This window comes from Oreochromis niloticus, linkage group LG23 (genome assembly GCF_001858045.2).
Source record: "Oreochromis niloticus isolate F11D_XX linkage group LG23, O_niloticus_UMD_NMBU, whole genome shotgun sequence".
NCBI lineage: Eukaryota > Metazoa > Chordata > Actinopteri > Cichliformes > Cichlidae > Oreochromis > Oreochromis niloticus.
In genome coordinates this window covers 27,353,534-27,497,365 of record NC_031986.2, presented here as the reverse complement: position 1 = coordinate 27,497,365, position 143,832 = coordinate 27,353,534, and the positions used below count along the sequence as shown (strand labels likewise).

The window sequence follows — 143,832 nt, the reverse complement described above, 5'->3', positions numbered from 1 at the left end:
CAGAAAGACTCCACAGCAGTACACCAGACTCTTCGTGATCAGCACCGTGTACACCAGGCAGAGCAGTTTTACTTGTTTTTGAGACACAGGATGTTCTGATGATGGACGTTCTGTTAAAGTTTGATTGGTGGAAAGTGTATCTGGTGGAAGTTCTTTTGGTGGACTTTGAGAAACTCCTGAAACAGAAAAGTCACATTTGAGTAGCTGCGTAGCCAATTTCATGCTGAAAAGGCAACAAACTTTCATTACCTTCCTCTATTTGTTGCTCCACCGTCCCCCCCTCGTGTGTGACAGAACAGTCATATGTATGTGAGTTCTCGTCTCGCTGATGGATCAACAAGATGCTGGCAGTGTAATCGGACTCTATGACGTCCAGCTGTTCTGTGCCACCAGGGGTCAATGCCAGCGAAGATCCGTCCTGCTCCTGCCTTTTCCAGGTGATCTGGACCACAGGAGGAACCATTTGTGAGGCCACACACAGCAGGGATCTCTTCTCCTCCAGATGATCACTGGATGCTGCTTGGTACACTGTCACCGAGGGCTTCAGTACCGGCATATCTGAAGTTTGACAGCAGACACAGAATTTCACTCAGTGTGACCTGACAGGCTTCATTATCACCAAACTACCCATCAGTGCCTGTCGGCCATGTAATGGCTCATCTTAAACACTTAATAATATTCAGATGATTTATTGTTATAATATACAATATAATAGCATATATTAAAGGCAGAATTATATTTATCAAAGTTAAACTGATTTCATTAACATACAATATTTAATACAATTAACTCCTTTGTCCTTTACGTCTCTTTTATCACAATTTAAAATTATAACAATACAATGTAACACATCTATAGATGTAAAAATAAATCACATCCTTCACATATTATTGCTACAGTATTGATATAAACCATAATGTGCTTCATACATTATGGTTTCTGTTTATATTTGAACCATATAGTTTGTAATTATTCTAAAACTGTTGCAAATAAGATTTCATATATACGATGTGAATATTTGTATATCGGTTTTTATAATATGTCAGAATTTAATTGTATCTTTGTTTTCATTATGATTTTATATTTGGGATCTCTTAATCTCTTAAAATATATAATTAAGGTTAGTATGTAAGTATTACAGTAATTTCATCTGAAAACATTTATGAGAAATATTCGTACATGGGATTTTTTTAATCTATATTGTGATTAATATAACTAAATATTTTTATGACATTTAATGACATTAAAATGATCAAAGATCAGTAACTTCAGAACATTATGTTCACATTCGTTCCCATGAGACGTAATTTTTTCATGTATAGTTAAAAAATAGCAATTTTTTCGATATGTGAAACATAACTTAAAGCGTTGGAGGCAAACACAATCAGTTCTGTATAATGCACTACATTTAATTTAAATTTAAATTTCCAAATGACATCCACTACAATATTCTAGATTATGTTAAGTCAGTAGTTTTTTTTTAACTTTCCTTAAATGTGTCTTAAGGCTCAAATATGAATAACATTTTATTTATAAACTTATGATTTACTGCAAATATGTCCACAATGTTTAATTTGAATGATTTTGTTTTACAAATCCCAGTGAATCTGTTGTCTTTTTGAGCTTACAAACAAATATAAAAATAAAATAAATAAAAAGGTGTTGAAATTTGTTAGATAAGGATTAGTTGTAACCCTGCTCACATCAGACTTTTAGGACTTTTCACGATTAAAAAAAACAATGAATACCTCACATATTCAGTGAGATTCACATTTTTTTTCGACCTTAATAAAAACACATTTAAAGTCGGGCATAACGGAAACTGGCTTTGAACAAATTGTCATTTTGAACGCTGTAAGGAAAATGAATTCATTTGTTCTTACCTGTTACGTACAGTTTAACTCCAGAGCCAAAGATCCTGTCCCCTCACACAGTGACACAGACCAGTACAAAAACCTGTCTGATGTTGAATGTGACAGCTGAGGTAAAGCAGTGTCATACACCGATCAGACGTAACATTATGACTCTGCCTGATTTTGTGTTGGTCCCTCTTTTGCTGCCAAAACAGTCCTGAGGCATGGATTCCACTCGACCCCTGAAGATGTGCTGTGATATCTGGCACTGAGATGTTAGCAACAGATCCTTGAAGTCCTGTAAGTTGTAAGGAAGGACCTCCATGGATCACACGTGTTTGTCCTGTAGATCCCACAGATGCTCAGTTACTGGTTCACCACTGTTTCTTCCTTGGTCCACTTTTAATGCATAGTGACCACCGCAGGAACACCCCACAAACGCTGCATTTTTGAAAAAGCCCGGTTGTCTGGAGTCTTAGAGTCACTTAGCCATTACCATTTTGTCAAACTCACTCAAATCCTTACACTCGCCCAGTTTTTCTGTTTCTAACACACCAACTTTGAGGAGAAAATGTTTACTTGCTCCTTAATATATCCTACCCACTAACAGGTGCTGTGATGAAGAGATAATCTTGTCACCTGTCGTGGTCATATTGTAAGGTCTGATTAGTCTATTTCAGCTCCGTGATTTGGTTTAGTCGAGATGAATTAATGTTGTAAAAACTGCATGAAGCTGAATATTCTGCATAACTTCTGCCTCCAGATGATGAGCTACCTGAGCTGACCTTTGTTTCACAAGTTTCTTCTTGTCCAAACAGCAGGTTGGCAGCTTCATTCAGAATTAAACTTCTCAACAATGTTTTGATGGAGTAGCACTGTAACAGGATTCATTTGCTGTGGCAGGGTGTAGTCTGTGGCTCAGCTGCACAGGAGTTCAGGGGCAGTGTCAGGAGAGCCTGGTGGACACAGCTGACAGCGATTGTCTGGAATCAATGAACGGTCTGCAAAGATAAAACTGTGCAAATAAGTCACTTTAACTGCACCAGCCGACCCATCTGAGTGTGTTTTGGGACCTAGCAACAGCCAACAAGTGTTACAATATCAGTATGCACTTTGGTCGTCCTCTGGCTTCTAAGAACAAATATCTGTCCAGCTAAACGGTTTCTTCTGTTTGTTCAAGATTATAAACACGGTAGAGACAAAAAAAAAAAAAAAACTCCACAGACAAAATAGAAACTTGCTGCATGTTTTGTAGTTTAACTGCCTGCAAATCTAAGCATGATTATTATGATGAGTCCTCATGGAGGAACCAGCACATGACAGCAATGACTGTAAAGGAAAAGAAACCAACCTGTATGCTCTGTGCAGATGTGCAAGGTTACAGAAATAAGAGTTGGACAATCAAAGACACCAAAAAGACACCAAAGCACAGCTTGCACTCGCGGATGTGATGTAACTTTTAGCGTTGGCTGACATTCATGAGGATGACAGTCACAACTATAATGTTACTAAAGGGTGTGTTTGGCCAGTTGGCTATACTTTGAGAATCCTGGATTCAAACTGTTGGGGTTCTTTTTATTATTTTTTATTATTTCTATTTTTTCAAAGCCATATGCTTTGTGGTTTCTGGAGCTGTGATCACTCTTTTTGGTGTTTTGGTTTTCCCTCAGTTGCTGATCACCAGCTGTTCTTGTAGAGGAATATTGCTTCCCCCCAAAAATATAGACACTTCTGTTTGATGTTTGTCAGAAGAAGCTAATATTTGTGGAATTTTACAGTCTGCTGTTTTTGACCTGAATGTGAACACATGGCACTTTTATCTGTTACTCCCAATTCTGTCATCTTTTGGCTCTTATTGAATTTATTTTGGTCTTGATTATTTTTACTTCTTATATAAATAGAATACAAACTAGTTGTTATGGTTTTAAAGGTGATGCCTGTGTCAGTGTGTGTGTGAACCTGGTCTGTGGTCTGCTGCTGTTCCTTTGATGGTTTTTGTTCAGTCTGCAGGGATGTTTTGTCACTGTGAGAGCTTTGAGCACAGCAGCAGTAGTAGATGGCTGAATGAACGAGGCTAACTGCATTTATCTCCAACTCACAGCTGTTCTCATTTTTCACAGCTGAGAAATCTTTTTTCTGAGCATGGTTGTAGTCACTGTCGACTTCACCAGTGCGTATGTTAATATGAAGAATCACTCTGAACTTATCATCGTCTTTCTTCTGGTACCAGTGCACATAGCTGCCACTGCACTGGGCAGTTCCACAGCTGAAGGAGACTTTTTTGCCAGGTGTTGCAGTCAAAGTTAAATCTTTCTGCATCAGCTCTGCAGCCATGGTAACCAGCGCTGCAAAGACACAGAGAGAAAAATGTCAGTTTGATGGTGTTTCTTACATGTAGTTTTTGTTGGGCTTAAACTCACCTAAACACAGACAACACAGAGCAGCAGCTGGGAGGAAAAGCATTGTGTGAACCGCTGTGTTCAGTGACGTTTCCTCTGGTGAATCTGAGGAGAAGTGATGCTTTGATAGAAACGAGGCCAAACAAGGACAGTTTATATGATCAGACGAGGACCACGTGTTTCTAACAACTCCTAAAACCTCCCATTAACTGCTGCAGCTGTCAGTGCTGCTGCTGAGTGACAGCTGAGGCGTGTGTTGCAGTTTTCCACTGAGACTGAGGTTTGCAAAACATTAACCTTCAAATATAGAGTGGAATTTATTTATTATTTCAGTCGTATCTTTTCTTCACTTTCTATGAAGTCAGTCAACAAAATGTCTTAAAACTATGATGACTTCAAAACTAAAAATATTTGTTCCCACAGACACAGACTGAGGAACATAAATGGACTTGATGTAGTCTGAAATATTTTCGACCATGTGTGGAAACAATAATATCATCAACATACAAATCCATGATATGATACATATCAACTTTTAACGTTCAGGAGGAAAAACCTCCCATACAACTGGTCTGTGACATTTTTTCTTTCTTATCCACCTTTACTGTGTACTCCCAGTACTCCCAGTTAGCTGTCAACTTTAATTACAAGTACTAATTTTACCCTTTCATATTATGAGCATTTTAACCTGTACAATTTAAATACTGAAAATTTCTCTAACTGTTGTCTCTCAGACTGAGACGGAGCTGTGGTTTCTTGCTTTTCCTCTGATGGTTTTTGTTCAGCCTGCAGGGATGATTTCACACTGTGAGTACTTTTGTAACAAGAGCAGTAGTAGATGGCTGAATGAACGTCTTTAACTGTTTTTAGCTCCAAAGCCCAGCTGCCCTGATTATTCACTGCTGAGAAATCATTTTGCTGAGGGTGGTTATAGCCTCAATTTATTGCACCGCTGCTTATGTCAATAGAAAGAAGCATTCTGAATAATTCTCTTGTGTCTTTCTTCTGGTACCAGTATACAACAGTACTGCTGCACTGGTCAGTTCCCCCACAGCTGAAGGAGACACTTTCTCCAGCTCTCCTGGTCAGAGTTAAATCATTCTGTATCAGCTCTTCAGCCACAGTAATCACTGTGGTAGAGACACAGACAGGTTAGTATGGCAGTGTTTGTTACAGATGGTAGACTCTTGTTTCAATAAAATCACTCACCTGAACACAGACAGCACAGAGCAGCAGCTGGGAGGAAAAGCATCGTGTGCAGTGATGGTTTCTCTCCTGAACCTGGAGAGAAGTGGTGCTCTGTTAGGCTGATGCAGAACAATGGCAAGTTATAAGATCTTACAAGTACCACGTGGTTTCTAACAGCCTTACAACATCCACGTGTAAGGGTGGTGCTGACTGACAGCTGAAACCATCCTATAGTTTAAAGGAACATTTAAATGTTTTCCCATAGAAAGAAATGTATTTGCTTTTCCAACCATTCATATTTATTCATAGTTCAGAGTTTATTCATACTTTCTGAGAAGAGATAAAACCGTGTGACTTATTCTGCTATTTTAGAGATGCAATGAATTAGAATTCCACAAAGATCCTGATCTCTGATTTTAGCTTTGAAATATTTCCTTTTTCTCCGTCAACCTAAATCACAGAAGTGGAAGATGGATGGATTTTCCCTTTCAATTCATTGGTTCAGTTTTCATTGCTCATACTTCTGATTCTTGTGTTTGATGATCCAACTGAGTGGAATAACAAAACTACAGACTTCAGTGTTTGGAGATCAATATTCTTTATAGTGTAATTACTTTTTAAGACACTGATAAAAGGTTTTAACATTTACACTGAAGTATGTAACTGACGCCAGTATTTGAAAACCAGTTATGTTTTTCACATAAAACATGAAGATATTTCTTTGATCTTTTTTCATATTTAGATATTTATCTATCCTTAATTCTTCTTAATTGTCACAACAGATTGTGGATTACACGTTTGTGCTCTGCCCAACTTTACTTGCATAAACCGTTTGTTCTGGTTGTTCCATCGAACTTAGAGCAAACAGGGAGGTTGCAGAGTGCCCCCTGGTGGACCAGCTGTGAAACATCAATATTCATGACATTGCCATAGTGTCACTGTGACATATTGAAAGGTGTTTCTCTTGTCTAATCTGTTTTTAATTGTTCATTTATTGATCACTCTAAATGGTGATACTGATATATTGTCAAATCAACCAATATATCAGTGAGGCTCTAGAAATAACAAACCAACCACCATCTGAATCTTATCAGCGTTCACATGTATTCTTACACCATCACAGTACAATAACACTGTTGTAGAAGATGAGTGCACTCCACGTCCGTATTGTTCATAGATACATAGACAGCTTTCCTGGAAGAGTGATCTCCCCTCTGTTGGTCTACCTTTAAAATTTTAGAGGTAATTAAGAAACATTTGGAGTTTGGATATATAACACACTGAAAATTTAGAACTAAAGCCACCAAAACAATTGTTCCATTTTTTCTTTTTTCCATTTTTTTAAGATAATAAGCTTTTGACTTTGATTTGTGGAGATCTAAATCCTGAAATTTTTTTTAGCCTCAGACTAAAATGGAAGCAATACATGTGAACCTGGGCTGTGGTTTCTTGCTGCTCCTCTGATGGTTTTTGTTCAGCCTTCAGGGATGATTTCACACTGTGGGAACTCTGAGAACAGGAGCAGTAGTAGATGGCTGAATGAATGACTTTAACTGTTTTTAGCTCCAACGCCCAGCTGTTCTGTTTTACCACAGCAGAGAAATCATTCTGCTGAGGGTGGTTGTAGCCTGAAGTGATCGCACCAGTGCGTCTGTTAATACCAATAATCACTCTGATTTTGTCACTGTCTTTCTTCTGATACCAGTACACAGCTGCAGTGCTGCACTGGTCAGTTCCCCCACAGCTGAAGGAGACACTTTCTCCAGCTCTCCTGGTCAGAGACAAATCATTTTGTAACAGCTCTGTGGCCATGGTAAACAGCGCTGCAGAGACACACACAGGTTAGTATGTCAACGTTTGTTACAGATGGTGTCTTCTTGTTTGAATAAAACCACTCACCTGAGCTCAGGCAGCACAGAGCAGCAGCTTGGAGGAAACACATTGTGTGCAGTGATGTTTCTTCAGCTGAATCTGAAGAGAAGTGGCACTGTGACAGAGCAGAGGCCAAACAAGTATTAATAAGATACTGTTTGAAATCACGTGACGAGGCTCACGTGATTTCAAACGGGTCCTCAAACCACCCTGCAGCTGAAGATCACACAGCTGCTGATTAACAAGTGATGCAGTCTTGAAATTTTTCCACTGAATCTGAGGTGTGAAGAAGAATAATCATCAGTGTGAAAGTCTGAAAACTGCTTGATTAGCCATGCGTGTAAACTACAGTGTCATAGAAAACATTTCTTCACAATAAAACAACACAATAACATGTTTATAAAAGATGTTTCAGCTCTGCTTTTTGTGTTCTTCACACATATGATAATCTTTCCTGCATGAGTGATCTCTCTTCTGCTGATCTCTCTGTATATTTTTAGAATCAGAATCTGAACGTCTTTATTGTCATTGTCACAGGTACAACTAAATTAAAAGTGGTCCCTGATCAGTGCATCATCCCTAAAAATATGAAAATATAAATAAAACAATAACATTCAATAAAATCAATAAATAAAATACTTAAAGTGCTAATAAGAAAAGTATTAGCAAACATTCCCATGTACATGCTTCAGTCAGCGCACAGATTAATGCAAGAGTGGTGTGATGGACATTCCTTGTAGCAGCATTCAGACGTGTTATTGCAGTTGGATAAAAGCTGTCTTTAAGTCTATTTGTCCTTACACTGATTGCTCTGTACCGTCTGCCCGAGGGCAACAGTTCAAACAGGGAGTGTCCAGGATGTGAGGTATCTTTTATAATGTTTTGAGCATTTTTAAGACAGCAGGTGTTGTGTAGATCTTCCAGCATGGGGAGAGGGCAGCCAATGATCCTTTGGACGGTGTTAATGATCCCTTGGAGTGCTTTCCTCTGAGCCACTGTGCAGCTAGTGTACCAGATGCATATGCAATATTTAGTACACTCTCAATGGTGGCTCTGTAGAAGGACACCAGCAGTTTCTGTGTGATGTTATTCCTCCTGAGAATTCTCAGGAAGTGCAGTCTCTGTTGGGCCTTTTTCAGGAGCTCAGAGGTGTTCGCACTCCAAGAAAGGTTCTCCTCCATGTTGACTCCCAGGAAGCGAAAGTTTGCCGCCCTTTCTACACAGTCCCCATTGATGAATAATGGTGGGATCTCTGCCTTTTTCCTTCTGAAGTCTATTATGAGTTCTTTGGTCTTTGAACTATTGAGGAGGAGGTTATTGGCCTTACACCATGACGACAGCTGCTCCACCTCGTCTCTGTAAGCAGACTTGTCACCCCTGGAAATGAGCCCCACCACGGTGGTGTCGTCTGCAAACTTCACAAAGATGTTGCTCTGGTGGAGAGGAGTGCAGTCGTGTGTGTAGAGAGAGTAGAGTAGTGGACTGAGCACACAGCCCTGGGGTGAGCCAGTGCTGAGACTCAGGGCCGAGGATGTGTGATGGCCAACTCTGACTCTCTGTCTACGGTCTGAGAGGAAACTGTTGATCCACATTCAGGTGCTGTATGGAACCCCCAGGTCTTGTAGCTTGACCACCAGTTTGTGTGGAAGGATGGTGTTAAAAGCTGAGCAGTAATCCACGAAAAGCATCCACACCATGCTCCTCCATGTTACGGCAGCATGGAGTACTGTGGCAACAGCGTCTTCCGTGGACCGGTTTGCTCTGTAGGCAAACTGGTGTGGATCCAGGCTGCAGGGCTGCTGTGATGTGTCTGAGGACCAGCTTCTCAAATCATTTCATTACCACTGGGGTGAGTGCCACTGGTCTGCAGTCATTCAGGCTGGTGATGTGGGGCTTCTTATGGTGGAGGACTTCAGGCAGAGTGGGACAGTCACCTGTGCGAGGGATTTGTTGAAGATGGTGGTGAAGATCCCAGCCAGCTGTTCTGCACAATCTCTCAATATTCGACCTGACACACCATCAGGACCCTCCACCTTTCTCGGGTTAATGGCCCACAGAGTGTGCCTCACCTTGTGTTCTTCCAGGGTGAGGGTGGTGCTGCTGTGGGCCGCGTGTTGCTGCTGTGGCTCCAATACCTCCGGTACCATGGCGTCAAAGCGGGCGAAGAAGATATTCAGCTCCTCCGCTAGCGCCAGGTCACCTTCCGCAGCTCTGAGGTTGATTTTATAGTTTGTTAGATGCTGGATGCCCTGCCACACCTGCCGGCTGTTGTTACTCTCCAGATGGTCCTCAATCCTCCTCCTATAGTCCCCCTGTTGCCAGACCTGAACGCCATGTTCCTCTCCTTCAGCAGCTGCTTGACCTCCCAGGTCATCCAGGGCTTTTGGTTGGGATAACCCCGGATACATTTGTCTACTGTACAGTGTCTATGCAGTGTTTTATGTACCAGAGAACACTGTCTGTGAACATTTTCAGGTCCTGATGTTCAAACATATCCCAGTTAGTCCTGTGAATTAAAGGTGACTGATTTCATTTGAGGTGATTTCAGGAGTTCTGAAATGTGTAACTTTGAAATCTTATCATTAAAACCATCAACACTTTGTTTCTTTTTCTTCTTTCTGTTAAGATAATAAGCAATTTGAGTGAAAACCACTTTTATTTAGTGCAAACATACTAGACCAGAAAACTTCCCACTGAGCTCTCAGCCTTCATTACAAATAGTCATTTCACTGTTTGCTGATATAAAGACTTCGATTTGTGCAATTTAAATGCTGAAATTTCCGTAACTCTGTTCTTGTGTCTCAGACTGAGATGGAGGTGACATATGTGAATGTGGGTTGTGGTTTCTTGCTTTTGCTCTGATGGTTTTTGTTCAGCCTGCAGGGATCATTTGTCACTATGAGAACTTTTAGAGCAACAGCAGTAGTAGGTGGCTGAATGAACGTCTTTAACTTTCTTTATCTCCAACTCCCAGCCATCCTGTTTCTTTACAGCTGAGAAATCTTCTTCCTCGGGGTGGTTGTAGCCTTTAGTAATTGCACCATTTTTCGTGCTGATAGAAAGAAGCATTCTGAATAATTCTCTTGTGTCTTTCTTCTGGTACCAGTCTACAACTGCAGTGTTGCACTGGTCAGTTCCACCACAGCTGAAGGAGACACTTTCACCAGCTCTCCTGGTCAGAGTTAAATCACTCTGTATCAACTCTTCAGCCACAGTAACCATCACTGTGGAGACACAGACAGGTTAGTATGGCAGATTGGTACTGATGTTGTGCTCTTGTTTGAATAAAATCACTCACCTGAACACAGACAGCACAGAGCAGCAGCTGGGAGGAAAAGCATTGTGTGCAGTGAAGGTTTCTCTGGTGAACCAGGAGAGAAGTAGAGCTCCAATGCAGCTGAGGCCAAACAAGGATAATCATACAAGTACCACGTGGTTTTTAACATAACTCCCGTCAGCTCCAGCAGCTGACGGATAAGACTGCTACTGATCAACACTGAAGCTTCTGTGTGGTTTTTAAACTGGTTTGAATTTCATAAGGCACAGGCAAACCTTGTGTTGTTATCCTGCAGATAATGTGGAGACACTATTTACATTATAAGAAAAATAAGAATAGTCTCCTTTTAGGAGTTTGAGGATTGATTGATGATGATTTATCCCCATCTGCTGGTGAAAAGACTGCACTAAGTATCATCTTAACACTTCAATAATCACAGAGAAGCTTCATTATATTACTAAAATTATTCGTCCATTTGAATTCAAACACATATGAACTTGAGTAACACTCCATTCTTAATCCATAGGGTTTAATATAATGTCTGCCCACTGTTAGAGGTTATAACAGGGTTCAGGGTAACGTCCATGTCTCTGTGCCTGTCTTATGTTTCCTGTTTTACTTTGATAGTCCCGTGTTCTTTGTTAATGTTTCCAGTTTACTTCCCCTTGGTCTCATCATATTTGATTACTCCCAGCTGTGCTCTCCTCCTGTGTCTCATTCCCTCGTTATCCCTCAGTGTGTTTAAGCCCTGTGTCTTCCCCTGTTTGTTGTTGGTTTGTCTTTGCATCACCCATGACATTTCCCATGTTCATTGTGTTCTATGTTCCCTGTCTCAGGTTTTTATGTTCCTATGTATTATTTCTGTAGGTGCTCCCAGTTTAGGTTTTGTTTAGTTTTGACTAGTGATGGGTAGATGAGGCCTCGTGAAGCATTTCAGCACATTCCCCAAACTGTATTGATACTGTGTCGACACAGTGTTGCTGTTTTGCTCCATACTGACACCTGCTGGACCTTAAATATCATTGCAGGCAACTTACTTGAGACTCACAACAGACACTGATTCAATGACCTAGTCATACTTGTACACTAAGGTATTGTACTTTCCATGGAATCATTTTATATCTTTTACATTTCAAATATTGTAGACATTATAAAATATATTGTGAATGACACTAAGTGAAAATTAAAATGAAAGTATTGTGAATGTAATATTACCCATTTGACTCAGAGTTTATTATAAAATTCTATTCAGAAAAATAAGTTTATCCAATGTTTTTGCATTCAGTCTATTGCATTTTTTTGACACCATTTCCCCAGCTTTGGAAAACTCACAGGCACAGATGAAGCTGGGGTACACAAAAACTGTAAAGCCAGGTGGAAAAGGTTCAGATAAGATGTCTTCCTATTCCCCCAGTACGTTAAAGGATCCTCTGATCTTGGAATGTTTCTCTCCGACACTCTCCACAATACTAAGGGGTTGACAGTCCCTTATAATAAAATTCAGGACTGCCTGGTCCAGAACAGTCTTCCTAGATGCTTGATTTCAAAATAATAAAACACATATTAATAAAAAAAAAATGATGATAAAGCTGTTCAGTGTCAATATAGGCCGACCTGTGTTCATTCTCGGTGTGTTTGTCTCCTCATTTTCATGTTTGGCTCTGTAATGCCTAAACACTGAGGAGGTGCTTTTGTTTGTGTAAGAAAGCTCTGCAGAACAGATGCGACATTTAACCTGCATAAAATGAAATAAATAATTTACACTTCAACTCACATTGCTGTTTTTCCTATTCTGATAGATTACACTGAAACAAAGACAGTCAAACTATTACCTTATTTGCAGTTAAAAGATCAAACTGATCCCACACAGCAGAAACATTTCTTTTTCTTTCGGGCTCCATTTTGTTATGGAGAGATGTGTATTTTTTTTTTTTTTAATCTTTAGCGACAGTAATTTTGTGTTTTTTTGGTGGTGACTCATTCCGTTGACAGATGCGGATGCGGTACTTTTTAAACAGTTTGGCGCGTTGGCAATGAGCGATACAGCAGCTGTATCGATCGCGTGACTTTTTCTTAAAGCGACGCACGCACCGATACAGGCTTCGCTAGGTGAGCTTGATACATGCGTCGGTGCGTCAGTGTTGCAGGACCCATCACTAGTTTTGACATGTTCTTTTTTTTTTTTCCCCCTGTCCCTGCCGCAAATAAAAGCTTATTCACAGTTAAGTTCGTTGTCAATGTCTGCACTTGGGTTCTATTTCAACTCAACTCAACTCAACTCCACAATTAGCAAAACCTCAAACAAACTGAAGACAAACTGAACTGCTGAAATTCTTCTTCTTCTGTATAGAGTTTATTGGCGGTTGGCAAACAGCGAAATGGTGCATTACCGCCACCAACTGGTGTGGAGTGTGGACCGAAATGACAAAAAAATTAATTAATTAAAATTCTCCCGAACAAATGGGTCTGCCTTACAAACCAAAATACAGCCTGATAACTTTCACTTATAGAGCTCATGCGAAATAAATCAAACAAGTCCAACTTCACTTTCATATCGTCCAGGTTTTTGATCAGTTGTCTCCTTTCCATAACATACTTCTGACAATGCAATAAAACATGTTCTATTGTTTCCTGTTCCCTACTGCAGTCACACTCCCCTGTACAGTGTTTACCTATTAAAAATAATGTGCTATTTAAGCCAGTGTGTCCAACTGCTGAAATGACACACAAGAGAACTTTAATACTGGCTTAGCTAAACCAAATGACACACAAGGGGGAAAACAAAATGGCTGCCACATAACCAGCTAATACAAAACAATTAAACAAACTTGAAACACCCCCCCAGGCAATGAATTGTGTGGTTTCATCCAATTAGGCTGTCAGTGGTACTTCAGTTATCCCAGCCCTTTGCCACATCTTTTGCCAACCAGGAAGGAGAAGCCAAACCCCAGGTAACTCAAACAAAGAAAGAAGTGTTAATATAACATAAAATAGAACTTTGACCTGGCAGTGTTAATATGTGTGCACACCATATAAACATTGGACAGTGTAATGGAAATCAATAAATAAATTTAATAAAGAAACAATACTGGACAATAAGTAGAATATATTTATAGTGACTGCAAAGCAAACTAAACTGAAGCAACTAATGGTGAGGTGTGGCGCTTACCATGTGTGGTTTGCCATCACATACCTCCCCTCTTCAGAGCTCTCGCTGGTACAGCAAGAGAGATAGTCAGCAGTAAGGTTCTCCTTGCCTGGTACATGGTGGACAGTGAATCGAAATGGCTGTAAGGCCAGGTACCAGCGGGTAATTCGCCCATTTGTGTCCTTCATTTTCTCAAGCCACTGGAGTGCTTTGTGGTCCGTTTCCAAGGTGAAGTCTCTTCCCAGTTGATAGTAGCGGAAGGAGTCCAGGGCCCACTTGATTGCTAATGTCTCCTTCTCTGCTGTGGAATACCGAACTTCCCGTGGAAACAGTTTCCGGCTGATGTATGCCACTGGATGGTGGCCTCCCATGGTTTCCTGAAGGAGGACAGCTCCCAGGCCCCGATCTGAAGCATCAGTCTGTAATATGAACGGTTCATCAAAGTTGGGACTGTACAAAACAAGTTGCTAACTTACTGACTGTTGGATGTCATGAAATGCTGCCACTGCCTCCTCTGTCCACTGGATGTGATTGGGGGAATTTGATCCCGTCAGGTCTGTGAGCAGAGCTGCCCTGTTGGAGAACTCAGGGATGAAACGACGGTAGAAACCAGCCATGCCCAAACAGGATCTCAGCTGCTTCCTTGTTTGAGGCAGGGGGCTTGATTCCACAGCCTCGATCAGGGCTGGACTGGGATAAAAAATCAGCCCGGGCATTTTGAGTAGTGACCGGCCTACCATGGTATTATAGGAAAAGCCATTATAATAAACTTAAACCTACACCATCCTCCCTATTCTGGTATTCTAAACAGTACTTAGCAAAAATTAAAAAAACAACCTAATTTACAATTACATATACCTAACTAATAGGGTTGCCAACTCCCAGCAAAAAAAGAAAGAAAATAGGGAACCACTCCCCCACACTCTGCCTCAAGATGCTTAACAGACGAAACCGATTTTAATTTAATGCACGTATAAAACAATTGCACAGAAATCTATTATTTTTCTCCAGTAATTAAATAGATTCAACATCTTTCTTCAACAGAATTGCAGACTGCACAGATGGTACCTTAACAAAGGAAAGAATACTATAACTGACTAGTGTATATATTAGACTTAATATTTACTGAATACAATAATGGATTTCTATACATTTTACATCAGATGAAAACTTTGGTTTGGTATTGTGTGGATGTCTTAAAGTATCCACACAATTATTTATTAAAAGCTAGACATTTTAAATAAGAATAAGAAAGAAAAGTATTTCTTTGTGCCCCCCATTGACTGCAGAAAACATGGACGACGGGACTCCGCCTCCTACCATTGTGCAAATATGAAGCCAAAATACCCCGCTTGTGGAGGCTGCCATCTTGCAAATTTGGAGCCAGAGGGCGTTTCTCAATATGCGTACTTGTGCGTACTTGCGTTCCCGTGTACTCGTGATACGTCATCAGTCGGAGACCAAGTACTGTTCCAATTCGAAGTACGCATCAAGCCGAGAACGCGAAAAAGTCCCGGATGTGTTCTCGATCCACCCGTTTTATCGAGCATGCATCGGTGTGGACTTGGGACAGCTATATATCCCAGAATGCATTTCGCCCAAAACTCAACAGCGGACTCCCGGCACATCGTTTTCACCCCCCCCCCCCCCCCCGCTCATGGACTTCTCACTACTCAGGTTAAAGAAACCCCAGCAGCTGTCTATAGTATTGAGTGTCCACTAGAATAGAAATAAAAGCGTTCTAACATCTCACCTGCTTGTTTTTATTAAGGTATGTACACGTATGTACATGTACACTATTTTTATTAATAGAGGTTTCACTACTGAGGTTAAAAATGATATATAAGTCACTTAGATCACTTCTAAATGTTAATGTTTGGTTTATTTCAGTGTTTTATTTGTTCCTGAGTAAACCGGTTTGGCTGTGATTACAGTTAAGCTTCATAACATGTTACTCACAGTTAAATTAGGAGGGGACGGCAGTAAAAACTCCGGACCTGTGACATCATCATGTACGCAGGTGTTCCAATTGTACATATCGCGAGTCCGTGCTCGCGTTCTCGGTGGGTACGTACTCCCGTGCGTTCTCGGCGAGTACGTACTCACCGAGAACGCGAGTACGTACTCGCATACTTGGGCATTGATAAACGGCCCAAGTACTGTTCCAATTCGAAGTACGCATCAAGCCGAGAACGCGAAAAAGTCCCGGATGTGTTCTCGCTCCACCCGTTTTATCGAGCATGCATCGGTGTGGACTTGGTACAGCTAAATATCCCAGAATGCATTTCATCCGAAACTCAACAGCGGACTCCCGGCACATCGTTTTCACCCCCCCCCTGCTCGCGGTCTTCTCACTACTCAGGTTAAAGAAACCCCAGCAGCTGTCTATTGTGTTGAGTGTCCACTAAAATAGAAATAAAAGCGTTCTAACATCTCACCTGCTTGTTTTTATTAAGGTATGTACACGTATGTACATGTACACTATTTTTATTAATAGAGGTTTCACTACTGAGGTTAAAAATGATATATAAGTCACTTAGATCACTTCTAAATGTTAATGTTTGGTTTATTTCAGTGTTTTATTTGTTCCTGAGTAAACCGGTTTGGCTGTGATTAAAGTTAAGCTTCATAACATGTTACTCACAGTTAAATTAAGAGGGGACGGCAGTAAAAACTCCGGACCTGTGACATCATCACGTACGCAGGTGTTCCAATTGTACATATGGCGAGTCCGTGCTCGCGTTCTTGGCGGGTACGTACTCCCGTGCGTTCTTGGCGAGTACGTACTCACCGAGAACGCGAGTACGTACTCGCGTACTTGAGAATTGAGAAACGGCCAGTGTCTGCGCAGTAGTGACTTGAGATGGAGCGACTGTGTAACGCTCCCGCCCACACACCCACTGGATGTGACCGCAAACACGCCCCCCTACACTTTTTACGTAGCCCGGCTGCTCGAGTTTTTTTGCTGGTTTACCGCGGCTGATGACTCCTTTAATTAAGGTAAATACAACCATGTCACTGTTATAAAAAAAGACACACAGCTTATCATCTTATAGTTCTAAAATCACTCTGTTGTTAATTCGTTTGCTAGATTAGCCGCTAGCATACGCACTGTGTTGGAGGCTTGTTGCTAGCTAGTTAGCGATGCTACACACCTAATACTCTTAATAGTCTGTGTTATTGAAGGATTCAGCACTTCTTATGTTTGTTATCCATTTTTAGACAGCGATGAGCTCATCTGCACACTCATCTGCACGCAGATTGTGCCCAGTAACTCTGGGCACAATCTGCCCAGAGTTACTGTTAATATCAAAAATATAATGCTGTCCTTTGAGATTTTAACATAAGACTGTGAGTGTAATGGATCTAAAACTGTTTAAATCTTCAGAGCCCTCTACAGCCTGGTAACATGGAAACTTTAAAAACATCAGCAGAACGTTTCAGTAGTGTAGTCTAATTTGTTCTTTTCATTTAATAATAGAGTCCATATTTTATCAACAGCTACATTCACCCTGGGGAGAAACTAGTGAGGGAGACCATCAGGACCAAGCTGGGTTTCCTGGGTCCAGAGGTTTGGAGAAACTTCTTCCCTTTCTTCATCACAGCTGTCCTGTGCCAGAAGTTCTGTTGACCCACTGAAAGAGGCATCATGGAACACCAGGAAAACTGAAGCCCATCGCATTGATCAAGTAGGATTCATGATCTTCACCAGCAGCTCCCTCACAGGGAAATCTTCAACATTCCTCCGTAGGCCCGCCCCATTAGATGGATAAACCCAGTATTTCATGAACACTGTGGAGGACCTTTGGTTTGTGTAATGTTATAAATACTCGGATACTCCCCAGAGGCTCCGGACTTTTACATAAAGATATTATATTCAGTCCTGTAGAAAGTTATATATTTAAAAATATATGATCCTCTCTAGTTATTCTGGTATGAACAACTCTGAATCACTTTATGGTAAATAACACACTATGTGCAAAAAACTGTGAAAGAATTTCAGATGACAAGTTTGTAGTTCAACATACAAGTGACGACCTTTGACCTTCATCAGGTTTTATTTAATCCAGTTGTTCAGTCTGATGTCACTGGCCGTGTCTGGGCCTAAACTCTGCTGCAGGTCCATATATCAAACGATCACTGTGGCATTACTGAGAGTTGAAAAACTGTCTAAAGTCTTTCATCTTTAATAAAATGATCAGTGTTCTGCTCTACCAGGTGTAACAATTGAGTTTAAAATCCAGGCATCCATGAAAATGGAATTTATGACATTTAACGGCGTTAGAAGTTAGCAGGAAGTTAGCTCGCTAGCTTCTATCTAAATACAATATAGCATGTCCTGACTGCGGGGTTTTGGAAAAAAATTCAAACGTACAGCTCTGCTATCACTTCCAACATAAATGAAGACAGGAAACTAAACAGCAGTGACGTTTGTAGGGTTACTGAAGTTTGGCTAGTTGGTATATAATGATGTGCTACGTGACCGCTAGCGACACAGCTATGTTAGCATAACATAAACAAGCTAACTTTTTTTCCACTCGATAAAAGTTAACGTGAGTGTTCTCGGTGGTCAGGAACAAATGTAATCGCATGGCAGGATGCTGTAAAAGGACTAAACTTCAGCCAGGAGAACAAGTGAGATAATCCATCCACAATACGAGGTTAGTCATTCATATACTGCTGCATGGGCTGTGCTGTAGTTACATTGTAAGGTTTTAAAAACTGAGCTTAAATAAATGATTAGCGGTAATAAAAGCCGAGGGAGGTCAACAGTGATCACTGACTGTTTTAGGAGCTTTTTGAGATTAAATAGAAGAAAATACAAAACATTAAACATGTTAACAACACAAAAGCCATATTAAACGCAGACTACTTTAGGCCCGGAAGTAGGATTCGTCACGTCATCACTGAACAACCGGATTGTGAGAAAATCTCATATGCTCTTCATGCAGCTGAGTACATCAAGTGTTTAAAACGGAAGCTGTGCAGGTCTGAGATCAGCAGCTTTGTGAAACACCAAACTGAGGTGCTGTTAATGCTGATATATAGTGACACAGTTACAGGGGTGATTAATCCTTTTGTTTTTTTGTCTTTAACTTTATCAATAAAGCTGCAGCTTTCACTACAGCACGTGTGGTACTTCAACCTTTGCACTGTTTTCATCAGTTCATTTTGCAGTTAACATGTGAACATGTTGGATGATCTGTCTGCTGTCACTGGGTGGTGCTGAGGTCTGAATCTGAGGGCAGCTCCTGTAATCACAAAGAGAACATGTGGTGTCGCGAAAATGAGATAACCGGAGACGGTTACTAAAGTAGTGACAACGCCACCTGGGGGAGAGCGCCCCAACCCCAGGAAAGATTTCTCTAGCCAATGAGAAGATTACACTGGCTACCAAAGCCCACAGACTCGTTATTTAAAGGCAGAGGTGAGACAAAGGAAGTTTATAATGCAAAGTTTATTAAGAGAAACTACTAAAACATAACTAAAAGATTAAAAAGCACCTAGGGTAGCAGGGGTGAGAGGGTAAAATAATTAATTAAAACACTTTATTACCAAACGATGATTAAAACGACATACTCCCTACCACAATGCTACCCTAAAACAAGCACAATATGTTAAAAGAAGCAACTAGACAAAATGGTGGAGACCGGCCACTTGAGGAGGCAACCTACAGGGAGGAGTGCCCAAGGGTGCCACCAATTACTCACCCGTGTGATTTCACAGCAAACCTCACTCACACTAAACTCTAAAGGGTGCAATCTGCCTATGCCCGGTGTGTACACTCGCATGCATCGGGGAGGGGATTCCACCTCATGTGCCTAGCCTCTGAACAAGCGGCCGCACCTCCACTAAAACAATAAAAGAAAAGATAAAACGTTAAACAATCAATAAAAGATCAACATAAAACCAACACATCCCAAATCACTATACATTATAAAAGTAGTGCATAACAAACAAAACGGCATCTGACAAGACAGCAGCAGTCTAATGCACACCTGCAACAAGAGAGGGAAACAGTAGTCAGAGTCCACCCTACTATGCCACAGTATGATAAACAAAAGTCGCACTTACCACTCTCTAAGGGCAACTGAGTAGCTTTCCTTAAGAGATATGTGGAGCTCAACTGCCTAGTGCTGCAGCCACCTTAGATTGCCAAGACTGCCAAATGCCTTCTCTCAGTAGTGAAGCGCAGCTGTTTCTTATAGCCAGGTAATTGTCGGCTGAAAGGTGTGGATGTCAGTGGTGCGTTTAGGGACATCATGTAACATCCTAACCCAAAATCTACTTCACTACAATCTACCCCCGAGATTTGAATCGTCGTCCCGACGATTGACACTCACTGCCAAGGTCTAAACAGGGTAACTGTAGTAGGCACAGGTGCCTGAGAGTTCACGGCCTCTATTGCTCTACTTCCTGCTGCCTGGGGCAAATGGTGCGGATTTGGGTGCGTCCCAGCATTACCACGATTAGTCCTGCGTAAAGGGGCTATATCGTTATGAACACCAGCCATAACTGGCAGCTGGTCAGGGCAGGCCGACCCCGCGGAGGACGTTGAGGGTTCTAGCTCATCTGACCTACGAGGGCTAGGAGTCTCTGGTCTTTGTTGGCAACTGCTTGGGGCTGGAGTAGGTTCCGAGACCAATAAAACCCACTCGCCATCTTGCATCGGTTCTTCTACAGGGGTAGTAGTATACACGGACCCATTTTGGTCAGGGGCCTTAAGCACTTTATACACCACTGAACTCGAAGCACCCTTAATTTTATCACGACCTCTGAGCCCAGCTTTCTTCAGATAAACCAGCTGACCTTCTCGCAGGGGAGCATCCTTAGCTTGCTGGTCGTGGCGCGTCTTACGCCAATCAGCTACAGGGATTTGCTTCGGTTGGGGTTCAGGCAAATGGCCCCCACACACATTACGATGGGTTGGTGCATCCTTAGCCAAATGGCATCGCTCACACTCCTGGCACCAACGTTGGATGTCTCTATACATCCCTACCCAGTAGCACCATTGAGATACCACATCTACCGTGCTCCGAACACCCTGATGACCATGCTCCTGGCACACATGTTGCAAAACTTGACCCTGAAGGGACTTGGGCAGCAATACCTGCAGTGTCTCTCCTCTCCTTGGATGACAGACCTTCCGATATAACACCCCATTCCGCCCCACTAGCCTACTCCATTGCCTGACCAACCCGAGGGCCAGCCTTGAAGTGCGACCACGCTCCTTAGCGTCAGGGCCCCGCCTCCGCCTCCAAAATGGCCGAAACTCCCGGATCACGGGGTCAGTCTCCTGCAACATACGAAGGTCAGACAATGCGTACCCAGAGAGGGGCGAAGTGATGGTTTTGACAGCGGGGGTTACTGGTTTCCTACCAGTTACTGGTTTCCTACCAGCAACCTGCGGCAACGGGTCAGGTAGTACAGACTCTGAGCCTAGGATGCCCCCACCTGAATCTCGGCTCAGTGGTTCAGGGGGTGGAAGTTTTCCTGCATGGAAGAACAGCCAACATTACTCAAACTGACTTGCGTTGCTGTACCAGCTGACTGCACAGGCATGACTGTGGGCTCACCAGGGCACTCTCTGGCAAAATGCCCAACCCTTTGGCACCGTCTACAAATGACAGCCTTATTACGTGAGGCAGGATATGGTGTGGAAGCACTATTCAAAGCAGCAAGACTCTTTGCGAGCTGATTCAACTGCTCTTGCTGACTTTTAAGAATCTCTTTTAACTCCCGTATTTCAGAGGCATAGGGTGCAATACCTGCGGGACTACCTCTAAAAGGGACCTCCTGGACAGTGTGTTGAAAGCCTAGCGCCGGGGGAACCGAGTAACTTCTATCCCTCCCGCCCCCTGGCATACCTCCACGCTCCCATAATATAGCCTCATGACGAACATCCATCAAGGTGGCAGTAGGGTGGCTGCGGACATACTGTTTTAGTTCTCTGCGTAAGAAACAATCAAGCACGTTTTCAACAAATTGGTCTCTAAGCAACACATCTTTGTTCAGCAGAACATGAGGGGACTGTTTCGCAACTCTGTCCATGAGGCACATAAGAGCATGCGAAAACTCTTGCAATGTTTCTCCCTCCTGCTGTCGTCTTGAAAAGAACTCTTCCTGCAGAGAAACATATGACTTAGTACATCCATACAGTTCCTGTAAAATAGTCAAAATCTTTTCGGGATCGTCTTTCTCCTCTGGAAGCCGATATTTAATTTCTTCTCTGGGCTCGCCTTCTAGATGATCATAGATGAAAAGGGCTTTGTCGGCTGGTGAAAGATGTCGTACCCTCAAACAGGCCTGCACCTCTTCCACCCATTCGGCAATACCTATACCAGTCTTACCGTTGAACCATGGGCACTTCCTCTCCCGAGGAATATAAATCAGTCTCTCAGTCGCGGGAGCTGAGACAGCAGAATGCCCATTGGTGGATGAACCTGTAGCAGCAGCACTGGTGCCAGGTTGCTCCGATCCTCGCTCTGGCCACATCCGCCAATTTTCTGCTTGCAGCTGAGCTACCAAGTCTCGTAGCTGTGTGAGCTCTTCCTCCATAATGAACCAGAGTATTTAAATATCACTTTATAAAAAAACCAGAAGTCACCTGGGGAAGAGCGCCCCAACCCCAGGAAAGATTTCTCTAGCCAATGAGAAGATTACACTGGCTACCAAAGCCCACAGACTCGTTATTTAAAGGCAGAGGTGAGACAAAGGAAGTTTATAATGCAAAGTTTATTAAGAGAAACTACTAAAACATAACTAAAAGATTAAAAAGCACCTAGGGTAGCAGGGGTGAGAGGGTAAAATAATTAATTAAAACACTTTATTACCAAACGATGATTAAAACGACATACTCCCTACCACAATGCTACCCTAAAACAAGCACAATATGTTAAAAGAAGCAACTAGACAAAATGGTGGAGACCGGCCACTTGAGGAGGCAACCTACAGGGAGGAGTGCCCAAGGGTGCCACCAATTACTCACCCGTGTGATTTCACAGCAAACCTCACTCACACTAAACTCTAAAGGGTGCAATCTGCCTATGCCCGGTGTGTACACTCGCATGCATCGGGGAGGGGATTCCACCTCATGTGCCTAGCCTCTGAACAAGCGGCCGCACCTCCACTAAAACAATAAAAGAAAAGATAAAACGTTAAACAATCAATAAAAGATCAACATAAAACCAACACATCCCAAATCACTATACATTATAAAAGTAGTGCATAACAAACAAAACGGCATCTGACAAGACAGCAGCAGTCTAATGCACACCTGCAACAAGAGAGGGAAACAGTAGTCAGAGTCCACCCTACTATGCCACAGTATGATAAACAAAAGTCGCACTTACCACTCTCTAAGGGCAACTGAGTAGCTTTCCTTAAGAGATATGTGGAGCTCAACTGCCTAGTGCTGCAGCCACCTTAGATTGCCAAGACTGCCAAATGCCTTCTCTCAGTAGTGAAGCGCAGCTGTTTCTTATAGCCAGGTAATTGTCGGCTGAAAGGTGTGGATGTCAGTGGTGCGTTTAGGGACATCATGTAACATCCTAACCCAAAATCTACTTCACTACAATCAGAACCATCAAACTCAGATATAAATTTTATCCCTCAAAATTGAAATAAAGCTGATTCTTCTGTCCTCACACACCCAGGATCTGAAGATCTTCTCTTACATTTTTTTCAGTATTACAGTACACTACAGTACTTTAATCCATAGTTCCTGATTAATGAGGAGTTACTGAAGTACAAGCTTTTAAAAAAGATGTTACTGTCTTTACAGATGTGGCAAGAGACTGAAAACATGCTGTTGTTTGCACATATTTAATATTCAGCTCTGCACAGGAGCTGAAGCAGCGTGCAGCCTGTTGCTTTTACAGTATAATACTTGTAATAAAAGTACAGTAACAGTAATTAGTGACTGAGTAGCCCGGGGTGTTTCTCTTGATTTCTTTAGTAAATTCATTCACCTGCACAGATTAGCTAAACGAACCCCGACAGCCGAGTGCTCATTTTAGCTAGCTAGGTCTCAGGACCTAAGGACGGTAGTTACGGATTAGCTTACAAACACGTTTAACTTACCGAAAAAGTGCAGCGGGGCCTCGGGTCCTTCTGTCGGGTAGTCCAGTTTACTGAAGAACACCTCAGGCTGTCAGGTTAAAACAGGCGGTCGTGTTTTCATAACGTAAACGCTGGTCCTCCTCTCAGAGCCTACGCTCTATCTGCTATTCCCGAACAGAGATACGCAAGTTTCTCCGTGACTGCAGCTGCCAGTCAAAGCTGCTATGATGACGTTTCACCCCAATTTAACATCACCGCGGTAGGAATTAGAATCAAACTTATGGGAAAGGATACCCCTTGGACATCAATCAGCATGATGAGAACTATTGATAACAAAAGAAAGAATCTTTGGAAAAAAATTATCTGAGGAGAATAAATTTATTTTAGTCTGACCCCAGTCCCATCCGCTAACATGGAGGAGGCGGGGTTTATGACCTATACTGCAGCCAGACACCAGGGGGCGATAGAGATGTTTTGGCTTCAGTTTTGGGGAGCTGTCGCGTCGTCCATGTTTTCTACAGTCAATGGTGCCCCCCATTTCCCTGTTAATGCAATACCTGGCAAAACTTTGCTAGACCCGCCCCTACACAGTTACCAGCTGTCAGCTACATAGAAAAGGATCCTGGTGTTGTTTGTCTCTCAGAAACAGTTCATAACTTCCCTTCAACTCATTCATGTCACCTAAAAGGTAAACCTGTTTCTCCATCACCTGTTCAGCTCTGATGATTCAGTAAGGACATCTCCTGGTTTCATCTTCATGTTTCCCTCTCACCACAAACCGATATCATGACCAGCAGCTTTTACAGCTGTGGCTCCAGCAAACATCAGCTGATACTAGAAAGTAATATTAAATAAATTCTAACAACAGCTGATCAAGCTTAAACGTACTGCTGTTGTTTGGCGCAACATCCGCTGGTTTCCTCTTTCTGGCACAGAGAGAAAACCCGATCAGCTGATCATTGATCAGTTTCATGATTGAATTAGCAATTTTCTAGCTGAAGTCGTACGGGACAAATCGCGTTCCTTTTCATCTCAACTTTAAAGTTCGACCTCCTCGGCTGTAATTGGTTCAGCCCAGAGTCGATCATGACCAATTGGCCAATCCACCACCATTCATTTATACCGTTAAAAAAAGAAAAGTAATAAAACCCCATCGGCCATAAAAACGAAAAATCACGAGCGGCCCACCGGGCAAATGCCCGGTATGCCCGATGGCCAGTCCAGCCCTGGCCTCGATTTTGCTGACCTGTGGCCTGATAACCACCTTACCGATGACATGGCCCAGGTATTCTGTCTCAGCAACAGCGAAGACACACTTTGACAGATTCACCATCAACCCAGCTGAGTGTAGGTGGTCCAGAACAGTGTTGGGTTTTAATTTTAATAAATTAATATATATACATGTGTGTATATAAGAAAAAAACACCCAGCACGCCCCTGCGGGCGGTTTATCCTTCAAGCTCGGGTCCTCTACCAGAGGCCTGGGAGCTTGAGGGTCCTGCGCAGTATCTTAGCTGTTCCCAGGACTGCGCTCTTCTGGACAGAGATCTCCGATGTTGTTCCCGGGATCTGCTGGAGCCTCTCGCCTAGCTTGGGAGTCACCGCACCTAGTGCTCCGATTACCACGGGGACCACCGTTACCTTCACCCTCCACATCCTCTCGAGCTCTTCTCTGAGCCCTTGGTATTTCTCCAGTTTCTCGTGTTCCCTCTTCCTGATATTGCTGTCATTCGGAACCGCTACATCGATCACTACAGCCGTCTTCTTCTGTTTGTCTACCACCACTATGTCCGGTTGGTTAGCCACCACCATTTTGTCCGTCTGCATCTGGAAGTCCCACAGGATCTTAGCTTGGTCATTCTCCATCACCCTTGGGGGCATCTCCCATTTTGACCTCGGGACTTCCAGGTTATACTCGGCACAGATGTTCCTGTACACTATGCCGGCCACTTGGTTATGGCGTTCCATGTATGCCTTGCCTGCTAGCATCTTGCACCCTGCTGTTATGTGCTGGATTGTCTCTGGGGCATCTTTACACAGCCTGCACCTGGGGTCTTGCCTGGTGTGATAGACCCCAGCCTCTATGGATCTTGTGCTCAGAGCTTGTTCTTGTGCTGCCATGATTAGTGCCTCTGTGCTGTCTTTCAGTCCAGCTTTGTCCAGCCACTGGTAGGATTTCTGGATATCAGCCACCTCCTCTATCTGCCGGTGGTACATACCGTGCAGGGGCCTGTCCTTCCATGATGGTTCCTCGCCTTCCTCCTCTTTCTTGGGTTTCTGCTGCCTGAGGTATTCACTGAGCACGCTGTCAGTTGGGGCCATCTTCGTGATGTATTCGTGGATGTTTCTTGTCTCATCCTGGACTGTGGTGCTGACACTCACCAGTCCCCGGCCCCTTCCTTCCGCTTAGCGTACAGCCTCAGGGTGCTGGACTTGGGGTGAAACCCTCCATGCATGGTAAGGAGCTTTCTTGTCTTTATGTCAGTGGCTTCTATCTCCTCCTTTGGCCAGCCTATTACCCCAGCAGGGTACCTGATCACGGGCAGGGCGTAGGTGTTGATGGCCCGGATCTTGTTCTTACCGTTCAGCTGACTCCTCAGGACTTGCCTGACCCTCTGCAGGTACTTGGTGGTTGCAGCTTTCCTGGCGGTCTCTTCATGGTTCCCATTCGCTTGCGGGATCCCCAGGTACTTGTAACTGTCCTCTATGTCTGCAATGTTGCCTTCTGGTAGTTCAATCCCCTCAGTTCTGACTACCTTCCCTCTCTTTGTTACCATCCGACTACACTTCTCCAGTCCGAATGACATTCCAATGTCATTGCTGTATAGCCTGGTAGTGTGTATCAGTGAATCGATGTCTCGTTCACTCTTGGCATACAGCTTGATGTCATCCATGTACAGGAGGTGGCTGACAACCGCTCCGTTCCGTAGTCGGTATCCGTAGCCAGTCTTGTTAATGATCTCACTGAGGGGGTTCAGGCCTATGCAGAACAGCAGTGGGGACAGAGCATCTCCTTGGTAGATCCCGCACTTGATGGTGACTTGTGCTATGGGCTTGGAGTTGGCCTCTAGTGTTGTACGCCACATCCCCATTGAGTTCCTGATGAAGGCTCTTAGGGTCCTGTTGATCTTATACAATTCTAGGCATTCCAGTATCCAGCTGTGGGGCATTGAGTCATAGGCCTTCTTGTAATCAATCCAGGCTGTGCACGGGTTGGTCAGTCTGGTCTTGCAGTCTCGGCTGACTGTTCTGTCTACCAGTAGCTGGTGTTTTGTGCCTCTGGTATTCTTGCCAATCCCTTTCTGTGCCCCGCTCATGTATTGACCCATGTGCCTGTTCATCTTAGCCGATATGATGCCTGACAGGAGCTTCCATGTAGTACTGAGGCAGGTTATTGGTCGGTAGTTGGATGGGACCGGTCCCTTCTTGGGGTCCTTGGGGATCAGGACCGTCCGACCTTCGGTTAGCCATTCCGGGTGTCTCTCGTTAACTAGCAGCTGGTTCATTTGTGCTGCCAGACGCTCGTGGAGTGCAGTCAGCTTCTTCAGCCAGTAGGCGTGAACCATGTCGGGGCCTGGTGCTGTCCAATTCTTCATACTGGAGACCCTTTCTTGGATGTCTGCCACTGTGATGGTTACTGGACCCTGTTCAGGGAGGTCGCTATGGTCTGCCCTCAGATCCACTAGCCACTGAGCATTGCCGTTATGGGTTGTGTCTTTCTCCCATATGCTCTTCCAGTATTGCTCCGTCTCCAGCCTTGGTGGTGCTGTTCTGTTATTATTGTTCCCTTGCCACTGAGAGTACACCTTTGCTGGTTCTGTGGAGAACAGCTGGTTTATTCTCCTGCCTTCTATCTCTCTGGTGTACCTCCTCAAGCGGCTGGCCAAGGCTGTGAGTCTTTGCTTGGCAGTTTCCAAGGCCTCAGGTATGGACAGCTTGTTGTATTTCTTATGCACCTTCTTTGTTGCGCCTTTCTGCAACTCCGTTAGTTGGCTAACCTCCCTTCGTGCTACTTTGATCTTGCCCTCTAGCCTCCTTCTCCATGGAGGGTATTCAATTCAATTCAATTCAATTTTATTTATATAGCGCCAAATCACAACAAAAGTCGCCTCAAGGCGCTTTATATTGTACAGTAGATAGCACAATAATAAATACAGAGAAAAACCCAACAATCATATGACCCCCTATGAGCAAGCACTTTGGCGACAGTGGGAAGGAAAAACTCCCTTTTAACAGGAAGAAACCTCCGGCAGAACCAGGCTCAGGGAGGGGCGGCCATCTGCTGCGACCGGTTGGGGTGAAAGAAGGAAAACAGGATGAAAGACATGCTGTGGAAGAGAGACAGAGATTAATAACAGATATGATTCGATGCAGAGAGGTCTATTAGCACATAGTGAGTGAGAAAGGTGACTGGAAGGGAAAAACTCAATGCATCATGGGAATCCCCGGCAGCCTACGTCTATTGCAGCATAACTAAGGGAGGATTCAGGGTCACCTGGTCCAGCCCTAACTATATGCTTTAGCAAAAAGGAAAGTTTTAAGCCTAATCTTGAAAGTAGAGATAGTGTCTGTCTCCCGAATCCAAACTGGAAGTTGGTTCCACAGAAGAGGGGCCTGAAAACTGAAGGCTCTGCCTCCCATTCTACTTTTAAATACTCTAGGAACAACAAGTAGGCCTGCAGTGCAAGAGCGAAGTGCTCTAATAGGGTGATATGGTAGTACAAGGTCATTAAGATAAGATGGGGCCTGATTATTTAAGACCTTGTATGTGAGGAGCAGGATTTTGAATTCAATTCTGGATTTAACAGGAAGCCAATGAAGGGAAGCCAAAACAGGAGAAATATGCTCTCTCTTTCTAGTCCCTGTCAGTACTCTTGCTGCAGCATTTTGGATTAGCTGAAGGCTTTTCAGCGAGTTTTTAGGACTTCCTGATAATAGTGAATTACAGTAGTCCAGCCTGGAAGTAATAAATGCATGAACTAGTTTTTCAGCATCACTCTGAGACAGGATATTTCTAATTTTAGAGATGTTGCGCAAATGGAAGAAAGCAGTCTTACATATTTGTTTAATATGTGCGTTGAAGGACATGTCCTGGTCAAATGACTCCAAGGTTTCTCACAGTGTTACTGGAGGCCAAGGTAATGCCATCCAGAGTAAGAATCTGCTTAGATACCATATTTCTAAGATTTTCAGGGCCGAGTACAATAACCTCAGTTTTATCTGAATTAAGAAGCAGAAAGTTAGCGGCCATCCAGGTCTTTATGTCTTTAAGACATTCCTGCAGTTTAACTAATTGGTGTGTGTTACCTGGCTTCATGGATAGATAGAGCTGCGTGTCATCTGCATAGCAGTGAAAATTTATGCTATGTCTTCTAATGATGTTGCCTAGGGGAAGCATGTATAATGTAAATAGAATTGGTCCTAGCACTGAACCCTGTGGAACACCATAATTGACCTTAGTGTCTGAAGAGGACTCTCCATTTACATGTACAAATTGGAGTCTATTAGATAGATATGATACAAACCACTGCAGTGCAGTACCTGTAATACCTACAGCATGTTCTAATCGCTCTAATAGGATATTATGGTCAACAGTATCGAATGCAGCACTGAGGTCTAGCAGGACAAGCACAGAGATGAGTCCACTGTCAGAGGCCATAAGAAGATCATTTGTAACCTTCACTAAAGCTGTTTCTGTGCTGTGCTGAGCTCTGAAACCTGACTGAAACGCTTCAAATAAGCCATTCCTCTGCAGATGATCAGTTAGCTGTTTGACAACTACTCTTTCAAGGAGTTTTGATATGAAAGGAAGGTTGGAGATTGGCCTATAATTAGCTAAGACAGCTGGGTCTAGAGATGGCTTTTTAAGTAAAGGTTTAACTACAGCCACCTTGAAGGCCTGTGGTACATAGCCGATTATTAGAGATAGGTTGATCATATTTAAGATCGAAGAATTAATTAATGGCAGGACTTCTTTGAGCAGTTTTGTAGGAATGGGGTCTAAAAGACACGTTGATGGTTTGGAGGAATTAATTATTGAAGTTAACTCAGAAAGATCAATTGGAGAAAAAGAGTCTAACTTAACATTGATGGTACTAAGAGTAGCTGTAGATAATATTACATCTGTGGGATGATTATTGGTAATTTTTTCTCTAATGATAAAAATTTTATTTGTGAAGAAGTTCATGAAGTCATTACTAGTTAACGTTAAAGGGATGGTTGGCTCAGTAGAGCTCTGACTTTTTGTCAGCCTGGCTACAGTGCTGAAGAGAATCTTAATTCTCACCAGCAGGAAATAGATTTTTCCCACAATTATATTATATACACACACACACACACACATTAGGGGTGCAACAATACGGTATTGAACCGTTCGATACAGTGCTTTCGGTTCGGTACGCATATGTATCGAACAATACAAAATTTTAAATTTATTTTATCAACTTTTCTTCTGACGATGCTGTCTGTGTTGAGAGCTCAGTGGTGGTGCGACTACCCCGCCTAGGCTGCACTGTCGAGCGCAGATCCACTGAGCGCAACGCAAGCTAGTAGGACAGAAGCTAAAGCTCATTGCAACATGGCAACTGTCTCAACGCTACCCAAAATTGAACCTCCCCCTGATGGACAAAAGTAAAACAGTATGTCGGATGTGCCACGCAATGCTCAATTACATTGGTGGGAACTAGTGCGTTAGCGCAGTTAGCTCGTTAACGTTTTGACGCCGTCCAGCCCCACACACGGGGCGATCCGCGGTAACTCATTAACGGAGATTTATGCGTTATGCTGTTAACGTCATTTTAATGAGATTAACGCACTAGTGGGAACACAACGAATATGACTGCACATTTACGCCGACATCATCCTAGTGCACAGACAAGTGGAAGCAGACAAAAACGACAAGCACGCATGCTACAAACTTTACCCAAGTCATTTAGACAGCCGTTAGCACATGATTCTCCTTATGGGGACCTGATATGTTTAATATGCTGCTGAGAATAAAGCCCAGAAGAAGCGTATAGTATAGCTTTTATTTTGGAAAGAGCCATCTCTCTGTATTAAACTCTCTTTTCCAAATCTCAGTGATTTTTTCCAACAACAAACCTTGGATTACCCCAGAAATTAAAGCCGTCCTCAAGCAGAAGAGGAGGGCCTTCAAATCCAAAGACAAAGAGGAGTTGAAAAGGGTGCAGAGAGAGCTGAGGGGACTGATAAGGAATGGGAAGGACAGCTACAGGCAGAAGATGGAGAACCAGCTTCAGCAAAACAACGGTGGTGAAGTCTGGAGAGGCCTCAGAACCATCTCAGGCCACAAACATCAGAACTCTCTGCCTGGGAGGGATGTGAGGTGGGCAAATGAACTGAATCATTTCTTCAACAGATTTGATTCAGCCATGAGGCAGTCTCCAACATCGGCTGCAGACTAACCCACCCCCACTGCTGCTGTTCCACCTCTGACACCTCAGACACTTCAGACACTTCACACCTCCTCTACTCACCCTGCTCACTACTCCCCACCCCCAACAACAGCATCCAATACACACTCAACACAAGGCCCCAGCCTGTCTCTCTCAACCACCCAGGTTAGGAGGGAACTGAGGAGGATTAAAGCCAAGAAAACAGCGGGTCCAGATGGCATCAGCTCGAGGGTCGTCAGGTCCTGCGCGGACCAACTGTGTGGGGTGATGGAGCACCTCTTCAACCTGAGCCTGAGGCTGGGGAGAGTCTCACAGCTCTGCCAAAGACTTCACGCCCCAAGGACCTCAACAGCTACAGGCCGGTGGCTCTAACATCCCACCCGATGAAGACCCTGGAGCGGTTGGTCCTGGCTCAGCTTCGGCACCTGGTGAGCTCATCACTGGACCCACTTCAGTTTGCCTACCAGCCTGGCATTGGAGCGGATGATGCCGTCATTCACCTCCTACATCGTTCCCTCGCTCACCTGGAGACCGCTGGGAGCACTGTGAGAATCATGTTCTTTGATTTCTCCAGTGCCTTCAACACTATTCTTCCCAAGGTCTTGAAGGACAAGCTGGAGAACTCAGGAGTGGACCATCATCTCACAGCATGGATACTGGACTACCTCACCGACCGACCACAGTATGTGAGGACTCTGAACAGTTCTGGCTCCGTTCCTCTTCACCATCTACACTGCAGACTTCTCCCACAACTCCACCCAGTGCTTCCTGCAGAAGTTCTCTGATGACTCTGCAATAGTCGGCCTCATCACTGATGGGGACGACAAGGAGTAAAGAGGACTGACTCAAGACTTTGTGGACTGGTGCCAGCTGAACTACCTCCAGATCAACGCCAGTAAAACCAAGGAGCTGGTGGTACACTTCCGCAGGCACAAACATCCTCCACTGCAACCACTGAACATCCAAGGTATGGACATCGAGGCTGTGGACAGCTACAGGTACCTTGGTGTTCATCTGAACAACAAACTGGACTGGACTCATAACTCAGACGCCCTCTACAGGAAAGGGCAGAGCAGGCTGTACCTGCTGCGGAGACTCAGGTCGTTTGGAGTGGAGGGCCCACTCCTGAAGACCTTCTATGACTCTGTGGTGGCCTCAGCCATCTTTTATGGTGTGGTCTGCTGGGGCAGCAACATCTCTGCCGGGGACAGGAAGAGACTGAACAGGCTGATCCGAAGGGCCAGCTCTGTTCTAGGATGCCCTCTGGACCCAGTGGAGGTGGTGAGTGACAGGAGAATGGTGGCTAAGCTGTCATCCCTGATGGACAACATCTCCCACCCCATGCAGGAGACTCTGACAGCACTGAGCAGCTCCTTCAGTGGGAGACTGCGGCACCCACGGTGTGGGATGGAGAGACTTCGCAGGTCTTTCCTCCCCACTGCTCTCAGACTCCACAACAAAGACTTCAACTGATCTAACACAAACACATCCACACATGTGCAATAACACTAAGTGCAATACTCTTTTTCTGAGTTGTATAAAAGTTGTATTTTTACTCAGTTGTATAAAGCGTTTGCATTCTATTTTTATCCTATTGTATATTTTACTATATTTATTCTACTGTATATAGTATTTTATTTTATTCTATTCTTTACAGTTGTGTACAGTATTCTATTCTTATTGTATTCTAATTTTTTTTTAAAAAAGAAAAGAAAAAAATTATTTGCCAACATTTCTTTTAACAGTATAAAGATTCTTTATGACTGCACACTATGCGAGTAGCACGTTATAGTGAAGATGACCTCACTTAAAGCAGGAAATGACATTGTCACGCAAAAACCTCGTTCAGTCGTGGTCATGTGACCTGGTATTTTGAACCAAGCTTCCGAGCAGTGTTTTTAAACATCTGTGCTTCACAAGTTCCACTCAGTGCCGAAACATTTGTTTTGAGCTTCCCATCCCCAGTAAACAGGTGTGTTTACAGGTTGTAGCTGCAGAAGCCTCCTATTGGCCAGTTTGCTTGCAAATTGACTCCATTTGATCGGTATGTAACTAATCTTTTTACTGTAAATGCTTTTTCTACTATGCATTACAGGAAGTCTGGGCCTGAGTGGGTGGTTTGAAAGCTTTACAGTGCTGCTTTGCATTTTTTTGCCTTCTTGTTTGATGTGTCTGCAACACTCTTGTTCAGGTTTTTAGAAAAGCCTTTGAGCCCTATGTGGAATATATGGAAGCATCATAATGTACTGAATTATCAAATTAGAGCAGTGGTATGTATAATAATTTGTAATAGTATTATGAAATTATTCATTTGTTTTGTGTTTGTGTAACCGCTAAGACTGGTGGATCTAAAGCTTCACCACAAAGTCCGTTCACATACAAGAAGAAGGGGAGTGAGTGAGTCAGCGCTCAGGGCACAGAGACTAAATCGGCCTTAAACACACCATTTATTTCCATGGAAAACAGACACAACCAGAATTACAAATACAGTTTAAAATCCCCCTATACAATAAAAAGAGCATTCTCAATACGCTTAAAACCCTGCTGGCAGAAATAACTATACACTATCAAAACAAATGCTAAACAAATGTTTCCCATATGCTAAAATTCCCCCCACAGTCTCATAATCCCACGGTCCAGCCACACTTGGGCAAATGTTCCTTATCTGCAAAAGAAACAGGAGAGGAATTCCTCTTCCGGGATGGAAATCACGCAAGCCAGAAGACCAAGGAGGGGGCCCCCATCGCAGGCCTGTCTCCTCGTGACGGCACGGCACGTCACTGCACAGTCCAGCCCCACTCCACACCTGAACACGGCCTCCCTTGTAGCACCGCCAGATGCAGGCAGAGTGACACCCCTGCCCTGCTGTGGATTTCACGCATCGCCTCCCACTGTCGCTATTCCTGCCGTCGGGACTGGATGGCCATGTTCTGCTGGCCGGTCCGTCGCCAAACGACTTGTGGCACCCCACAGACAGGCAGCAGGTCCTTCGACACATGCTGGCTTACACGCGTTTCTGTTCCTCCTGCTTACGTTTGGTGCGTCTCATCCCCTGTCTCTGCGCTCACTATCCCCTTTAACAAGTCAGTTTGGCGGCTGATAGGCCACCTCGGGGAACGCCCCCACCTCCACAGGTGCCAACTATTGTCCACCTAGTCCACAGTGGATTAAAAGAATATTGTGCAACAACACTAAAACACACAATATAAATATCAGGATAAAACCATGCAAATAAAATCTATACTCTATGTACCAATACACAGTATGATAAAACATAAAAACACAAATTTCCACTGTGTGACATTTGTACATTTGGTTTCTGAATGTTTGATATGTAGATTTGCTTCTGTGTTACATCGAGTTGGTGATTTTTCTGTACATGTCCTCATCTGGCATCCCATTCACCCTCTGGTAAGATACAGCTGTGAATTTACATGTACAATTGATTAATTGATTCTTTTCATGTGATATTTTAAATATCTCTCAATAAACTGTTTTACACTGAACCACATCTCTGTCTGAAGTATAGTGGACCTGGGATCCTTCTTGATAATTATTATAGTTTCTAACTAAATATTCTCTGGGTGAAATTCCCAGGATAGCGTAGTCAGATTTTCCCTATGATTGTAAACACTTTAGAGCTCCTGCGCCACCATTCTAGTGTGACATGTGTGACATCACTGGTTCCTTGCTCTCTTCCTCATTGTTCTCACCTCCTTGTGCTCTCACATTGTCTGTAATGTAATGTTTCTCCATAGTTCACAGTAACAAACTGTCCAGCTGTTCTGTCCACTCTCCTGCCACCAATTAGATGGCATGTCCTGTTTAAACAACTGATTAACATCTGCACAAGTAAATGGTCACAACAGTACTGCAGACAGACAAACTCATAAATCTCTACTTAGACAACTGGAAGATTTTCTTCATATTTTCCTGTTTGTTCGCAAAGCAAACTTCTGTCATTCCTTTGTTTTTCTTACTGCAGTGGTTGGAGTGGTTTCCACAACTAATCGAATCAGTTTCGATCACTTTGATTCACCTGAACACCCTGACAGTAGAGCTGGGCGATATATCGAGTTTTTTTTAAAATATCGATATATTTTTATACGAGATATAAGATGTGACAATATCCTTTATATCGATATAGTCTATGTTACGTTATAATTATAGTTGCGGAGCCGCAAGTTTCTCTTTCGTCCACTTTTGTCTTTACGCAACGTTACTCGACCTCGCCTCTCCTTCACTGAACACAACTCCCCCTCCTCCCCCGTCGCTTCACCTGCAGGCAGCGACAAGATGGACACGGCAAATCTCTGTTAATGAGTTACTGCGCATCGCCCCGTGCGTGGGGCTGGACGGCGTCAACGTGTTAACGAGTTAACCGCGCTAACGAGCTAGCCACGCTAACACCATGCACGGCCTGAAATCCTTTCATTTTCTCAAAAGTTGACTGCGCGCCTTTTGTATGAATTCTGGTTGTGCTTGATGACCGCAAACCGATTTTATGTGATACACAGCGCTCAGCAATCTGTCAAAAAATGTTTTAGTTTGACGTTGGTAAGCTACGGAGCTGCACCGCTTGATGGATTGTCGGAGCATTACGGCTACCGAGGAGCCTCGCGGAGTAATACGTACTGTGCTTCAACGTAATATTACCGTATTGCGTGTGTATAAGGACCATAAATGGCTCCTGTTCAGAGACATGGTTACGAAGCGGATTTCAAACTCCAGGCTGTCAGTCACGCAGTAGAAGTTGGGAACAGAGCAGCTGTGAAATCTGTATGTTATTATGCTCAGCGTCTTTTAGTTTACATTTTGACTGCACAATTGTGAGTTCTTTGTTATGCACAAAACAACATAGTTTTATTTTATTTATAGAGCATCATTATTTAATAAATGCTCATAATTTATTTTTGAGTAGTTTTTTTCATGTACATCTATGCTGTATGTTACTAAAAGTGCCTGTGTGACATCTGGGACAGCTTTGACTAAGAACTGTCTTTTTGTTCTTACTTTATGGCTTTAAAAAAATATCGAGATATGAATTTTGGGTCATATCGCCCAGCTCTACCTGACAGCATTTACACACTGCTGTCTGACTGCATTCAGCTGACACTGAGATGAAGCAGAAAAGAAGCAGCTGATATTTGGACAGCACACATGATGGTAAGGAGGATTTCAGCTGACGTGCACATGAATGATTTGTGTTTCCTCTGCAGGTGAAGGTAGAAAGTGTGTGTGAGCTGATGTGGATGTGAATTCAGCAGCATGGATCAGTGTGAGGACAGAGAGGAGGGAGTTCCTCCCTCTAAAACCACTCTGTGTGGGGAACATGAGAGCCAGACCAAAGCTCAGAGGTGAGATGACCATCTCTAACTGTCCATGACTCTTCTCCATGTCACAGCTCAGCACTTTTCACTATTCACACTCAAAGCTGTGTATATGTGTGTGTGTGTGTGTCACGTTATAGTTCAGAGCAGCGGTACACACTGTATTCTGCCAGACCTGGGCCCAGCTGCAGATCCCTAACGACTGACTTGTACTTGGAGTTACACGTGTTTTTTACTCGAAAGCGTCTCCCTTCCAGTTTGTCCTCCTCAATGTTTTGCGGAGTGAATCAAACACACGACTGTACTAAACTTGAACCTGAATCTAAACATGAACTGATGCCTGAAACAACAAGCATACCTGAACAAGAAGCCTCTGCAACTTTAAAGTAAGTCACTGAAATACTAGTAACAGTAAAACCACAGAACTGTAAATCAACAGAGTGTCTGTGATTAAAAGCCTGAAGTAAAGGTGTGTCTCACAAATCTGCTTTCTCACTTTACATGAAACACTTCTTTATAGAGATATTAACCATGCACAGTTAAATAATTCATTAAAATTGGATCATCTCTCTTCAGTCTTCAGATCCTCGGTTGTAAACATGTCATGGATCAGGATCAGGCTGGGCCCCGGCAGATGATCTGTCCAGTGTTGAACAGCAGTTCTGTAAGTCATGCTTCATCCTGTTTCAGGTCCTTTTCTTGATATTAAAAAAAATGTTATTTCCTCTTTTGTTCCTGATAAGCAGACTCTGAGGTAAATATCACATTACATCCACAGCCACAGCAAAGGGAAGTGTCCTGATTTGAACCTGAACAAGTCATTATTCTGTCTCTTCTTCATTTTAGAAAACACCTATCCACCTCAGCGTACAACATCACGATTGACACCACATTCATGCTTGGCATAGAATATCACAGAAGATAAATGCACAGTAAATTTTTAACTCTAATGTGGAGACACCTTGAGATAGGAAACAAAATTGGGAAGCTTTGTCAGCCTCAGGGATCAACAGACTGCACTCTGATAACAAAATCACAGGCAGGATGACAAAGACCAAACAGCAAAGAGTAAACTCAGGTCACTTGGACCTCTAAGCAGAACACTGACGTAACAATTAGACTGTCCTTTTTTAAGAAAGCCTGTCTAAAATGAAACAATCCCAGGTTAATGCAAAATTGGACTATTTGTTTATACAAGCAAAGTTAAATTTGATGTTATTCACAAAAAAATGTTGAAGTTTATGGCTTTAAAGCCTATCCGGTCTTTAAGTGATGACGTGACAAATCCTACTTCCGGGCCTAAAGTAGTCTGCGTTTAATATGGCTTTTGTGTTGTTAACATGTTTAATGTTTTGTATTTTCTTCTATTTAATCTCAAAAAGCTCCTAAAAACAGTCAGTGATCACTGTTGACCTCCCTCGGCTTTTATTACCGCTAATCATTTATTTAAGCTCAGTTTTTAAAACCTTACGATGTAACTACAGCACAGCCCATGCAGCAGTATATGTATGATTAACCTCGTATTGTGGATGGATTATCTCACTTGTTCTCCTGGCTGAAGTTTAGTCCTTTTACAGCATCCTGCCATGCGATTACATTTGTTCCTGACCACCGAGAACCCTCACGTTAACTTTTATCGAGTGGAAAAAAAGTTAGCTTGTTTATATTATGCTAACATAGCTGTGTCGCTAGCGGTCACGTAGCACATCATTATATACCAACTAGCAAAACTTCAGTAACCCTACAAACGTCACTGCTGTTTAGTTTTCTGTCTTCATTTATGTTGGAAGTGATAGCAGAGCTGTACGTTTGAATTTGTTTCCAAAACCCCGCAGTCAGGACATGCTATATTGTATTTAGATGGAAGCTAGCGAGCTAACTTCCTGCTAACTTCTAACTCCGTTAAATGTCATAAATTCCGTTTTCATGGATGCCTGGATTTTAAACTCAATTGTTACACCTGGTAGAGCAGAACACTGATCATTTTATTAACGATGAAAGACTTTAGACAGTTTTTAACTCTCAGTAATGCCACAGTGATCGTTTGATATATGGACCTGCAGCGGAGTTTAGGCCCAGACACGGCCAGTGACATCAGACTTAAAGACCGGATATTTATGTATCTGTTGTGTTTGACCAATCTATTTGTTGTTTTTTGATGTCGGTGAGATTTTGTAAAACGACCCTTTCTTTGTTCATTGTTTAGTGTACATATTATCAAAAACGTTCTCTTACTTTATCAGATAAAAAAGACAGACGGGCTTTTAAAGGAATGGTTGTGGGAAACTCTGGAGACTTTGGGAACTGAGGAGCTGAAAAACTTCAAGTGGTGTCTGCAAAATGTTACTGAGTCAAAGGATGGCTTCAAGCCAATCAAAAAGAGTCGACTGGAGAACGCAGACAGATTGGACACAGTGGACCTGATGGTGCAGATGTACGATACAAAGACTGCAGAGGTGACGAAGAAGATTTTAAGGAAGATCAAAAGGAATGAAGGTCTGCTATTTAGAGGAACTATAAAGCCTGTACATGTTTTTTCAAACAATAATAAAAATGAATCCATTATTGGTTTTCAACAGGACAACCCTTTCCCCAAATTCTGCTGCAGGATCAACCAGCTAATGCCACAGGTATGTGTTCATTATGGTACTAAGTCATACTACACTAAGACTGATAATATAACTGTAATATATGTAATAAAAATGGGGGGAGATCAAATAGCTGCCAGTCTGATTTAATCTAAACCTTTCTCACCTTTCCACAATTCACTGACATTCATTTGTGTGAAAAGGTGAGAAAGACTGCCCAAAAAGGAAGTCTACTTCATCTCTCTATAACTCAGTTTGATATTTAACTGCAAGAAGCTTTCAACTCCAGTCAAACAAATCTTTAGTTAATCTGCTATATGAGGTGGACAATTTCTCAGTTTCCTAGACTTCCAAAAGTACTGTATTTCTCAGACTATAAGGCACACTTAAAATCGTTTCATTCTCAAAAATCGACAGTGCGCCTTGTAATCCGGTGCGCCTTATGTATGAATTTTTCCTTAATGACCTTGAACCGATTTTATGTGGTACACGTAGGGATGGGTATCTTTTAGGTTTTATCCGATACCGGTGCCAAATCGGTACTTTTGAAACGGTGCCGGTGCTTAAACGGTGCTCGAACCGGTGCTTAAAGAATGGAGAACACAAACTTTGTCCAAAAACCTCTGATGTTTTTATTTTTAGCAGTCTCTTTTTTTATGCAAAATGATAACTAAGTTAGCCTTTTCTGTTGATACAACATATCTCCTTTGGTTGGAACCGGTGCTTAAACAATGGAAAACACAAACTTTGTCCTAAAACCTCTCATGTTTCTCTTCTTTTTTTGGGGGGGGGGCAAAAGATAATCATATTAGCCTTCTCTGGAGCTATACGGCTAAGCTACTTACCCAGAGTAGTGATGGGATTTCCAGCTCTTTTTAGAGAACCGGCTCTTACGGCTCGGCTCACTAAAAAGAGCGGCTCTTTCAGCTCTGAACCGGCTCTTTAGGTTGTTTTGTTGCTTTAATTAATTTATTATTAACAATAATATAAAATTATGCACAAAAGGAATTACTAATGTAAAAAAAGTGGATTTATTTATATGTGTTTATATATAAATATATGCGGTGGCCCCTAGAGACAAAGCACGTACAAACTCCAAAAAGCACGTACAAACTCCAAAACACATTTCTAGCGTTAACTGAACTTCCAAAACAGAGCTACTTAGATCACTTAAATTACACAATTGAAAGCATATGTGTATTGTTTGTGTATTTATACACAAGCACTTATATATATTCAAATAATTAAACAAAAATGTTCATTTACCTGTTACTACCACGCACGATCTGATTTCGTCGTGTTGGTGTTGTTCCCAGATCATCATACTAAATGTTGTTCCAGGATCAACATTGCAAGTGACCAATCAGAATGTTGTGACGTCATACTTTTGCGACTTCGGGAAAAACCGCCGTAAAACAAAAAAATGTACTTAAGCTGCGAGAAACCGCCTCTGTCCACCGATCAATGGACCCTGACCCTAATCCGAACCCTAACCCTTTAATAAACTGTAAGCAGAATTGATATTGTCCTTCCAACATTGGAATTTCATAAATGCACGAATGGCTTGGCGCGCAAAATAATAACGTCACAACAATGTGATTGGTCACTTGCAATGTTGAACCTGGAACAACATTTTCATGATGATCTGGGAACAACACCAACACGACGATATCAGATCATCCTACTACCACACACCAAATCCGGTCATTGGTACTTGCTGGCTTGTGTAGCCACTAGGTAACAAAAGCTCAACACTGCGCCTAGTATTCTAGAGCACTTCTGTTGTGTTTTGTATGTGTTTTGGAGTTTTTACGTGTTTTAGAGTTTGTACATGCTTTGTCTCTAGGGGTCACCGTAAATATACTTTTATTTATTCACTCCACATAAAATGTAATAAATAAATCATATAATACAAAAACCTATGGAGGACCACAAGAGCCACGCGCATCGAAATAAAGATTTCTGTGCTTAAATAATTAATTGTAGAATAAATTCTGCATTTGTAAATTCATTTTTGAATTCCAATTTAATAAACTGCATTTCAAAATCCTTTTTCCAATTGCACTTTAATAAACTGCATTTCAAAAACCTTTTTCCATTTGCACTTTAATAAACTGCATTTCATGAAGTCCAGGTGCTGGTTTTCCAGTGTGTGCGTCTGATGGCCCAAAGCTGACTCAGAGGTGTAACACCATCAATGGCTGCAGTATGGAACAGATGTGGGTGTGTCCTCATCTCCCAGAGGAGTCCAAATCGTCATCAAACAGCCCTACAGACACAAAAACGTGAAAATATAAAGAACCAGACTATCAGCAGTGATTTAAGTACTTTAAGACCTCTGTGAAAATCATTTACAGTATATATCACAGAATTTAAGGCCTTTATAATCACAGAGCATACAGAGAAAAGTACTAAACTGAATCAATTTCAGCTTTCATTTTTCATGATGTATATTGTATTAATAATTAAACTTCATTATCTGTGTCTTTACCACACATTTGCCACACACGTGTAGATACTGTAGGTTCAGTGAATGCTTAAATTGCATTGATTAGAATATACTGGACATTCAAAGCTAAGATTCAGCGCACTGTGTTAGAGGCTGGGATTTGATGAATTCATCATATATACAACCTTTGATCATCATTTATGTCCAGTTGAGAATGAATCTGTGCACTCACATATTAAATGAACTGAAATCAGTAGTGTGATCTCCAGTCTTGATATAAGGAATGAGAGAACTGACAGCTGTTATTTTAATCAGCCTGTCTCAGTTGTTTTAACTCTAAGTATCACAAAGTAATGTGGTAACATCTGGACTGACGAGTTTACTGTCAGCATTTTAATCGCTAGTTTAAAGGCTGTAGGTTGCAGCCATTGCTCTAACACTGTATAAATGTAACAGGGCTCAGTGCTGGTTCTAACAGTCTGAGCTGCTTCCAGCTTTATTTGTGAAGAGCACAGCAGCTTACAAAACACGTAGCTAGCTCGTACAGCTGCGATGTAAAATTTTCATGAGCTAAGATGACCTTAAAATAACGGGGCTACGTGAGGTGATGCTAGAGTTAGCCATATTAGCACGTTACCTTCAACAGGTGGTCAGACTGTGAAAACAGGCACTCAGTCAGATGTTGGGCTCTCCGTTTCGCTGCAGGATCCCTTCATTCTTCACATATCCGTGTCGAGCCGAGTGTAAATCCTGAGGCTGAACGGCCTTTGTACATGCACACACGCTTCGTAGCAGGGCGAAGCTATGAGCTAGAAAAATCCAGGCTGGCAGACAGCCTGTGTCTGTCCAACCAATCAGAGAACTCCTTACATCCCACGGTGTGGCTAATTTGAATAGCCGCGAGGAAGTTGTTAATTGAAGAGCTAATCCAGCAGCTAATCCAGAAATTAATCCCTGAGCGAACAGGAAAGGGAAAAAGATTTTGAAATGCAGTTTATTAAATTGGAATTCAAAAATTAATTTACAAATGCAGAATTTATTCTACAATTCATTATTTAAGCACAGAATTCTTTATTTCGATGCGCGTGGCTCTTGTGGTCCTCCATAAAAACCAACTAGTCACAGTTCAACTTTTAACTATTTAAATTTTCAGCTTTTTCCTTTTAAACAAATTTAAACTGAAACAACACAAAACACTGCAAACCACAACACAATTAAATATAAATTAAAATATGAAAACAAAAAGAAGATGCACATTCTCTGTAATATGGGCCTGCATGAATAAACTTTCTGAATCAACTTTTGGGTTTTATTTCCTATTTATTTATTTAAAGTGGGCTGCAGATATTTTTTTTTAAAGTGGTGGGTAATGTATGTAACAACTCAAACGAAATGCACCGTGACTGGTGCACAATGGGTGTGGTGCTCATGGTCAGAGTTAGTGATGTTCGATTCGTGAACGAATCGTTCAATACTCGAGAATCACTTTACTGACTCGTGAATCATGATTCACAAGCGCAACTGACTCACTGACTCATCCCTGTTGCTCTTAGCAAACTAATTCCATTAGTAGAAATATATCTAGCTTATAATTAAAATTGTGGGGGAAAAAACAACAGCCAGTTTCTTAACAAAAACATTTCTGCTCTGAACTGGAAGAAAAAACCCTGAGTAGAAGCTCACATCAAGACAATAGCTCCTCGGTTCACAGTAGCATCGCTCAGCTAGCATGCTAATGCTAACTGCTAACTAAAAGCAAAGGATCCAGAATTTGTTGCGCTGGCTGCTGAGCTCTGTGGGTTTTTGCAGCAGCTCTACCTGTACTAGATGCACCTGCTCCTTGTCGTTTCTATCTCTGACTTTATGTCCTCTACAACAGTTTCTGGTTTTTTTGCTAGTTCTTCAAATGTTCAATAAAAACATGTATACGAAGAAAGCTTTGTAATGAAGACTGTCATTTCCAAAACACTGCCCCGCCCCCCCCGCGGTCCGCAGCGCTGTTGAAAAGGCTGTGGAAGTCCCTGTATAAAGCACGTAGACCTGTGACACAAAAATCACCAAACTCGGACGACCACAGACTGTTTTCCTTCGTGGTGATGAAGGAAAACGCTGGGTTGGCATGTAAAAGGGCATTTATTCCCTTCAAGGACCTGCAGTTCAAAAAAGTGCCCCTCTGACAGCCAAACCCACCTGTTCTCTGATTGGATTGTTACATTTGTGATTGACATGACATTGACCAATCAGATGACAGGAAGAAAAATCAGGTCAAAATTCGTACTTGTAACTTGCAGGGGGGTTTTTGGCTAAGTCCACACACAAATCTTTTTTACACATACAAATCTTTTTTACGCACGCACAAATTCTTTTTACACATACAAATCTTTTTTACGCACGCACAAAATCTTTTTACACATACAAATCTTTTTTACGCACACACAAATCTTTTTTACACATACAAATCTTTTTTACGCACGCACAAATTCTTTCTACACATACAAATCCTGATTTACAAGTACAAAACTGATTTACAAGTACAAAATATTTATGACCACATTTTGAGCCCATACTCCCTCCCTTGCTGTGCTGAATCATAGTGTAAGGCGAATCACTCACTGACTCACCCCCTCCCTCCTGGATCACAGCTCGAACGAGTTGAACGAATCACTGACTCACTCACTCACCCCCTCCCTTCCTGTTACGAATCACTCACTCACTCACCCCCTCCCTCCTGGCTCACAGCTTCTTCGTCTTCTTCTTGGTTGGCAACCAATGTTAAGGCACTTTACCGCCCCCTGGCTCACAGCTCAGTGGACATTTAGATGAGAAAATATATATTTGACACATTTAAGGAAAATACCAATAAAATAAAATAAAAATAAATAAATGTTCCCTTTAGAATTTTTTTGCTCTAAAGAAAATAGTTGTTTTCTTTTACAATCATTCATCATTTACATTAAAAGAGAAACAAATTAAGTTTGAGTGAAAATATACATTTTTGCACTCTCTGGTCAACTGACTCAGTGACTCAAATGACTCAAGAAACCCGATTCACTTTGGTGAGTGACTCATTAAAACTCGATTCAGTAAAAAGAATCAAATTTACCATCACTAGTCAGAGTTAGGTTGCATCAAGTGTACCACAGATGAATCACTGAATTCAACCTTTATGTCCCCCTGAATACAGTTTAGTGTAAAGAAAGTATAAAGAGTAAACTGTCAGTTTAACGCAGACCTTCCCAAAGTGTGGGGCCCGCCCCCTGGGGGGGGGGGGGGCGACATGAAAAGGAAAAAAACAAAAAACAAAAAAACAATGCTTGGACATTGCTAGCACGGGGTGCCTCCACAAATGCAAATCAGGAGATGAAGCATTGCTAAATATGTTTCCAAACCAACTTCATTCTAAGCCAAAGACTAGAAAATATGGTGAAGCATATCTTCCCTTTGGTTTCACCTGCACAAGTGCCAAGGTAGGTCTCCCCTGCATAATTGGTTTTCCCTTTGTAGGGAGCATGCGCTGGGCTCTCCAAATCATGGACAAACAGTATCCGACATTCTTGATTTTTAGTTCACAAACACTTGTTGTAATGACTAACTACTCCTGACATTTTGGAGATGTTAGCTCTTTATATAGTAAAATTACAGTGGGATACAAATAATATCAGGCTGATCCTGCCAAAATTTGTTCCCCCTATTCAAATCACGGACAAACAGCATCCAACAGTTGTTTATGTTTTTGAACCCATTTTGCAGAGGGATTGAAAAATGTATTGATAGCAATGTTGAATTTTATTACACAGGGAAAAAAACAACTACATGTAAAATAATCACACCGTGACCCCGCTGCCTTTCTAAATAGAGGGACAGTAGCTGTGTGTGTATATGTAAGCGTGTAAAACCTGCAGATAGTCAGATTAACAGTATTTTGTCTCTACCTGCTATTCTGCAATTCATCTCATGTAAACAATAACCTGCGCACAGCGTGACATGAAAAAAGGCACATACCTTTGACGTTGCATGATGAACTCTGTATTCCTCGTCCACATTTAAATGCAAAAAAGGAGTTTTAAAAAATCTCCGTTTTCGCTGATTCGAAACGCTGTTTACGTGTGGACGAAACAGCTGCGTTTTCAAAAATACATGTAGGTGTGGACATAGCGTAAAAGAGTTAGTAGTTTATTTTCTTACTACCTGTAATTTATTGCAGATTACTTGTATTTGCTTAATTGTTTACTAAATGTTTGAGGTGTGGATTTTTTTTTCCTTCTCTCACCCTCTCTCTCTCTCATTTTTTTTCTGCTTCACTCCAAACGCTGGGCAGAGGGGGGAGGGGCGGTAGTTACACTCGCAGTAGCACAGGAACAGAGCGGGAGGGAGAGAGAGAGAAAGAGAGCCAGGGACAACAGCGTCACATTAGAAAGGTATAGTAATGGTCCACAAGTATTTTCAGTTGTGGATGATAAAGGATTCAGAAAGTTTATTCATGCAGGCCCATATGACAGACAATGTGCATCTTCTTTTTGTTTTCATATTTTAATTTATATTTGATTGTGTTGTGGTTTGCAGTGTTTTGTGTTGTTTCACTTTAAATTTGTTTAAAAGGAAAAAGCTGAAAATTTAAATAGTTAAAAGTTGAACTGTGACTAGTTGGTTTTTGTATTATATGATTTATTTATTACATTTTATGTGGAGTGAATAAATAAAAGTATATTTACGGTGGCCCCTAGAGACAAAGCATGTACAAACTCCAAAACACGTAAAAATTCCAAAGCACGTAAAAACTCCAAAACACGTACAAAACACAACAGAAGTGCTCTAGAATGCTAGGCGCAGTGTTGAGCTTTTGTTACCTAGTGACTACACAAGCCAGCAAGTACCAACAACCAGATTTGGTGTGTGGTAGTAACAGGTAAACGAACATTTTTAATTATTTGAACATATATGAGTGCTTGTGTATAAATACACAAACAATACACATATGCTTTCAATTGTGTAATTTAAGTGATCTCTGTAGCTCTGTTTTGGAAGTTCAGTTAACGCTAGAAATGTGTTTTGGAGTTTGCACATGCTTTCGAGTTTGTACGTGCTTTGTCTCTCGGGGCCACCGCTTGTTTTTTTACATTAGCAGTATTGGGACTAACGCGTTATTAAGTAACGCGTTACAGTAACTACGTTATTATTGTGGTAACGAGCACGGTAACTAGTTATTATGCCAAAACCAGGAACGCGTTACTCGTTACTGGGATTTAGATAGGCTCGTTATTCGTTACTTCGTGTGGTGGCTATGGCGGAGCTTTCACAGATTCAATAACATTAGCAACTGGTGGAAGCCAGCAGGTGGATGAAGGAAAAGGGAGGCAAGAGGAGAGAGCCGAAGCGGCCGCCGGTCCGAGTGTCAGGTGAACTGGACTTCAGGTAAGAAGTTATGACCTGCAGTCTAATAATTAACCTTATGAACAAAATAAAGTTCAACATCAGTAACATCATAGCACCCACCCAGCTGTATAGAAACTCCGTCATGCTAGCTAGTACCCAGTACGAAAAAGTCAGCATAATGAAAATAAACTCCACCTAAACTTGGTTTATATCTGACCCAGATAGAGTTGCCAACCATCCTGTAAAAAACAGAATCGTCTGGTATTCAGAGAAAATATTACACATTTCGCATTGAGGTGAAAAGGAACACAGTTTGTCCGGTACTTCAGCTACAATGAAAAAGACACAAAGCTGGAGTTATTCTGTGTCTTTGCTGCACAGCTGCCTCTTCTTCTCTCATTCGCTCCCCCTCCCTCTCCTGTTTCTACTTCAATCATGAAACTGATCAATGATCAGCTGACCGGCTTTTCTCTCTCGTTTGTTTATCGCCCACTTTGCGCCAGAACGGGAAACTGGCGGATGTCGCACTAAACAACAGCAGCACGTTTAAGCTTGATCAGCTGTTGTTAGAATTTATTTAATATTAATTTCTAGTATCAGCTGATGTTTGCTGGAGCCACAGCTGTAAAGCTGCTGGTCATGATATCGGTTTGGTTATCTGGTGAGAGGGAAACATGAAGATGAAACCAGGAGATGTCCTTACTGAATCATCAGAGCTGAACAGGTGATGGAGAAACAGGTTTACCTTTTAGGTGACATGAATGAGTTGAAGGGAAGTTATGAACTGTTTCTGACAAATAACACCAGGATCCTTTTTTTTATGTAGTATCTCTACAAGTATCTCTACTTTTCCTTAAGTGAAGATCTTCTGTACTTTTGCCACCTCTAGGCATTAAGAAGAGGCTCTGAACAGAGCAGCAGTCCTGTGTATTAATAGTGACTAATGTGTCTCAGATATCTGCCTAAAATGTCTCCTGGATATCTTCTAACTGAGGGGTATAGAGAAAGTTCAACTTCGAAGAGAGCCCAGGGCAGACTTAGGACACACTGTTAAGATTTTTCTCTCAGCTGGCTTGAGAATCCTTTGGTAACCTCTAGAAGATTAAGGATACAGTGGAGGATAAGGGAGAGGTCTAGAAGGCTCAGGCAGCCTGGATCTGGATAAGTGGTAGGAAGATGGGTAGATTTTTTAATATTGTGCTGATATCCTACACTGTAAATGAAGAACTGATCACATTCATTGATAATGTTTTCATTGCTCACTAACTGTTACATCTTTCCATTTTTTCTTTCTGTATTAAGATGCTTTTGTTCAGTGTCAATGCAAAATAAAGTCCAAACTAAAGAAGAAGTTCCAGTGTGTGTTTGAGGGGATCGCTAAAGCAGGAAACCCAACATTTCTTAATCAGATCTACACAGAGCTCTACATCACAGAACAAAAGACTACAAAGGTTAATGATGAACATGAAGTCAGACAGATTGAAACAGCATCCCAGAAAATGCACAGATCAGAAACAGCAATAAGATTAGATGATATCTTCAAAGGCTCCACTGGAAGAGATGAACCAATCAGAACAGTGCTGACAAAGGGAGTGGCTGGCATTGGGAAAACTGTCTTAACACAGAAATTCACTCTGGACTGGGCTGAAGACAAAACCAACCAGAACATTGAATTCACATTTCCATTCACTTTCAAGGAGCTCAATGTGTTGAAGGAGAAAAAGTTCAGCTTGGTAGAACTTGTGCATCGTTTCTTTACTGAAACCAAAAAAGCAGGAATCTGCAGCTTTGAAGACTTCCAGGTTGTGTTCATCTTAGACGGTCTTGACGAGTGTCGACTTCCTTTGGACTTCCACAACACTGAGATCTTTACTGATGTTACAGAGTCGACCTCAGTGGATGTGCTGCTGACAAACCTCATCAGGGGACATCTGTTTCCCTCTGCTCGCCTCTGGATAACCACAAGACCTGCAGCAGCCAATCAAATCCCTCCTGAATGTGTTAGTATGTTGACAGAGGTCAGAGGGTTCACTGACCAACAGAAAGAGGAGTACTTTAAGAAGAGATTCAGAGATGAGGAGCAGGCCAGCAGGATCATCTCCAACATCAAGGCATCACGAAGCCTCCACATCATGTGCCACATCCCAGTCTTCTGTTGGATCACTGCTACAGTTCTGGAGGATGTGCTGAAAGCCAAAGACAGAGAAGAGCTGCCCAAGACCCTGACTGAGATGTACATCCACTTTCTGGTGGTTCAAGCCAAAGTGAAGAAGGTCAAGTATGATGGAGGAGCTGAGACAGATCCACCCTGGAGTCCAGAGAGCAGGAAGATGATTGAGTCTCTGGGAAAGCTGGCTTTTGATCAGCTGCAGAAAGGAAACCTGATCTTCTATGAATCAGACCTGACAGAGTGTGGCATCGATATCAGAGCAGCCTCAGTGTACTCAGGAGTGTTCACACAGATCTTTAAAGAGGAGAGAGGACTGTACCAGGACAAGGTGTTCTGCTTTATCCATCTGAGTGTTCAGGAGTTTCTGGCTGCTCTTCATGTCCATCTGACCTTCATCAACTCTGGAGTCAATCTGCTGGTAAAAAAACAAACATCATCCACAATCTTCTACCAATGTGCTGTGGACGAGGCCTTACAGAGTCCAAACGGACACCTGGACTTATTTCTCCGCTTTCTGCTGGGTCTTTCACTGGTAACCAATCAGATTCTACTCAGAGGCCTTGTGACTGATTCAGAAAGTATCTCAAAAGCCAGTAAACAGACAGTCTGCTACATTGAGAACAAGCTCTGTGAGAATCTGCCTACAGAGAAAACTATCAATCTCTTTCACTGTCTGAATGAACTGAATGATTGTTCTCTAGTAGAGACAATCCATTGGAACCTGAGTTTAGGGCGTCTCTACGCAGACGAACTGTCTCCCTACGGGTGGTCAGCCGTGGTCTTCATCTTACTGTCATCAGAAAAGGATCTGGATGTTTTTGAGCTGAAGAAATATGATGTTTCAGAAAGGGCTCTTCTGAGGCTGCTACCAGTCGTCAAAGACTCCAAGAAAGCTGTGTAAGTACACAGATATTTATTGAGATATTCAGCTTACTAGAAGAGCTAATCATTGCTCTGTTATTTTCCTTTTAGACTAAGTGGCTGTAACCTTTCACTGAGAAGCTGTGAAGCTCTGTCCTCAGTTTTAAACTGTGACTCATCTCATCTGAGGAAGCTGGATCTGAGTAACAGCAATGTGCAAGATTCTGGTGTGAAGATACTGTCTGCTGGATTGAAGAGTTCATACTGCAGACTGGATTCACTCAGGTCAGAACAGAGTTAATAGGCCTGAGAACTCTAAATGCTTGATAAACTAAATAATAATAATAATAATAATGAGGGTTCCAAGCACAGATGATAGGGCCCTTGTGTACAGGGAGTGCAGAATTATTAGGCAAGTTGTATTTTTGAGGAATAATTTTATTATTGAACAACAACCATGTTCTCAATGAACCCAAAAAACTCATTAATATCAAAGCTGAATGTTTTTGGAAGTAGTTTTTAGTTTGTTTTTAGTTTTAGCTATTTTAGGGGGATATCTGTGTGTGCAGGTGACTATTACTGTGCATAATTATTAGGCAACTTAACAAAAAACAAATATATACCCATTTCAATTATTTATTTTTACCAGTGAAACCAATATAACATCTCCACATTCACAAATATACATTTCTGACATTCAAAAACAAAACAAAAACAAATCAGCGACCAATATAGCCACCTTTCTTTGCAAGGACACTCAAAAGCCTGCCATCCATGGATTCTGTCAGTGTTTTGATCTGTTCACCATCAACATTGCGTGCAGCAGCAACCACAGCCTCCCAGACACTGTTCAGAGAGGTGTACTGTTTTCCCTCCTTGTAAATCTCACATTTGATGATGGACCACAGGTTCTCGATGGGGTTCAGATCAGGTGAACAAGGAGGCCATGTCATTAGTTTTTCTTCTTCTATACCCTTTCTTGCCAGCCACGCTGTGGAGTACTTGGACGCGTGTGATGGAGCATTGTCCTGCATGAAAATCATGTTTTTCTTGAAAGATGCAGACTTCTTCCTGTACCGCTGCTTGAAGAAGGTGTCTTCCAGAAACTGGCAGTAGGACTGGGAGTTGAGCTTGACTCCATCCTCAACCCGAAAAGGCCCCACAAGCTCATCTTTGATGATACCAGCCCAAACCAGTACTCCACCTCCACCTTGCTGGCGTCTGAGTCGGACTGGAGCTCTCTGCCCTTTACCAATCCAGCCACGGGCCCATCCATCTGGCCCATCAAGACTCACTCTCATTTCATCAGTCCATAAAACCTTAGAAAAATCAGTCTTGAGATATTTCTTGGCCCAGTCTTGACGTTTCAGCTTGTGTGTCTTGTTCAGTATTGGTCGTCTTTCAGCCTTTCTTACCTTGGCCATGTCTCTGAGTATTGCACACCTTGTGCTTTTGGGCACTCCAGTGATGTTGCAGCTCTGAAATATGGCCAAACTGGTGGCAAGTGACATCTTGGCAGCTGCACGCTTGACTTTTCTCAGTTCATGGGCAGTTATTTTGCGCCTTGGTTTTTCCACACGCTTCTTGCGACCCTGTTGACTATTTTGAATGAAACGCTTGATTGTTCGATGATCACGCTTCAGAAGCTTTGCAATTTTAAGACTGCTGCATCCCTCTGCAAGATATCTCACTATTTTTGACTTTTCTGAGCCTGTCAAGTCCTTCTTTTGACCCATTTTGCCAAAGGAAAGGAAGTTGCCTAATAATTATGCACACCTGATATAGGGTGTTGATGTCATTAGACCACACCCCTTCTCATTACAGAGATGCACATCACCTAATATGCTTAATTGGTAGTAGGCTTTCGAGCCTATACAGCTTGGAGTAAGACAACATGCATGAAGAGGATGATGTGGACAAAATACTCATTTGCCTAATAATTCTGCACTCCCTGTATGTCCAGGCAAGCTGTAGTTACTTTAGTACATCATGGTTGGAACCTTTAATGTAAATTCAATCTACATGAGATGACACTGTGTGACCTAATATCGTGACATAGATATTGCAAGGCTTGAGATTCTCATGAAGCATGTGATGTTTGGGACAGATGGAACTATACTTAAGTTTTATTTGCCCCAAAAATGCTGTTTCACATAAAACAACTTTCCATCACCAAAATCTTTGGATTGAACTCACAATAGATGCAGCCAGAGTTGCACCTTAAAATCAAAATAGCTGATTTCTTATTGGGTTTTTAGTATGACTTTTTTGCACGTCTCAGCACATTACATGAGGGAGCTAAATTTCAGATAGACAAATTAAATGTAGCACCAGGGCCTAAACTTCGACAGAGGAGTCGTTAATAATGTTATATCCTCAATTTGTAGGACTCTGTGTCACGGCCAGCGGGGCAAGCTCTATGTAAATTATTAAAGGACCCAAAATGCGAGCACTGCTTCTGATGAGAGTGAGCTTTGTTGAAGAGGATGACAAACAACGAAAAAAGGGCGAGGGTGGTGAGAACAGAACTGACAAAACTAACCTGAAACCAGAGCAGAGAGATAACGCAGACCAGAGAACAAAACACCATATAATACAGACAAACCAGCAACACGCAGGAGAACACACAGGGCTTAAATACACACAGCAGTAATCAAGGGATGGGAGACAGGAGGGGAACACACCTGGGAGAAATCAGAGCTGATGAGACAGGGGAAATGTAATCTGAACACACTCACTTGAGACAAAGACCTTCAGAATAAAACAGGAAACTAGCAGACACACAGGACCAGACAAGACACTGAACTTAACAGAGTGACTCACGAGCAGACACAGTGACACCATGGACAGACAGAGGGAACACAGACAGGCATGACAGAAAACCCTAACACATAGCAAACCTAAACAAAAGACATAACAGAATAAACAAGAACATAGAATATTATAAAGAAACACAAAACACTGAGTCGTCAGACTCAGGGCCATGACACTCTGGTGCTTGAAAGAAACCAGAAAGATCTTCATTTAGCCTGGAATAAGAGCTTGCTGCTCTCTATATATGTTATTAGAAAACTTCTCTGTAAAGCTAGGACATCTTAGTCTTCATTGATTGAAGAAATTATGAACAATGCTAGGAAAATGTAGGACTGCTTTCATACATTTGTACAATCTTTCTAAAATTAAAAACATCCTGGATCAGAGTGATGCTGAAAAAGTAGTTCATGCATTTATTACTTCTGGAGTGGACTGTTGTCATTTATTACTATAAAAGCTCAGTGAAACACCTTCAATTGATCCAGAATGCTGGAGAATGTATATGTAGAATTTGTGGAACCAGTTCCCAGTTTGGATTTGTGAGGACTCTCTCTCTGCTTTCACAACTGGGTTTAAAAACCTTCCTTGTTCATAAAGACAGGGTTGGATAAGGTCACCCTGAATTCTCCCGTAGTATTTTTCTATTACTGATTTCTATTATATACAGCCTAGATTTGTATAGCATGTTACACCCAGAGGAATTTGTGGTGACTTGCAGGATTTACATTATGGATAGCAAATGTTTAGCTGATGAAATCAAATGTTTTCGATGCATTTCCCACAACTGCACACTTTGGAAATTCCCACCCTCTGGTCCCTGAAAGATTTCTTTTATTATTTATGTTAGCTGCAACTGTTACCAATCTGTTTCTAATTTCCAATGTTTCTAAATCTTGCTGGTTGATAGAGGCACTTTATTTACATTTCAAATTAAATGTTTTTTGTGTTTATTATTCTCTGTCCAGGCTCTGTGACTGCAAACTCTCACAGAGAAGCTGTGACGTTCTGTCCTCAGTTCTCATCTCACAGACTTGTAGCCTGAGGGAGCTGGACCTGAACCACAATGATCTGCAAGATTCGGGAGTGAAGATGCTATCTGCTGCACTGAAGAGGACACAGTGCAAACTGGAAATGCTCAGGTCAACAAGTGATAACTGGTAACACATAAAGTAGACCTATGTTTCCAGAAAGTCGGGCTTGTGTAACATCTCTATTAAAATAATTTTAAAACTATTTGATGTGTTGGTTCCAGGTGAAATATTCAAATGTACTTCCTTTACACAGCTGTAATTACATCCTAAAGACATTTTAAGTCTGAAAATTGATGATGAGTCAAATTGTAGAAAAATAAAAACGTGTGATATATAAATATCCACTGATGTCTCAAATCAAGTACAATGCTGGAAATCTTGATTTCTTGATCCAGGCTGGACTACTGTAATTTATTATTATCAGGATGTCCTAAAAAGTCCCTGAAAAGTCTTCAGCTAATCCAAAATGCTGCAGCAAGAGTACTGACAGGGACTAGAAAGAGAGAGCATATTTCTCCTGTTTTGGCTTCCCTTCATTGGCTTCCTGTTAAATCTAGAATTGAATTCAAAATCCTGCTCCTCACATACAAGGTCTTAAATAATCAGGCCCCATCTTATCTTAATGACCTTGTAGTACCATATCACCCTATTAGAGCACTTCGCTCTCACACTGCAGGCCTACTTGTTGTTCCTAGAGTATTTAAAAGTATAATGGGAGGGAGAGCCTTCAGTTTTCAGGCCCCTCTTCTGTGGAACCAGCTTCCAGTTTGGATTCGGGAGACAGACAGTATCTCTAGTTTCAAGATTAGGCTTAAAACTTTCCTTTTTGCTAAAGCATATAGTTAGGGCTGGACCAAGTGACCCTGAACCCTCCTTTAGTTATGCTGCAATAGACGTAGGCTGTCGGGGATTCCCATGATGAGTTTTTCCTTTCCAGTCACCTTTCTCACTCACTATGTGTTAATAGACCTCTCTGCATTGAATCATATCTGTTACTAATCTCTGTCTCTCTTCCACAGCATGTCTTTATCCTGTTTTTCTTCTCTCAATCCAACCGGTCGCAGCAGATGGCCCCGCCCCTCCCTGAGCCTGGTTCTGCTGGAGGTTTCTTCCTGTTAAAAGGGAGTTTTTCCTTCCCACTGTCGCCAAAGTGCTTGCTCATAGGGGGCCATATGATTATTGGGTTTTTCTCTGTATCTATTATTGTACGATCTACTGTACAATATAAAGCGCCTTGAGGTGACTGCTGTTGTGATTTGTCACTATATAAATAAAAATTTAATTGAATAACAAGGGGAGTTTAAAAGTGGCTTTGACAGTATTTTAGGAATTATTTCTCAATAGAAACTTTTTTATATTTGGACTGTATTCATTCAAACACTGGATACAATCGTGGGTTGACTTTAAAACTGAAAATCTAACCTCTTCCTAAGTTATTTTTCTTTTTACTATACAATGAGCTTCTGTTTTCTGCTGTGTTTTGTGTCTGCAGGCTGTCAGGGTGTATGATTACAAGTGAAGGCTGTGTGTCGCTGGCCTCAGCTCTGAGCTCCAACCCCTCTTATCTGAAAGAGCTGGATCTGAGCTACAATCATCCAGGAGACTCAGGAGTGAAGCTGCTGTCAGCTAGACTGAATGATCCACACTGGAGACTGGACACGCTCAGGTATGGAGAGCCCTACTGCAAGCTTGAGACCAAGTACAAGAACTAGTCTTTTGTTATATATAATTTCATATTTAGAGACCACATTCACAAGACTTCATTTTCAGAGAACCGTGTATATAAAATTCCTCCTCTTCCTTTTCCTGGTATATAGAGATATCTATCTATCGATCGATAGAGGACCCAAGCTTGAAGGATAGACCGCCCGCAGGGGCGAGAGGGGATTTTGTTTTTTTTTAATATTGCTTGATCTAACCCCCCTTCTTCTTTTAGGTTGGAGCCTGCTGGAGTTCAGTGGTTGAGACCAGGTCTGAGAAAGTGTAAGCCTGTTTCCAATGTGATTCATAAAAGCAAAGAAGCACACATTCAATGAACACCAAACAGATGAATAACCTCTGCTGTGTTTTTCATATCTCCATCAGATGCATGTGAACTCACGCTGGACTCAAACACAGCAAACAGAAAACTCAAGCTCACTGACAACAGCAGGAAGGTGGTATATGAGGGCTATCAGTCATATCCTGACCATCCAGATAGGTTTGACAGGTGTCCTCAAATGCTGTGTGGAAATAGCCTGACAGGTCGCTGTTACTGGGAGTTCGAATGGAAAGGAGATGTTCAGTTAGCTGTTAGTTACAGAGGAATCAGAAGAAGAGGAGACGGGCTTGATTGCAGGTTTGGGGAGAATGATCAGTCCTGGAGTCTCTTCTGCTTTGATAATCGTTTCTCTGTCTGGCACAACAACAGACATGCTCTCCTCCCTTTTTTTTCTCCCACTGTGTCCTCCTCTGTCTCTAACAGAGTAGGAGTGTTTGTGGACTGTCCTGCTGGCACTCTGTCCTTCTACAGAGTCTCCTCTGACACTCTGATCCACCTCCACACCTTCAACACCACATTCACTGAACCTCTTTATCCAGGAATAGGGTGTTTTATTCATTCCTCTGTGACTCGGTGCGATCTTTAGAAGAATCTTATCTGGTAACAAAATATACAAGTTGAGAGTGTGTTGTTTACTTAGATGATCTTGTACAACTCTTAAAGTTGAGTAAAATCCAGTCAAGTAATCTGCAGGTCAATGATTTAATTAACTGAATAACCATAATATTAATAACCTTTCATGGGTTAAGGACTGCCTGACACAGTATGTGAGACCTGGCAGTACTGTGTCTAACCTGGTGATGTACAGTACAGGAGCTCCACAGGGAACTGTAATACTGCTGTTCACCTTGTGCACCACAGACTTTCCAAACAACACCAGGTCACCAACAGAAATCCTCTGATGATACACCCGGACAGTCTCGGTCGTTGTGTCCTTGGGCAAGACACTTCACCCGTTGCCTACTGGTGGTGGTCAGAGGGCCCGGTGGCGCCAGTGTCCGGCAGCCACACCTCTGTCAGTGCGCCCCAGGGCAGCTGTGGCTACAATGTATTTTGACATCACCAGTGTGTGAATGTGTGTGTGAATGCGTGGATGACTGAATGTAGTGTAAAGCGCTTTGGGGTCCTTAGGGACCAAGTAAAGCATTATACAAATACAGGCCATTTACCATTTACCCTGGATGCATCATCAGTCTGTTGCAGGGCCACCACAGAGAGACTGACAATCATTCACACCCACAATCACATGTAAGAGCAGTTTAGAATCACCAATTAACCTAACCCCACTAACTGCATGTCTTTGGACTGTGGAAGAAGGCTGCAGTACTCAGAGAGAAACCACACAGATACACACCGCTGTGCTGCCCACGATGTAGAAAAATGTAACATGATTATGCAGGGTTTTAGGCTCGTAAAGTAAGTAATCAAAAATAAACTTTGAAATCACTTTAATCATAAGAGGATAGCTGTGGTGGCATTGCTTCTAAATCTATAAATAAACAATTAATGATCTGTAGTACTTGTAACTTAAAGTCGACATTTAACACCATATTTACGAAGGCTATTTAAATTACAAGCCTGAAATGTTTATTGGTCTTTTTTTAACCATCAAAATTGATCAGGATCAGTAATTGGGTATTTCAGACAAATGCATCACATGTCTCTGTATTAGCGTATCAAGCAGTCCTTTAAAATCCCCTTTTTATGAATACTTATCATTTTCAAGACCTGCTCTACCTACCAACCATTTTGAGTCCTTTTGTCCTAGAATAACAAAATATGTATATTTTTAACAAAATTATTTTCTCAGTTAAGGAAAAGTGTGAGCAATGTGTGAAAAAATGGTCTGAAAGTGGGTTGACTGATCTTTTTTTTAATATCTATATCTCAAAAAGTATGGGACTCAACAGGATGTGTGTATAAAACTTATTGAATCAGCACAGAATCGATATCACACAATGATCAGTGGAAAACAGGGAACTTGCAACTCGTTTTAAATTCAAACTGATGTTTTCAGTGTAATCATTATAAATGTTCAGTCCTTGAACCATAATCATTATTAGTGTTTTTTCTAAAAACTCCAGTGTTTTTTTCTATTTGGACAGGATGTATTGATATTTTTGTTTTTGTGGTACAACTTGTCTTATTTGTGCAATCCCGCATTAAAGTTGAAAGAAAACTGGAACTGTCACTAGCTTAACTTTCACTGGAACTTTCCAAGAGTGCAAGACCTTTAAAAAAATATTTTAACAAACTAATACTCAGACAAAACCACAGATCATAGATACACTAAAAGTATAGGACTTTTTATCTTAAACAGTCTTTGAGATATCAATGTTTAAACATTGTCTCAGATTTCAGTGTGCAACAAAAAAGGCCTGAAAGTGACCTTTTAAATATATATATGTTGAAAACAATTTGATTTATGAATCTAAAATTTGACAGCAACCATTATACATGTTCAAACTTTATATCACAACATTTTTATGTAAATTCGAGACGGTCGAGTAGAAGACCTGTGTTGTTTGAGGTGAATGACCCGTTTAATAATCAATAATCTTGTGAGACACATAAGCTTCGTTGTGACTCAGTGTGACCACTGGAGGGAAGTAAAGACTCTTTTGCAACATACAATCACGCTGCAGACTGCAGACAGTGCACAGGACAGTGGGAAAGGTTTAGTCATGCTTATAAGTCATCCAGAAATAAATTTAAACTTGGCCCAGAAGCAGCACCTGCTGTCTGGACTACAAGATCTTTCATTTGTTTCCATGTTCATTAAACATATAGATTACAAAGATATAGAGTTAGAAGTTTTAAAGCCCAGTTATTTGGATAGATAATGTCTCATGTGTATAATTCAGGTTTTTTTTATATTACATATTTTAGGTTCACCACCATGCACAAACACACACAGACACACACTCAAAAAATACTAAGTGTAACTGAATTAATATTTTGTGCTCTGTAATTTCATCCAGAAAACGTAACTGTAATGATCAGTGTTGCTCCTTAATCTGAAGCTGCTAACACGTTGCTCTGATGGTTGGATTAAAAGTCATTAAAGCTTTAAAGGTTTTTAAATCAGGCTTGAAATCATCCAAAACAGCTGATTCAATACAAGCTTTGTGCCCTCGATTTATTTAATGTAGCAAAACCTTGTCAGTCATTAACACAGAGCAAATGAATAATAAAAAGTAAATGATGTAGCAGGTGGGTCAGATGGGGTCAGTTCAGCTCTGAGTGGGCGGAGCGCTCAGTGGAAAAGAATGAGATAGAGGGGTGCAGCAGCAGATATGGATCTGTTCTCAGTGGTTATTAGGACAGAAAAGAAAGTCAACAGCCAATCAGAGCTTCCCTTTGTGCAGCAGCTGGGCTGTGTGGGTTTCTGTGCGAGTTGGGGGTTCTCACTTTAATGTCACAGTGACAGTTACGGCAACAGCCACAGTTGCACAATAATTCCAGGAAGTATTCAGATCCCTTCACTGCAGTGACTCCGTGTGCCATAATGATGAAATCGAATAAAGTTTTGTTTGTTTAGGTTTTTTTGTTTTTCGAAAAAAATTAGAAGTGAGGTCAGCTGCATCCTACAAAACCAATACGGGGAACACAAACTGGTCTTTAATAATGTTGGTCCTACAACATCTAAGCTGGTGTTTATTAAAATCAGTCATTAGGATGAATTTTAGGTTTGGCTGCACAAACCAACATTAAGATTAATCTGAGCTACACTAGTGTTACATTCAAGACGAGGTCATGTGTTTATTCACATGAATGCAGGTTTGACTTTAGTGCTCAGTAATGACCAACACAACTTAAAAATATATGTCAGAGATTTTTGGTGCAATTAGCACCATTCATGCAAAGAATATGGAAGAAACAGAATTAAACAGTATTATAGGAAAGTTTATGAAGTGATCGCATGAGAACAGTTCAGCACTGAGTCTCGGACATCCTGCTCATACGAGAAGACAAACCACACAGAGACAGACTCAGAAACCGCTGAAACAAACAACTTATTGTTCTTCTCGAAACAAACATGAGCGGTTCACCTCACATGTTTTTATTTCACTTCCACTTGATCATGTTTTTATTTTTTCCAGCTAAACACATGAAGTGAATCAATGATAAGTTTGGAATCAGGGCTTTCAGTATTTAGCTCATGTATGCTGGTGGAAAATTAGATGTCAGTGTCAGGAAATATTTCATCAACATTTGTTGTTTTCTGCCGCTTGTTTGAAGCATATTTATTTTTGTTGTGCAGCTTTAACAAAGTCAGGTGTTTGAGTTTATTGCAGTGTAATCTTGACTGTTAATCAGGACCATCTGGCCCCTTAACTACCAGAATACTTCAGTTTTAGTCATTTTCAAAAGTTAGCAAAAAATAGAAGTACGATCGATGAAATTAATACAGAATGTTTAGTAGAAAAAGTAAATACAGTATTCAGGGCAATTCAAATAAAAGGAAAATTTTTAAAAACTAAAACAATTTGACAGACTTCAATCTGCTCGAAAGAGATTCAGTTCAAAAGTTAAAAAGCGATCCATGTTTGTTTGAAAAGTTAAAGGATGCCCTTGAGGGTAGCAGCGCTAACAGCTGCACTGATATCATGACATTGTTCAGAGGCTTTAAACAATCTCACCATGGAACACACAATAACACATAATTTACATAACTGATATATAGATATGCAGAACAAAAAAAAAAAAACCCACACACACAACCTGAAAAAAAGCGGTCTAATATGATTAGTTAGATAAGTCTGTGTAGCAAAAGTAGCTATTTACTGGATGTCTGATCACAACCATCTCACAATAGAAAAAAATATTGCATTTGCTTTTTTTTAGAACAACCCCAATTCAACATTTTTTTCTGTGAACCATTTGGACATCTCAAAAATATATCAGTGGGTAAACAGGGTTTCAAGTCTCTGTAAAGATGAATTCTGTTACATCTTCAGCTTAAGTTGATGTAAAGATGATATCTTTACTTTACTGAGACTGAGTCCAGAAAACAACATCCACGGGTTCCTGATAGTTTGGTTCCTTTAGTTAGAGAGTTTTTAATTCTGTGTCCTTTAATAAGAAAATCACATTATCTGTATAAAGAAACATTTGATTTGCGATGTCTGAAAGAGGACAGAGCTTACAACTGGAGTTTGCTTTCATAGTTATATCTGCTTCCAATCATGGAGAACATGTTAAATAATATTTTAGGTCATAGAGCTAATTGTTGTTGAATGACATAAACACGTTGGTGAGATCCATAAATGTGTCTGCTAAATATGTCCTTTACAAAATGAAAGCCAATCAAGATGAACTCTAATTCTAATTTATTTTAACATTTAAAATTTCATATTCAAATAAATATTGGGTCATTGTGTTTAACATTTTTTTTTGCACCAGGAAGGAATTTGTGATTTTGAATATTTACTTCCACACTATGATATCACATAGTGTCATGACTATGCAATCCCAATGATAGTGAACTAAAAATAAGGCTCAGACACACCTGCATGTTTTTTATCTAACAGATTTATGGTTTCATGTTATCTTTCTTTAAAATCCTGTTTGTATCTCATTAAACATTTGTTCTTCTTTTACCACTAGTCGTTGCCTATCAGCATGTATTGGGAGTGCTGCTGTTTCTCGCAGTTTTCTACAAAATTAAACTCAAACAAGCAAGATTTTTTTGTTTGCTTTATTTGGAATATTGCAGAGAAATACTTTGAAGAGCAGGCAACACTTTGTTTTAATTAAACAAATGCTATAAATGATGAATTATCTGCTAGGGAGCTAATAATTCAGCCTTTTCTGTTTCAGCTCTTTTTTAATATTGAAATAAAAAAGAAAGTAAAAAAACAGCCAAAATGCTGCACTGTTACAGATTTTTCTAAATCCTGAGTGATAAATGATATAAAAAGCGATAAGCCAAGAAGAAGGAAACAGTCAGTCAGCTGCGTGTTTGCAGCTGCGTCTGACGAGCCTGAGCAGAGAGACTCCACAGCAGTACACCAGACTCTTCGTGATCAGCACCGTGTACACCAGGCAGAGCAGTTTTACTTGTTTTTGAGACACAGGATGTTCTGATGATGGACGTTCTGTTAAAGTTTGATTGGTGGAAAGTGTATCTGGTGGAAGTTCTTTTGGTGGACTTTGAGAAACTCCTGAAACAGAAAAGTCACATTTGAGTAGCTGCGTAGCCAATTTCATGCTGAAAAGGCAACAAACTTTCATTACCTTCCTCTATTTGTCGCTCCACCGTCCCCCCCTCGTGTGTGACAGAACAGTCATATGTATGTGAGTTCTCGTCTCGCTGATGGATCAACAAGATGCTGGCAGTGTAATCGGACTCTATGACGTCCAGCTGTTCTGTGCCACCAGGGGGCAATGCCAGCGAAGATCCGTCCTGCTCCTGCCTTTTCCAGGTGATCTGGACCACAGGAGGAACCATTTGTGAGGCCACACACAGCAGGGATCTCTTCTCCTCCAGATGATCACTGGATGCTGCTTGGTACACTGTCACCGAGGGCTTCAGTACCGGCATATCTGAAGTTTGACAGCAGACACAGAATTTCACTCAGTGTGACCTGACAGGCTTCATTATCACCAAACTACCCATCAGTGCCTGTCGGCCGTGTAATGGCTCATTTTAAACACTTAATAATATTCAGATGATTTATTGTTATAATATACAATATAATAGCATATATTAAAGGCAGAATTATATTTATCAAAGTTAAACTGATTTCATTAACACACAATATTTAATACAATTAACTCCTTTGTCCTTTACGTCTCTTTTATCACAATTTAAATTATAACAATACAATGTAACACATCTATAGATGTAAAAATAAATCACATCCTTCACGTATTATTGCTACAGTATTGATAATAAAAGCACGTGTACTTCATACATTATGGTTTCTGTATATATTTGAAGCATATAGTTTGTAATTATTCTAAAACGGTTGCAAATAAGATTTCATATATACGATGTGAATATTTGTATATCGGTTTTTATAATATGTCAGAATTTAATTGTATCTTTGTTTTCATTATGATTTTATATTTGGGATCTCTTAATCTCTTACAATATATAATTAAGGTTAGTATATAAGTATTACAGTAATTTCATCTGAAAACATTTATGAGAAATATTCGTACATGGGATTTTTTAAATCTATATTGCGATTGATATAAATAAATATTTTAATGTCATTTTAATGACATTAAAATGACATTTAAGAAATTTCCAGTATGCACAGAGAGAGAGAGACCAACACATCATTAGATCAGTAACTTCAGAACTTTTTTCATTGTGTTCACATTTGTTCACATGAGACGTTATTTTTTCATGTAGTTAAACAATAGCAATTATTTGAATATGTGGAACATAGCTTAAGGCCCTCAAAGGATACACAATCAATTCTATATAATGCACTACATTTAATTAAATACCGAATTACATAGCTTATTATATAATTTCAAAACTTTTCTTATTTTAAGTATGATGTCAAGTCCTAAATTTCCAAATTACATCTACTATAATATTTGAGATTATATTAAGCCAGTAGTCATTAAACTTTCCTTAAATGTGTCTTATGGTTCAAATATGAATAACATTTTATTTACAAATTTACTGTAAATATGTCCACAATGTTTAATTTGAATGATTTTGTTTTACAAATCCCAGTGAATCTGTTGTCTTTTTGAGCTTACAAACAAATATAAAAATAAAATAAATAAAAAGGTGTTGAAATTTGTTAGATAAGGATTAGTTGTAACCCTGCTCACATCAGACTTTTAGGACTTTTCACGATTAAAAAAAACAATGAATACCTCACATATACAGTGAGATTCACATTTTTTTTCGACCTTAATAAAAACACATTTAAAGTCGGGCATAACGGAAACTGGCTTTGAACAAATTGTCATTTTGAACGCTGTAAGGAAAATGAATTCATTTGTTCTTACCTGTTACGTACAGTTTAACTCCAGAGCCAAAGATCCTGTCCCCTCACACAGTGACACAGACCAGTACAAAAACCTGTCTGATGGTGAATGTGGCAGCTGAAGTAAAGCAGTGTCATACACCGATCAGATGTAACATTATGACTCTGCCTGATTTTGTGTTGGTCCCTCTTTTGCTGCCAAAACAGTCCTGAGGCATGGATTCCACTCGACCCCTGAAGATGTGCTGTGATATCTGGCACTGAGATGTTAGCAACAGATCCTTGAAGTCCTGTAAGTTGTGAGGAAGGACCTCCATGGATCACACTTGTTTGTCCTGTAGATCCCACAGATGCTCAGTTACTGGTCACTGTTTCTTCTTTGGACCACTTTTAATGCATAGTGACCACCGCAGCAACACCCCACAAACGCTGCATTTTTGCAGAAGCCGGGTTGTCTAGACCGAGTCGTGTAGCCATCAATATTTTGTCAAACCTGCTCAAATCCTTACACTTGCCAGTTTTTCTGTTTCTAACACACCAACTTTGAGGAGAAAATGATTACTTGCTCCTTAATACATCCTACCCACTAACAGGTGCTGTGAAAAAGAGATAATCTTGTCACCTGTCGTGGTCATATTGTAAGGTCTGATTAGTCTATTTCAGCTCCATGATTTGGTTCTTTGATGTTCACACATCAACCTCCTCTTTCTGCTTTAGTTGAGATGAATTAATGTTGTAAAAACTGCATGAAGCTGAATATTCTGCATAACTTCTGCCTCCAGATGATGAGCTACCTGAGCTGACCTTTGTTTCACAAGTTTCTTCTTGTCCAAACAGCAGGTTGGCAGTTTTCCTCCAGAATTAAACTTCTCAACAATGTTTTGATGGAGTAGCACTGTAACAGGATTCATTTGCTGTGGCAGGGTGTAGTCTGTGGCTCAGCTGCACAGGAGGGGTGTTGCAGTGGGTTCAGGGACAGTGTCAGGAGAGCCTGGTGGACACAGCTGACAGCGATTGTCTGGAATCAATGAACGGTCTGCAAAGATAAAACTGTGCAAATAATTCAATTTAACTGCACCGGCTAACGCATCTGAGTGTGTTTTGGGACCTAGTAACAGCCAACAAGTGTTACAATATCAGTATGCACTTTGGTCGTCCTCTGGTTTCTAAGAACAAATATCTGTCCAGCTAAATGGTTTCTTCTGTTTGTTCAAGATTATAAAAATCAGCAGACACACAAAAAATTAACTCCACAGACAAAATAGAAACTTGCTGCATGTTTTGTAGTTTAACTGCCTGCAAATCTAAGCATAATTATTATGATGAGTCCTCATGGAAATGTAGAGAACCAGCACATGACAGCAATGACTGTAAAGGAAAAGAAACCAACCTGTATGCTCTGTGCAGATGTGCAAGGTTACAGAAATAAGAGTTGGACAATCAAAGCCACCAAAAAGACACCAAAGCACAGCTTGAACTCGCGGATGTGATGTAACTTTTAGCGTTGGTTGACATTCGTGAGGATGACAGTCACAACTATAATGTTACTAAAGGGTGTGTTTGGCCAGTTGGCTATACTTTGAGAATCCTGGATTCAAACTGTTGTTTTTCATTCATTTCTTCTTCTTTTTTTTCAAAACCAGATGCTTTGTGGTTTCTGGAGCTGTGATCACTGTTTGTGGTGTTTAGTTTTCCCTCAGTTGCTGATCACCAGCTGTTCTTGTAGAGGAATATTGCTTCCCAACAAAATATAGACACTTCTGTTTGATGTTTGTCAGAAGAAGCTAATATTTGTGGATTTTTACAGTCTGCTGTTTTTGACCTGAATGTGAACACATGGCACTTTAATCTGATACTCCCAATTTTGTCATCTTTTGGCTCTTATTGAATTTATTTTGGTCTTGATTATTTTTACTTCTTATATAAATAGAATACAAACTAGTTGTTATGGTTTTAAAGGTGATGCCTGCGTCAGTGTGTGTGTGAACCTGGTCTGTGGTCTGCTGCTGTTCCTTTGATGGTTTTTGTTCAGTCTGCAGGGATCTTTATGTCACTGTGAGAGCTTTGAGCACAGCAGCAGTAGTAGATGGCTGAATGAACGAGGCTAACTGCATTTATCTCCAACTCACAGCTGTTCTCGTTTTTCACAGCTGAGAAATCTTTTTTCTGAGCATGGTTGTAGTCACTGTTGACTTCACCAGTGCGTATGTTAATATGAAGAATCACTCTGAACTTATCATTGTCTTTCTTCTGGTACCAGTGCACATAGCTGCCACTGCACTGGGCAGTTCCACAGCTGAAGGAGACTTTTTTGCCAGGTGTCGCAGTCAAAGTTAAATCTTTCTGCATCAGCTCTGCAGCCATGGTAACCAGCGCTGCAAAGACACAGAGAGAAAAATGTCAGTTTGATGGTGTTTCTAACATGTAGTTTTTGTTGGGATTAAACTCACCTAAACACAGACAACACAGAGCAGCAGCTGGGAGGAAAAGCATTGTGTGAACCGTTGTGTTCAGTGACGTTTCCTCTGGTGAATCTGAGGAGAAGTGATTCTTTGATAGAAACGAGGCCAAACAAGGACAGTTTATATGATCAGACGAGGACCACATGTTTCTAACAACTCCTAAAACCTCCCATTAACTGCTGCAGCTGTCAGTGCTGCTGCTGAGTGACAGCTGAGGCGTGTGTTGCAGTTTTCCACTGAGACTGAGGTTTGCAAAACATTAACCTTCAAATATAGAGTGGAATTTATTTATTATTTCAGTCGTATCTTTTCTTCACTTTCTATGAAGTCAGTCAACAAAATGTCTTAAAACTATGATGACTTCAAAACTAAAAATATTTGTTCCCACAGACACAGACTGAGGAACATAAATGGACTTGATGTAGTCTGAAATATTTTTGACCATGTGTGGAAACAATAGTATCATCAACATACAAATCCATGATATGATACATATCAACTTTTAACGTTCAGGAGGAAAAACCTCCCATACAACTGGTCTGTGACATTTTTTCTTTCTTATCCACCTTTATTGTGTACTCCCAGTACTCCCAGTTAGCTGTCAACTTTAATTACAAGTATTAATTTTACCCTTTGACGGTATGAACATTTCGATTTATGATTTAAAGTACTGAAAATTTCTCTAACTGTTGTCTCTCAGACTGAGATGGAGCTGTGGTTTCTTGCTTTTCCTCTGATGGTTTTTGTTCAGCCTGCAGGGATGATTTCACACTGTGAGTACTTTTGTAACAAGAGCAGTAGTAGATGGCTGAATGAACGTCTTTAACTGTTTTTAGCTCCAAAGCCCAGCTGCCCTGATTATTCACTGCTGAGAAATCATTTTGCTGAGGGTGGTTATAGCCTCAATTTATTGCACCGCTGCTTATGTCAATAGAAAGAAGCATTCTGAATAATTCTCTTGTGTCTTTCTTCTGGTACCAGTATACAACAGTACTGCTGCACTGGTCAGTTCCCCCACAGCTGAAGGAGACACTTTCTCCAGCTCTCCTGGTCAGAGTTAAATCATTCTGTATCAGCTCTTCAGCCACAGTAATCACTGTGGTAGAGACACAGACAGGTTAGTATGGCAGTGTTTGTTACAGATGGTAGACTCTTGTTTCAATAAAATCACTCACCTGAACACAGACAGCACAGAGCAGCAGCTGGGAGGAAAAGCATCGTGTGCAGTGATGGTTTCTCTCCTGAACCTGGAGAGAAGTGGTGTTCTGTTAGGCTGATGCAGAACAATGGCAAGTTATAAGATCTTACAAGTACCACGTGGTTTCTAACAGGTCCTCCAACCTCCTCTTGTAAGGGTGGTGCTGACTGACAGCTGAAACCATCCTATAGTTTAAAGGAACATTTAAATGTTTTCCCATAGAAGGAAATGTATTTGCTTTTCCAACCATTCATCTTTATTCATAGTTCAGAGTTTATTCATACTTTCTGTGAAGAGATAAAACTGTGTGACTTATTCTGCTATTTTAGAGATGCAATGGACTTGAATTCCACAAAGATCCTGATCTCTGATTTTAGCTTTGAAATATTTCCTTTTCCCCCGTCAACCTAGACGGGGGAAAAGGTTTCACATAAGTGGAAGATGGATGGATTTTCCCTTTCAATTCATTAGTTCAGTTTCCATTGCTCATACTTCTGATTCTTGTGTTTGATGATCCAACTGAGTGGAATAACAAAACTGCAGACTTCAGTGTTTGGAGATCAATATTCTTTATAGTGTAATTACTTTTTAAGACACTGATAAAAGGTTTTAACATTTACACTGAAGTATGTAACTGACGCCAGTATTTGAAAACCAGTTATGTTTTTCACATAAAACATGAAGATATTTCTTTGATCTTTTTTCATATTTAGATATTTATCTATCCTTAATTCTTCTTAATTGTCACAACAGATTGTGGATTACACGTTTATGCTCTGCTCAACTTTACTTGCATAAACCGTTTGTTCTGGTTGTTCCATCGAACTTAGAGCAAACAGGGAGGTTGCAGAGTGCCCCCTGGTGGACCAGCTGTGAAACATCAATATTCATGACATTGTCATAGTGTCACTGTGACATACTGAAAGGTGTTTCTCTTGTTTAATCTGTTTTTAATTGTTCATTTACTGATCACTCTAAATGCTGATACTGATATATTGTCAAATCAACCAATATATCAGTGAGGCTCTAGAAATAACAAACCAACCACCATCTGAATCTTATCAGCGTTCACATGTATTCTTACACCATCACAGTACAATAACACTGTTGTAGAAGATGAGTGCACTCCACTTCCATGTTGTTCATAGATACATAGACAGCTTTCCTGGAAGAGTGATCTCCTCTCTGTTGGTCTACCTTTAAAATTTTAGAGGTAATTAAGAAACATTTGGAGTTTCGATATATAACACACTGAAAATTTAGAACTAAAGCCACCAAAACAATTGTTCCATTTTTTCTTTTTTCCATTTTTTTAAGATAATAAGCTTTTGACTTTGATTTGTGGAGATCTAAATCCTGAAAATTTCTTTAGCCTTGTGTTTTTCTCTCAGACTAACATGGAAGCAATACGTGTGAACCTTACCCCTGTACTCTCAGTACTCCCAGTTAACTCTCAACCTTGATTACAAGTACTTATTCTACCCTTTGATGGTATGAACATTTTCATTTGTCTGATTTAAATACTGAAAATTTCTCTAACTCTTCTCTCTCAGACTGAGACGGAGCTGTGGTTTCTTGCTTTTCCTCTGATGGTTTTTGCTCAACCTGCAGGGATGATTTCACACTGTGGGAACTCTGAGAACAGGAGCAGTAGTAGATGGCTGAATGAATGACTTTAACTGTTTTTAGCTCCAAAGCCCAGCTGTTCTGTTTCACCACAGCAGAGAAATCATTCTGCTGAGGGTGGTTGTAGTCTGAAGTGATTGCACCAGTGCGTCTGTTAATACCAATAATCACTCTGATTTTGTCACTGTCTTTCTTCTGATACCAGTACACAGCTGCAGTGCTGCACTGGTCAGTTCCCCCACAGCTGAAGGAGACACTTTCTCCAGCTCTCCTGGTCAGAGTCAAATCATTTTGTATCAGCTCTGTGGCCATGGTAAATAGCGCTGCAGAGACACACACAGGTTAGTATGTCAACGTTTGTTACAGATGGTCAACGTTTGTTACAGATGGTGGCTTCTTGTTTGAATAAAACCACTCACCTGAGCTCAGGCAGCACAGAGCAGCAGCTTGGAGGAAACACATTGTGTGCAGTGATGTTTCTTCAGCTGAATCTGAAGAGAAGTGGCACTGTGACAGAGCAGAGGCCAAACAAGTATTAATAAGATACTGTTTGAAATCACGTGACGAGGCTCACGTGATTTCAAACGGGTCCTCAAACCACCCTGCAGCTGAAGATCATACAGCTGCTGATTAACAAGTGATGCAGTCTTGAAATTTTTCCACTGAATCTGAGGTGTGAAGAAGAATAATCATCAGTGTGAAAGTCTGAAAACTGCTTGTTTAGCCATGCGTGTAAACTACAGTGTCATAGAAAACATTTCTTCACACTGTAACAACACAATAACATGTTTGTAAAAGATGTTTCAGCTCCGCTTTTTGTGTTCTTCACACATATGATAATCTTTCCTGCATGAGTGATCTCTCTTCTGCTGATCTCTCTGTGGATTATTAGAATCAGAACGTCTTTATTGTCATTGTCACAGGTACAACTAAATTAAAAGTGGTCCCTGATCAGTGCATCATCCCTAAAAATATGAAAATATAAATCAAACAATAAATAAAATACTTAAAGTGCTAATAAGAAAAGTATTAGCAAACATTCACATACATTCCCACGTACATGCTTCAGTCAGCACACAGATTAATGCAAGAGTGGTGTGATGGACATTTCTTGTAGCAGCATTCAGACGTGTTATTGCAGTTGGATAAAAGCTGTCTTTAAGTCTATTTGTCCTTGCACTGATTGCTCTGTACCGTCTGCCCGAGGGCAACAGTTCAAACAGGGAGTGTCCAGGATGTGAGGTATCTTTTATGATGTTTTGAGCATTTTTAAGACAGCGGGTGTTATGTAGATCTTCCAGCATGGGGAGAGGGCAGCCAGTGATCCTTTGGACGGTGTTAATGATCCCTTGGAGTGCTTTCCTCTCAGCCACTGTGCAGCTAGTGTACCAGATGCATATGCAATATTTAGTACACTCTCAATGGTGGCTCTGTAGAAGGACACCAGCAGTCTCTGTGTGATGTTATTCCTCCTGAGAATTCTCAGGAAGTGCAGTCTCTGTTGGGCCTTTTTCAGGAGCTCAGAGGTGTTTGCACTCCAAGAAAGGTTCTCCTCCATGTTGACTCCCAGGAAGCGAAAGTTTGCCGCCCTTTCTACACAGTCCCCATTGATGAATAATGGTGGGATCTCTGCCTTTTTCCTTCTGAAGTCTATTATGAGTTCTTTGGTCTTTGAACTATTGAGGAGGAGGTTATTGGCCTTACACCATGACGACAGCTGCTCCACCTCGTCTCTGTAAGCGGACTCGTCACCCCTGGAAATGAGCCCCACCACGGTGGTGTCGTCTGCAAACTTCACAAAGGTGTTGCTCTGGTGGAGAGGAGTGCAGTCGTGTATGTAGAGAGAGTAAAGCAGTGGAATGAACACACAGCCCTGGGGTGAGCCAGTGCTGAGACTCAGGGTTGAGGATGTGTGATGGCCAACTCTGACTCTCTGTCTACGGCATGAGAGGAAACTGTTGATCCACATGCAGGTGCTGTATGGAAGCCCCAGGTCTTGTAGCTTGACCACCAGTTTGTGTGGAAGGATGGTGTTAAAAGCTGAGCAGTAATCCACGAAAAGTATGTTAGTTACGGCAGCATGGAGTACTGTGGCAACAGCGTCTTCCGTGGACTGGTTTGCTCTGTAGGCAAACTGGTGTGGATCCAGGCTGCAGGGCTGCTGTGATGTATCTGAGGATATTCTTCTTCCAGGGTGAGGGTGGTGCTGCTGTGGGCGGCGTGTTGCTGCTGTGGCTCCAATACCTCCGGTACCATGGCGTCAAAGCGGGCGAAGAAGATATTCAGCTCCTCCGCTAGTGCCAGGTCACCTTCCGCAGCTCTGAGGTTGATTTTATAGTTTGTTAGATGCTGGATGCCCTGCCACACCTGCCGGCTGTTGTTACTCTCCAGATGGTCCTCAATCCTCCTCCTATAGTCCCCCTGTTGCCAGACCTGAACGCCATGTTCCTCTCCTTCAACAGCTGCTTGACGGGTCCCGGGTCATCCAGGGCTTTTGGTTGGGATAAGCCCGGATACATTTGTGTACTGTAACAGTGTCTATGCAGTGTTTTATGTAGCAGAGAACACTGTCTGTGAACATTTCCAGGTCCTGATGTTCAAAGATATCCCAGTTAGTCCTGTGAATTAGAGGTGACTGATTTCATTTGAAGAGATTTCAGGAGTTCTGAAATGTGTAACTTCTTATCTTATCATTAAAACCATCAACACTTTGTTTCTTTTTCTTCCTTTCTGTTAAGATAATAAGCAATTAGAATGTAAACTTTTATTTAGTGCAAACATACTAGACTAGAAAACTTCCCACTGAGCTCTCAGCCTTCATTACAAATAGTCATTTCACTGTTTGCTGATATAAAGACTTCGATTTGTGTGATTTAAATGCTGAAATTTCTGTAACTCTGTTCTTGTGTCTCAGACTGAGATGGAGGTGAAATATGTGAATGTGGGTTGTGGTTTCTTGCTTTTGCTCTGACGGTTTTTGTTCAGCCTGCAGGGATCATTTGGCACTGTGAGAACTTTTAGAGCAACAGCAGTAGTAGGTGGCTGAATGAACGTCTTTAACTTTCTTTATCTCCAACTCCCAGCCGTCCTGTTTCTTTACAGCTGAGAAATCTTCTTCCTCGGGGTGGTTGTAGCCTTTAGTAATTGCACCATTTTTCGTGTTGATAGAAAGAAGCATTCTGAATGAATCTCTTGTGTCTTTCTTCTGATACCAGTCTACAATGGGACTGCTGCACTGGTCAGTTCCCCCACAGCTGAAGGAGACACTTTCTCCAGGTCTCCTGGTCAGAGTTAAATCACTCTGTATCAGCTCTTCAGCCATAGTAACCATCACTGTGGAGACACAGACAGGTTAGTATGACAGATTGGTACTGATGTTGTGCTCTTGTTTGAATAAAATCACTCACCTGAACACAGACAGCACAGAGCAGCAGCTGGGAGGAAAAGCATTGTGTGCAGTGATGGTTTCTCTGGTGAACCAGGAGAGAAGTAGAGCTCCAATGCAGCTGAGGCCAAACAAGGATGACTTATAAAATCATACAAGTACCACGTGGTTTCTAACAGATCCTCATAACTCCCGTTAGCTCCAGCAGCTGACGGATTACAGATAAGACTGCTACTGATCAACACTGAAGCTTCTGTGTGGTTTTTAAACTGGTTTGAATTTCATAAGGCACAGGTAAACCTTGTGTTGTTATCCTGCAGATAAGGTGGAGACACTATTTACATTATAGGAAAAATAAGAATAGTCTCCTTTTAGGAGTTTGAGGATTGATTGATGGTGATTTATCCCCATCTGCTGGTGAAAAGACTGCATTAAGTATCATCTTAACACTTTAATAATCACAGAGAAGCTTCATTATATTACTACAATTATTCGTCCATTTGACTTCAAACACATATGAACTTGAGTAACACTCCATTCTTAATCCATAGGGTTTAATATAATGTCTGCCCACTGTTAGAGGCTAACAGGGTTCAGAGTAACGTCCATGTCTCTGTGCCTGTCTTATGTTTCCTGTTTTACTTTGATAGTCCCGTGTTCTTTGTTAATGTTTTCCGTTTACTTCCCCTTGGTCTCATCATGTTTGATTACTCCCAGCTGTGCTCTCCTCCTGTGTCTCATTCCCTCATTATCCCTCAGTGTGTTTAAGCCCTGTGTCTTCCCCTGTTTGTTGTTGGTTTGTCTTTGCATCACCCATGACATTTCCCATGTTCATTGGGTTCTGTGTTCCCTGTCTCAGGTTTTTATGTTCCTGTGTATTATTTTTGTAGGTGCTCCCAGTTTAGGTTTTGTTTAGTTTTGCCATGTTCTTTTTTTTGTTTGTTTCCTGTCCCTGCCGCAAATAAAAGCTTGTTCACAGTTAAGTTCGTTGTCAACCACTCCACTCCACTCCACTCCACTCCACTCCACTCCACTCCACTCCACTCCACTCCACTCCACTCCACTCCACTCCACTCCACTCCACTCCACTCCACTCCGCAAAACCTCAAAGAAACTTAAGACAAACTGACCTGCTGAAACGACACACAAGGGAACTTTAATACTGGCTTAGCTAAACCAAATGACACACAAGGGGGAAAACAAAATGGCTGCCACATAACCAACTAATACAAAACAATTAAACAAACTTGAAACACCCCCCAGGCAATGAATTGTGTGGTTTCATCCAATTAGGCTGTCAGTGGTACTTCAGCTCTCCTAGCCCTTTGCCACATCTTTTGCCAGCCAGGACGGAGAGGCCAAACCCCAGGTAACTCAAACAAAGAAAGATGTGTTAATATAACATAAAATAGAACTTTGACCTTGCAGTGTTAATATGTGTGCACACCATATAAACATTGGAAAGTGTAATGAAAAAAATAAATTTAATAAAGAAACAATATTGGACAATAAGTAGAATATATTTATAGTGACTGCAAAGCAAACTAAACTGAAGCAACTAATGGTGAGGTGTGGCGCTTACCATGTGTGGCTTGCCATCACACACCTCCCCTCTTCAGAGCTCCCGCTGGTACAGCAAGAGAGATAGTCAGCAGTAAGGTTCTCCTTGCCTGGTACATGGTGGACAGTAAATCGAAATGGCTGTAAGGCCAGGTACCAGCGGGTAATTTGCCCATTTGCAGGGCTGGACTGGGACAAAAAATCAGCCCGGGCATTTTGACTAGTGACCGGCCCACCACGGTATTATAGGAAAAGCCATAAAGCCTTTATAATAAACTTAAACCTACACTCAACCCCCTATTCTGGTATTCTAAACAGTACTTAGCAGAAATATAAAACAACCTAATTTATAATTACATATACCTAACTAAAAGGGTTGCCAACTCCCAGCAAAAAAAGAAGAGAGAAAAAAATAGGGAACCACTCCCCCACCCTCTGCCTCAAGATGCTTAACTGACAAAAACGATTTTAATTTAATGCACGTATAAAACAAATGCACAGAAGTCTATTATTTTTCTCCAGTAATTAAATAGATTCAACATCTTTCTTCAACAGAATTGCAGACTGCACAGATGGTACCTTAACAAAGGAAAGAATACTATAACTTACTAGGATATATACTAGACTTAATATTTACTGAATACAATAATGGATTTCTATACATTTTACATCAGATGAAAACTTTGGTTATAAGATTCAGATAATTATTTATTAAAAGCGAGACATTTTAAATAAGAATAATAAAGAAAAGTATTTCTTTGTGCCCCCCTTTCCCTGTTAATGCCCTACCTGGCCCCCTGGCAACACTTTGCTAGATCCGCCCCTGCACAGTTACCAGCTGTCAGCTGCGTAGAAAAGGATCCTGGTGTTATTTGTCTCTCAGAAACAGTTCATAACTTCCCTTCAACTCATTCATAGGTAAACCTGTTTCTCCATCACCTGTTCAGCTCTGATGATTCAGTAAGGACATCTCCTGGTTTCATCTGCATGTTTCCCTCTCACCAGATAACCAAACCGATATCATGACCAGCAGCTTTCACAGCTGTGGCTCCAGCAAACATCAGCTGATACTAGAAATTAATATTAAATAAATTCTAACAACAGCTGATCAAGCTTAAACGTGCTGCTGTTGTTTAGCGCGACCTCCGCTGGTTTCCTCTTTCTGGCGCAGAGAGAAAAGCCGATCAGCTGATCATTGATCAGTTTCATGATTGAATTAGCAACTTTCTAGCTGATGTAATACGGGACAAATCGCATTCCTTTTCACCGCAACTTTCACGTCCTCGGCTGTAATTGGTCCAGCCCAGAGTCGATCTTGACCAACTGGCCAATCCACCATCATTCATTTATACCGGTAAAAAAAAGAAAAGAAAAATAAAACCCCATCGGCCCATAAAAATGAAAAATCACGAGCGGCCCACCGGGCAAATGCCCGGTATGCCCGATGGCCAGTCCAGCCCTGCCCATTTGTGTCCTTCATCTTCTCAAGCCACTGGAGTGCTTTGTGATCCGTTTCCAAGGTGAAGTCTCTTCCCAGTTGATAGTAGCGGAAGGAGTCCAGGGCCCACTTGATTGCTAATGTCTCCTTCTCTAATGTGGAATACCGAACTTCCCGTGGAAACAGTTTCCGGCTGATGTATGCCACTGGAGGGTGGCCTCCCATGGTTTCCTGAAGGAGGACAGCTCCCAGGCCCCGATCTGAAGCATCAGTCTGTAATATGAACAATTCATCAAAGTTGGGACTGTACAAAACAAGTTGCTTACTTAGTGACTGTTGGATGTCATGAAATGCTGCCACTGCCTCCTCTGTCCACTGGATGTGATTGGGGGAATGTGATCCCTTCAGGTCTGTGAGCAGAGCTGCCCTGTTGGAGAACTCAGGGATGAAACAACGGTAGAAACCAGCTATGCCCAAAAAGGATCTCAGCTGCTTCCTTGTTTGAGGCAGGGGGCTTAATTCCACAGCCTCGATTTTGCTGACCTGTGACCTGATAACCCCCTTACCAATGACATGGCCCAGGTATTCTGTCTCAGCATCAGCGAAGACACACTTTGACGGATTCACCGTCAACCCAGCTGAGTGCAGGTGGTCCAGAACAGTTCGCAGGTGTTCCACGTGCTCCTCCCTTTTGCTGTGGATAACAATATCATCTAAGTAAGCTGCAGCAAAGTCAGAGCAGTCATGGAATACCTGATCCATTAGTCGTTGGAAAGTTGCTGGAGCTCCATGTAATCCAAATGGCAAGACTGGGAATTGGAAAAGCCCCCATGGTGTTCTGAATGCAGTGAAAGAGAGATTCTAAAACATGGCAAGAAAAATATTGGGACTGTTAAAGACAACAAGCTGTGAATGTAGTGATCAGTGTGCTTCAGCAAAATCCTCCCTCTGTTAACATTGATGATAGTCACAATAAATCCATTTATAAAGTCAAACATGCAGAGAACAGACTGCTGTGTTCATTGTAATGACCACACAGGTTTACAGATGTTTTTTAAGCTCAGTCGGTTTGGTTCTTCCTCACAGCCCTTAAAACTTTGCGTTTGGTTGATTTGTAAGTTTTCTAGATGTCTGTGTCATCAGGTTTGTTCTAAACACTGGCAAGCAAAGCTAAAAGCTGGCACAGTGTTAGGTTTTAATTTTAATGAATTGAAAAATACATATATAGTTAAATGAAAAAAAAAAACTTAATTCCTTCTTTACTAAAAGGTAACATTTATCCCATTCTGATCAATCATAACAGTCAATTTGACCAGAACATTTTAAAATCTTCCTCTGGTGAACGACCTCTGAACCATGAAGGAACTTCACTTCCCACTGCTGTGGATGCTGTGTGTCCTGTAACACTGTGTGATGTTCGTTTACTGTGAGTCTGGAGTTTGGGTCATAGTGAAGCTGCTTGTATTGTCTACGAGATATTCTCAGCTGAAGCATCAGTGGGGAAAAAAAAAAAAAGAAAAGAAAAAAATATTTGCCAACATTTCTTTTAACAGTATAAAGATTCTCTATGACTGCAGACTATGCGAGTAGCACGTTATAGTGCAGATGATCTCACTTAATGCAGGAAATGACATTGTCGCGCAAAAACCTCATTCAGTCGTGGTCATGTTACCTGGTATTTTGAACCAAGCTTCCGAGCAGTGTTTTTAAACATCTGTGCTTCACAAGCTCGACTCAGTGCCGAAACATTTGTTTTGAGCTTCCCATCCCCAGTAAACAGGTGTGTTTACAGGTTGTAGCTGCAGAAGCCTCCTATTGGCCAGTTTGCTTGCAAATTGACTCCGTTTGATCGGTATGTAACTAATCTTTTTACTGTAAATGCTTTTACTACTATGCATTACAGGAAGTCTGGGCCTGAGTGGGTGGTTTGAAAGCTTTACAGCAGAACCGCTACCTCTTCTGTGTGCTGCGTTTACAGAAGTGCTGCTTTGCATTTTTTTGCCTTGTTTTGCCTTCTCGTTTGATGTGTCTGCAACACTCTTGTTCAGGTTTTTAGAAAAGCCTTTGAGCCCTATGTGGAATATATGGAAGCATCATAATGTACTGAATTATCAAATTAGAGCAGTGGTATGTATAATAATTTGTAATAGTATTATGAAGTTATTAATTTGTTTTGTGTTTGTGTAACCGCTAAGACCGGTGGATCTAAAGCAGGGGTCCCTAATCTCAGTCCACGAGGGCCGGTGTCCCTGTAGGTTTTAGATGTGTCCTTGATCCATCACAGCTGATTTAATTGGATAAATTACCTTCTCTACATGTCTTGAAGTTCTCTAGAGGCCTGGTAATGAACTAATCATGTGATTCAGGTGTGTTGATCCAGGGTGAGATCTAAAACCTGCAGGGACACCGGCCCTCGTGGACTGAGATTGGGGACCCCTGATCTAAAGCTTCACCACAAAGTCCATTCACATACAAGAAGAAGGGGAGGGAGGGGGTCAGCGCTCAGGGCACAGAGACTAAATCGGCCTTAAACACACCATTTATTTCCATGGAAAACAGACACAACCAGAATTACAAATACAGTTTAAAATCCCCCTATACAATAAAAAGAGCGTTCTCAATACGCTAAAAACCCTGCCGGCAGAAATAACTATACGCTATCAAAACAAATGCTAAACAAATGTTTCCCATATGCTAAAATTCCCCCGACAGGGTCCAGCCACACTCGGGCAAATGTTCCTTATCTGCAAAAGAAACATTTGGTTTCTGAATGTTTGATATGTAGATTTGCTTCTGTGTTACATCGAGTTGGTGATTTTTCTGTACATGTCCTCATCTGGCATCCCATGAATTTACAGTCCATGTACAGTTGATTCATTGATTCTTTTCATGTGATATTTTATATAGCTCTCAATAAACTTTTTACACTGAACCACATCTCTGTCTCAAGTATAGTGGACCTGGGATCCTTCTTGATAATTATTATAGTTTCTAACTAAATATTCTCTGGGTGAAATTTCCAGGATAGCGCAGTTGGATTTTCCCTATGATTGTAAAAACTTTAGAGCTCCTGCTACACCATTCTAGTGTGACATGTGTGACATCACTGGTTCTTTGCTCTCTTCCTCATTATTCTCACCTCCTTGTGCTCTCACATTGTCTGTAATGTAATAATTAGATGGCTTGTCCTGTTTAAACAACTGATTAACATCTTCACAAGTAAATGGTCACAACAGTACTGCAGACAGACAAACTCATAAATCTCTACTTAGACAACTGGAAGGTTGTCTTCATGTTTTCCTGTTTGTTCACAAAGCAAACTTCTGTCATTCCTTTGTTCTTCTTACTGCAGTGGTTGGAGTGGTTTCCATACCTAATCGAATCAGTTTGGATCACTTTGCTTCACCTGAACACCCTGACAGTATTTACACACTGCTGTCTGACTGCATTCAGCTGACACTGAGATGAAGCAGAAAAGAAGCAGCTGGTATTTGGACAGCACACATGATGGAAAGGAGGATTTCAGTTGATGTGCACATGAATGATTTGTGTTTCCTCTGCAGGTGAAGGTAGAAAGTGTGTGTGAGCTGATGTGGATGTGAATTCAGCAGCATGGATCAGTGTGAGGACAGAGAGGAGGGAGTCCCTCCCTCTAAAACCACTCTGTGTGGGGAACATGAGAGCCAGACCAAAGCTCAGAGGTGAGATGACCATCTCTAACTGTCCATGACTCTTCTCCATGTCACAGCTCAGCACTTTTCACTATTCACACTCAAAGCTGTGTGTGTGTGTGTGTGTGTCACGTTATAGTTCAGAGCAGCGGTACGCACTGTATTCTGCCAGACCTGGGCCCAGCTGCAGATCCCTAACGACTGACTTGTACTTGGAGTTACACGTGTTTTTTACTCGAAAGCGTCTCCCTTCCAGTTTGTCCTCCTCACTGTTTTGTGGAGTGAATCAAACACAAGACTGTACTAAACTTGAACCTGAATCTAAACATGAACTGATGCCTGAAACAACAAGCATACCTGAACAAGAAGCCTCTGCGACTTTAAAGTAAGTCACTGAAATACTAGTAACAGTAAAACCACAGAACTGTATCGTATTAAAGAAAAAATCTACAGAGCGTCTGTGATTAAAAGCCTGCAGTAAAGGTGTGACTCATAAATCTGCTTTCTCACTTTGCATGGTTAATATCTCTATTAAGAAGTGTTTCATGTACAGTTAAATAATTCTTTAAAATTGGATCATCTCTCTTCAGTCTTCAGATCCTCGGTTGTAAACATGTCATGGATCAGGATCAGGCTGGGCCCCGGCAGATGATCTGTCCAGTGTTGAACAGCAGTGCTGTAAGTCATGCTTCATCCTGTTTCAGGTCCTTTTCTTTATATTAGAAAAAAAGTATTTCCTCTTTTGTTCCTGATAAGCAGACTCTGAGGTAAATATCACGTTACATCCACAGCCACAGCAAAGGAAAGTGTCCTGATTTGAAACTAAACAAGTCATTATTCTGTCTCTTCTTCATTTTAGAAAACACCTATCCACCTCAGCGTACAACATCACGTTTGACACCACATTCATGCTTGGCATAGAATATCACAGAAGATAAATGCACAGTAAATGTTTACCTCTAATGTGGAGACACCTTGAGATAGGAAACAAAATTGGGAAGCTTTGTCAGCCTCAGGGATCAACAGACTGCACTCTGATAACAAAATCACAGGCAGGATGACAAAGACCAAACAGCAAAGAGTAAACTCAGGTCACTTGGACCTCTAAGCAGAACACTGACGTAACAATTAGACTGTCCTTTTTTAAGCCTGTCTAAAATGAAACAATCCCAGGTTAATGCAAAACTGGATTATTTGTTTATACAAGCAAAGTTAAATTTGATGTTAGTCGCACAAAAATGTTGAAGTTTATGGTCTTAAAGCCTATATTTATGTATCTGTTGTGTTTGACCAGTCTATTTGTTTTTTTTCTGTTAACAACTCAGATGTTGGTGAGATTTCATAAAACGACTCTTTCTTTGTTCATTGTTTAGTGTGCGTATTATCAAAAACGTTCTCTTACTTTATCAGATAAAAAAGACAGACGGGCTTTTAAAGGAATGGTTGTGGGAAACTCTGGAGACTTTGGGAACTGAGGAGCTGAAAAACTTCAAGTGGTGTCTGCAAAATGTTACTGAGTCAAAGGATGGCTTCAAGCCAATCAAAAAGAGTCGACTGGAGAACGCAGACAGACTGGACACAGTGGACCTGATGGTGCAGATGTACGATACAAAGACTGCAGAGGTGACGAAGAAGATTTTAAGGAAGATCAAAAGGAATGAAGGTCTGCTATTTAGAGGAACTATAAAGCCTGTACATGTTTTTTTAAATAATAATAAAAATGAATCCATTATTGGTTTTCAACAGGACAACCCTTTCCCCAAATTCTGCTGCAGGATCAACCAGCTAATGCCACAGGTATGTGTTCATTATGGTACTAAGTCATACTACACTAAGACTGATAATATAAGTGTAATATTTAAGGGGGGAGACCAAATAGCTGCCAGTCTGATTTAATCTAAACCTTTCTCACCTTTGTGTGAAAAGGTGAGAAAGTCTGCCCAAAAAGGAAGTCTACTTCTTCTCTCTATAACTCAGTTTGATAGTTAACTGCAAAGAGCTTTCAACTCCAGTCAAACAAATCTTTAGTTAATCTGCTATATGAGGTGGACAATTTCTCAGTTTCTTAGACTTCGAAAAGTACTGTAATTTTCAGACTATCAAATACGGTGCATTTCTCGGCTTTTAAAGAAATGCTATGCGTCGCCAGGTGTTTCATCAGATTGGAGGTGTTACCTCCTTTGCACAGTATCACCTTAAGGCACTTGTTGCAGGCTGCTTAGTTTGTATCTTTTGCTGTGAAGTACAGTTAGACTTTTGACCGCTTCGCCTTGGGCATTTTTAATCTGTTGCTCTGCTCTAAAAGAACGTACGTACCTGGGCCCGCCTACTATCCTTGGAAACGTAAAATGATTGACTAGAATCCAAAGTGTATGACATCTCACGAAAAAATAAAAGCACTGAAATAAAGCAACAAAATGTGCGCTGCTTTTCGGTCTGGTTACTACCGTTTATGTCAGAACCGGTGCCATATTGGTACCCATCCCTAGGTACACGGCCCTCAAATCTGTCAAAATTGTCAGAGTGTTTACAGCTACTGTAGTCAGTGTCCTTGGGCAAGACACTTCACCTGTTGCTTACTGGTGGTGGTGGTCAGAGTGCCCGGTGGCGCCAGTGTCCGGCAGCCTCGCCTCTGTCAGTGCGCCCCAGGGTGGCTGTGGTTACAATGTAGCTTGCCATCACCAGTGTGTGAATGTGTGTGTGAATGGGTGGATGACTGGATGTGTAAAGCGCTTTGGGGTCCTTAGGGACTAGTAAAGCGCTATACAAATACAGGCCATTTACCATTTAATGCGTACTTTGCTTCAACATAATATTACCGTATTGTGTGTGTATAAGGACCCCAAAATGGCACCTGTTAAGAGACATGCTTATGAAGCAGATTTCAAACTCAAGGCTATCAGTCACACAGTAGAACATGAGAACAGAGCAGTAGCGAGAAAATTCAGCATTAATGAATCAATTGTGCGGAAGCGGAGGAAACAAGAAGAATGAGTTGAGCAAAGTTTGACTGTTTTGTTTTGCTTAATTCGCATTATAATCCCGTGCACGTTATGATCCGAAAATATGTTAGATGATCCGTGAGTCACTAACAACAATGCTAGCAGATTTTGTCCACTAAAGTTTCATGATGGAAAACCCAACATAAATTAGTGAGAACCAAACTTCTATTTTTACCTTAATTCCAGTTTATGTTAAAACACACACACAAACCCACACAAAACACTTTTTTTATAACTCCATGACACACTTTAGCTTCAAAAGCCTCCTTTCCCTTAACCTTCACATGTTGTCCATGTCTAGCAGGGTGGGTTAGAGCTTTGTCGGTGATTCAGTGTTCAGTGATTCAGTGGTGCATTTTCATTTTCCTTCTCCCACGGCAAAGTCTTGTTTTGTACTGGGGAACATTGAGGAACTCTATTATTTTATGGGGGAAACTGAACAAATGGACAATTACAGTGAAACAATGATCGGTGTGGGTGGGAGAAACAGTCTATCAAATCAAATTATTTAATTAACTTCTCTTCTAATGAGTTTGTCCATAGAGAACAGCATATTTGAGCATAACAGTGATTGTAAGTCCATCACATAATTAGATATGAAGCTGTATGTTATACTTTGAGAGGGGCTGAGCTTTAATTGATATATGTATCAAAAGATTAATTGCTGGATCAGTGGAGTCACTAATACTAGATGGTCTTGTTCATGGAGAACTATGGAGGTTGAGGTAATAAGCAAATCAGTCCAGCTTCTGCATTGGTGTTGACACAATACTAGTTTGTTGTAGTAAAGAGAAAACGGATTCTTAAGGTGAAACTGTTGATAGTCTTACCATCAGCAGCTAGCTTTGGGTAGTGGCCAAAGGAATAAGGCCATGTATACAAGTGGTGAAAACATGCTTCCTTTATTGGCAGTCTATGCTTAGCCTTAGAGACGGGGTAAGCAACTCTCACATTAACAGAGGTGGGACGGTATCTGCACTTATGTATTTATTTTTCTGACAACTTTTGGGTTTTATTTCCTATTTATATTTTTAAAGTGGGCTGCATATGTTTTTTTAAGTGGTGGATAATGTATATAACAACAAAGTATATAACAACTTTAGGTTGCATCAAGTGTACCACAGATGAATTATCTGAGCCACTGAATTCAACCTTTAGGTCACCTGAATACAGTCTAGTGTAAAGAAAGTATAAAGAGTAAACTGTCAGTTTAACGGATGGAAATCAGCCAAGATAGTTTGTGAAGTATTGGCTTCTTTCTCTCAGTTGTGTAAAGAGCAGTAAACCTCAGATCAGCACCAGCAGCTCAGCTGATCAAAACCTGCAGACAAAGAAAGTCTACTTGAGCTTTCAATAGAAATGATAATATTATCAATCATAGGGTCACCCTCACCTGCCAAATCTCATTATCCTCTTACTGTACACATTTCTTTGGTTTAGCTTTGGGAGCAAGGTTTTTAAAAAAGTCTGTATTCACATTTACTAATATTATTTTGTTATTATATTAATACAGCACAAGGATTTCACTTTGACCTAAGTGAAGAAGTTGACACAGCCCTTCAACTTTTGCCAAAGTATTTTTTTAAACAAGTATCTCTACTTTTCTTTAAGTAAAGAGCTTCAGTAATTTTGCCACCTACAGCCATTAAGAAGAGCCTCTGAACAGAGCAGCAGTCCTGTGTATTAATAATGACTAATGTGTCTTAGATATCTGCCTAAAATGTCTCCTCTTCTAACTGAGGGATCTTGAGAAAGTTCAACTTACAAGAGAGCCCAGGGCAGACTTAGGACACACTGTCAAGATTTTTCTCTCAGCTGGCTTGAGAATCCTTTGGTAACCTCTAGAAGATTAAGGATACAGTGGAGGATAAGGGAGAGGTCTAGAAGGCTCAGGCAGCCTGGATCTGGATAAGTGGTAGGAAGATGGGTAGAATTTTTAATATTGATAAATTGATATCCTACACTGTAAATGTAGAACTGATCACATTCATTGATAATGTTTTCATTGCTCACTAACTGTTACATCTTTCCTTTTTTTTCTTTCTGTATTAAGATGCTTTTGTTCAGTGTCAATGCAAAATAAAGTCCAAACTAAAGAAGAAGTTCCAGTGTGTGTTTGAGGGGATCGCTAAAGCAGGAAACCCAACATTTCTTAATCAGATCTACACAGAGCTCTACATCACAGAACAAAAGACTACAAAGGTTAATGATGAACATGAAGTCAGACAGATTGAAACAGCATCCCAGAAAATGCACAGATCAGAAACAACAATAAGATTAGACGATATCTTCAAAGGCTCCGCTGGAAGAGATGAACCAATCAGAACAGTGCTGACAAAGGGAGTGGCTGGCATTGGGAAAACTGTCTTAACACAAAAATTCACTCTGGACTGGGCTGAAGACAAAACCAACCAGAACATTGAATTCACATTTCCATTCACTTTCAAGGAGCTCAATGTGTTGAAGGAGAAAAAGTTCAGCTTGGTAGAACTTGTGCATCGTTTCTTTACTGAAACCAAAAAAGCAGGAATCTGCAGCTTTGAAGACTTCCAGGTTGTGTTCATCTTAGACGGTCTTGATGAGTGTCGACTTTCTTTAGACTTCCACAACACTGAGATCTTTACTGATGTTACGGAGTCGACCTCAGTGGATGTGCTGCTGACAAACCTCATCAGGGGACATCTGTTTCCCTCTGCTCGCCTCTGGATAACCACAAGACCTGCAGCAGCCAATCAAATCCCTCCTGAATGTGTTAGTATGATGACAGAGGTCAGAGGGTTCACTGACCAACAGAAAGAGGAGTACTTTAAGAAGAGATTTAGAGATGAGGGGCAGGCCAGTAGGATCATCTCCAACATCAAGGCATCACGAAGCCTCCACATCATGTGCCACATCCCAGTCTTCTGCTGGATCACTGCTACAGTTCTGGAGGATGTGCTGAAAACCAGAGATGGAGAAGAGCTGCCCAAGACCCTGACTGAGATGTACATCCACTTCCTGGTGGTTCAGGCCAAAGTGAAGAAGGTCAAGTACGATGGAGGAGCTGAGACAGATCCACACTGGAGTCCAGAGAGCAGGAAGATGATTGAGTCTCTGGGAAAACTGGCTTTTGATCAGCTGCAGAAAGGAAACCTGATCTTCTATGAATCAGACCTGACAGAGTGTGGCATCGATATCAGAGCAGCCTCAGTGTACTCAGGAGTGTTCACACAGATCTTTAAAGAGGAGAGAGGACTGTACCAGGACAAGGTGTTCTGCTTTATCCATCTGAGTGTTCAGGAGTTTCTGGCTGCTCTTCATGCTCACCTGACATTTATCAACTTTGAAGTGAATCTGCTGGTAGAAGAAGAAACCTTATTTACAAACTTCTACCAATGTGCTGTGGACGAGGCCTTACAGAGTCCAAACGGACACCTGGACTTATTTCTCCGCTTTCTGCTGGGTCTTTCACTGGTAACCAATCAGATTCTACTCAGAGGCCTTGTGACTTATTCAAAAAGTATCTCAAAAGCCAGTAAAGAAACAGTCCGGTACATTGAGAACAAGCTCTGTGAGAATCTGCCTACAGAGAAAACTATCAATCTCTTTCATTGTCTGAATGAACTGAATGATTGTTCTCTAGTAGAGACAATCCATTGGAACCTGAGTTTAGGGCGTCTCTACCCAGACGAACTGTCTCCTGACGAGTGGTCAGCCGTGGTCTTCATCTTACTGTCATCAGAAAAGGATCTCGATGTGTTTGAGCTGAAGAAATATGATGTTTCAGAAAGGGCTCTTCTGAGGCTGCTACCAGTCGTCAAAGACTCCAAGAAAGCTGTGTAAGTACACAGATATTTATTGAGATATTCAGTTTACTGGAAGAGTTAATCATTGCTCTGTTATTTTCCCTTTAGACTAAGTGGCTGTAACCTTTCACAGAGAAGCTTTGAAGCTCTGTCCTCAGTTTTAAACTGTGACTCATCTCATCTGAGGAAGCTGGATCTGAGTAACAACAATGTGCAAGATTCTGATGTGAAGATACTGTCTGCTGGATTGAAGAGTTCATACTGCAGACTGGATTCACTCAGGTCAGAACAGAGTTAAAAGGCCTCAGAACTCTAAATACTTGATAAACTAAATAATAATAATAATAATAATAATAATAATAATAATAATAATAATAATAATAATAATGATAATGATAATAATAATAATAAGGGTTGCAAGCACAGATGATAGGGCCCTTGTGTATGTCCAGGCAAGCTGTAGTTACTTTTGTACATCATGGTTGGAACCTTTAATGTAAATTCAATCTACATGAGATGACACTGTGTGACCTAATATCGTGACATAGATATCTCAAGGCTTGAGATTCTCATGAAGCATGTGATGTTTAGGGCAGATGGAACTATACTTAAGTTTTATTTGCCCTAAAAATGCTGTTTCACAAAAACACAACTTTACATCACCAAAATCTTTGGATTGAACTCACAATAGATGCAGCCAGAGTTGCACCTTAAAATCAAAATAGCTGATTTCTTATTGGGTTTTTAGTATGACTTTTTTGCACATCTCAGCACATTACATGAGGGAGCTAAATTTCAGATAGACAAATTAAATGTAGCACCAGGGCCTAAACTTCAACAGGGGAGTCGTTAATAATGTTATATCGTCAATTTGTAGGACTCTGTGTCACGGCCAGCGGGGCAAGCTCTATGTAAATTATTAAAGGACCCAAAATGCGAGCACTGCTTCTGTTGAGAGTGAGCTATATTGAAGAGGATGTCAAACAACGAAAAAAGGGCGAGGGTGGTGAGAACAGAACTGACAAAACTAACCTGAAACCAGAGCAGAGAGATAACGCAGACCAGAGAACAAAACACCATATAATACAGACAAACCAGCAACACGCAGGAGAACACACAGGGCTTAAATACTCACAGCAGTAATCAAGGGATGGGAGACAGGAGGGGAACACACCTGGGAGAAATCAGAGCTGATGAGACAGGGGAAACGTAAACTGAACACACTCACTTGAGACAAAGACCTTCAGAATAAAACAGGAAACTAGCAGACACACAGGACCAGACAAGACACTGAACTTAACAGAGTGACTCACGAGCAGACACAGTGACACCATGGACAGACAGAGGGAACACAGACAGGCATGAAACAAAACCCTAACACATAGCAAACCTAAACAAAAGACATAACAGAATAAACAAGAACATAGAATATTATAAAGAAACACAAAACACTGAGTCGTCAGACTCAGGGCCATGACACTCTGGTGCTTGAAAGAAACCAGAAAGATCTTCATTTAGCCTGGAATAAGAGCTTGCTGCTCTATATACATGTTATTAGAAAACTCCTCTGTAAAGCTAGGACATCTTAGTCTTCATTGATTGAAGAAATTATGAACAATGCTAGGAAAATGTAGGACTGCTTTCATACATTTGTACAATCTTTCTAAAATTAAAAACATCCTGGATCAGAGTGATGCTGAAAAAGTAGTTCATGCATTTATTACTTCTGGAGTGGACTGTTGTCATTTATTACTATAAAAGCTCAGTGAAACACCTTCAATTGATCCAGAATGCTGGAGAATGTATATGTAGAATTTGTGGAACCAGTTCCCAGTTTGGATTTGTGAGGACTCTCTCTGCTTTCACAACTGGGTTTAAAAACCTTCCTTGTTCATAAAGTCCGGGTTTGATAAGGTCACCCTAAATTCTCCCGTAGTATTTTTCTATCAATTATTTATATTATATACAGCCTAGATTTGTATAGCATTTTACACCCAGAGGAATTTGTGGTGACTTGCAGGATTTACATTATGGATAGCAAATGTTTAGCTGATGAAATCAAATGTTTTCGACACATTTCCCACAACTGCACACTTTGGAAATTCCCACCCTCTGGTCCCTGAAAGATTTCTTTTATTATTTATGTTAGCTGCAACTGTTACCAATCTGTTTCTAATTTCCAATGTTTCTAACTCTTGCTGGTTGATAGATGCACTTTATTTACATTTCAAATTAAATGTTTTTCATGTTTATAATTTTCTGTCCAGGCTCTGTGACTGCAAACTCTCACAGAGAAGCTGTGACGTTCTGTCCTCAGTTCTCATCTCACAGACTTGTAGCCTGAGGGAGCTGGACCTGAACCACAATGATCTGCAAGATTCAGGAGTGAAGATGCTATCTGCTGCACTGAAGAGGACACAGTGCAAACTGGAAATGCTCAGGTCAACAAGTGATAACTGGTAACACATAAAGTAGAACTATGTTTCCAGAAAGTCGGGCTTGTGTAACATCTCTATTAAAATAATTTTAAAACTATTTGATGTGTTGGTTCCAGGTGAAATAATCAAATGTACTTCCTTTACACAGCTGTAATTACATCCTAAAGACATTTTAAGTCTGAAAATTGATGATGAGTCAAATTGTAGAAAAATAAAAATGTGTGATATAAAAATATCCACTGATGTCTCAAATCAGGTACAATGCTGGAAATCTTGATTTCTTGATCCAGGCTGGACTACTGTAATTTATTATTATCAGGATGTCCTAAAAACTCACTGAAAAGCCTTCAGCTAATCCAAAATGCTGCAGCAAGAGTCCTGACAGGGACTAGAAAGAGAGAGCATATTTCTCCTGTTTTGGTTTCCCTTCATTGGCTTCCTGTTAAATCCAGAATTGAATTCAAAATCCTGCTCCTCACATACAAGGTCTTAAATAATCAGGCCCCATCTTATCTTAATGACCTTGTAGTACCATATCACCCTATTAGAGCACTTCGCTCTCACACTGCAGGCCTACTTGCTGTTCCTAGAGTATTTAAAAGTAGAATGGGAGGGAGAGCCTTCAGTTTTCAGGCCCCTCTTCTGTGGAACCAGCTTCCAGTTTGGATTCGGGAGACAGACAGTATCTCTAGTTTCAAGATTAGGCTTAAAACTTTCCTTTTTGCTAAAGCATATAGTTAGGGCTGGACCAAGTGACCCTGAATCCTCCCTTAGTTATGCTGCAATAGACGTAGGCTGCCGGGGATTCCCATAATGCATTGAGTTTTTCCTTTCCAGTCACCTTTCTCACTCACTATGTGTTAATAGACCTCTCTGCATTGAATCATACCTGTTATTAATCTCTGTCTCTCTTCCACAGCATGTCTTTATCCTGTTTTCCTTCTCTCAATCCAACCGGTCGCAGCAGATGGCCGCCCCTCCCTGAGCCTGGTTCTGCCGGAGGTTTCTTCCTGTTAAAAGGGAGTTTTTCCTTCCCACTGTCGCCAAAGTGCTTGCTCATAGGGGGTCATATGATTGTTGGGTTTTTCTCTGTATTTATTATTGTACGATCTACTGTACAATACAAAGCGCCTTGAGGTGACTGCTGTTGTGATTTGTCACTATATAAATAAAAATTGAATTGAATAACAAGGGGAGTTTAAAAGTGGCTTTGACAGTATTTTAGGAATTATTTCTCAATTGAAACTTTTTTATATTTGGACTATATTCATTCAAACACTGGATACAATCGTGGGTTGACTTTAAAACTGAAAATCTAACCTCTTCCTAAGTTATTTTTCTTTTTACTATACAATGAGCTTCTGTTTTCTGCTGTGTTTTGTGTCTGCAGGCTGTCAGGGTGTATGATTACAAGTGAAGGCTGTGTGTCGCTGGCCTCAGCTCTGAGCTCCAACCCCTCTTATCTGAAAGAGCTGGATCTGAGCTACAATCATCCAGGAGACTCAGGAGTGAGGCTGCTGTCAGCTAGACTGAATGATCCACACTGGAGACTGGACACGCTCAGGTATGGAGAGCCCTACTGCAAGCTTGAGACCAAGTACAAGAACTAGTCTTTTGTTATATATAATTTCATATTTAGAGACCACATTCACAAGACTTCATTTTCAGAGAACCGTGTATATAAAATTCCTCCTCTTCCTTTTCCTGGTATATATATAGAGAGAGAGAGAGAGAGAGAGAGATTTTTTTTTTTTTTTTTTTTTTTAGATACGTTTATTTCTCATGAAATAATCGACATATTACCACACCTGTCACATTGAAGTGTAACACAAAATCAAGAAAAAGTTACATCAACACCTGCCCAAAAACTAATTGCCCCTCCACCACACTACAGATTGCCCCCCCTGTAACCCCAGACCTGAGAAAAAGTATGTAGGTCTGAGGCTGTCTTATAGAAATTAAATTCTAGCAACAGCCTAGACTTCACCATGCTGACAAACACAGGGACTACCCCAACATTCAGCCCTTCTGTCACCTTTCTCTTCCTGCTCATATACACTGCCATTTTTGCCTGTCCTAATAAAAAATTAAGCAGCTGGCATTTGTTCTTCCAAAGACGAGTAAATTTAAAACCACAAATGAAAATAGTCAGTGTAAAACCTTCCCCACATCTACTAAAGATGGCTTTTAGAAGCACAAACAGAGCCGAGAGGCGAACACATTCAGAAAAACAGTGAAACAGGGTCTCCCTCTGCTCACAGAATGGACATTTGTCTTCCACAGCAGCGTTAATAACAGAAACAAAAGAGTTTACAGCAACAATGCCATGAAGAATCCTCCACTGCAAGTCTGCATGTTTTTTCGTGAGGGGAGGCTTATAAAGGGATCTCCATGCTGGCTTGATGTCAGGTGCCAAGGAGAGATGGGTCCTCCACACCGTGTCATTGCGTCCATTCAGCTTGCCGTGATTGAGAGTTTTTACCAGCAGCCTATACAAAGTTTTTCCAGAGGCCCCTTCCAGGGACACCCCCGCAACATCCACATTATCCAGTAAAGGACCAAAGCAGTTCATAAAACCAGGAAACAGTCTGATGGAAGGATAAGGATCTAAATGATTCGGAGACATACTGCCATCACAATAACTTCCCAAAAGTGAACACCCAACTCCACCTAACTTGCGTTTCCAGTGATCCAAAAGCTGACCAACAACTCGAGTAGACCGTATCCCAAGCTGTGCAGTGAGTCCCTCCGGAGCATCTAGCCGAGGTCCAGCCAGCTCCACCACCCTCTTCAGAGAACAGACTTGTGCAGCGTGGAGCCGTCTGGATAAAGTAGTCCTCCCCCCGACAGGGCAATCCAGCAAGCTGCCAAACAGTACAGGTTCCTCCAGCAACCAGTACAGAAAATCAGCCTGCTGCCACCTCTCTTTCCTCAGCAGAGCCCATACAGAAAAAACACTCTTGTAAAAAGGTGGAAGAAGTGAAGAGTTCAGCTTGCTTGCGTCCATCAGAAACAGAGATAAATCCAAACCCATATTACCAAGCTGCTGAAGACTACAGCACGATACACCCCTCCATACAAGATCTTGGGGTCCTGTAAGCAGCCTCTGAATAAACTGAAAGCGAAAAGCAGTTCCTCTACTGGCCAAATGGACCAGACCTTGTCCGCCTTCCTCTCTAGGGAGAAAAAGGACACTCTGAGGAATCCAGTGCAATTTATCCCCAAAAAAGTCCACCAGGATTCTTTGAATGTTAGACAAGAGGGTAACTGGGGGATCAACACAGGTCAACCGGTGCCACAAAGCAGAAGAAACCAGATTATTGATGACAAGAACCCGACCTCTGTACGACATGTGAGGTAAAAGCCACCTCCATTTGGAAAGCCGACCGTTGACCCTATCCACCACATTTTCCCAATTCTTCTGCAAAAAAGTGTCATTGCCTAAAAACACCCCTAAATACTTAAGACCACCCTTTCTCCAGATCAAACCTCCAGGCAGACTGAGCTGATCCCCCAGCTGACCTGTCACAGTTACAGCCTCACTCTTTTCCCAGTTTATTTTTGCAGAAGAAATACAACCAAAAAGAGAAACTGTGTTCTCTAAAACCTTGATATCTGTCTGTGAGTTGATCAGGACAATTAAATCATCGGCATAAGCAGACAACTTCAGAGGTACATTGCACCCAGGGATATAAACACCACACAAGTCCCGTCTTAATTTGTGAAGCAAAGGTTCAATTGCCAGGGAATACAGCATCCCTGACAAAGAACAGCCCTGCCTCACCCCCCTTAGAACACTGAAAGGACCACTCAAGACCCCATTTATTTTCAGGACACTTGTAATGTCACGGTACAGAACCTGAATCATGGCTACAAAACCTGGGCTGAAGCCAAAAGCAGCTAAAGTGTGCCACAAATATTGCTGTTCAACCCGGTCAAAAGCTTTTTCTTGGTCTAGAGAAATGAGACCAACATCTATACCCAAAGACCTAGAGAGGTCCAAAACATCCCTAATCAAAGTGACATTATCACTTATCAGCCTGCCGGGCACGCAATACGTTTGGTCCCCATGAACAACAGAAGCCATCACGTCACGAAGCCTGGTGGCCAGGACTTTGGAGAAAATCTTATAGTCTGTACAGAGCAACGATACTGGTCTCCAGTTCTTCAAATTGCGTAGATCTCCCTTCTTTGGCAGCAGAGTGATGACTGCCCGTCTACAGCTCAGAGGCAGCAAGCCTCTCTGCAAACTATCCGTGACAACCTCCAGCAAATCCTCACCCATCACAGACCAAAAGTCTTTGTAGAACTCAACAGGAAGGCCATCCATGCCAGGAGCTCTACCATTCTGAAAACTCATCAGAGCAGCATGAAGTTCATGCAAAGTTGGCCGAACCTCCAGTTTTCGATTGGTTTCAGCCGCCACCTGAGGGAGTCCCTTGAAGAATCTACTGCACAAACTAGGATTTTCTGAAAAATCACTCTGAAAAAGGTCCTCATAAAAGCTGACAGCAAACTTTCTGATCTCAGAAGGATCCGAGATTATTGAGCCACCGTCAGACAGAGAGTGAATAACTTTTCTTTGCCCATTCTTCTTTTCCAGTCCAAAGAAAAAGTGAGATGGGGCATCCATCTCCGTAACACTGAGGAAACGTGACCTGACCAAAGCCCCTTTGGCTGTCGTGCCCAACAGGTCGGCTAAAAAACCCTTTTTGGATTTGAGGGAATCTAAAAGCCCCCGGTTTCCTGTAGACGCCGCTAAACTCTGCAGTTCTACCACCTGAGTCTCTAGGTGTCTCATAGATCTGGTTATGTCCCTAGTAACATTACGAGTGAACTGTTGACACAATTGTTTGATCTGACACTTCCCAAAATCCCACCACTGCTGGATACATGCAAAGTCAGATTTAGATTTCCGGTGAGTGAGCCAAAAAAATTCAAAAGCTGTCCTAAAAGTCTTGTCACGTAACAGGGCCGTATTGAAATGCCAGTAGGCACTCCGTACATGAACATTTTTAATGAAAACAGAACAATGAACCAGACAATGATCAGAGAAACCAACAGGGGTTATCTGACAGTCCTTAAAAATACTCAAATGACGTTTAAATGAGTATATGCGTTCCAGTCTTGCCAAAGATAAATGATTGTCCTTAGAGTGACTCCATGTGTACTGTCGCAGATGACCATTGAAAAACCTCCACACATCTGACAGGTCCACAGCTGCAGCCAGCTGCCTAAGCCTGCGAGAAGACGCAGGATGAGGTTCGATGTGGTTCCTATCCAAAGGTGGGTTGTCAGTACAATTGAAATCTCCACACAAAAACAAATACTCATCATCACTGGAAACCTTAACAGTATCACACAGGACATCTAAAAAACCCATTCTGTCCACTCCTTTAGTTGGTGCATATACATTGAGAAAAACAAAAGTCACATGTTCATATTTGACTTAACTTTCAGCAAACACCCCTTGATTATTTCCTCTGCTTCGCAAGAAACAGGTAAAAAATTCTTAGAGAACACAATCCCCACACCTCCACTACAACTGGACTTATGACTAAAAAAACATTTCCCCCACAGCCCTTCCTCCAGTCACTCTCATTGTCACCAGTACTATGAGTTTCTTGAACCAACATAATATCTAATTTCTTGAAGTCCATAAGCTCGAAAAAAGCAGCTCTTTTCACCTCATCTCTAGCACCATTCAAATTTAATGTGCCTATTTTGAATTCAGACATGAGAGAAGCGAGACAGAGGAAAAAAGACAGGGACACATAAAGTGTGGTCTTAAACATCATCGTCATCATCAGCAGTAAGTGCTTGAGATCTCACTTTCAAAATCAGTTTCTTTAAACGATAAATCTCTTGGTCTGTCAACACATCATCAAGAAAATTCCCTGATTTTTTTGTCAAGACCCGAGACGACTCAACAAAAAGCTTAAGGTCTGGAAAATAATCCTCCACTTTCACCATCCTGAGGCCTTTGGTTTTCTGCAAGAATTTCCTGATCTCAGCAGGAGAGTACAGATACTGCTCTCTCCTGTTCTATTTCCTCTCTTAGCTTTTGACGTTTTTGTACTACAGTGGGCAGGTTCAGAGCTCTTCCTCTTTTGAGACAACTTCAGCAAATCCTCATCAAGCATGTTGTCATCCTCACAAAGATCATCACACACAGACTCAAGAGTCGTGTCAGCTGTCTGACTGGTGTCAGAAAAACCTGCAGACTGGTCATTAGTCAGATCCGTTTCTACACCATCAACACTTTTCAAAATGCCAGTTTCATCAGACCCATTACTGCTCGGAAAAAGCCGGTTTTCCACCGGCGCCCCGGCAGCGGGGTCTGCGGCGGAGCCGCCCGCGGTCTCAGCGGGTTTCGCATGAGCGATCGCCGTGTCCCTACCAGGAGCCCTGGCTGGGACCTGCTCTCCAACGGCATCATCCGCTGGCTGTGCGTTTCTTAGCCTCTCCGGACAGGAGCGAATTAAATGCCCCTCTCCACCACAACCAAAACATTTCATGCTCTCAGATGAAGCAAACACCATGTAGTTGAAACCCTCTATTTTGAAACTGAAAGACAGGTTCAGCTCGCCAGCGGGGTCTTTGAGGATCATAAAAACCTGCCTTCTGTGACACACAACATGTTTGAGGAGCACAGATTTGCACCCCAAAGAGAGCATCTTTATGGGCGAAACTAGTTGGCCATACCGTGACAGCTCCTTGGCTAAAGTTTCATTCTTAATAAAAGGAGGCGCATTCGAGATGGTAACCTTTTTAGCAGGGCTAACCAACGGGAGAACGGGCGTAAAGGTGTCGTGAATGACGACGCAGCTTTCCACCAACTCATTAACTTTAGGTACCTTATCAAGAAAAATAACAATCGCACCGTTCATACGGGAGGCAGATTTCATGCTGTCACAGCCCACCACCTCTCCTACAGCCAAAACAGCTTCCTCCACCGAGCAATTCACAGTCGGTATAAGTTTGACAGCATGACGGTGTGTCAGCTTCTCAAACTCTGCTCCACCCTCAACAGCGGGCATTGTGCCAAGAGAAGCCGGTAGCAAAAGCTACCAAACCAGCCGGCAACAAACAAAACACACCAACAACCGTGTGTCGAGAAAATAAACACACCTGACAGTGAAAATAGAAAAGAGGAACTCGAAAACAGAAATCCACTCACTCCGACACTCCCGTCCCCAGCTCCATGCACTCCGCCATTCACTCAGAGAGAGAGGGAGAGAGAGAGAGAGAGAGAGAGAGAGAGAGAGAGAGAGAGATCTATCTATCTATCTATCTATCTATCTATCTATCGATCTATCGATAGATCGATAGATAGGTAGAGGACCCAAGCTTGAAGGATAGACCGCCCGCAGGGGCTAGAGGGGATTTTGTTTTTTTTTAAATATTGCTTCATCTAACCCCCCTTCTTCTTTTAGGTTGGAGCCTGCTGGAGTTCAGTGGTTGAGACCCGGTCTGAGGAAGTGTAAGCCTGTTTCCAATGTGATTCATAAAAGCAAAGAAGCACACATTCAATGAACACCAAACAGATGAATAACCTCTGCTGTGTTTTTCATATCTCCATCAGATGCATGTGAACTCACGCTGGACTCAAACACAGCAAACAGAAAACTCAAGCTCACTGACAACAGCAGGAAGGTGGTATATGAGGGCTATCAGTCATATCCTGACCATCCAGATAGGTTTGACAGGTGTCCTCAAATGCTGTGTGGAAATAGCCTGACAGGTCGCTGTTACTGGGAGTTCGAATGGAAAGGAGATGTTCAGTTAGCTGTTAGTTACAGAGGAATCAGAAGAAGAGGAGACAGGCTTGATTGCAGGTTTGGGGAGAATGATCAGTCCTGGAGTCTCTTCTGCTTTGATAATCGTTTCTCTGTCTGGCACAACAACAGACATGCTCTCCTCCCTTTTTTTTCTCCCACTGTGTCCTCCTCTGTCTCTAACAGAGTAGGAGTATTTGTGGACTGTCCTGCTGGCACTCTGTCCTTCTACAGAGTCTCCTCTGACACTCTGATCCACCTCCACACCTTCAACACCACATTCACTGAACCTCTTTATCCAGGAATAGGGTGTTTTATTCATTCCTCTGTGACTCTGTGCGATCTTTAGAAGAATCTTATCTGGTAACAAAATATACAAGTTGAAAGTGTGTTGTTTACTTAGATGATCTTGTACAACTCTTAAAGTTGAGTAAAATCCAGTCAAGTAATCTGCAGGTCAATGATTTGATTAACTGAATAACGTCTGTGAAGGTTCTCAGTCATCCAGGTCATCGTAGTCAAAGGAGTTTGCAAAGAAAAGCGTCTGGACTTCTTTAAGTTGCTTGAAGACGTTTCACCTCTCATCCGAGAAGCTTCTTCAGTTCTAAGGTCAAATGGCCGAGAGTCCCAGATTTAAACCCAGTGGGAGTATCCCCCCAAGGAGGGACAAAGGACCCCCTGGTGATCCTCTAATCACATGAGCCAAGGTGTGAAAGCGGGTGTGGGACCTAATCAGCCAGGGTTTCGGGTGAGCTCATTGTGAAACCTGGCCCCACCTTGTCATGTGAATTCCTGAGGTCAGATGGCCCAGGATGTGAGTGGGCGTTAAGGCGTCTGGGGAGGGAACTCAAAACTGGATTATAGATGGCAGACAGTTGGTGTCGTAAACCACCGCCTCTGTTCAAAGATGGTCGCTCACAGTGGACATAGATGGCTTCTTTCACTCCTCTTTCAAACCATCTGTCCTCTCTGTCCAAAATGTGAACATTGGCATCCTCGAAAGAGTGACCTTTATCCTTAAGATGCAGATGGACTGCTGAGTCTTGTCCTGTGGAGGTGGCTCTTCTTCAAAAATGAACTTTGAAATCAGTTTAATCATAAGAGGATAGCTGTGGTGGCATTGCTTCTAAATCTATGAATAAACAATTAATGATCTGTAGTACTTGTAACGTAAAGTCGACATTTAACACCATATTTACGAAGGCTATTTAAATTACAAGCCTGAAATGTTTATTGGTCTTTTTTTAACCATCAAAATTGATCAGGATCAGTAATTGGGTATTTCAGACAAATGCATCACATGTCTCTGTATTAGCGTATCAAGCAGTCCTTTAAAATCCCCTTTTTGTGAATACTTATCATTTTCAAGACCTGCTCTACCTACCAACCATTTTGAGTCCTTTTGTCCTAGAATAACAAAATATGTATATTTTTAACAAAATTATTTTCTCAGTTAAGGAAAAGTGTGAGCAATGTGTGAAAAAATGGTCTGAAAGTGGGTTGACTGATCTTTTTTTAATATCTATATCTCAAAAAGTATGGGACTCAACAGGATGTGTGTATAAAACTTATTGAATCAGCACAGAATCGATATCACACAATGATCAGTGGAAAACAGGGAACTTGCAACTCGTTTTAAATTCAAACTGATGTTTTCAGTGTAATCATTATAAATGTTCAGTCCTTGAACCATAATCATTATTAGTGTTTTTTCTAAAAACTCCAGTGTTTTTTTCTATTTGGACAGGATGTATTGATATTTTTGTTTTTGTGGTACAACTTGTCTTATTTGTGCAATCCCACATTAAAGTTGAAAGAAAACTGGAACTGTCACTAGCTTAACTTTCACTGGAACTTTCCAAGAGTGCAAGACCTTTAAAAAAATATTTTAACAAACTAATACACAGACAAAACCACAGATCATAGATACACTAAAAGTATACGACTTTTTTATCTTAAACAGCTTTTGAGATATCAATGTTTAAACATTGTCTCAGATTTCAGTGTGCAACAAAAAAGGCCTGAAAGTGACCTTTAAAAAAAATATATATATATATCTATATCTATATCTATATATAGATATAGATATATATCTATATCTATATATAGATATATAGAGATATAGATATATAGATATGCTGAAAACAATTTGATTTATGAAGCTAAAATTTGTCAGCAAACATTATACATGTTCAAACTTTTGTATCACAACATTTTGATGTAAATTCGAGATGGTCGAGTAGAAGACCTGTGTTGTTTGAGGTGAATGACCCGTTTAATAATCAATAATCTTGTGAGACACATAAGCGTTGTTGTGACTCAGTGTGACCACTGGAGGGAAGTAAAGACTCTTTTGCAACATACAATGACGCTGCAGACTGCAGACAGTGCACAGGACAGTGGGAAAGGTTTAGTCATGCTTATAAGTCATCCAGAAATAAATTTAAACTTGGCCCAGAAGCAGCACCTGCTGTCTGGACTACAAGATCTTTGATTTGTTTCCATGTTCATTAAACATATAGATTACAAAGATATAGAGTTAGAAGTTTTAAAGCCCAGTTATTTGGATAGATAATGTCTCATGTGTATAATTCAGGTTTTTTTTATATTACATATTTTAGGTTCACCACCATGCACAAACACACACAGACACACACTCAAAAAATACTAAGTGTAACTGAATTAATATTTTGTGCTCTGTAATTTCATCCAGAAAACGTAACTGTAATGATCAGTGTTGCTCCTTAATCTGAAGCTGCTAACACGTTGCTCTGATGGTTGGATTAAAAGTCATTAAAGCTTTAAAGGTTTTTAAATCAAGCTTGAAATCGTCCAAAACAGCTGATTCAATACAAGCTTTGTGCCCTCGATTTATTTAATGTAGCAAAACCTTGTCAGTCATTAACACAGAGCAAATGAATAATAAAAAGTAAATGATGTAACAGGTGGGTCAGATGGGGTCAGTTCAGCTCTGAGTGGGCGGAGCGCTCAGTGGAAAAGAATGAGATAGAGGGGTGCAGCAGCAGATATGGATCTGTTCTCAGTGGTTATTAGGACAGAAAAGAAAGTCAACAGCCAATCAGAGCTTCCCTTTGTGCAGCAGCTGGGCTGTGTGGGTTTCTGTGCGAGTTGGGGGTTCTCACTTTAATGTCACAGTGACAGTTACAGCAACAGCCACAGTTGCACAATAATTCCAGGAAGTATTCAGATCCCTTCACTGCAGTGACTCTGTGTGCCATAATGATGAAATCGAATAAAGTTTTGTTTGTTTAGGTTTTTTGTTTTTGTTTTTTCGAAAAAAATTAGAAGTGAGGTCAGCTGCATCCTACAAAACCAATACGGGGAACACAAACTGGTCTTTAATAATGTTGGTCCTACAACATCTAAGCTGGTGTTTATTAAAATCAGTCATTAGGATGAATTTTAGGTTTGGCTGCACAAACCAACATTAAGGTTAATCTGAGCTACACTAGTGTTACATTCAAGACGAGGTCATGTGTTTATTCACATGAATGCAGGTTTGACTTTAGTGCTCAGTAATGACCAACACAACTTAAAAATATATGTCAGAGATTTTTGGTGCAATTAGCACCATTCATACAAAGAATATGGAAGAAACAGAATTAAACAGTATTATAGGAATTTAAAGTTTATGAAGTGATCCCATGAGAACAGTTCAGCGCTGAGTCTCGGACATCCTGCTCGTACGAGAAGACAAACCACACAGAGACAGACTCAGAAACCGCTGAAACAAACAACTTATTGTTCTTCTCGAAACAAACATGAGCGGTTCACCTCACATGTTTTTATTTCACTTCCAATTGATCATGTTTTTATTTTTTCCAGCTAAACACATGAAGTGAATCAATGATAAGTTTGGAATCAGGGCTTTCAGTATTTAGCTCATGTATGCTGGTGGAAAATTAGATGTCAGTGTCAGGAAATATTTCATCAACATTTGTTGTTTTCTGCCGCTTGTTTGAAGCATATTTATTTTTGTTGTGCAGCTTTAACAAAGTCAGGTGTTTGAGTTTATTGCAGTGTAATCTTGACTGTTAATCAGGACCATCTGGCCCCTTAACTACCAGAATACTTCAGTTTTAGTCATTTTCAAAAGTTAGCAAAAAATAGAAGTACGATCGATGAAATTAATACAGAATGTTTAGTAGAAAAAGTAAATACAGTATTCAGGGCAATTCAAATAAAAGGAAAATTTTTAAAAACTAAAACAATTTGACAGACTTCAATCTGCTTGAAAGAGATTCAGTTCAAAAGTTAAAAAGCGATCCATGTTTGTTTGAAAAGTTAAAGGATGCCCTTGAGGGTAGCAGCGCTAACAGCTGCACTGATATCATGACATTGTTCAGAGGCTTTAAACAATCTCACCATGGAACACACAATAACACAAAATTTACATAACTGATATATAGATATGCAGAACAAAAAAAAAAACCCACACACACAACCTGAAAAAAAGCGGTCTAATATGATTAGTTAGATAAGTCTGTGTAGCAAAAGTAGCTATTTACTGGATGTCTGATCACAACCATCTCACAATAGAAAAAAATATCGCATTTGCTTTTTTTTAGAACAACCCCAATTCAACATTTTTTTCTGGGAACCATTTGGACATCTCAAAAATATATCAGTGGGTAAACAGGGTTTCAAGTCTCTGTAAAGATGAATTCTGTTACATCTTCAGCTTAAGTTGATGTAAAGATGATATCTTTACTTTACTGAGACTGAGTCCAGAAAACAACATCCACGGGTTCCTGATAGTTTGGTTCCTTTAGTTAGAGAGTTTTTAATTCTGTGTCCTTTAATAAGAAAATCACACTATCTGTATAAAGAAACATTTGATTTGCGACGTCTGAAAGAGGACAGAGCTTACAACTGGAGTTTACTTTCATAGTTATATCTGCTTCGAATCATGGAGAACATGTTAAATAATATTTTAGGTCATAGAGCTAATTGTTGTTGAATGACATAAACATGTTGGTGAGATCCATAAATGTGTCTGCTAAATATGTCCTTTACAAAATGAAAACCAATCAAGATGAACTCTAATTCTAATTTATTTTAACATTTAAAATTTCATATTCAAATAAATATTGGGTCATTGTGTTTAACATTTTTTTTTGCACCAGGAAGGAATTTGTGATTTTGAATATTTACTTCCACACTATGATATCACATAGTGTGATGACTATGCAGTCCCAATGATAGTGAACTAAAAATAAGGCTCAGACACACCTGCATGTTTTTTATCTAACAGATTTATGGTTTCATGTTATCTTTCTTTAAAATCCTGTTTGTATCTCATTAAACATTTGTTCTTCTTTTACCACTAGTCGTTGCCTATCAGCATGTATTGGGAGTGCTGCTGTTTCTCGCAGTTTTCTACAAAATTAAACTCAAACAAGCAAGATTTTTTTGTTTGCTTTATTTGGAATATTGCAGAGAAATACTTTGAAGAGCAGGCAACACTTTGTTTTAATTAAACAAATGCTATAAATGATGAATTATCTGCTAGGGAGCTAATAATTCAGCCTTTTCTGTTTCAGCTCTTTTTTAATATTGAAATAAAAAAGAAAGTAAAAAAACAGCCAAAATGCTGCACTGTTACAGATTTTTCTAAATCCTGAGTGATAAATGATATAAAAAGCGATAAGCCAAGAAGAAGGAAACAGTCAGTCAGCTGCGTGTTTGCAGCTGCGTCTGACGAGCCTGAGCAGAAAGACTCCACAGCAGTACACCAGACTCTTCGTGATCAGCACCGTGTACACCAGGCAGAGCAGTTTTACTTGTTTTTGAGACACAGGATGTTCTGATGATGGACGTTCTGTTAAAGTTTGATTGGTGGAAAGTGTATCTGGTGGAAGTTCTTTTGGTGGACTTTGAGAAACTCCTGAAACAGAAAAGTCACATTTGAGTAGCTGCGTAGCCAATTTCATGCTGAAAAGGCAACAAACTTTCATTACCTTCCTCTATTTGTCGCTCCACCGTCCCCCCCTCGTGTGTGACAGAACAGTCATATGTATGTGAGTTCTCGTCTCGCTGATGGATCAACAAGATGCTGGCAGTGTAATCGGACTCTATGACGTCCAGCTGTTCTGTGCCACCAGGGGTCAATGCCAGCGAAGATCCGTCCTGTTCCTGCCTTTTCCAGGTGATCTGGACCACAGGAGGAACCATTTGTGAGGCCACACACAGCAGGGATCTCTTCTCCTCCAGATGATCACTGGATGCTGCTTGGTACACTGTCACCGAGGGCTTCGCTACCGGCATATCTGAAGTTTGACAGCAGACACAGAATTTCACTCAGTGTGACCTGACAGGCTTCATTATCACCAAACTACCCATCAGTGCCTGTCGGCCGTGTAATGGCTCATCTTAAACACTTAATAATATTCAGATGATTTATTGTTATAATATACAATATAATAGCATATATTAAAGGCAGAATTATATTTATCAAAGTTAAACTGATTTCATTAACACACAATATTTAATACAATTAACTCCTTTGTCCTTTACGTCTCTTTTATCACAATTTAAAATTATAACAATACAATGTAACACATCTATAGATGTAAAAATAAATCACATCCTTCACATATTATTGCTACAGTATTGATATAAACCATAATGTGCTTTATACATTATGGTTTCTGTTTATATTTGAACCATATAGTTTGTAATTATTCTAAAACTGTTGCAAATAAGATTTCATATATACGATGTGAATATTTGTATATCGGTTTTTATAATATGTCAGAATTTAATTGTATCTTTGTTTTCATTATGATTTTATATTTGGGATCTCTTAATCTCTTAAAATATATAATTAAGGTTAGTATGTAAGTATTACAGTAATTTCATCTGAAAACATTTATGAGAAATATTTGTACATGGGATGTTTTTTTATCTATATTGTGATTAATATAACTAAATATTTTTATGACGTTTAATGGCATTAAAATGATCAAAGATCAGTAACTTCAGAACATTATGTTCACATTCGTTCCCATGAGACGTAATTTTTTCATGTATAGTTGAAAAATAGCAATTTTTTCGATATGTGAAACATAACTTAAAGCGTTGGAGGCAAACACAATCAATTCTGTATAATGCACTACATTTAATTTAAATTTAAATTTCCAAATGACATCCACTACAATATTCTAGATTATGTTAAGTCAGTAGTTTTTTTTTAACTTTCCTTAAATGTGTCTTAAGGCTCAAATATGAATAACATTTTATTTATAAACTTATGACTTACTGCAAATATGTCCACAATGTTTAATTTGAATGATTTTGTTTTACAAATCCCAGTGAATCTGTTGTCTTTTTGAGCTTACAAACAAATATAAAAATAAAATAAATAAAAAGGTGTTGAAATTTGTTAGATAAGGATTAGTTGTAACCCTGCTCACATCAGACTTTTAGGACTTTTCACGATTAAAAAAAACAATGAATACCTCACATATTCAGTGAGATTCACATTTTTTTTCGACCTTAATAAAAACACATTTAAAGTCGGGCATAACAGAAACTGGCTTTGAACAAATTGTCATTTTGAACGCTGTAAGGAAAATGAATTCATTTGTTCTTACCTGTTACGTACAGTTTAACTCCAGAGCCAAAGATCCTGTCCCCTCACACAGTGACACAGACCAGTACAAAAACCTGTCTGATGTTGAATGTGACAGCTGAGGTAAAGCAGTGTCATACACCGATCAGACGTAACATTATGACTCTGCCTGATTTTGTGTTGGTCCCTCTTTTGCTGCCAAAACAGTCCTGAGGCATGGATTCCACTCGACCCCTGAAGATGTGCTGTGATATCTGGCACTGAGATGTTAGCAACAGATCCTTGAAGTCCTGTAAGTTGTGAGGAAGGACCTCCATGGATCACACGTGTTTGTCCTGTAGATCCCACAGATGCTCAGTTACTGGTTCACCACTGTTTCTTCCTTGGTCCACTTTTAATGCATAGTGACCACCGAAGCAACACTCCACAAACGCTGCATTTTTGAAAAAGCCCGGTTGTCTGGAGTCTTAGAGTCACTTAGCCATCACCATTTTGTCAAACTCACTCAAATACTTCCACTCGCCCAGTTTTTCTGCTTCTAACACACCAACTTTGAGGAGAAAATGTTTACTTGCTCCTTAATATATCCTACCCACTAACAGGTGCTGTGATGAAGAGATAATCTTGTCACCTGTCGTGGTCATATTGTAAGGTCTGATTAGTGTATTTCAGCTCCATGATTTGGTTTAGTCGAGATGAATTAATGTTGTAAAAACTGCATGAAGCTGAATATTCTGCATAACTTCTGCCTCCAGATGATGAGCTACCTGAGCTGACCTTTGTTTCACAAGTTTCTTCTTGTCCAAACAGCAGGTTGGCAGCTTCATTCAGAATTAAACTTCTCAACAATGTTTTGATGGAGTAGCACTGTAACAGGATTCATTTGCTGTGGTGGGCGTGTAGTCTGTGGCTCAGCTGCACAGGAGTTCAGGGGCAGTGTCAGGAGAGCCTGGTGGACACAGCTGACAGCGATTGTCTGGAATCAATGAACGGTCTGCAAAGATAAAACTGTGCAAATAAGTCACTTTAACTGCACCAGCCGACCCAGCTGAGTGTGTTTTGGGACCTAGCAACAGCCAACAAGTGTTACAATATCAGTATGCACTTTGGTCGTCCTCTGGCTTCTAAGAACAAATATCTGTCCAGCTAAACGGTTTCTTCTGTTTGTTCAAGATTATAAACACGGTAGAGACAAAAAAAAAAAAAAAATTAACTCCACAGACAAAATAGAAACTTGCTGCATGTTTTGTAGTTTAACTGCCTGCAAATCTAAGCATGATTATTATGATGAGTCCTCATGGAGGAACCAGCACATGACAGCAATGACTGTAAAGGAAAAGAAACCAACCTGTATGCTCTGTGCAGATGTGCAAGGTTACAGAAATAAGAGTTGGACAATCAAAGACACCAAAAAAACACCAAAGCACAGCTTGCACTCACGGATGTGATGTAACTTTTAGCGTTGGCTGACATTCGTGAGGATGACAGTCACAACTATAATGTTACTAAAGGGTGTGTTTGGCCAGTTGGCTATACTTTGAGAATCCTGGATTCAAACTGTTGTTTTTCATTCATTTTTTTTTTCAAAACCATATGCTTTGTGGTTTCTGGAGCTGTGATCACTGTTTGTGGTGTTTTGGTTTTCCCTCAGTTGCTGATCACCAGCTGTTCTCGTAGAGGAATATTGCTTCCCCCCAAAAATATAGACACTTCTGTTTGATGTTTGTCAGAAGAAGCTAATATCTGTGGAATTTTACAGTCTGCTGTTTTTGACCTGAATGTGAACACATGGCAGTTTTATCTGTTACTCCCAATTTTGTCATCTTTTGGCTCTTATTGAATTTATTTTGGTCTTGATTATTTTTACTTCTTATATAAATAGAATACAAACTAGTTGTTATGGTTTTAAAGGTGATGCCTGTGTCAGTGTGTGTGTGAACCTGGTCTGTGGTCTGCTGCTGTTCCTTTGATGGTTTTTGTTCAGTCTGCAGGGATCTTTTGTCACTGTGAGAGCTTTGAGCACAGCAGCAGTAGTAGATGGCTGAATGAACGAGGCTAACTGCATTTATCTCCAACTCACAGCTGTTCTCGTTTTTCACAGCTGAGAAATCTTTTTTCTGAGCATGGTTGTAGTCACTGTCGACTTCACCAGTGCGTATGTTAATATCAAGAATCACTCTGAACTTATCATCGTCTTTCTTCTGGTACCAGTGCACATAGCTGCCACTGCACTGGGCAGTTCCACAGCTGAAGGAGACTTTTTTGCCAGGTGTCGCAGTCAAAGTTAAATCTTTCTGCATCAGCTCTGCGGCCATGGTAACCAGCGCTGCAAAGACACAGAGAGAAAAATGTCAGTTTGATGGTGTTTCTTACATGTAGTTTTTGTTGGGTTGAAACTCACCTAAACACAGACAACACAGAGCAGCAGCTGGGAGGAAAAGCATTGTGTGAACCGTTGTGTTCAGTGACGTTTCCTCTGGTGAATCTCAGGAGAAGTGATGCTTTGATAGAAACGAGGCCAAACAAGGACAATTTATATGATCAGACGAGGACCACGTGTTTCTAACAACTCCTAAAACCTCCCATTAACTGCTGCAGCTGTCAGTGCTGCTGCTGAGTGACAGCTGAGGCGTGTGTTGCAGTTTTCCACTGAGACTGAGGATTGCAAAACATTAAGCTTCAAATATAGAGTGGAATTTATTTATTATTTCAGTCGTATCTTTTCTTCACTTTCTATGAAGTCAGTCAACAAAATGTCTTAAAACTATGACTTCAAAACTAAAAATATTTGTTCCCACAGACACAGACTGAGGAACATAAATGGACTTGATGTAGTCTGAAATATTTTCGACCATGTGTGGAAACAATAGTATCATCAACATACAAATCCATGATATGATACATATCAACTTTTAACATTCAGAAGGAAAAACCTCCCATACAACTGGTCTGTGACATTTTTTCTTTCTTTAACCACCTTTATTGTGTACTCCCAGTACTCCCAGTTAGCTGTCAACCTTCATTACAAGTATGTATTTTACCCTTTGATGATATGAACTGAAATTTTCTCTAACTGTTGTCTCTCAGACTGAGATGGAGCTGTGGTTTTTTGCTTTTCCTCTGATGGTTTTTGTTCAGCCTGCAGGGATGATTTCACACTGTGAGTACTTTTGTAACAAGAGCAGTAGTAGATGGCTGAATGAACGTCTTTAACTGTTTTTAGCTCCAAAGCCCAGCTGCCCTGGTTATTCACTGCTGAGAAATCGTTCTACTGAGGGTGGTTATAGCCTCGTTTTATTGCACCACTGCTTATGTCAATAGAAAGAAGCATTCTGAATAATTCTCTTGTGTCTTTCTTCTGGTACCAGTACACAGTGTTACTGCTGCACTGGTCAGTTCCCCCACAGCTGAAGGAGACACTTTCTCCAGCTCTCCTGGTCAGAGTTAAATCATTCTGTATCAGCTCTTCAGCCACAGTAATCACTGGGATAGAGACACAGACAGGTTAGTATGGCAGTGTTTGTTACAGATGGTGGACTCTTGTTTGAATAAAATCACTCACCTGAACACAGACAGCACAGAGCAGCAGCTGGGAGGAAAAGCATCGTGTGCAGTGATGGTTTCTCTCCTGAACCTAGAGAGAAGTGGTGTTCTGTTAGGCTGATGCAGAACAATGGCAAGTTATAAGATCTTACAAGTACCACGTGGTTTCTAACAGATCCTCCAACCTCCACTTGTAAGGGTGGTGCTGACTGACAGCTGAAACCGTCCTATAGTTTAAAGGAACATTTAAATGTTTTCCTGTAGAGGCATTTATTTGCTGTTCTAACCTATCGTCTTTAATTCATAGTTTCTGAGAGGACATAAAACTGTGTGGCCTATTCTGCTATTTTAGAGATGCAATGAATTGGAGTTCCACAAAGATCCTGATCTCAGATTTTAGCTTTGAAATATTTCCTTTTTCTCCGTCAACCTAAATCACATAAGTGGAAGATGGATGGATTTTCCCTTTCAGTTCATTGGTTCAGTTTCCATTGCTCATACTTCTAATTCTTGTGTTTGATGATCCAACTGCGTGAACAAAACTTCAGACTTCAGTGTTTGGAGATCAATATTCTTCATAGTATCATACTTTCTAAGACACTGATAAAAGGTTTTAACATTTACACTAAAGTATGTAACTGACGCCAGTATTTGAAAAACAGTTATGTTTTTCACATAAAACATGAAGATATTTCTTTGATCCTTTTTCGTATTTAGATATTTATCTATCCTTAATCCTTCTTAATTGTCACAACAGATTGTGGATTACACGTTTGTGCTCTGCCCAACTTTACTTGCATAAACCGTTTGTTCTGGTTGTTCCATCGAACTTAGAGCAAACAGGGAGGTTGCAGAGTGCCCCCTGGTGGACCAGCTGTGAAACATCAATATTCATGACATTGTCATAGTGTCACTGTGACATATTGAAAGGTGTTTCTCTTGTCTAATCTTTTTTTAATTGTTCATTTACTGATCACTCTAAATGCTGATACTGATATATTGTCAAATCAACCAATATATCAGTGAGGCTCTAGAAATAACAAACCAACCACCAAAACAATTGTTCCATATTTTCTTTTTTCCCTTTTTTTTAAGATAATAAGCTTTTGACTTTGATTTGTGGAGATCTAAATCCTGAAAATTTCTTTAGCCTTGTGTTTTTCTCTCAGACTAACATGGAAGCAATACGTGTGAACCTTACCCCTGTACTCCCAGTACTTTGTAGTCCTCCTCACATCTTTTGCGATGATGGCGCCAGTGTGTCCGGCAGGCCGTCTTCACTGCTCTCTGCTGCTTCTTAACCTTCTGCTTACATACTATTCAGGTGGCTCTGCATTGATTACCTATGACTGGCATACTCTCCTAAGTCTGCGGCCACCCTATACTTACGGGTCGTACTTTCATGGATCGGACCCGTGGGGGAATATAGGAGATACCACTCTGCCGCGGACGGATCACCTCTCAGGAACATACCGCCGACCCCTGCCTCCTTCGCGCAGGAGACGCTACAGGAAACGGGGCAAGCAGAGCGGTGTCCGTGTCCGCATTAAGGCTTACCTAAAGGCACATTTTGTGGCTGGCTTCGACGTCGATATGGATGCTTTCTGCCTTCCCTCGACCTTATGGGAGCAGTTTACCCTTAGGTTGTTCAGGCATCGATGGATTCGCCATGTTGAGTCGCAGGCCTGCCCTGCCAACCCAGTGGTTTATTCGCTGGCCCGGTGTTGGATTAGGGCTCCTAATGGGCTCCTTCCAACTTTCATTCGGCGTCTTTGACTCGGATGGTGCTATTAAATGTTAGACCGCTGACGAATAAGTCATTTATTGTGAGTGATCTTTTTACTGCTACAGGTTTGGATTTATTATTCATGACGGAAACTTGGATTCGTCCCGGTGAGTCTTTTCCTTTTTCAGAGCTTCTTCCTCCGAATTGTGCCTTTTTTAGCTCACCGAGACCCTTCCGGCAGGGGGGGAGGACTGGCAATGGTCTTTAGGAATAAATTCTGAGTACGACACCTGCCCTCCGCTATGTTCCCTAGCGTCGAAGCTCAACTGCTGGAACTTGCTGGTCCCCCCCCCCCGACTCTCTGTGTTGTGATTTACCGTCCCCTGAAGTATAATAAGACTTTCATTAACGATTTTGCTGACCTTTTAGCATCTCTTTATTTAAATTATGATCGTGTTCTTATCACTGGCGATTTTAACATTCACATTTGTTGTAAAGATGATGTGTTTGCCAAGGATTTTTTAGCCTTAGCTGACTCTTTTAATCTCATCCAGTGGGTTAATGCACCTACCCACTTCAAAGGTCATACCCTTGATTTGATTTTTTCTTATGGACTGGACATTTGTATCAGGGACATCAGCAACATCGGAATCTCTGACCATTTCCCAGTCATTTTTGATGCTGAGTTATACAAAATGGTCCAGGACTTTGAGGGTCCTCGACATCTTGTGCACATAATCAATCCTGTGACTGTGGCTGAATTTTTGGCTGCTTTCTCCAAATCTGTTCTTCCTGACATTGATCATTCTACACCCTCTCCAGTTGATAATTTTGCTAACTCCTCCCTCTCTACATGCTCTTCTTTAATGGACGTTGTGGCCCCTATAAAGGTAAAACAGCTTAGAAGCTGCCCTCAACCATGGTTAAATGACTCTTTATGTGCTTTACGACGCATTTGCTGCCAAGCTGAAAGACGGTGGAAAAAAGATAAGCACCAGGTGTCTGTTGACATCCTTCGCAGGACCCGCCTGGAATTCCAGAAATCGGTTAGGTTGGCTAAGGCAGGTTTCCTGTCGGCTGTCATTACGGATAACAGTCACAATCCACATTTTTTATTTAAAACCTTTAACTCATTGATTAATCCCTGTCCTGTAACGCCTAGACTGGCTTCCTTAGCACTTTGTGAAGAATTTTTAAATCATTTTACAGGCAGAATCTTATCTCTAAGAGTCTCACACCCCCTGTGATGAGTCAGACACCAGCTTTGCGATGCTCCACTAACCTCAATCAGTTTTATCCAGTTTCACTCCCCACTCTCAGGGGTATAATTGATCACCTGAAAAACTCAAACGCTGCTCATGACATCCTTCCATCTCGCATTATTAAAGATGGGTTTAATATTATCGGGCCTTGTATTTTATCTCTAATGAACCTGTCATTGTTACTGGGCTATGTTCCGGCTGCCTTTAAACACGCTGTAGTGCAACCTATACTCAAAAAGAGCTGCCTCGATCAGAATGATCTCGCTAACTTTAGACCTATTTCCAAACTCCAATTTCTGTCTAAAGTCCTAGAGAAGATTGTTCACTCCCAATTCCAAACTTATTTGGATGCAAATAATATCGGGGAAAAATTTCAGTCAGGGTTTAAGCCACGCCACAGCACGGAAACTGCATTACTGAGAGTCTTTCATGACCTTCTCTCAATTGCTGACTCAGGGTGCCCTGTGGTCTTAGTTTTGCTTGATTTGTCCTCTGCTTTTGATTTGGTGGACCATAATGTCCTTTTAATGAGGCTTGAGCATCTGGTGGACATCACGGGCAGTGCCCTTTGCTGGTTTAAATCCTATCTATCAGAAAGGTCCTTTTCTGTCGGGATGGCTACCTACTCCTCCTCCATTGCCCCTGTGACCTCTGGTGTCCCCCAAGGGTCTGTGCTGGGTCCTTTGCTGTTCTCTTTATACTTGTTACCCTTGGGCCGAATCTTTGATAAATACAATATTTCCTTTCATTTTTACGCGGATGACATTCAAATCTATTTTGAACTGGCTGAGGATGTCACGTCGTCGTTGCAACACTTCTTTGATTGTATGAGTGAAGTTAAAAACTGGCTACTGAGCAATTTCCTTATTTTAAATGATAAGAAGACAGAAATTGTAATCTTTGATACTCCCATCTCTTGGGCTGAACTAACTGGTATATTTGGGCCCTTTGCTAACTCCCTTTCTGATACTGCGAGGAACTCGGGTTTTGTCTTGGACAGTTCCTTCAAGCTGGACAAACACGTGTCCTCTGTAGTTAAATCTGGTTTCTATCAATTACGTCTAATCTCTAAGGCCATGCCCTACATACCACGTAAGGACCTGGAAAAACTTATCCATGCCTTTGTTACATCAAGATTAGATTACTGTAATTCCCTTTATACTGGTCTCCATTCTGCCCTTATTCACAAACTGCAGCTCTTTCAAAACACTGCTGCGTGTCTCTTAACTGGAACTGGTAGGTTTAAGTCTATTACTCCAGTTCTCTCCGACCTGCACTGGCTCCCCATTAAATATCGCATTGATTTTAAAATCTTATTGCTCACTTTTAAAATCATAAATAACACCGCGCCCAGCTATCTTAAGGATTTCCTCAGCTTTTTATACCCCTAGGAGAGTGCTTAGATCAGCAGGTCAAATGCTCCTGGTGCGACCTAGATCCCGCCTTAAGACCACAGGTGACCGCACATTCGCCTCTGTTGCACCCTACCTCTGGAATAATCTTCCTCAAGCTATCCGCGCGTCTGATTCTATTCAATCTTTTAAATCTCGATTAAGTCAAAGGAGTTTGCAAAGAAAAGCGTCTGGACTTCTTTGAGTTGCTTGAAGACGTTTCACCTCTCATCCGAGAAGCTTCTTCAGTTCTAAGGTCAAATGGCCGAGAGTCCCAGATTTAAACCCAGTGGGAGTATCCCCCCAAGGAGGGACAAAGGACCCCCTGGTGATCCTCTAATCACATGCGCCAAGGTGTGAAAGCGGGTGTGGGACCTAATCAGCCAGGGTTTCGGGTGAGCTCATTGTGAAACCTGGCCCCACCCTATCATGTGATTTCCTGAGGTCAGATGGCCCAGGATGTGAGTGGGCGTTAAGGCGTCTGGGGAGGGAACTCAAAACTGGATTATAGATGGCAGACAGTTGGTGTCGTAAACCACCGCCTCTGTTCAAAGATGGTCGCTCACAGTGGACATAGATGGCTTCTTTCACTCCTCTTTCAAACCATCTGTCCTCTCTGTCCAAAATGTGAACATTGGCATCCTCGAAAGAGTGACCTTTATCCTTAAGATGCAGATGGACTGCAGATGGACTGCTGAGTCTTGTCCTGTGGAGGTGGCTCTTCTATGTTGTACCATGCGCTTGTGAAGTGGCTAGCGCATGGCACAACATAGAAGAGCCACCTCCACAGGACAAGACTCAGCAGTCCACCTGCATCTTAAGGATAAAGGTCACTCTTTCGAGGATGCCGATGTTCACATATTGGACAGAGAGGACAGATGGTTTGAAAGAGGAGTGAAAGAGGCCATCTATGTCCACTGTGAGCGACCATCTTTGAACAGAGGCGGTGGTTTACGACTAGAGATGGACCGATCCGATATTAGGTATCGGTATTGGTCCGATACTGACCTAAATTACTGGATCGGATATCGGCGAGAAATAAAAAATGTAATCCGATCCATTAAATATCAAAAAAGCACCTCACAAAACTTGCGACACGGCGTAACTTTGTTCATAACCGTAGCACGTCGGAGCAGTGTGCTCACGTGATAGAGCGGCTGTGTGTATTTGTAGCCTCGCTACCAAACCAGCATTTCATCTCTGAGGAAGTTATCCCAGAGAGAAGTAAAGCAAGTGTGTAAGTTCATCTCTGAATGTTTGTAAAGCATTCCCATGTTAAGCTTAACAACCGATATATGGAGCGACTGCCTCTTCTCTCTCTCCCTCTCCTGCCGCTACTTCATGAAACTGCTTAATGATCAGCTGATCGCTTTTCTGTCGCAAGTCCGTCTCTCTTCTTTGTTTTTGGCCCACTTTGCACCAGAAAGAAGAAACCAGCGGCGGAACAACAGCAGCACGTTTAAGCTTGATAAGCTGTTGTTAGAATTGATTTAATATTACTTTCTACACCAGGATCCTTTTCTACGCAGCTGACGGCTGGTAACTGTGCAGGGGCGGATCTAGCAAAGTGTAGCCAGGGGGGCCGATAGGGCATGAACAGGGAAAAGGGGGCACAAATACATACTTTTCTTTCTTATTCTCATTTAAAATCTCTAGCTTTTAATAAATAATTATCTGAAACTTACACCCAAAGTTTTAATCTGATGTAAAATGTACAGAAGTCCATTACTGTATATAGTAACTATTAAGTCTAATATACCCTAGTAAGCTATAGTACTTTTTCCTTTGGGAAAGTACCATCTGTGAATTCTGCAATTCTGTTGAAGAAAGATGTTGAATCTATTTAATTATTCTTGAAAAATAATTTATTTCTGAGCATTTTTTTCACCCTGCATCAAATTAAAGTTGATTACATCGATTAAGCATCATGAGGTGGAGGGTGGGTGGTTCCCTATTTTTTTTTTTGCTGGGAGTTTGCAACCCTATTAGTTAGGTTGCTTAATATTTCTCCTAAGTACTCTTTAAAATACCAGAATAGGGAGGATTAAGTTTATTAGATTGATCAGTGTTGCTGAACTATGAAATATTTTGGGCGCAGTGTATTTTTTACATACAGGTATAACAGAATAGCTTTAGTGTTGTTGTTTATTTAAACTTGAGTATGAACTTATACAAAATGCAGCAATATATTAAAAAACAGTTTTATTGATTGAAAAACACACTATATCGGATTCATATCGGTATCGGCAGATATCCAAATTTATGATATCGGTATCGGTATCGGACATAAAAAAGTGGTATCGTGCCATCTCTATTTACGACACCAACTGTCTGCCATCTATAATCCAGTTTTGAGTTCCCTCCCCAGACGCCTTAACGCCCACTCACATCCTGGGCCATCTGACCTCAGGAAATCACATGATAGGGTGGGGCCAGGTTTCACAATGAGCTCACCGGAAACCCTGGCTGATTAGGTCCCACACCCACTTTCACACCTTGGCGCATGTGATTAGAGGATCACCAGGGGGTCCTTTGTCCCTCTTTGGGGGGATACTCCCACTGGGTTTAAATCTGGGACTCTCGGCCATTTGACCTTAGAACTGAAGAAGCTTCTCGGATGAGAGGTGAAACGTCTTCAAGCAACTTAAAGAAGTCCAGACGCTTTTCTTTGCAAACTCCTTTGACTACGATGACCTGGATGACTGAGAACCTTCACAGACAAATCTCGATTAAAAACATATTTTTTTTAGCCTTGTCTTCCCTGCCTCCTAAACCCTGCATTTTAACTGTACTGTAACTTATCTCTTTTGCTTTTATTAATGTTTTTATGTTTTAACCTTCAGCCTCTCGGCTCGTGCCTGCTATGCCTGGTATCATTGGTTAGTTATGTCTCCCACCTGTTAGTATATTCCATTTGTACTTATTTTATTATTTTATTTACTTGTATTTATTACTGCTCTTATTTGGTTTCTGTGAAGCACTTTGGCATACACCTTGTTTTTAAATGTGCTATATCAATAAAATTGTATTGTATTGTATTGTACTCCCAGTAAGCTCTCAACCTTGATTACAAGTACTTATTTTACCCTTTGATGTTATGAACATTTTCATTTGTCTGATTTAAATACTGAAAATTTCTCTAACTCTTGTCTCTCAGACTGAGATGGAGCTGTGGTTTCTTGCTTTTCCTCTGATGGTTTTTGCTCAACCTGCAGGGATGATTTCACACTGTGGGAACTCTGAGAACAGGAGCAGTAGTAGATGGCTGAATGAATGACGTTAACTGTTTTTAGCTCCAACACCCAGCTTTTCTGTTTTACCACAGCAGAGAAATCATTCTGCTGAGGGTGGTTGTAGTCTGAAGTGATCGCACCAGTGCGTCTGTTAATACCAATAATCACTCTGATTTTGTCACTGTCTTTCTTCTGATACCAGTACACAGCTGCAGTGCTGCACTGGTCAGTTCCCCCACAGCTGAAGGAGACACTTTCTCCAGCTCTCCTGGTCAGAGTCAAATCATTTTGTATCAGCTCTGTGGCCATGGTAAACAGCGCTGCAGAGACACACACAGGTTAGTATGTCAACGTTTGTTACAGATGGTGTCTTCTTGTTTGAATAAAACCACTCACCTGAGCTCAGGCAGCACAGAGCAGCAGCTTGGAGGAAACACATTGTGTGCAGTGATGTTTCTTCAGCTGAATCTGAAGAGAAGTGGCACTGTGACAGAGCAGAGGCCAAACAAGTATTAATAAGATACTGTTTGAAATCACGTGACGAGGCTCACGTGATTTCAAACGGGTCCTCAAACCACCCTGCAGCTGAAGATCATACAGCTGCTGATTAACAAGTGATGCCATCTTGTAGTTTTTCCACTGAATTTGAGGTGTGAAGAAGAATAATCATCAGTGTGAAAGTCTGAAAACTGCTTGTTTAGCCATGCGTGTAAACTACAGTGTCATAGAAAACATTTCTTCACACTATAACAACACAATAACATGTTTGTAAAAGATGTTTCAGCTCCGCTTTTTGTGTTCTTCACACATATGGATAATCTTTCCTGCATTAGTGATCTCTCTTCTGCCGATCTCTCTGTGGATTATTAGAGGTGATTGATTTAATTTGAGGTGATTTCAGGACTTCTGAAATGTGTAACTTTGAAATCTTATCATTAAAACCATCAACACTTAGTTTCTTTTTCTTCCTTTCTGTTAAGATAATAAGCAATTAGAATGTAAACCACTTTTATTTAGTGCAAACATACTAGACCAGAAAACTTCCCACTGAGCTCTCAGCCTTCATTACAAATTGTCATTTCACTGTTTGCTGATATAAAGATTTCAATTTGTGTGATTTAAATGCTGAAATTTCTGTAACTCTGTTCTTGTGTCTCAGACTGAGATGGAGGTGACATATGTGAATGTGGGTTGTGGTTTCTTGCTTTTGCTCTGATGGTTTTTGTTCAGCCTGCAGGGATCATTTGTCACTGTGAGAACTTTTAGAGCAACAGCAGTAGTAGGTGGCTGAATGAACGTCTTTAACTTTCTTTATCTCCAACTCCCAGCCGTCCTGTTTCTTTACAGCTGAGAAATCTTCTTCCTCGGGGTGGTTGTAGACTTTAGTAATTGCACCATTTTTCGTGCTGATAGAAAGAAGCATTCTGAATGAATCTCTGGTGTCTCTCTTCTGGTACCAGTATACAACTGCAGTGCTGCACTGGTCAGTTCCCCCACAGCTGAAGGAGACACTTTCTCCAGGTCTCCTGGTCAGAGTTAAATCACTCTGTATCAGCTCTTCAGCCATAGTAACCATCACTGTGGAGACACAGACAGGTTAGTATGGCAGTTTGGTACTGATGTTGTGCTCTTGTTTGAATAAAATCACTCACCTGAACACAGACAGCACAGAGCAGCAGCTGGGAGGAAAAGCATTGTGTGCAGTGATGGTTTCTCTGGTGAACCAGGAGAGAAGTAGAGCTCCAATGCAGCTGAGGCCAAACAAGGATGACTTATAAAATCATACAAGTACCACGTGGTTTCTAACAGATCCTCAAACCTCTCGTTAGCTCCAGCAGCTGACGGATTACAGATAAGACTGCTACTGATCCACACTGAAGCTTCTGTGTGGTTTTAAACTGGTCTGAATTTTATTATTGTTTTTTTTTATTATTGTTATCCTGCAGATAAGGTGGAGACACTATTTACATTATAAGAAAAATAAGAATAGTCTCCTTTTAGGAGTTTGAGGATTGATTGATGGTGATTTATCCCCATCTGCTGGTGAAAAGACTGCATTAAGTATCATCTTAACACTTCAATAATCACAGAGAAGCTTCATTATATTACTAAAATTATTCGTCCAATTGACTTCAAACACATATGAACTCAAGTAACACTCCATTCTTAATCCATAGGATTTAATATAATGTCTGCCCACCCTTTGTGGCTATAACAGGTTCATCTCTTAATGGAAGACTTTCCAAAAGAAGGCATCCCAACACTGTCCGCACAAAGAACATGAAATATGAAATTGTCCAAAATGTTTTGGTATGTGCTAGGTTTATGTTGGCACAAACCTATTCCCCAGTCACTCTCAGTCAGCTCCCCCGTAGCACTGCTCTTTATTGTGGTTACATGAGTATACATAGGTTCATTAACATATGACATCTCAACCAGGCATACATGTGAACAAAGAGTACCGTCTGTGTGTACGTGTAGGTATGCGTGGGTGTGTGTGTGTGTGTGTGTGTATGTGGGTCAAAATATGACCCTGCGAACGACTCCCCACAGCTGGTACTAGGAGCCCAGCGGACCACCTAAACAAAAGGCACTTATACTTAAACAGATACAGAGTAGGTGTCCTCCTATACTATAAATCAGAAAGAGAAGATACGACCTCTCTCATGTCCTATGGATGTGTGTGTATGCCAGAGCACTCTGGAATGCACACAGAGTCTTTGCAGACTACTAAGGATGAGACATTCTATCAATATGCAATTGATTATATATCTCTAAGCATATATGATTATATGTTTATAAGCATAAATGACAATCCAACAATAAAACTCTGACAGTATGCTGCAGGATTAAGAGCTCCTTTCACTGGAGCTAAGGGGAACAAACGGCTGAAAAGCAACCCCACACCATAATCATCCCTCCAGCAAACTTTACACTTGGCACAAGCAGGATTTGTGCAACACCTGACTTCACTAGGTGTTACAGGTAGAAGTCACGCAGACGTCACTGTGGATCAGATCACCTGTGGATTATGTCCTCTGAAGCCTCCCATTGATTGCTTGTATGTTGTTGTTGGGTTTTTTTGTGGCATATGTTTAATTATTTTACTTGGTAGTAAACAATAGTGATGGGCAAAGTGAGGTTTCGTGAAACACTGAAGCATTTGTGCTGGAATCGTGTTGAGGCCTCGAAACAATCTTAACGTCATGGTCCTGGGTTGGTGACCCAGTGTTTTGTGTTTTGAATTATTAATCGTCTTTGCTTTCATTATTATTTAGAATTTATAGTCTCTTGGTTTCTGTGCTCTTCCGGTGATCCATGTTCCCTCTGTCAGTCATGTGTTTGTTGTCTTTGTTAATGTTTTCCATTTACTTCCCCTTGGTCTCATGTTTGATTACTCCCAGCTGTGCTCTCCTCCTGTGTCTCATTCCCTCGTTATCCCTCAGTGTATTTAAGCCCTGTGTCTTCCCCTGTTTGTTTGCTGGTTTGTCTGTGTATCAACCATGACATTTCCCATGTTCATTGTGTTCTGTGGTCCCTGTCTCAGGTTTTTATGTTCCAGGTTTCTAGCTCCAGGGTTTTTTTTGTTCCTTTGTATTATTTTTGTAGGTGCTCCCAGCTTAGGTTTTTAGTTTAGTTTTGCCACGTTCTGATCTTGTTTGTTTAAACAAACAAAAGCTTGTTCACAGTTATATTCGTTGTCAGTGTCTGCACTTGGGTCCTGTCTCTCCACTCCATACATCTGCCAAGGCAGCCGTGACACTGAAACCATCTCCACAGTGACACATGCTCGCCAATTTGGAACAGCGCCTTCAGTACAACTTGAAGACGCTGTTCTGTGAAACAATGACACAGACAAACAAAACTCCAAACTAAACTACTAATTACATCAGACTGTCAGTAATTATGATTAACACATGATTTTAGAGAAATCCTAAAACATTGCAAGAAAAAAGTCAAACATGCAGAGAACAGACTGCTGTGTTCACTGTAATAACCACACAGGTTTACAGATGTTTTTTCAGCTCAGTCGGTTTGTTTCTTCCTCACAGCCCTCAAACTTTGAATGTGTTTGGTTGATTTTTAAGTTTTCTAGATGTCTGTGTCATCAGGTTTGTTCTACACACTGGCAAGAAAAGCTAGAATATATATATATTTAAATGAAAAAAGACTTAAATACTTCTTTATAAAAAGGTAACGTTTATCCCATTCTGATCAATCGTAACAGTCGATTTGACTAGAACATTTTAAAATCTTCCTCTGGTGAACGACCTCTGAACCATGAAGAAACTTCACTTCCCACTGCTGTGGATGCTGTGTGTCCTGTAACACTGCGTGATGTTTTTTTTTACTTTGAGTCTGGAGTTTGGGTCATAGTGAAGCTGCTTGTGTTGTCTATGAGATATTCTCAGCTGAAGCATCAGTGGGAATAAAAAAACAAAAAGAAATGAACTTGTTTGCCATGGAAACTGTTCAGAAGTAGATGAGCTGTATTTAATGGATGTGTCTAACATTTCTTTTAACAGTACAAATATTCTTTATGACTGCACACTATGCAAGTAACAGGTTACAGTGAGGATGACCTCACTTAATGCAGGAAATGACATTTTTTGTTAAAAGTGAAAAAAAACTACAGAGCAAATGGAGTCAGAGCTGAAAACTGTTTTTTTTTAATCCACGTGTGTAATAATTAGAAGCGGTAATATCAGAAACACTAATTCAGTAATTACAAATGACTGTGGTGCAGTGTCTGGAAGCAGCAGGTACACCACCTGTTTAAACTGGGGCACGAAAACCTCGTTCAGTCGTGGTCATGTGACCTGGTATTTTGAACCAAGCTTCCGAGCAGTGTTTTTAAACATCTGTGCTTCACCAACTCAACTCAGTCCTGGAACATTTGTTTTGAACTTCCCATCCCCAGTAAACAGGTGTGTTTACAGGTTGTAGCTGCAGAAGCCTCCTATTGGCCACGTTGCTTGCAAATTGGGCGACTCATTTCTATCGGTATGTAACTTTGATTTGTTGCCATCTTAGCATTACTTCTGTCACAATCATCTTTTTACTGTAAATGCTAATTTTACTGTGCATTACAGGAAGTCTGGGCCTGAGTGGGTGGTTTGAAAGCAGAGGTTTGCAGCAGAACCGCTACTGCTTCTCTGTGCTGCTGCTTTGCATTTTTACCTTGTTTTGCCTTCTCACTAGATCTGTTGTGCAAGTTCTTCCACTTAAAAAGATGAGAGAGGCCTTTAATTTTCATCATGGGTATACCTCAGCTATGAGAGACAAAACGAGGGGAAAAAAATCCAGAAAATCACATTGTCTGATTTTTAAGGAACTTATTTGCAAATTATGGTTCAAAATAAGTATTTGGTCAATGTCACGAAATTAATATATTGTTAGTGCTTATTTAGTGCTTATTGTTACTTGTTTTTAATATAGTTTGCTTCCAGTCTAAAAAGGGCCAACTCTGAGTAGAATCTGAGCCAAGAGTACTGACAGGAAACTGCATGCTTTTGCAGAGAACAGGAAGCGTATACGGATGTAGCTTGTAATACTTTCAGACCTGAGCTTGTGTGTCCGTGTGGTCAGGCCTCCATTTCCGGAAATGTAAAATAAAGATTATTTTTTGAGCTTGACCACTCTGAGTTCAGTCTTTCTCTGTCGCCAAAAGAATTCAAAAGAACGGAATTTAATAATTGGTGCCAGTGACCCGGATTCTTTTGCGGCTGAGAGGACAAATTCGGCTTAAGGTGGGATCTGATATGAGGCGAACAGGAGACCAGTCTAAAAAGATTTAAAGGTAAGCACAAGCCTGTTCAAAGAAAAGCAAATTGTGCAGATTGGATGAATTCTAAATTATCTGTTTGCCGAGTTGATGATCGTTACCGTTAAATTGGCTCAGTAGTGGTGAAATTAAACTAAATTATAAAATCTGTTAAGTAGATTTCGGGTGACATGTCCATGGTGATTTTGGGTAATATGTGATAAATAAAAAGTAAAGTCTGGGGAATATTTGATGAAAGCTTATTGTTGTTAATGCTGGGGTGAATTTTAAAGTTGATGTGTTAGGGGCGTGTCAGTTGTGTTACGTCAGCCAAGAAAAGAGATTAGATTAGGACATTTGGTTAAGGGATTTAATTTCCAAATGGAATATAGGGTTGGACCCGAGCATCAGATAAATAAACTGGCGGTTAGAGTCCACAGTGATGCTTCCAGATTTATTTAAATTATTTAGGACGGTAAGGGCGATCCCTAGGAGTGCACACAAGTTCAGGGGTGGGAACCAAATCTGCATGTGGGTTTCTTCATATCATATTTTCCAGAAAATTGTGCCTTCATCATTTTGCCCTTACATAATTTTATGAACCAAGCATTACAACACCAGACATGCTACAACAAATATTACAAGACATTTTTTTACCTTCTTTAAACATACAGAATAACATATTTTGGATGCAACTGCCTATTTATTATTTACAAAATAAAACACTAACCTTTGACCATAATTTTGACTTATGATAATTTTCTTTTTTCCATTTTTTTCACAAACATTTCTGACTTTCTCATGATGTCAAAAACACAATCCCCCACTAACAAATATCTCCTGTTCCCCATACAGATGGGAAACTGTTGCCCTTGTAAACAAATGTTTTCTATACTTTACCTAATTTTCTGTGTTAATAGCCCTTAAAGATGACATTTGTAAATATGTACACAACCTGGAGTAGAAATGTTCCTTAAAACATGTCGTATTAACCATGCTTTTCAGTTTCATTTCATAATCACAACACTGTTGTATGTATTTACAACTCTTTATTAATATTTTGTTCATATAAACAATACACTTTTAAAACCTGTTTAAACTATAACTTTTTCAAACCGTTGTAAACTTTTTGTAATGTGTGATCTATCATTACCGTAGATTTACATTTACAGAACACTTAACAACACACACAAATCACAAATGCTTTTCTTTCACTACTGACAATCTGTTGTTTTCTATTTCAGTAATATGCTTGCCTTTGACTTTTATCTAAACACTAACCATGGCCTTTTCCAGATCTTTATCAAATGGCCTCCACATCTGTTTCAATATGCAGGGTTTCTCCACTTTCTAACAGTAGCTCCATCTGGTTGGACATGTCAGCACTGGCAATGCCAATACAGGCACCTCAGTCGGTCTTCTTCTTTTGTCTGTCAAAACACAAGAAACTACTTAGCATTGTAACCTTTACCTTTTTTCATCCAAAAACAACTACAATATGGTAATCACACGTTCTCCCTAAATCCCCACCTCTCACACATAACACATTACATTATCTTACACAAACACTCACACACACGTATGTGTGTGTGCAACATTATACAATATATAGACTATTGTCATATTTTCACCTACAGTAACCTGGTATGTATCAACATTTCAAAACCATAATTGTAAACATTGTGTTCACATCACATTGCCATTACATGTTGATACAAACTTATAGCTTCATCATACCCCAATCTTTGTTAAAGATGTTGTGTGCAGCTCTACTCCATAGGTAGACTGTTTCACCTTTACATGAGAAACCTTTATTTGGTCTCCCACATGACACTGCTCAATAGCTGCCACGCTCCACGGTGTAACCATCCTGAAACCACACAAATTACACAACACAACATTTGTTCATTAGTAATACAAAAAGGCCACTTAGTACCAAAATCAAAGCCATGATCTAATACAATCTGCTGCTCTACCACCAATCTAAAACATGACACATTACTTTCACTGCTTTTGGTATCACACTTCAGTTGCACCATTACCTGCTTTAGCTGCAGATTTCTTATGGGAACTTCTTGTTTCCCTGAGAGCATCTTCCTCACTGCAGAACATAGTAAAGTGCATTACATATAATATCACTTACAGTGAATGTATACATCTGTGACAGCTCTTTCTTTCTTCAATACTCTGTTTATATTCTGTTATTGTTGTTTTCATGAAAATTCTACAAACACCATGTACAAAATCCTTGGATACATAATACATTTAATAATTTTCTAAAACACTTGCAACACTTGAAATGCAAATGATAAAATAATAGTGATGATCATATTCTCACAATTTAGTGTATGTTGGACAACAAAAAATATTATTTTTACTTGTAAATACATAACAACAATAATGATTTCTTTGAAAACCTAAACCAATATCAATTCTGATAGAACGACAAAGACTTACCTCCACGACCTCCCCTTGTACTGTCATAACCCCCCTGTGGTTGAGCTCATCTTCAGACTCATTACAGGGGCAGGAGGATGCAGAAGATCCCCCACTTTTGCAAAAGGATTTTCTGCAACTGTAAGGGCAGGTGCTCTGAAAATCTGGGTCCGCAGTGATATTTATCACATAAGGAGTAGCTGGGCCTCTCAGTTCATACCCCCAATCATATACGTGACCCCCTCTTGGACTTTTGAGAATTCATTTAACTTTGTTATTTTTAGTACCATCTCCCCATCAGTGATGGCTGCCAACTTTGTAATGAGTGGTTTAGCCACTCCCTCTTTCACATCCCAGGTGATCACCCTGAGCTGATCACACATTTTCAAAACCCGAATATGTAATGGTGGGGGCTGGAAATAAGGCATCTCATTCCGGTTCCCAATTAATTTAATCAAAGCCATTCTGAAAACAAACAAACAAAAAAAAACACATTAACAGGTTAACACATTTCTGCTGGATCCAGTTCTGATATAACACAGTGACACCTGTTACTTTCATGTCATCTCTTTGCATTTTGATATCAACAAACAAATTATTAACCTCGAAAACCCTAAAGATCCTGCTCAAAAACTACATCCCACAAATCACAACCGTATTTCTCCCAAAATACAAACGATCTTTACAAAATGTTGATCTCAATATAAACTTCACACTTATCAGCCTTCAGAAAAAATATACAAAAATGACAACACATGTAAGTATGTCCAACTCCAAAACCTGACTATTGTCTTTTCCTTAACTTCATTTTTTTTTGGGATAGCTGGCTGGCTTTGAAGTATGTTACAATACACAAATACACTTTACAAAAGAACAAATCATTCTACAAAGATTCTGTCACCAAAATTTATGATCAAAGTGAAACACATCAACATTACAGATACATTAATAAACAGTAAGCCAGGGATAATGCATTTACCACTCTCTCAGTTTTCTTCTGAAAAAACACAAATGCTTCTTTCAGTTTTTACATACCTCTAAATGTTTGCTACTTCAACATTTTTTTCAAGTATCACACAATGCAACACACACACACACACACACACACACACACACACACAATAAACCATGGAAATGACCAAAATACTGTCTTTGCTTTTATACTTTTCACATTCAATAACTTCATCTTCTATAACCTATTCCCTTTTTTCTGATTTAAAATTTTTAAAATTTGATTTTTCACGAGAAAAATGCACCTTCAAACCGTTTTACTCTCTATACTGAGTAAAACGGTTAGCCCTATACTTCCAAAAATACTAAGGAGCACTAAAAAAAAAAAAAACCTACTTAATACTTACATCTTCCGATGTTCTTGAGAAAGCAGTAAACCTGTAAATCCCTTGAAAACTATGTAAAAACGCAAGTGGGTGTTACTAATTATGAGAAGGGTCTGGCTTAAGGGATGGTGATTTTTTTTAACAAACCTAGAGTGTTAAAAAAACACTTAGAACCAAATTTATTTATCAGCAGCATCAATAGTAACAAAAACACAATTTAGTTTTCGCTGTCAAAGTCGATTTAACTGAAGTTACGCGTTTCCGGTTAGTGTGGAGGCCACAATATGGTGCTCCCCAGTGGCTGCAGCCAGATGCTCTTGCTAATTATTACTACTTGTCACGTGATCTTTTTCTACCCGCCTGTTTGGATAACCAGCGTTGCTGTCATTAGTCGTGTCCAAATTCATGGGCTGCATCCTCCTGAGGACTCGGCCTTCGTGATCTACGTGGGCCGGGTCCTCAGAAGGTCAGGGTAGGCCGGAAGTAAACGGCTGTGAAATTGGACGGTCTAGCCTTCAGATTAGCGTCACCGCTGTCTCGGGGATTTTAATAAACTCGGCCGCCTGCTCCTTGCTATCTAAAATGTAACAGGACACTGGCGTAAATTCTCGACCATCTCACACTTCTGTTTAATCAGTTTTCTGTTTGACGTTTATTCAGCTGTGTGAAAACCAAGGAGGAACCCACCCAGGGGATTAATAAAGTTTTATTTTATCTAATCTAATAACTTTAATCTCAGCCAAACCAATTTACTCACGAACAAATAAAACACTAAAAAAAGCCAAACATTAACATTTTTAGGTTATCTAAGTGACTTATATATTATGTTTAACCCGAGTAGCGAAAGCGCGCGGTGATCTGAAAATGATGTGCCGGGAGTTGTGCCGTTCTCGGCGGCTTCAGTGACCCTCGAGCTCCGGGCTAGCTATCGAGCTGGTGGGTAACAGTCGTCTCCGAAAATGTTGAAGCACTTTTGCAAATATGCAATACCTTGATAAACCGAGCAGATATTTGAAGTATACACACCCACATTCTCACCTGAAAATATGTTAAAAGTGTATTTTGTGACCCAGAAAGATTAATAAGAGTAATTTTAAAACTTAGTAGCGGCCGCCGTTGCCGGAAACTGGAGTTTGGCTGGGCCGTGCTATGAATTCTGGGATATGGTGGGCCACGAAGGACACACCCAACCCATCGTTCAAATTCGGGGAAAAGGAGGACGCATTTGTCGGCTGCATTTAGAGGAGTCCACGAATTTGGACAGCCATCGGCGCGTCGCTGTGACGTAATCGGTCTACAAATGCGGCCTCAGGAGGATGCAGCCCATGAATTTGGACACGACCAATGTAATGGGGCTTTGGAGTTGACGTCACGCCACAATGCATTGTGGAAGCGCGGCACCATTTTAGCAGGCTACGAATCAAAACAAACACACTGTGTTGGAAGGAAGATTGCTACGAACCATACTTAAAAGCAGCTCAAAAGAAAAAGGACGTTATGGAGACAGATTGCGTCCGGATGCAAAGAGACGGTACTTGCAAAAAAATAGCGTGCATTGGAAATGTGGACCCGTGTGAAATATGGCTGTGGAGTAGAAACCCTGAAGACGAACTGCTATAGACTTACCCTGATATATTCTCGTACCTTGTCTGTGGAGTCAGCGAATACACAGCGAACCAATTTCGCAATTATAAATCTCTGGAGGCGCACATCCAATTCACCAAGGACTGGGTACAAGATTTGGCTATTTTTAAGCCTCCACGTTGTGAATACGTCGTCATTCAAACAAAGGTAAGTCAGCTTGAGTACTGCCAGTAAAATGCATTTGATTTCCCTACAAACATTCAGATTAGTGCAAGCATAAATTCATTCATGAGGGGGAAATTACAGTGAGAACATGTGGAGGCTCTGTTAGAGGGATAACATAGTGAGTTCAGTGCATTGATGTGACATTGTCCTGAAGGATTTAGTTATTCTCTATGGTTAAAGAAATTGCACTAATTAATTCATATTTATTATAAATAATCCTAATTATATATCTTGCTTCCGTGTTTATGTCCTGTGTAACTAAAAATACATTCTATTTTGGTTTTATACATTAATTAATGACCTGCAGAATCTCCTTATCATATTAGGTGATTCCTAATTGTCACTTAAAATCAAACTTTATGCTTTCCCCCTCTTGAAAGTGATTACATCCTTGCATTACATACTTTAGGCTCATTTTTTGCTGGCAGATTTAAAAAAACAAAAACAAAAAACAAAAACAACAACAACAAAAAATCCGTTTTCTATCGCCCATGCTGGGAGTAAGGGCGCCCTCCGTTTGCGAGGTGCGCCTGCTGCTTGCGGCACAGGGAAGAGAGGGCGGGGCGGCGGGGGATTCTGGCTGGCAGCATCTAATAACCAACTCGCAAAATAAAAGAAAATAAAAACAAACCAAAAAACTCGAAAACACCAGACATTATGATACAGACTTATAATTTGCACCGATGTTTTTTTTTCGAAATTCTATACCCGAAAAGTGAGCGCGAGAGCCCTCGGTGCGCCTTATTGCTGCTGAAGTCAAAGTAAACTTTATTGTCATCTCCGCTACATACAGTCCAGTATATAGAGAGATGACGAGGCTCCAGTTACAGCAGTGCAAGTAAACAAACAATATATATAAGAAGAGTAAGAAAATAAATATACACTTTAGGACTCAGGGTAAAGGGATCAATAACAATTTAAAATTTATAATTTATAGTTTGATGATTTAAAGTCTCACACACAACCCGTCGAAGGGGAGGGGGGCCGGCTGCTTCCAAATAGAGCACATTTCATTCATAATGTTGTAAATCCCCATTATGTATTCATGATTTGAATCCTGGGTTGTGCGAAATCCCAGAAATAAACCCTAGACAAAGTGAATCTGTGAACTAAGGTGTAGGTCTGTTAGGTTATGTTGTGGTGATCCTCGGGTTGGGGGATGGGTGTTCATACTGGGGTGCAAATTAAAACCAGTGGAAGATGGACAAGAAAAGTTCAAAGTCATCAGGTGCTCAGTTTAGAAAAAAAGAGAAAAGTGGAGGAGGAGAAACGAGCAAAAGATACAGGTAAGCAGATGTGTCATTGGATAATGGCAGGTCATCCTGAAACAATCAGAATCAGAATACTTTATTAATCCCTAAGGAAATTATGTGGGTTACAGTTCCTCCAAGAAGAAATGGTAAAAATACTAACAATAACAGACTAAACTCCAAACAATACATTATGTTACAGATTTTAATATTAATTAGTCCTTGTCAGTTGTTGATTTGTCCTGTTCTCATTGTATGACAAATTATGATGGCTGTTTGGTTGCCGTTTGCATAAAATGCATACTCTCTCTCTCTTCGTGTGTGTGTGTGTGTGTGTATGTTTCTGTGGTGAAATTCAGTGTGGTTCTGACAACAGTTTAATGTTAATGTACAATCCTTAATATGTTTTATGTGTGTGTGTGTGTGGGGGGGGCAGAGGCAGTGTTCGCCCAGGGCATCAAACAGGCTAGGACCGCCACTGCTATCACATATATAAGAGATTTCTAAACCTCATAACTTTAAACTATACACTTAATACATTTGACAGCACACAGATATGTATGCATATGGTTTAGCTCACTGGCCATGATTGTTCACCAAAGCCTGCTGATTCTTACAGTGAAGGAATGATATCGATTAAGACAGTGTTGGAAAATAATGGTGGCCAGACAAAATTTTGAAACTTTGGGCAAAGTTTGGACATTTTAACTTAGGCAACCTTTGTTGCCAGTGGTTTGGGCAAAAATGGCTCTATGTTGTGTTATTTTGAGAAGACATCAAATTTAAAGTGTTATACAAGCTGTATACTGACTGCTTCATATTGTATCAAAGTGTCATATCTTCAATGTTGTCCCATGAAAAGATATAACTTAACATAACTTAAAGCCTTGGAGACAAACAATAGATGCTCTGTAATGCACTACATGTAATTAAATACTGAATTACATTTCGCATATCATCTTATTTTACGTATGATGTCAAGTCATAAACTACAAAAATACATCTACTATAATATTTGAGATTATACTAAGTCAGTAGTTTTTAAACTTTCCTTAAATGTGTTTTAAGGTTTATGAATAATATTTTATTTATAAGCTATGACTTCCCTCCTTAATAAAAACATATTTAAAGTCGGACATAACAGAAACTGGCTTTGAACAAATTGTCATTTTGAACGCTGTAAGGAAAATGAATTCATTTGTTCTTACCTGTTACGTACAGTTTAACTCCAGAGCCAAAGATCATGTCCCCTCACACAGTGACACAGACCAGTACGAAAAACTTGTCTGATGTTGAATGTGGCAGCTGAAGTAAAGCAGTGTCATACACCGATCAGACGTAACATTATGACTCTGCCTGATTTTGTGTTGGTCCCTCTTTTGCTGCCAAAACAGTCCTGAGGCATGGATTCCACTCGACCCCTGAAGATGTGCTGTGATATCTGGCACTGAGATGTTAGCAACAGATCCTTGAAGTCCTGTAAGTTGTGAGGAAGGACCTCCATGGATCACACGTGTTTGTCCTGTAGATCCCACAGATGCTCAGTTACTGGTCACTGTTTCTTCCTTGGTCCACTTTTAATGCATAGTGACCACCGCAGCAACACCCCACAAACGCTGCATTTTTGCAGAAGCCGGGTTGTCTAGACCGAGTCGTCTAGCCATCAATATTTTGTCAAACCTGCTCAAATCCTTACACTTGCCAGTTTTTCTGTTTCTAACACACCAACTTTGAGGAGAAAATGTTTACTTGCTCCTTAATACATCCTACCCACTAACAGGTGCTGTGAAAAAGAGATAATCTTGTCACCTGTCGTGGTCATATTGTAAGGTCTGATTAGTCTATTTCAGCTCCATGATTTGGTTCTTTGATGTTCACACATCAACCTCCTCTTTCTGCTTTAGTCGAGATGAATTAATGTTGTAAAAACTGCATGAAGCTGAATATTCTGCATAACTTCTGCCTCCAGATGATGAGCTACCTGAGCTGACCTTTGTTTCACAAGTTTCTTCTTGTCCAAACAGCAGGTTGGCAGTTTTCCAGAATTAAACTTAAACAATGTTTTGATGGAGTAGCACTGTAACAGGATTTATTTGCTGTGGCAGGATGTAGTCTGTGGCTCAGCTGCACAAGAGTTCAGGGGCAGTGTCAGGAGAGCCTGGTGGATACAGCTGACAGCGATTGTCTAATCCTGCCTCCTTTATTTCAGTAACGCACTGGGATCTGAGGAGGAGAGGCACAAGAGCTGACGCTGTACTAAGCAGCTGGAATCAATGAACGGTCTGCAAAGATAAAACTGTGCAAATAAGTCACTTTAACTGCACCAGCCGACCCATCTGAGTGTGTTTTGGGACCTGGCAACAGCCAACAAGTGTTACAATATCAGTATGCACTTCGGTCGTCCTCTGGCTTCTAAGAACAAATATCTGTCCAGCTAAACGGTTTCTACCGTTTGTTCAAGATTATAAACACGGCAGAGACACAAAAAAACAAAACAAAACAAAAACTCCACAGACAAAATAGAAACTTGCTGCATGTTTTGTAGTTTAACTGCCTGCAAATATAAGCATGATTATTATGATGAGTCCTCATGGAGGAACCAGCACATGACAGCAATGACTGTAAAGGAAAAGAAACCAACCTGTATGCTCTGTGCAGATGTGCAAGGTTACAGAAATAAGAGTTGGACAATCAAAGTAGTTTTTCACTTCTTTGTTTTTTTTCAAAACCATGTGCTTTCTGGTTTCTGAAGCTGTGATCACTGTGTTGTGGTGTTTTGATTTTCCCTCAGTTGCTGTTCTCGTAGAGGAATATTGCTTCCCAACAAAATATAGACACTTCTCCTCTGAATTTATTTTGGTCTTGATTATTTTTACTTCTTATATAAATAGAATACAAACTAGTTGTTATGGTTTTAAAGGTGATGCCTGTGTCAGTGTGTGTGTGAACCTGGTCTGTGGTCTGCTGCTGTTCCTTTGATGGTTTTTGTTCAGTCTGCAGGGATCTTTTGTCACTGTGAGAGCTTTGAGCACAGCAGCAGTAGTAGATGGCTGAATGAACGAGGCTAACTGCATTTATCTCCAACTCACAGCTGTTCTCGTTTTTCACAGCTGAGAAATCTTTTTTCTGAGCATGGTTGTAGTCACTGTCGACTTCACCAGTGCGTACGTTAATATGAAGAATCACTCTGAACTTATCATCGTCTTTCTTCTGGTACCAGTGCACATAGCTGCCACTGCACTGGGCAGTTCCACAGCTGAAGGAGACTTTTTTGCCAGGTGTCGCAGTCAAAGTTAAATCTTTCTGCATCAGCTCTGCAGCCATGGTAACCAGCGCTGCAAAGACACAGAGAGAAAAATGTCAGTTTGATGGTGTTTCTAACATGTAGTTTTTGGTGGGCTTAAACTCACCTAAACACAGACAACACAGAGCAGCAGCTGGGAGGAAAAGCATTGTGTGAACCGTTGTGTTCAGTGACGTTTCCTCTGGTGAATCTCAGGAGAAGTGATGCTTTGATAGAAACGAGGCCAAACAAGGACAGTTTATATGATCAGACGAGGACCACGTGTTTCTAACAACTCCTAAAACCTCCCATTAACTGCTGCAGCTGTCAGTGCTGCTGCTGAGTGACAGCTGAGGCGTGTGTTGCAGTTTTCCACTGAGACTGAGGTTTGCAAAACATTAACCTTCAAATATAGAGTGGAATTTATTTATTATTTCAGTCGTATCTTTTCTTGACTTTCTATGAAGTCAGTCAACAAAATGTCTTAAAACTATGATGACTTCAAAACTAAAAATATTTGTTCCCACAGACACAGACTGAGGAACATAAATGGACTTGATGTAGTCTGAAATATTTTCGACCATGTGTGGAAACAATAGTATCATCAACATACAACTCCATGATATGATACATATCAACTTTTAACGTTCAGGAGGAAAAACCTCCCATACAACTGGTCTGTGACATTTTTTCTTTCTTTTCCACCTTTATTGTGTACTCCCAGTACTCCCAGTTAGCTGTCAACTTTAATTACAAGTATTAATTTTACCCTTTGACGCTATGAACATTTCGATTTATGATTTAAAGTACTGAAATTTTCTCTAACTCTTGTCTCTCAGACTGAGATGGAGCTGTGGTTTCTTGCTTTTCCTCTGATGGTTTTTGTTCAGCCTGCAGGGATGATTTCACACTGTGAGTACTTTTGTAACAAGAGCAGTAGTAGATGGCTGAATGAACGTCTTTAACTGTTTTTAGCTCCAAAGCCCAGCTGCCCTGATTATTCACTGCTGAGAAATCGTTCTGCTGAGGGTGGTTATAGCCTCGATTTATTGCACCGCTGCTTATATCAATAGAAAGAAGCATTCTGAATGAATCTCTTGTGTCTTTCTTCTGGTACCAGTACACAGTGTTACTGCTGCACTGGTCAGTTCCCCCACAGCTGAAGGAGACACTTTCTCCAGCTCTCCTGGTCAGAGTTAAATCACTCTGTATCAGCTCTTCAGCCACAGTAATCACTGTGGTAGAGACACAGACAGGTTAGTATGGCAGTGTTTGTTACAGATGGTGGACTGTTGTTTGAATAAAATCACTCACCTGAACACAGACAGCACAGAGCAGCAGCTGGGAGGAAAAGCATCGTGTGCAGTGATGGTTTCTCTCCTGAACCTGGAGAGAAGTGGTGCTCTGTTAGGCTGATGCAGAACAATGGCAAGTTATGAGATCTTACAAGTACCACGTGGTTTCTAACAGCCTTACAACCTCCACGTGTAAGGGTGGTGCTGACTGACAGCTGAAACCATCTTATAGTTTAAAGGAACATTTAAATGTTTTCCTGTAGAGGCATTTATTTGCTGTTCTAACCTATCGTCTTTATTTTATAGTTTCTGAGAAGAGATACAACCTTGTGACTTATTCTGCTATTTTAGAGATGCAATGAATTAGAATTCCACAAAGATCCTGATCTTAGATTTTAGCTTTGAAATATTTCCTTTTTCCTAAATCACATAAGTGGAAGATGGATGGATTTTCCCTTTCAATTCATTAGTTCAGTTTCCATTGCTCATACTTCTGATTCTTGTGTTTGATGATCCAGCTGAGTGGAATAACAAAACTGCAGACTTCAGTGTTTGGAGATCAATATTCTTCATAGTGTATAATTACTTTTTAAGACACTGATAAAAGGTTTTAACATTTACACTGAAGTATGTAACTGACGCCAGTATTTGAAAACCAGTTATGTTTTTCACATAAAACATAAAAATATTTCCTGGATCTTTTTTCATATTTAGATATTTATCTATCCTTAATCCTTCTTAATTGTCACAACAGATTGTGGATTACACGTTTGTGCTCTGCCCAACTTTACTTGCATAAACCGTTTGTTCTGGTTGTTCCATCGAACTTAGAGCAAACAGGGAGGTTGCAGAGTGCCCCCTGGTGGACCAGCTGTGAAACATCAATATTCATGACACCCTCACACTGGCACTGTGACAGAGCAGAGGCCAAACAAGTATTAATAAGATACTGTTTGAAATCATGTGACGAGGCTCACGTGATTTCAAACGGGTCCTCAAACCACCCTGCAGCTGAAGATCATACAGCTGCTGATTAACAAGTGATGCAGTCTTGAAATTTTTCCACTGAATCTGAGGTGTGAAGAAGAATAATCATCAGTGTGAAAGTCTGAAAAACGGTGTCATAGAAAACATTTCTTCACACTATAACAACACAATAACATGTTTCAGCCCCGCTTTTTGTGTTCTTCACACATATGGATAATCTTTCCTGCATTAGTGATCTCTCTTCTGCTGATCTCTCTGTGGATTATTAGAGGTGATTGATTTAATTTGAGGTGATTTCAGGAGTTCTGAAATGTGTAACTTTGAAATCTTATCATTAAAAACATCAACACTTTGTTTCTTTTTCTTCCTTTCTGTTAAGATAATAAGCAATTAGAATGTAAACCACTTTTATTTAGTGCAAACATACTAGACTAGAAAACTTCCCACTGAGCTCTCAGCCTTCATTACAAATAGTCATTTCACTGTTTGCTGATATAAATACTTCGATTTGTGTGATTTAAATGCTGAAATTTCTGTAACTCTGTTCTTGTGTCTCAGACTGAGATGGAGGTGAAATATGTGAATGTGGGTTGTGGTTTCTTGCTTTTGCTCTGATGGTTTTTGTTCAGCCTGCAGGGATCATTTGTCACTGTGAGAACTTTTAGAGCAACAGCAGTAGTAGGTGGCTGAATGAACGTCTTTAACTTTCTTTATCTCCAACTCCCAGCCGTCCTGTTTCTTTACAGCTGAGAAGTCTTCTTCCTCGGGGTGGTTGTAGCCTTTAGTAATTGCACCATTTTTCGTGCTGATAGAAAGAAGCATTCTGAATGAATCTCTTGTATCTTTCTTCTGGTACCAGTCTACAATGGGACTGCTGCACTGGTCAGTTCCCCCACAGCTGAAGGAGACACTTTCACCAGCTCTCCTGGTCAGAGTTAAATCACTCTGTATCAGCTCTTCAGCCATAGTAACCATCACTGTGGAGACACAGACAGGTTAGTATGGCAGTGTTTGTTACAGATGGTGGACTGTTGTTTGAATAAAATCACTCACCTGAACACAGACAGCACAGAGCAGCAGCTTGGAGGAAAAGCATTGTGTGCAGTGATAGTTTCTTTGGTGAACCAGGAGAGAAGTAGAGCTCCAATGCAGCTGAGGCCAAACAAGGATGACTTATAAAATCACACAAGTACCACGTGGTTTCTAACAGATCCTCAAACATCCCGTCAGCCCCTGCAGCTGACAGATAAGACTGCTACTGATCAACACTGAAGCTTCTGTGTGGTTTTAAACTGGTCAAACAGGTAAAACAAACAAACAAACAAACATTGTTCTAACCTTGTGTTCTTGTTATCCTTCAGATAAGGTAGATACACTATTTACATTATAAGAAAAATAAGAATAGAGGATTGATTGATGGTGATTTATCCCCATCTGCTGGTGAAAAGATTGCATTAAGTATCATCATAATGTAGCCTGGCTGAATTAACCAGCCCAGATCACAGATTATCTTCGGGGTTCTTTCAATCTGAATGATAAAGTAAGCGCTCACGAGAAAAATACAATACAATAACACCTCAATACTCACAGAGTATCATTATATTACTTAAATTATTCACCCAGTTGGCTTCATACACATATGAACTTGAGTAACACTCCATTCTTAATCCATAGGGTTTAATATAATGTTTGCCCACCCTTTGTGGCTATAACAGGTTCAACTCTTAATGGAAGACTTTCCAAAAGATTTATGAGTGTTTATGGGAATTTTAATGTTGGATGAGAAGCCCTGGCTCACAGTCTCGGCTCTCTGCTCATCCCAAAGGTGCTCTATGGGGTTGAGGTCAGGACTCTGTGCAGGCCAGTCAAGTTTTTCCACACCAAACTCATTCATCCATGTCATTATGGACCTTACTTTGTGCACTGGTGTGCAGTCATGTTGGAACAGGAAGGGGGCATCCCAACATTGTCCCCACAAAGTTGTGAACATGAAATTGTCCAAAATGTTTTGGTATCCTGCAAACGGCTGAAAAACAACCCCACACCATAATCATCCCTCCAGCAAACTTTACACTTGGCACAAGCATAATTTGTGCAGCACCTGACTTCACTAGCTGTTACAGGTAGGAGTCACGCACACGTCACTGTGGATCAGATCACCTGTGGATTATGTCCTCTGAAGCCTCCCATTGATTGCTTGTATGTTTTTGTGGCATATGTTTAATTATTTTACTTGGCAGTAAACAATAGTGATGGGCAAAGTGAGGTTTCGTGAAACACTGAAGCATTTGTGCTGGAATCGTGTTGAGGCCTCGAAACAATCTTAACGTCACGGTCCTGGGTTGGTGACCCAGTGTTTTGTGTTTTGAATTATTAATCGTCTTTGCTTTCATTATTATTTAGAATTTATAGTCTCTTGGTTTCTGTGCTCTTCCGGTGATCCATGTTCCCTCTGTCAGTCATGTGTTTGTTGTCTTTGTTAATGTTTTCCATTTACTTCCCCTTGGTCTCATGTTTGATTACTCCCAGCTGTGCTCTCCTCCTGTGTCTCATTCCCTCGTTATCCCTCAGTGTATTTAAGCCCTGTGTCTTCCCCTGTTTGTTTGCTGGTTTGTCTGTGTATCACCCATGACATTTCCCATGTTCATTGTGTTTTGTGTTCCCTGTCTCAGGTTTTTATGTTTCAGTTCCAGGTTTCTAGGTTCAGGTTTTTGTTCCTTTGTATTATATTTGTAGGTGCGCCCAGTTAAGTTTTATTTAGTTTAGGTTTTATTCACGTTCTACTTTTGTTTGTTTTCTGTCCCCGCAGCCAATAAAAGCGCGTTCACAGTTATATTCGTTGTCAATGTCTGCATTTGGGGTCCTATTTCTCTCCACTCCACACGTCTGCCAAGGCAGCCGTGACACTGAAACCATCTCCACAGTGATACATGCTCGCCAATTTGGAACAGCGCCTTCAGTACAACTTGAAGACGCTGTTCTGTGAAACAATGACGCAGACAAACAAAACTCCAAACTAAACTACTAATTACATCAGACTGTCAGTAATTAGGATTTTTTAGAGAAATTCTAAAACATGGTAAGAAAAATATTGGGACTGTTAAAGACAACAAGCTGTGACTGTAGTGATCAGTGTGCTTCAGCAAAATCCTCCCTCTGTTAACATTCATGATAGTCACATTAAATCCATTTATAAAGTCAAACATACAGAGAACAGGCTGTAATAACCACACAGGTTTACAGATGTTTTTTCAGCTCAGTTGATTTTTAAGTTTTCTAGATGTCTGTGTCATTAATTTTAATGAATTAAAAAATATATATATATATATATATATAGTCAAATGAAAACACTGTGTGATGTTTGTTTACTGTGAGTCTGGAGTTTGAGTCATAGTGAAGCTGCTTGTGTTGTCTATGAGATATTCTCAGCTGAAGCATCAGTGGGAATAAAAGAAAATGAAAACAAAAAAACTTGTTTGCCATGAAAACTGTTCAGAAGCTGTATTTAATGGATGTGTTTTTCTAATATTTCTTTTAACAGTAAAATATTCTTTATGACTGCACACTATGCGAGTAACAGGTTACAGTGAATGAAATGACATTTTATCTTAAAAGTGAAAAAAAACTACAGAGCAAATGGAGTCAGAGCTGAAAACTGTTTTAAATCCACGTGTGTAATAATTAGAAGTGTTAATATCAAAAACACTAATTCAGTAATTACAAATGACTGTGGTGCAGTGTCCGGAAGCAGCAGGTACACCACCTGTTTAAACTGGGGAACGAAAACCTCGTTCAGTCGTGGTCATGTGACCTGGTATTTTGAACCAAGCTTCCGAGCAGTGTTTTTAAACATCTGTGCTTCACCAACTCAACTCAGTCCTGGAACATTTGTTTCGAGCTTCCCGTGTGTTTACAGATTGTTGCTGCAGAAGCCTCCTATTGGCCACGTAGCTTGCACATTGGGCGACTCAGTTTGATCGGTATGTAACTTTGATTTGTCACCATCTCAGCATAAGTTCTTTTACAATCATCTTTTTACTGTAAAAGCTTTTTCTACTATGCATTACAGGAAGTCTGGGCCTGAGTGGGTGGTTTGAAAGCTTTACAGCAGAATCGCTACTGCTTCTCTGTGCTGCATTTACAGAAGTGCTGCTTTGCATTTTTTGCCTTGTTTTGCCTTCTCGTTTGATCTGTCTGCAACACTCTTGTTCAGGTTTTTAGAAAAGCCTTTGAGCCCCATGTGAAATATATGGAAGCATCATAATGTACTGAATTATGAACTTAGAGCAGTGGTATGTATAATAATTTAGAATAGTATTATAAAATTATTAATTTGTTTTGTGTTTGTACATTTGGTTTCTGAATGTTTGATATGTAGATTTGCTTCTGTGTTACATCGAGTTGGTGATTTTTCTGTACATGTCCTCATCTGGCATCCCATTCACCCTCTGGTAAGATACAGCTGTGAATTTACATGTACAATTGATTAATTGATTCTTTTCATGTGATATTTTAAATATCTCTCAATAAACTGTTGTTTTACACTGAACCACATCTCTGTCTCAAGTATAGTGGACCTGAGATCCTTCTTGATAATTATTATAGTTTCTAACTAAATATTCGTTGAAATTCCAGGATTGTGTTGTCGGATTTTCCCTATGATTGTAAAATCATTGGAGCTCCTGTGCCACCATTCTAGTGTGACTTGTGTGACATCACTGGTTCCTTCCTCACTTCCTCATTATTCTCACCTCCTTGTGCTCTCACATTGTCTGTAATGTAATGTTTCTCCATAGTTCATGGTAAAAACCTGTCCAGCTGTTCTGTCCACTCTCTTGTACGGAAGAGGATTAGGGCCACTAGGAAAAAAAAAAAAAAAAAAAAAAAAAATTGGGCACGTTTTTTTTCTTTTTTCCAGAATTCTGAGAAAAAAGTCAGAATTCTGACTTTTTTCTCAGAATTCAGGAAAAAAAGAAAAAAAAAGAAAAAAAAGACGTACCCACTTTTTTTTTTTTTTTCCAGTGGCCCTAATCCTCTTCCGTACTCTTGCCACCAATTAGATGGCATGTCCGGTTTAAAGAACTGATTAACATACATAGACAATTTGAAGGTTTTATTCATGTTTTTCTGTTTGTTTGAAAAGCAAACCCGTTACTTTCTTCTTCTCACTGCAGCGTTTCAGCTTCCTCTGCCTCACACTGCTGTCTGACTGCATTCAGCTGACAGTGAAATGAAGCAGAAAAGAAGCTGCTGATATTTGGACAGCACACATGATGGAAAGGAGGATTTCAGTTGATGTGCACATGAATGATTTGTGTTTCCTCTGCAGGTGAAGGTAGAAAGTGTGTTTGAGCTGATGTGGATGTGAAGTCAGCAGCATGGGTCAGTGTGTGGGAAGACAGGACGCTCTAATGTGAGATGACCAGCTCTAACTGTGCATGACTCTTCAACATTTCACAGCTCAGCACTCACATCACTGCTCCATCATTGTTAACAGGAACCAACGTGGACATCCAGATAGACGTAGAGTGAGGGTTCAACCTGTACCTGACTATGAGGCCTTAGTACCCATTCGCAGGTACTGGGTGATGTATTTTTTTTCTTAATGTTGTATCTGATTTATTATTATATTAGTTATTATATAATTATTGTATTTTAGAGGATAGACTCTTGTCAGTGATATGAATTTTTTTGCTTTTATTTGGTCCACCAAGTCTGACATTTTTGTCTTACTTTTTTTTTTTAATTTTCTCTTAGGCTTTATTCAATTATTTAATTTTTTTTAAATAATTGAATTTTACAAAAATATGCATTTAAATAAGGGTTTTATTTCTCTCTCGTACCTTTGATTTCAGCGACCCTCAGGCTGTACCGACATCAAGACCTTTACAATCTAAAAAGAACAAAAGATAATGTGTGTGCAAATGTTGTTGGTGACTCAGTGTTTGTGAAAAATCCTCCATCATGTTTAATGTCAGCTCAGCTCTTTTTCACACACATTTCTATGTTCATATGTGAAGCGGTGTGTGTTCGAGTGTTTCCACAAACACAGCAGTCAGAGTGTAAAGAATGGATGTTGTGGGAGGTGTTTCTGTAGTGAAGAGGCTGAGTGTCTGTAGGACTCCAGTAGGGAGGAACTTCCACTCAGGTGTTCCAGGTTTACTGGATGGAGGAGGGAAGCATTATTATGATTGTGATGGCATATGAACGGTGTGTTGTCCTGTTGCAATATTTGACTTTATACTTGGGATTTAACAGGAAGCTACTAAAGAATATGGGAGAAATATGCTCTCTCCTGTTAGTCCCTGTCAGTACTCTTTCTGCTGCATTTCGGATCAACTGAAGGTTTTTCACTGAGTCTTTAGGACATCCTGATAATAAGGAATGACAGCAGTCCAGGCTAGAAGTAGTTTCATAGCTTCACCCTGAGATGAGATGTTTCTAATTATAGTAATATTAAATATTAATGAAATTATAAGAAGCAGTCCCACATATTTGTTTAATACGCACACTGAAGGACACGTCATACTCTAAGATTCCTCACAGTGTTACTAACGTAATGCCATCCAGAGCAAGCATCTCATTAGACACCATGTTAAGATTAAGATTTTATTTTAGGCCCAAGTATGAAAAATCATATTTTATATTCTAATTTAGAGAACATTTAGGAGAAGGAAATTAAATTCAGTTATTTGTCTTTAAGACATTCCTGCAGTTTAACTGATGGATTTGTGTATAACTGGGCACCAATGGAAATGCAATGCAGTGTTTTCTAATAATATATGAGATCAGGGAAGCATGTACGATGTAAAAAGTATTCTAGTCTGTGTTAGTACTTTGTAATGATCAGGGATGTCAGCTGTTTTACTTTGTTGTAAACATTATTTATTGTGTTTATTTTTACCAGGGGGCGCGGAAGCATAGGGTCACTATATGGATCAATTGACACAAGGTAATTTAAACCAGTGTGAAAAGAAATGAGAACAAAATGTTTTTTTTCCAGACTGTTGTTAGTCCAAGTTTAAAATCTCCTCACATTTCATCTATAACACCACTAATGTGATGAACCACCACTGCTGTGCCACCAGCAAACTTCAGCAGCAGGATGATGTCTGTCAGCAGTGAGATACACACAAAAAGATTCACTACGTTTAAAAATGATCAATCCAAGTAATATGAAAGCTACAAATGTGCTCTAAGTGTGATGTTTCCAAAGCTATAGCATTAACATAAAATAATAAGTAACGTGACAAATGAAATAACCATGAGAGTATGTAAGTAGTAAAAACATGAGCTGTCACTATACTGATATTGTATTTCTGTTGTTTCTTCTTGTACTGTCAAACAACCTTTCTTGTTAGGATTGGATGGCAGTGGTTAATGTTTGATGTCAGCCATGATGTTTATTGTCTCAAAAAACATAAGCAGCACTACAGGATGTCTCTAATCTTAATGGACCTTTTGTGTGTGTCTTCTTGATGACAGCCATACAGAAAGGCTTAGCTTAGTCACACATTCTAATGCACGACGCTCCAATATTCCCCCAGACAGGAGAGGTAAGAGGACACACACACCTACACACCTTAGCTATAATGCATGTAGATGACAATTCAGTCTAATTAATTAATGATCCAGGATTTGTACAGTACCAAAACAATAGCATACATAGGAATGTGAGTTTTTAATGAAATGTGAGTTTTTCAGTGAAGGTGATGAATTGTAATGAAATATAATATACTGTCACGGTGAGCTGTGTGGCAGGCAGGGGCTGGACCCGAACAGAGGATTCTACTAAAAATAGGACAAACTAAAAATAAAATACAGCAATACTTAATGAAAGAAACAAAGACAAACTAAGGCTAATGATCTTAAACTAGACAAATAACAACTCGACGAGACTTGACATTACATGACTGTTTAGAAATCTTTCTTTTTCTTTTTTGCTCTATAAAAATAGTTGTTTTTCTTTTTCAATCACTCATCTTAGCAGCAGGATTTACATGAAAAGAGAAACAAATTAAGTTTGAGTGAAAATGTACATTTTTTGCACTCTCTGGTCAACTGACTCAGTGACTCAAATGACTCAAAAAACCCGATTTACTTTGGTGAGTGACTCATTCAAACTCGATTCGGTAAAAAGAATCGAATTTACCTTCACTAATTACCAGAACTCTTTCTAGAATTTTACACGTTTCTCATGTCGTTTCACTGGTCTGGCCCAATTAAGGTCAAAGTAGCTTGTATGCTGCCCATGGTGTGAAATGAGTTTGACAGACCTGCATTATGGGCTTGCTCTATTCAAATATAATCCAATAGAGCCATCTAGTGGGCACACAGGTCAATAGCAGGATAGACATGGTGTTCGCGCCTCCACAGACAAAGTAATTAAGCTAGCCACTGGTTCTGCACCTAATATAAACATCACATGAAAGTAATAATAAACTGGTAAAGACTATACAAAGTCTGCACTACAAGAAATTGGGCCAAATTACACATAGGAAAGTTTTGTGATTAATTACCATGAGGAGAACAAAAACACCCTAAAGTCCATATCACACTACAATCGCCATACTTGCAACTCTGAAATATTCATAAGAAGGGTGCACGATCAAGAACTATACAGGTAAATGAATAAATCACATTTCTCTGCCACAGTCCACTTCAGCATCCCCTCAGGCACTGGCACAGCTATATGACTATACAGAAAATTATTCTGACTCTGAAACAATCGTGATCAAACAATGAACCTGGTATCAAAATATTGATCCAATTTAGATCCCGAATATGCTTTAACTTTAGTGAGCGAATTCCAGTGAATATATGATAATAGGTTCTTCATATTCTTGTATTAGGTGACTCAGAGGCCATGTTGAGGAGAGGAAATCGAAGCTTCTCTGAGCTGATGGTCCACAAAGATTTCAGGACTCAGCAGGTACCTTAAATCAAATTGCTTAAATATCTGCTGTAACAGAGTGAATCTTCAAATCTTGGTTTCAGAATTTTTATTGTTCTGAATCCAAGACTGCAGAAGCATTCACACACTTTGAACTTTTCCATGTTTTGTTACATTACCACCAAAACATCAGTGTATTTTATTGGGATTTTATGTTCCAGCTTACATCCATCTTTGAACCTGAAGTGGAAACTGAATCTGGAATCATTTCCTACAGGTAATCATTCTGCATAAAACTTTCTATCACATTATTTTGACAACTACAAGTAATAGTTTTCTAAATTAAGTACAATACTTAAAAATACTACTTTCATGCTATATGACATTGCTGGAGCTCATCAGGTTTCAGCTTGTGTCCAAATGGTGAGATAGTCTCTCCGGACCCCACAGTTATCTGCTGGGGGTTCTTGGCTTTTTTTAATGAGGGATTCATGACCAGTCCCATGAGATGTAGTGTAAAACACCTTTAGAGTATAAAATTAAAATTTAAAATTCTCAATTAATGAGAAGTAAAAGGTGGTGAAAGGAGCAGTAGCCAGAAAAAAGATACAGCTCTTTTACATGGACATTTTCATTCTAAAACTGTTCCAGACAGCGGTGTTGTAGACAGCATTTGTAAGCACTGCAAGGTTGAGTTTTCTTATCGCCGGAGTGCTTCAAGCCTGAAATATCACTTTAATCCTTTACACACTATTGATGCCAGGAAACCACCCACCCAAACAAGCAATGGCGGGAGTTTTCGAAAGACTATGTTAGATGCAGCATGTGGGAGCAGTATAGCAAGACAGCAGGACAAGCTAACATACGCCATAGCAAAGTGGATATCTACAAACTGCAGGCTGAATACGCTCATTCCAATCACCATCTGCACCTGTTGGCAAATGGCTCGCCTGCATATAAGACCAGTGCTCTCAATGAGTCTATGCCAGATCTTCTGCTAACCTGTGTTAGTGTGAGGCCACGAAGTTGTTCTTGAGCATCATATCAACAAATTTCCCACGTGTGGGACTAATAAAGGTTAAAGGTTATCTTAAATATTGAAGGCATGATTACACTGTGACAAGTTGCCATTTCTGGGCTTGGGACACATTTTCTCGTGATAACCTCCCCAAAGTGTGTAGCTGTGCAGTCCAGTTACAAATGTACTGAATTTCATTTTTTGCTTGGCTTGGATCATCCTCCCAGTCTCTTTTCTTAAATCAGGTCCAACACCCCTTGCAGCTTTCTGCTGAACAGTAATTTAAAGGTTCCCAAGGTTCCACCTCCTGCACTGCAAACAACAGAGAGTCTAACTAGTAATCGCAATAGCACTGATTCTTGTGAATAAACTTACACATCACAGATTTCAAAGTCTTTTTCAGCTGCTCCACCATCCGCTCAGTCTGAGGGTGGTAGATGCTGGTCCAAACAGATTTAATGCCCAGTAATTTGTACAGCTGTTTTAGTGTGCGAGACACCAACAATGTGCCCTGGTCAGTCAGGTCCTCTTTCGGGATGCCAACTTCAGAGATGGCCTGAAACAGTGCCTGTGACTGTGTACCAATGGTGCACAGCTGCACTGCTTCAGGATGGTAAAGCAGCAACGCTGATCATTTTATTAAAGATGAAAGAATTTGGACAGTTTTTAACTCTCAGTGACGCCGCAGTGTTGATTTGACTTTGGGACCTGAAGCGGATGGATTTTTGGACCCAGATTACTCCGCGAGGCTCCTGACTACAGTAGCTGTAATGTTCCGACAATCCATCAAGCAGTGCGGCTTTGTAACAGTTTTTGACAGATTTTTGAGCGCTGTGTAC

The 143,832-nt window shown here is 40.7% G+C and overlaps 6 protein-coding genes, 4 long non-coding RNA genes and 1 gene segment (V, D, J or C); 4 read left to right on the top strand and 7 right to left on the bottom strand.

The window, feature by feature from the left end:
- Positions 1-2,178, bottom strand: part of LOC109194560 (immunoglobulin lambda-like polypeptide 1) — a 2,571-nt gene extending 393 nt beyond the window's left edge. The window contains exons 1-4 of the mRNA XM_025903271.1: positions 2,031-2,178; positions 1,884-1,925; positions 250-558; positions 1-176 (exon numbers count right to left, since the gene is read on the bottom strand). The exon at positions 1-176 is cut by the window's left edge and continues 393 nt beyond it. Coding sequence (XP_025759056.1) covers positions 1-176; positions 250-558; positions 1,884-1,925; positions 2,031-2,178 — 675 coding nt within the window. The remainder of the gene's footprint in view (positions 177-249; positions 559-1,883; positions 1,926-2,030) is intronic.
- Positions 2,179-2,557: 379 nt separating this feature from the next.
- Positions 2,558-5,605, bottom strand: LOC109201570 (Ig kappa chain V-V region L7-like). The segment is given in 3 exon segments: positions 2,558-2,854; positions 3,813-4,198; positions 5,462-5,605. Coding segments are annotated over 3 exon segments (441 nt in total).
- A 30,699-nt stretch (positions 5,606-36,304) lies between these two features.
- LOC109201555 (NACHT, LRR and PYD domains-containing protein 12) lies at positions 36,305-56,890 on the top strand. Its single transcript, XM_025903444.1, has 11 exons — positions 36,305-36,571; positions 36,685-36,930; positions 37,121-37,208; positions 38,788-39,040; positions 39,124-39,174; positions 48,257-50,021; positions 50,097-50,270; positions 53,765-53,956; positions 55,323-55,496; positions 55,767-55,813; positions 55,916-56,890. Exons 1-11 carry the CDS (start codon positions 36,483-36,485, stop codon positions 56,455-56,457), a joined length of 3,621 nt encoding a protein of 1,206 aa, XP_025759229.1. The 5' UTR covers positions 36,305-36,482; the 3' UTR covers positions 56,458-56,890.
- A 4,579-nt stretch (positions 56,891-61,469) lies between these two features.
- Positions 61,470-72,622, bottom strand: LOC106097410 (immunoglobulin lambda-1 light chain). Of its 5 annotated transcripts, none has more exons than XM_019357348.2 (5): positions 72,523-72,622; positions 72,122-72,448; positions 63,852-63,893; positions 62,112-62,420; positions 61,470-62,038 (listed from the first exon to the last, which is right to left on the bottom strand). In XM_019357348.2, the coding sequence occupies exons 1-5, from the start codon at positions 72,563-72,565 to the stop codon at positions 61,821-61,823; spliced, it is 939 nt and encodes a 312-aa protein (XP_019212893.1). In that variant the 5' UTR covers positions 72,566-72,622; the 3' UTR covers positions 61,470-61,820. The 5 variants fall into 5 exon arrangements, 1 of the variants encoding a protein (XP_019212893.1); XR_002061615.2 differs by lacking the exons at positions 61,470-62,038; positions 72,122-72,448; positions 72,523-72,622 and adding exons at positions 65,220-66,204; positions 66,280-67,387; positions 67,467-67,657 and having other exon boundaries at positions 62,304-62,420; positions 63,852-64,865; XR_002061614.2 differs by lacking the exons at positions 61,470-62,038; positions 72,122-72,448; positions 72,523-72,622 and adding exons at positions 66,280-67,387; positions 67,467-67,657 and having other exon boundaries at positions 62,304-62,420; positions 63,852-66,204.
- Positions 72,623-77,093: 4,471 nt separating this feature from the next.
- On the top strand, positions 77,094-79,095 carry LOC109201592 (uncharacterized). Its single transcript, XR_002061644.2, has 3 exons — positions 77,094-77,350; positions 78,851-78,985; positions 79,062-79,095. It is a non-coding gene; the product is annotated as an uncharacterized LOC109201592 (long non-coding RNA).
- A 55-nt stretch (positions 79,096-79,150) lies between these two features.
- LOC109201553 (NACHT, LRR and PYD domains-containing protein 3) lies at positions 79,151-96,576 on the top strand. Of its 2 annotated transcripts, none has more exons than XM_019357293.2 (11): positions 79,151-79,199; positions 79,309-79,554; positions 79,760-79,847; positions 80,580-80,832; positions 80,916-80,966; positions 84,225-85,989; positions 86,065-86,238; positions 88,224-88,397; positions 89,785-89,958; positions 95,831-95,877; positions 95,980-96,576. In XM_019357293.2, the coding sequence occupies exons 2-11, from the start codon at positions 79,505-79,507 to the stop codon at positions 96,519-96,521; spliced, it is 3,318 nt and encodes a 1,105-aa protein (XP_019212838.1). In that variant the 5' UTR covers positions 79,151-79,199; positions 79,309-79,504; the 3' UTR covers positions 96,522-96,576. The 2 variants fall into 2 exon arrangements, with proteins under 2 accessions (XP_019212838.1, XP_025759230.1); XM_025903445.1 differs by having other exon boundaries at positions 88,224-88,415.
- A 4,935-nt stretch (positions 96,577-101,511) lies between these two features.
- LOC109201567 (immunoglobulin lambda-1 light chain-like) lies at positions 101,512-104,444 on the bottom strand. The gene is made up of 4 exons (XM_025903270.1): positions 104,398-104,444; positions 103,789-103,823; positions 102,154-102,462; positions 101,512-102,080 (listed from the first exon to the last, which is right to left on the bottom strand). Exons 1-4 carry the CDS (start codon positions 104,442-104,444, stop codon positions 101,863-101,865), a joined length of 609 nt encoding a protein of 202 aa, XP_025759055.1. The 3' UTR covers positions 101,512-101,862.
- Positions 104,445-106,033: 1,589 nt separating this feature from the next.
- LOC109201575 (uncharacterized) lies at positions 106,034-107,416 on the bottom strand. The gene is made up of 3 exons (XR_002061624.1): positions 107,329-107,416; positions 106,168-106,267; positions 106,034-106,092 (listed from the first exon to the last, which is right to left on the bottom strand). It is a non-coding gene; the product is annotated as an uncharacterized LOC109201575 (long non-coding RNA).
- Positions 107,417-121,780: 14,364 nt separating this feature from the next.
- On the bottom strand, positions 121,781-123,575 carry LOC109201587 (uncharacterized). The gene is made up of 4 exons (XR_002061639.2): positions 123,143-123,575; positions 122,728-122,786; positions 122,423-122,555; positions 121,781-122,115 (listed from the first exon to the last, which is right to left on the bottom strand). It is a non-coding gene; the product is annotated as an uncharacterized LOC109201587 (long non-coding RNA).
- Positions 123,576-130,363: 6,788 nt separating this feature from the next.
- LOC109201581 (uncharacterized) lies at positions 130,364-132,356 on the bottom strand. The gene is made up of 3 exons (XR_002061631.2): positions 132,115-132,356; positions 130,928-131,027; positions 130,364-130,852 (listed from the first exon to the last, which is right to left on the bottom strand). It is a non-coding gene; the product is annotated as an uncharacterized LOC109201581 (long non-coding RNA).
- Positions 132,357-136,832: 4,476 nt separating this feature from the next.
- LOC102077026 (uncharacterized) overlaps positions 136,833-143,832 on the top strand; it is a 16,329-nt gene continuing 9,329 nt past the window's right edge. The window contains exons 1-8 of one of the 3 annotated variants that reach the window (XM_019357312.2): positions 136,833-137,062; positions 137,461-137,533; positions 138,412-138,495; positions 138,580-138,660; positions 139,990-140,034; positions 140,568-140,638; positions 141,935-142,014; positions 142,197-142,252. In XM_019357312.2, coding sequence (XP_019212857.1) covers positions 138,461-138,495; positions 138,580-138,660; positions 139,990-140,034; positions 140,568-140,638; positions 141,935-142,014; positions 142,197-142,252 — 368 coding nt within the window. In that variant the 5' untranslated portion in view covers positions 136,833-137,062; positions 137,461-137,533; positions 138,412-138,460. Of the gene's footprint in view, positions 137,063-137,151; positions 137,375-137,460; positions 137,534-138,411; positions 138,496-138,579; positions 138,661-139,989; positions 140,035-140,567; positions 140,639-141,934; positions 142,015-142,196; positions 142,253-143,832 lie in introns of all 3 variants that reach the window. The other 2 variants (XM_025903454.1, XM_025903453.1) reach the window with 2 other exon arrangements.

Bases quoted from the DNA above. Each gene is read 5' to 3' on its own strand.
- LOC109201555 (XM_025903444.1), top strand. From the start codon at position 36,483: ATGGATCAGTGTGAGGACAGAGAGGAGGGAGTTCCTCCCTCTAAAACC. The intron at 36,931-37,120 runs GTAAGTCACTGA...ATCTCTCTTCAG, and splicing joins GAAGCCTCTGCAACTTTAAA to TCTTCAGATCCTCGGTTGTA. The intron at 39,041-39,123 runs GTCTGCTATTTA...GGTTTTCAACAG, and splicing joins GAAGATCAAAAGGAATGAAG to GACAACCCTTTCCCCAAATT.
- LOC106097410 (XM_019357348.2), bottom strand. From the start codon at position 72,565: ATGCTTTTCCTCCCAGCTGCTGCTCTGTGCTGTCTGTGTTCAG. The intron at 72,449-72,522 runs GTGAGTGATTTT...GTGTCTCCACAG, and splicing joins TCTGTGCTGTCTGTGTTCAG to TGATGGTTACTATGGCTGAA. The intron at 62,421-63,851 runs GTAAGAACAAAT...GTCAAACTTCAG, and splicing joins AGTTAAACTGTACGTAACAG to ATATGCCGGTACTGAAGCCC.
- LOC109201553 (XM_025903445.1), top strand. From the start codon at position 79,505: ATGCCTGAAACAACAAGCATACCTGAACAAGAAGCCTCTGCGACTTTA. The intron at 79,555-79,759 runs GTAAGTCACTGA...ATCTCTCTTCAG, and splicing joins GAAGCCTCTGCGACTTTAAA to TCTTCAGATCCTCGGTTGTA. The intron at 80,967-84,224 runs GTATGTGTTCAT...TTCTGTATTAAG, and splicing joins TCAACCAGCTAATGCCACAG to ATGCTTTTGTTCAGTGTCAA.
- LOC109201567 (XM_025903270.1), bottom strand. From the start codon at position 104,444: ATGGAGCTGAAATACACTAATCAGACCTTACAATATGACCACGACAG. The intron at 102,463-103,788 runs GTAAGAACAAAT...GTCAAACTTCAG, and splicing joins AGTTAAACTGTACGTAACAG to ATATGCCGGTAGCGAAGCCC. The intron at 102,081-102,153 runs GTAATGAAAGTT...TTTCTGTTTCAG, and splicing joins GGAGCGACAAATAGAGGAAG to GAGTTTCTCAAAGTCCACCA.